This window comes from Mastigoproctus giganteus, chromosome 9 (assembly GCF_048544385.1).
Source record: "Mastigoproctus giganteus isolate SK-2022 chromosome 9, ASM4854438v1, whole genome shotgun sequence".
In the NCBI taxonomy this organism is placed as follows: domain Eukaryota; kingdom Metazoa; phylum Arthropoda; class Arachnida; order Uropygi; family Thelyphonidae; genus Mastigoproctus; species Mastigoproctus giganteus.
Window position 1 is genome coordinate 201,542,994 of NC_143583.1, and position 121,896 is coordinate 201,664,889.

The 121,896-nt window shown below is 37.7% G+C and overlaps 2 protein-coding genes across 5 annotated transcripts; one reads left to right on the plus strand and one right to left on the minus strand.

Moving 5' to 3' along the window:
* Positions 1-5,461: 5,461 nt before the first annotated feature.
* On the minus strand, positions 5,462-48,551 carry ldbr (lariat debranching enzyme). Of its 2 annotated transcripts, none has more exons than XM_090381000.1 (2): positions 48,289-48,551; positions 5,462-7,227 (listed from the first exon to the last, which is right to left on the minus strand). In XM_090381000.1, exon 2 carries the CDS (start codon positions 7,190-7,192, stop codon positions 5,489-5,491), a length of 1,704 nt encoding a protein of 567 aa, XP_090237126.1. In that variant the 5' UTR covers positions 7,193-7,227; positions 48,289-48,551; the 3' UTR covers positions 5,462-5,488. The 2 variants fall into 2 exon arrangements, with proteins under 2 accessions (XP_090237126.1, XP_090237125.1); XM_090380999.1 differs by lacking the exon at positions 48,289-48,551 and adding an exon at positions 32,083-32,253.
* Positions 48,552-48,555: 4 nt separating this feature from the next.
* LOC150081031 (uncharacterized) lies at positions 48,556-112,594 on the plus strand. Of its 3 annotated transcripts, XM_090381002.1 has the most exons (3): positions 48,556-48,869; positions 59,494-60,466; positions 112,441-112,594. In XM_090381002.1, the coding sequence occupies exons 1-3, from the start codon at positions 48,582-48,584 to the stop codon at positions 112,446-112,448; spliced, it is 1,269 nt and encodes a 422-aa protein (XP_090237128.1). In that variant the 5' UTR covers positions 48,556-48,581; the 3' UTR covers positions 112,449-112,594. The 3 variants fall into 3 exon arrangements, with proteins under 3 accessions (XP_090237128.1, XP_090237127.1, XP_090237129.1); XM_090381001.1 differs by lacking the exon at positions 112,441-112,594 and having other exon boundaries at positions 59,494-60,485; XM_090381003.1 differs by lacking the exon at positions 112,441-112,594 and having other exon boundaries at positions 48,556-48,860; positions 59,494-60,485.
* Positions 112,595-121,896: the final 9,302 nt, after the last annotated feature.

The following is a 121,896-nucleotide window of genomic DNA, read 5'->3' on the forward strand; positions in this document are numbered from 1 at the left end:
AAAATGGATAAAAATGATTTTTGTGTTGCTCTTTCATGTTTATAATATGCCACATACACAGGCAAAATTAATTGATTCATTTTATTTTTTCATTTATTAATGTATTTCAACATTAATTTCAAAAATTTTTTTTTTGCAAATATTGGCTTAATTTGCTGTGTTGGAGTAATGCTGAAGTTTTGTGCGATTATTGCCTCCACAAACCTAATTTTGGTAGAGTTAATTGTGTAATGTTTCTATTTTATGTTACCAACATTTTTCTGAAAATTTAAGTATAATTAATAATCTTTTAATTTTATTAAAACTAATGAGTATTATAGTGGCAAAAAACATGCAATATTTTAAATTATTATTTAAAAATGTAGAATTGGAATTAATAAGGATTGTAATTTACTCGTAAAAGATCAAGCATTAGTACATTAAAAGCACAATTCAAAAACTCAAATACTTTTTTCAAATATTAAAAGTTAAAACTGGGGCCTGACAGGGAACCAATTTCACTCATTTTACAAAAGGGAGGGCTACTACTGCCAACTTAACAGGGTGCATGTGAGATGCACGGAAACTGAACTTGGCCTGTTATAATGTACGATCACTCATCGGTGAAGACACGATATTAGAGCTGGAAAAGGAATCAGAAAATGTGAATTGGAATATCATTGGTTTGGCTGAACCAAGAAGAAGAAATGAATCACTTATAAGTTTATCAAGTGGAAATCTGCTCTACACCAATGGAAACAGTGAAAGGAGTGAAGGTGGAATTGGGTTTCTAGTCCATAAAAAGATTTTAAAAACAACATTTTGGAATTCAAAAAGTACATCACCAAGGGTGTCAAGACTAATTAATACTCAAGATTTCTAAGAGGTACAAGCTAAAGATTATAATGATTTATGCACCAACATCGAGCCATGATGATGAAGAGGTTGAAGAAATGTACACCGAAATTGAGAGCCTTCTAGATGAGCAGAAAACCCACTACACTATTATTATGGAGAACTTCAATGCTAAGGTTGGAAAAAGGCAAAACAGCGCAGAAAGAGAAACTATAGGAAATTTTGGAATTGGTGAAAGAAATAAAAGAGGTGAAAGACTTGTGGAATTTGCAGAATCTCAAGGACTGTCAGTAATAAACACTTTTTTCATGAAAAGGGTGAACAGAAAGTGGACATGGAAGAGTCCAAATGGATTAACAACTAATGAAATCGACTTCATCCTCACTAACAGACGATATATTGTGAATGATGTTACCATCCTGAATAAGGTAAATGTTGGAAGTGATCACAGAATGGTAAGATGTACACTTGATATAGATGTAGGAAAGGAAAAAACTGAATCGAGTAAATAATACAAAGGTCTTTGAGATAACAGAGGAGGAGAAAAAGCAGTATGTACTGGAACTCAAGAACAAGTTTGAGCTTCTGCAGACTGCTCAGGACCAAGATATCGACGAGGAATATTACAACTTTCTGAAAGTGATAAAGCCCAAGAAACCTATAGGGAAACAGAAATCCAAAGAAGAAAAAATTAGTCAAGAAACACTTGTCATGATGAACCGAAGACGACAAATGAAGAGCAAGAAAAGCACTGACAGCGAGAAAATTGAGTATACCGAGTTATGCAAAGCCATTAGAAAGAGACTCAGAGAGAACATAAGAAGATTTAACACAAGAAAAATAGAACAAGCATCAAGGGAAAACAAAGGATTTAAATCAGCAGGCATGAGCAGTAATACAGAAAGACAAATGATACTGAAACTGAAGAACAGCGATGGTGTACTTATAAATAGCAGAGAAGGCATAATTCAAATAGCAGAAGACTACTATAGAGAATTATACAAAGAGTGAGGGAATGATACCAGCAGTGGGGAAGATGGATTGCAAAGTAGCAACACATACGACATACCCGATATTCTTCCTGATGAGGTAGAACATGCATTGAAGAAAATGAAGAATCGGAAAGCCCCGGAGGAAGATGAAGTTATTGTAGAGTTGTTAAAATTGGGAGGAAGAGACATAACACAAAAACTGGCAAGGCTCTTCACAAAGTGCATTAGAAAAGGTGTGACGCCTAAGCAGTGGAATAATGCAATCATAGTTTTGCTGCATAAGAAAGGAGATAAATCAGAAATTGGAAATTATAGACCAATTAGCTTGTTATCCCACATCTACAAGTTGTTCACAAGGGTCATTACTAACAGATTAGAAAGAATACTTGATGAGAATCAACCGAAAGAGCAAGCTGGCTTTAGGACAGGATTCTCAACTATGGATCACCTTCACATAATATCACAGCTAATGGAGAAAGCAAATGAATATAAAACACCATTATGGTTGGCATTTGTGGATTATGAAAAGGCATTTGACTCCATACAGCATAAGGCAATGTTTCGGGCACTGGAAAGACAAGGCATAGATACCCCATATATTATGATTTTGAAGAAAATATATGAGAGTGCTACCTCCTTTATTAGACTAGACAAAGACAGTAGCAAATTTAAAATCGAGAAAGGAGTTCGACAAGGAGACACAATATCTCCGAAGCTGTTTACTGCTGCCCTTGAGGAAGCTTTCAGAAGATTAGACTGGTCGCAGAAAGGAGTCAATGTGAACGGAGAGTACCTAAACCATTTACGATTTGCAGATGACATTGTGGTCATAAGCCATGATCCCAAAGAATTAGAGGAAAATCTTAATCAGTTATGCACAGTTAGTAAGGATTTTGGACTAAAGATGAATATGGATAAAACAAAAGTAATGATGAACAAGTATGCCACGGAAAGAGAAATAATGATTGAAGGAGCAGTAATTGAAAAGGTGGAGTCATATAATTATCTGGGACAAGTTATTAGCTGTAATAATGATAAATGGCTGGAAGTCAAGAGAAGAATAAATTTTGGATGGATAGCATTCAGGAAATATAGTCACATACTGAAGAGCAATATCCCAGTTTGTCTGAAACGTAAAATAATGAACCAATGTATACTCTCCACCATGACTTATGGAAGTGAAACTTGGGCACTCACCAAAAGAATGGAAAAGAAGTTGAGAACTACACAGCGAAGAATGGAACGAATTATATTGGGAATCAGACTGTTAGATAAGAAGAGAAACACATGGATTAGGCAGCAAACTCAAGTAAAGGACATTCTTATCAAAACTAAAGAACTAAAATGGTCTTGGGTAGGACACATAGCTCGAAGATATGATGGCAGATGGACTAAGAAAATAACAGAATGGTACACAAGAGGAGCTAGAAGAAAACCTGGAAGACAAAGGCGGAGACGGATAGATGAAATTCATGAGTTTTTGGATAGTAAATGGATGGCCAGTGCTCAAAACAGAAGGAATTGGAAAGTTGCTGGAGAGGCCTTCATCCTGCAGTGGATTGAAAATGACTGATGATGATGATGATGAGAGGATAAAAAAAAACACTGGTGTGACTGGTTATGGGTTAAGGCAGCGGTTCTTAAACTGTGAATCGCAACCCCCGGGGAGGCACCATAATTTACCAGGAGTGTCACGGAAGATGTAATAGTTTATGTAAGATTTCCATTGGAAAATATTAAAAATGTATTAAGAATGATTTTTTTTTCTTATTAGATATCTACTACTATTTGATCTCTATTATTAATATAAATAATTATAGAAAATATTTGGGGTATTTTTGATGAAGAGACTTTGGATCTGATTACTACGAGCGATTGGGTTGGGTATTTTCACACATTACTTGACCTTGCATGAGTCTGAATTATTGTATTAACATATTAAAAATAAGAAATTGCACAATTATAGATGTTTTACTTCAAGGGAGGTGCCAGGGGCTCAGAAAGTTTGAGAACTGCTGGGTTAGGATGATTACTCTTCAAAGCAAGTCTTCAACTGTGATGAAACTGCACTGTTTTGAAAGAAAATGCCATTGAAGACATAACACACACACACACAAAGCTTTGGGGTTTTAACTCCAAAAGTAATGGTTAATTCATTAACTATTATTTTTATGTAATGGCAATGGTGAAGCAAAATTAAAACCATTATTAGTGTAGCATGCAAATAATCCAACAATTTTAAAAACTGTTGCCTGTAGTTTGGCAAATTAATAAAAACATGGATGATGAGAGATATCTTAACAGCATGGTTTAATAACGGCTATTTGTAGAAAATTACAACAAAGCATTACTCATTTTGGAGACAATGCTCCTGGCCACACAAATTTGAATGTATCAGATCTACATATAAAAATATTTTGCCTTCTAATACAGTTGTGGTTTTATGATCTATGGCCCAATGGATCATAGCAACATTTCAGGCTCACTGTACAAAATACAGTGGAGCAACCTGTAAATGCAAAAGCAGAAGTTAGTGTTCAGTCATTCTGGAAATGATTTTAACCATTGGCAATAGCAACATTCAACATGAACAGTTTGTCATAAGCTTTGGTCTGAATCTGTAAGTCAATCCAAGGATTTTGTAGATAATGTCACTGCAACAACTGTAGAGATCATACAGCTTATCCAAGAAGCAGTATATAATGAAACTGCAACAGACAATGTCACTGAACTTTTGCTAAGAAGCCACAAAAGAGAGTTAAACCAGTTGAAGATTTAGCATTGTAATTTGGCACCTGATGATAGTGAAGCTTGTTTTTTTTGTTTTTGTTTTTTAGTTAGTTGTTGGCGATCGGCTTCTGTGGCCATAATGCACCTCCCAAGGTTTTTGCAGTACTCTGATCCAAGCCCGAGGCAGGATTCGAACCCGTGACCTTTGGGTTGCCAGGCAGGCATTTTACCCACCCAGCTAGCCTGGTTGGCTGATAGTGAAGCAAAATTAAAACCATTATTAGTGTATCATGCAAATAATCCAACAATTTTAAAAACTGTTGCGAAGAACACTTTGCCTGTAGTTTGGCAAATTAATAAAAACATGGATGACGAGAGATATCTAAACAACATAATTTAATAACTGTTATTTGTAGAAAATTACAACAAAGCATTACTCGTTTTGGAGACAATGCTCCAAAATCAATTTCTATTAAGGAATTATCAGCATTCTTCCAAACAGCTGATTGGAAAAAATAATTTTTGACATGGATCTGGACGTTGAAAGAAGCTGCACATTCAAGAGAAAATTGGATGATCTGGCAAGCATTTAGAATGAAAAATAAAAGCTAGGCAACCAAACTTACATTCATTCTTTAAAAAACTGAACAAAGATATCTCCCCCCCCCCAAAATGTTCATGTATGTTTTATTTCAATAAATTTTTATTTAATAACCTTTGAGTTTTATTGTTATTTACCAATTATAGTGTAATATGCATTGATAAAAATAACTATGAAAATGGAGTAAGTAATGGCAATTTATAGCTTTAATGGAATCCATCCCTAACTGTTATACAAAAATGTGCATTTCTACTAGGTGGCATTTTTTTTAGAATGCACATTGCACATTATAGCAGGATGAGCAGATATATACATATGTTCACAATAAAACTTAACTTTCATCATCATTCATATATAGCAAGTGGTTTCTTCTTTTAAATTTTTTAAGAGTTGATGTACAAACATCATATTCATCAGATAGCTTTGATTTGTATCCCTGAGATGTATTTTCCTCTTGATCTGATTCTTTAAATTCTGGAAAATTTTCAGAGGATGATCCAGAAAACTCCTTCCTAACTGGTGTACTACAGTAAGCAGAATGGAAAGAATGTCTTTCTTCAAGTGAAAGTTTATGTCCTGTAGATATATCTGATGTATTTTCAAAACTTCCAATTTTATCTATAAAAAACAAGTCATTACATAATTCAGGGCTGCTATCAGGATTGTTTAAAGATCTCTCTCTTAAATTTTCAGAAGTAATTCTGTTTTGCTCATTATTTGAGGATTTCTGGCTTCTTTCATCAGTATCACTACTATTGTTACTACAACTTCCCTCATCCAATTCAATTTCATCTGGATTTAATGAAGGTACTGAAGTATTTGTGATTTCACCTTCTTCCACAAATGTGAATTCTTTTATGTTAATATTTTTTCCTGGGCTTGCATGCAAAAGAAGAGACAGAGGATCAGCAATATGCAATGTCTCACAAAATTTAGTTGTCTGTGGATTAATAAACACTTGGGGAGTCAAGTTTTGAGAACTTTGCATTGAATTATGCAAAGGAGCTGTGTGAATGAAGTTATCTGGAACGGTATAGTCACCTTTCACTAAACTGTCTATCTCTTCCAATTCCTCTTTGGAAACACTGAAGTCCCATCTATCAGAGCATCCAGGACCAGGCATAAAATTAGTGTTATTACGAACACTGAGAAGGTGATTGGTTAAATGCAGTACACACAGCCATTCTTGATCAAATTTCAAAGTTAATGGCTCTGATGTAGGGGAACTTACAATATCCAATACCTGAAGAAAATCTCTATGCGGTAAGCATTTATCCAGTGCTAAGAATCTAGTCCATGTTGAAACTTCACCGCTGCTGCTTTTATGTGGAATAAGAGCAGCAAATTTACAGTGGAGATGGGCAGCAAACCAGTATTTTGGTTGCAACTTTTGTAAAAGTTCTTCTCCTGGTCTACTGCCCAATTTATTTGTTTCTACCTCTTCCTTGAGGAAAGGCTTTCTACGAAACAATTCAGTTTTATTTCCAAAATGGTACACACCTCTTGGCCAGTCATGTGAAATAAAGATATCAATGGGTTGCTTTAGCTGTTTTAGCCTAAATACATCTATATTTCTAATGTGGTATATGCTTCGTTTTGTAGATTCATCATAAGGAGGGCATTCAAAATGTCCTTTAAGATAATCTTGACCTTTGTAGATACCTGAAAGGCCGGCAATTCTTAAACCCCCAAAATTTATAACACCTGCATAACCCATATAATAAATATTTGGACATACCCAACCACCATAAGGAAGCTCTGATAAATAATTTGAAGCTTCATGATTTCCACCAACAAATATTGTCAGAACCGGAGCTTTTTTCTCACCAGAATAATATTTATAAAAGGTATTTAATTTCTGATACTTCTGTGGCACAGCCATACATAAGAGATCACTATGGTTACGAACAGCTTGAAAATCTCCACAAATTATTAATAAGTCCACTTTAAACCCATTTTGCATCTGTAGATAAGTAAGAGTGTCATAGATTTTATCTAATTCTCCATGGGCACAGCCTTCTATTGCAATTTTCATGTTTCCACTTTACAAAACTAGTCCTAATTAGTTTCCTGAAATAAGAAAACATTATTAATATTGTATAACATTTGCAAATAAAAACTGAATGTGTTAAAAGAAAAACTATTAATATACTTAACTTTTAAGCTTACACTACACTTTCAGAAAATTAAAATGCTAGGTCAAAGAAAACTTGTGCAGATTTACCACAAAATCTAAGACTTGACAGTTTAAAATTTAAATCTAGACAATAAAAGTTTTGTTATCTGGTACTTACATAACCAGAAAGCTGTAGTAATTGGCATATTTATATTCTAAAACAAGAGCAATATAGTCACTAATTTTCTCTGTGGTCCACATTAGAAAAAACTCACCGTGGTCAAAATCCTCCTTTTTTTTTACATAAAATTAACAAAACATTTTTATTTCCTTTTATTATAGAACACTTGCTTATTAAGAGAGAATTCAAAGAAAGATACATCCAGTATAACATACAACTATTTTTTAATGTATCAAATTACAAGAACTTACAAAAATGCAAAATAAAATAATTATCACTTGGTGGCACCTAATATACAAATGGTCTTTCCAGTTAGTTTGTTTGTGAGAACTGAATTAATAAAAAAAAAAAAAAAAAAAACTGTAAGTACTGTACAGTAATTATTGTTTTTTTTTTTATAGATTTCACATATATATATATATATTTTTTTTTTTAAATAAATTAAGATTAAATTTTATTCATTTCAAAAGTCCTATTCATACTTTTTGTTAAATACAATATGGTTTTCTGATAGTACATCATACACGATTTTAGATAACTGGATAAACACTCAGATAACTGGAATTCCCTAATTCCTATGTGCTATAATGAAGTTGTTACTGTAACAAGATATTCCATAAATTACTACTGCCTTCCGGGCTTCCCTGAGATATAAGAAATTTTTATTCCAATTATAAACTTAAATAATTTATAAGTGGGAAATTTATTTATCATACTGGTCCAAAAATAAGCCACTTTTTAAATCCAAAATCTGGTATTTTGAATATATGGCTTATACCCTATGGAAGAAGTAGAAAAAGACCAGACAAAAGAGGGGATGGACAGGTGTACATCATATGCCACTAAAAAAAATAATTATTATAATTATTATTAATGCCATCCATGCACATCTCACCTGATGTACATGGACAACATAAAGCTTTGTATGGCAACTGAGAAGCAATTTCAACAGCTGCTCTGGATCACGGAAGAGTTCAGCACTGACATCAGAATAGAATTCGGCTAGACAAATGCAAGGCACACAGACTGAATAAAGGGGAAACCAATCAGGATGAAACTACCAGATGAAGACTGGTATACACATTGAAGCCATGACAGTGGGATGGATTTACAAATATCTGGAGATGATGTAAGCTGAACACCTAGAATACAAGGAGATAAAGACCTGCCTGATCAAAAAATACCATAAGAAACTTGAAAGCCTGCTAAAAGCAGAGCTAAATGGAGAAATCACAAAGCCACAGACACCTAGGCAGTACCAGTATTAACATACTGCTACAGAGTGGACTATCAAGCTGGATAGATTGCGAGGACCAGGTCAACAATGATGAAGAGCTGCCAACACCATCTGAAGGGCAGCTGTTGAGAAACTGACCATAGTCTAGAAAGGACGAGGAAAGGATAAAGCAATTAAAATCTGGAAGGATTACTTAAAGAAAAACACAGCACCATAAGACAGACAAATGGCACATCTGCTCAACTTTAACAATGAGACCGGACAGAAGAAACAAAGACAGAAAAATGTTTAAAGACACTTTGTGGCAGGCATTACAATGACTTCCATCAAGACTACACATATAAGGTGGCTTTCAATGCCCAGCTCAGCAGCAGGATGCTCTTCCCTGAGACTGAAGCATTCATGTTTGCCATCTAAGACCAGATAATGCAATGAAATAGAGAAAATACATTGCCAAGGGCCTTGGAGTGACACATGTCATCGATGCCACCTTGCCCCAGAAACAATCCAGCACATCACGTGATGCAGGGTGAGCACCCAGACACAGTACACTCATAGGCACAAACAGGTCAAGAGAATAATATAACAAAAGCTAGTGAAAAATATCAGTTGATCAAAGAAAGTACTGTATTACAAGTACGAAACTCAGGCTGTATTAAGAGACCTCACCATAAGAACAGACGAGATGATCCCACATAACAGACCAGACAAAACCCTCACTGACAAAAAGGAAAAGACTACCTACCTAAATGACACAGCAGTGCCCAACATCAGCAACCCCCAAAAAACTTACAAGGAAAACATCAGGAAGTCAAAGCGATGTAGCATATGAATCAAGTGACAATCATTCCAATCACCATGTCAACTATCGGCATGGTGGCAAAGAGCATACATAAGAACCTAGCAGCAATAGGCCTCCCAGAGAATATCTACAAGTAACTCCAAAAAAGCTGCGATCCTGAACACCTGAAGGACAGTCTGAGAGTTTCAACAAAGAACAGTAACTGGACATAACAACCACTCCATGCATCTGGTACCAGTACCCATCATAGAACAGGCAAAAACCTTGTTGACAAGAAGGGAAATGCTTACCCATCTGATCAACAGAGCGATGCCCAACACTGGCAACCTCCAGAAAACCTAGGAAATATGGCTAATACTGTAGATAGCTGCCATACAACTGTCTGGATTGAAGATAAATAATCAAGTCTTTTTTTTGATCCTTTGTCCATCCTACAATAGTTTACTTCCACATTCTTCACAAAAAAAATCAAAACTACAACTTCACCATTATATTAGAGTTTTTTTTAAATTCTATGCTTTTGATGCTAGTCAGCACACATGACAGCATAAAAAGCTGTCATGTGTACTGACAGCATGTTGCAAAGTATAAGTTTAGCAAGTATTAGATATGTCATAATGTTATACCAGCCCTTGGGAGAAAGGGTGTAGTTTGGGTTTTAAGTTTTATTGGCACATTAGCAACTAAGGCTATAATATGCCAAAACCAAGTCATGGAAAAGATTGGTTAAAATATTTCAGTGACCTAAAAAGGCTACCTATCATTATACTATTTTGCTTAGGTCACTAAGCCAAATCAGCAAAGAGTTCTTTACTTATGTAAACTCTAGAAGGAAGGGGATGAATCAGATTGGTCCACTTGATATTGATGGGTCAACTGTTGATGATCCTGCTCAGGTAGCTAACAAACTAAATGAATATTTTGCATCGACATTCACACATGAGGAGTTATTCAGCAAGGGGAATGCCAGAGGTGTATTCAACTCTAGCAGTAAGCTACAGAATCTTGAAATAACTGGGAGTAAAGTGGAGGAGAAACTGTTGAAGATAAACACAAGAAAGGCACCCGGGGTGGATGGGATCTATCCAGTTATATTAAAGGAGGCAGAGAGGAAGGAAGCAAACCCTTAGCCATAATTATGAAAGCTTCCTTGGACTCAGGGGAGGTACCCACAGACTGGAGATGTGCAAATGTGACCCCAATTCACAAAGGAGGATCAAAGGCTAACACAAGTAATTATAGACCTGTGAGTTTAACTTCTGTTCCAGGAAAATTAATGGAGGCACTAGTTAAAGAAGCACTGCAGGATCATTTAGACAAGACTTCAGTTATAGCTCGGACACAGCATGGTTTTGTTAAGGGGAAGTCTTGCCTGACCAATTTGATTGGATACTATGATGCAGTCACAAAGGAACTGGATGCAGGGAATAACTATGATATTATATACTTGGATCTTAGAAAGGCTTTTGATACTGTTGCACATGGAAGACTGCTGCACAAATTGGAGCAGTGTGACATTGGAGGCAAATTGGTGCTGTGGATAAAGGGGAGGCTGAGGGGGAGAAGACAGAGAGTGGTAATCAATGGACACTGCTCGTCATGGACTAATATTATTAGTGGAGTCCCTCGGGGCTCAGTGTTGGGTCCATTATTGTTTTCTATATTCATAAATGATATTGATGATGGTATATCAAGCTTAATGTCCAAGTTTGCAGACGATACGAAAGTTGGCAGGGTTGTCAAGGACAGTACTGACACTATGCTGCTGCAACAGGATCTGGAAAGGTTGAGCAGATGGGCTGAGAGGTGGCAAATGAAGTTTAACATTGACAAATGTAAAGTACTCCATATGGGAAACAGCAACCCCAGAGCAATGTATCAACTCTGTGGTACTACACTGACAGTGGTAGAGAATGAAAGGGACTTGGGGGTGGTTGTGCAGGCAGATACGAAGTTCTCTGAGCAGTGCAGACGTGCTGCAAGAGTAGCTCATGGTGTATTGTCAATGATATATAGGAATTTTTCTAGCAGGGACAAGGAGGTGATTATTCCCTTGTATAAGGCAATGGTCAGGCCACACCTAGAGTACTGTATACCGGCCTGGAGGCCTCATTTCAAGAAGGATGTAGAGATGCTGGAACGAGTACAGAGAAGGGCAACAAGATTAGTGAATGGAACAAAGGAGTGCTCTTATGAAGAAAGGCTTAAGTTTTGCAAATTACAGTGTCTGGAGTCTAGGCACCAGCAAGGTGATCTGATAGAGGTGTATAAAGTCTTGAATGGTTTGAACATGCTCAATGCTGATGGGATTCTTCCTCTTTCTCAGAATAATCACCTGAGAGGGCCTAAATTCAAATTGAGGAAAGACAGATGTCAGATAGACGTGCGGAAATTTGCCTTTAGCCAGCGGGTGGTTGGTTGGTGGAACAGACTTCCATCCCCTGTCGTGGAAGTTGATAGCCTAAATAAGTTTAAGGCTCAGCTGGACAGGTATTTTGAACGAACAGAGGGGTGAAGTGGAAGTGGTTTCTTTTTTTTTTTATTTTTATTTTATTTTATTTTTTTGGCTGATGCTGCATAAGCTTGCTTTCTTGCATCAAATGCCTCTGCTAATGCTAATATTTTTTGCAGCTGACATCAGATCAGGCACTTTTGCCTTACCTAAATATGTTTCCTCCCATATCTGATGACAGCTGTACCACTTTATTTTTGTTTTATTGGTATTTTGCCGTACTAATATTTTTTACAGTTCTCCAACCTTCTATTGGCTTAGTAATTTAGCCCATAATTTTCTTAATTCATCATAACTTTTAAGATATTATCATTCTTTCGCCTTTCACATATCTACTACACTTCTTTTTCAACTATCCTCCCCTTCTAGTTACTGGCACTTTGTGTAACTTTCACATCCATTTATGCATACTTTATTCAATATATTAATACAAACTTAATATATTAATGTATCAATATATTAATACATTAATACAATACATACATATATACTCTTGCATCCTTTAATGCTGCTTTGCGCTTTTAGATGCATCTGTTCATACTTGACTCATTAATCTTTCATTTACTGAAACCATTTCATCAACTGAGTACCTTTTTTATCCTATGTAACTTTTTAAACATTACCTTTAAAGGGTTACATATAATATTCATTTATATACAGTGAAACTTCCCTTTAACGGACAGCCATGGGGAACGAAAATGTGTCCGTTAGAGAGAAGTGTCCGCTAACAAGAAGTCTGAGAGAGAAAAAAAAAAAAGAATGAAAGAAAAATCGTTAAACGTTTAATGTAAAATTAAATTAATTAAACAGATTTTGCACAATATTTTTGTAAATAATATACATACAATTGTGCTATGCATATTATGACTTTATCTTAAGAAAAATACATACAGTAATCACTTATTTTCTTCTGCACCTTCTTCCGGCTGATAATTTTTTTTCAACATTTGTTTGGAGTGAAGAAACCATCGAAAGTCCTTCAGTATCTTCTTCAGCAGCGAAAAACATTTTTAAACGATTGATTTGTATGAGCGCTTCTTCTATTTTCATCGGTGGTTCGTCGTTAATATGTTCTTCGACAGAATGACCTCCTTCCATTTCTTCATCCCCACGAGGAACTTCTTGAAAAATATCGATGATAATGTCGTTGATATCTAGAGCACCATCTTCTGTAGTGAGGTTTGAGTCTATATCTTTGTAGCCAGGGTCACTTGCAGCGGAAGTATCGTACATTATCAACAGATGTTGAAGGTCTTGTTCTTTTTGGTGCTCCACATTGCTGTTCACAACTTCAATTTTTGCGTTTGAGAAGCCAGACTTTACAAAACAGTTCACGACAGTTTGTTTTCTAATTGCGTTTACTGAAGAGGAAATCCATTGAATCGCATCTAGGATGCTGATTTTCTCTGCAAGGTCACTCGCACATGTTACATCGTTCATGTTTGCATTGAACGTCTTAAAACACGTTTTCTGTAGTGAAGTTTAAAATTTTTTATTATCCCTTGATCCAAGGGCTGACACTCTGCAGATGTGTTTGGTGGCAGAAAAATGATTTGAATGTTGGACAATTCAATGTGCGGGTGAGATGCAGCATTATCCATGAAAAGAATAATTTCTCTGTTTTGACGAATCATGTTTTGGTTAAAGTGACTTATCCATTCGCTCATGATATCTCGTGTCATCCACACTTTTTTATTAGACTTCCAGTCAACATTCAAAAGATTCAACTTTATGCCCTTGAAACAACAAGAGGTTGTTCAAAGTCTCCCAGCATATTTTGTACACAATAGTACAGTCAAGCGTTCCTTAGAAATTTTTCTGCCCTGGCACTTTTCGTTTTTAAGACTCATTGTTTTTTCAGGAAGAGCTTTAAAAAAACAACCCTGTTTCGTCACAGTTGTAAATATCCTTAGCTTCAAAATCACGACATAAATCTTCCAATTTGACGGTCCACTCTGTTACAACCCCAGTATCAACAGATCCACCTTCACTACTTACGGTTTTCCAAGAAATTTTATGCCGAATTTTGAACTTGTCTAGCCATCCCACAGAAGCTTTGAACTCATTTACTCCCATAGATTTCGCAACCTCCAAAGCCCTAATAATAGGCCCATTAATGGGAATTTTTTAGCATGTGCGCAACAAATTTGAAGTCCAACAATTTTCGGGAATGATTTTTGAACCTGATCATTTCCGTGTTGCCAAAATTGTTTGAGCAGTTCATTTTTTTTCCTTTAGGATGTCGCTTACCTGCGTCTTCCCGATTTTGAATTTTGCAGCGGAGTGCGAACACTATTTTTTTGCCAATCATACGCATTAATGAGTTCGACTTTATCTTTTAAAGTTAAATGTTTACGAGAAGACATTGTGCACTTCACATGACACTGAACAAAACTGAAAACTGAAACTGAAAAGAAAGGCCGACCATACACCCCCCCCTGCACACACCGAAGTCATCAGAAGTTTTACACATGCCTTAAAATTCTTGAAAAAGGGTTTAGAACCGCGACGTAAACCTTGATAAAATTCAGAGAATCGGAAATAGAAAATAAACACACGATTGAGGCAATACGTGGAAGAAACGTTCCTAGAAAAAGGGCCGTGAGCTCGCCCACTGTCCGTTATGAGGAGATCAAATTAAGTGCTAATCTAAATGAAACAGTGCAGATTGCCTGTCCACGTCCGTTACAGAGAATGTCCACTAGACAGAAGCTGCAAACACGTTAAAACCAATGGAGGTGAGTTGGGGAATTTGAAAATGTCCGTTGTAGAGAGATGTCCATTAACGAGAGGTGTCCGTTAGGAGAAGTTTCACTGTGTATATATATATATATAACCAGTTAAATATATTATTACCAGTTACCGTATATATATATATATATATATATATATATATATATACGGTAACTGGTAATAATATCCTATTTTCTAATTATAATAAGCCTCTACTTCCAACAGCTAATTGTTGCCTGCACCTGTATCACACGGTTTCTACCGTGCATGACCACCATAGCTGAACTCATGATGTTCTATATTTTTTTAATAACATTAACAACCGAAGGACTTTTATTTTGTGTCACTCCAACCGTCTTAATTTTATTCCATTTAATATGGAAATTAAGTCTAACAAATGGAAAGATAAACTATGTTTAAACGGATTTGGATAATTTTCTGAAGAAACCACAAATAAAGTGCACTCTCTAAAATTTAATTGGCATTTTCAGGTTTCAACATAGTCTTTTTCCTGCTAGATCGTCCTTCACTATCCACAACATCTTTCACTGTAATAAGACAATATGAGAAAACAAAAGGAAATATTTATTTTTTAATGCTAAAATAATGACAGTAGTGTTTGTGATTCGGTGAAGGCATTTTCTTTCTGATTGATTTCTGTTGTAGGGAGGGGATTCCTTAGCTGAGGTAGGGTGTTTTTCCCCTATCCAGCTCTTTTAAAATCAGTAAACGAGTTTGCAATTTAAAAACATCATCAAGTGGGAGAAAACACCCTAGGCATATCAAAGTAGGAGGACAGTGAGCAGCACCTGTCAATCAATAATCTGGAATTTTACCTACTTAAATAATCTTATTATAATAATAACAAGAAAATAGGATATTTTTTTCCGGGATTCATATATTGTATTTAGTGTCAGATGGCACCAGGGGTTCCCCCCATCTCCGCGTAGTTTTCATTGTAGGTGTACCAGTTCAGTGGAAATGCCAGAGATTTAAAGTGTATGGATATTGTACATGTGTAGTGTTGTGTGTATACCATTGTTCATCTGGTTGTTTAGCCACTGGACCCCTGCTGATGCACAGACTTCGTCCCATGGAGGCAGACCAGGATATATATATATATATATATTTCCAAGTATGAAAAAGCAAATATTAAATGTTATAATAAATATAAATATTATAATAAATATTAAGTAGTCACATAACCAATTAATGCCATCTAGGACGATTAAACATTACATCGGTCTGTATAAATATGAGTTAAGTTATATATATATATATATATATATATATATATATATATATATATATATATATATATATATATATATATAAAAGTTTTATTAATATTAAATTAAGTATGCATAAATGGATGTGAAAGTTACACAAGGTGCCAGTAACTATAAAGGTGAGGAAAGCAGAAAAAGAAGAGTAGTAGATACGTGAAAGAATTATGGGCTAAATTGCCAAGCCAATATAAAGTGAGGGAACTGTAAAGTAAAATTAGTACAACAAAATACTAATAAAATGCAAATAAAAATGAAAATAGTATAGCCGTCATCAGATATTGAGGTACAACATTTTTAGTAAGTGGTCTAATACAGGTAATGCAAAAATGCTTGATCTGATGTCAGCTGAAATAAATATTGATACATGATCAGGTATTTCATTAGAGGACTACACCTGACCATGAATCAGGAACTGCATTTCTATACTTGTCAATAGTAAAAGAAAAGTGAAAGGCCAAAAAGAAATGAAAATGAAATTAGCACTTTCTAATACAGCATGGACTAGGTAGTCCATGGTCATGTAATTTATTTAGGTAAAATTAAGTTAGTTAAAATTAAGTATTGAGTTGGAATAAAAATGGTTAATATCAACATGTTTAATACACTGGTGTGCAAAATTTAAGGACCAGTCAGGTTTACACCTGTAGCTTCTCATAGGAGTGGCCTGGATATGGGAAAAGCATACCAAGCGAACTCATGAGGTACAGAAATGATAAAGGAAACAACACCAACATAACAATGGAAACAAAACGGTAGAGAGGGATTCAAAAATGGCAACATAGCACTGGTTGCCATGATACAGATGCATCACTGCCAAAGATGGAACAAAGGGAAGAGGTGGTCCTCAGTAGAGGATATGGCCACCCCTAATGTTTAACAAGGGAACCTCATGAGGTACAGAAATGATAAAGGAAACAACACCAACATAACAACGGAAACAAAACGGTAGAGAGGGATTCAAAAATGGCAACATAGCACTGGTTGCCATGATACAGATGCATCACTGCCAAAGATGGAACAAAGGGAAGAGGTGGTCCTCAGTAGAGGATATGGCCACCCCTAATGTTTAACAAGGGAACCTCATGAGGTACAGAAATGATAAAGGAAACAACACCAACATAACAACGGAAACAAAACGGTAGAGAGGGATTCAAAAATGGCAACATAGCACTGGTTGCCATGATACAGATGCATCACTGCCAAAGATGGAACAAAGGGAAGAGGTGGTCCTCAATAGAGGATATGGCCACCCCTAATGTCGATGCAGGCTTTGCACCAACTGTCCATACTTAGAACAATGTTGTTGATAAGTTCTTGCGGTAACATTGTCCATTCCTCTGTCAATGCCATCTTCAGCTGGTGAACATTTTCTGGTGGGTGTGGACTTGCCGCTAGACGTCTCCCCAGAGCATCCCATATGTGTTTGATGAAATTTAGATCAGTGGAACAGGCAGGCCAATCCATACAAACAATGTCCTCACTTTCCAACAGCTGCAGTGAGATGGGGTGTAGCGTTATCATCCATAAACACGAACTCAGGGCCAATGGCACCTCGGAACAGACGCACATGCGGAAGGTTACCTCAGTACAGTAGTGTGCACTGGTTACAGTATCGCTTTCTGGTATCTGGAATTGTGTACGTCCATTCAAGATAACGCCTCCCCGGACAGGGGATAGTATTAAATACACCAGCTGCCATTGCAGATGAACTCAACAGTTATTTTGCATCGATATTTACAAATGAAAAACCTTTTGTGGCAATGGTAAATTGTGGGAGCGAAGTTAAAAAATATGTAATTAATGATATTGAAATTTTGCAAGATTATTTAATGAAAAAACTTTCGAGCCTACAGACCAGTAAGGCTCCTGGAGTTAATGGAATATACCCTATAATCTTAAGGGAGGCGGCAAGCAAGTGCATTGAACCATTGAGGCTAATTATGCGAGCATCACTAGACTCTGGGGAGATTCTCTTGGATTGGAAAAGTGCAAATGTATCTCCCATACATAAGGGTGGCTCTAAAAGTGAAGCTGGAAATTATCGACCTGTCAGTCTGGCTTCATGGAGCCAGACTGACAGGTCCTCCATGAAAATCATGGAGGCAATGATCAAGGGTGAAATTCAGGATCATTTGGATCGAATTGAAATTCTCAAGGATACTAAGCATGGTTTTGCAAAGGGAAAATCATGTTTAACAAATCTGGTTCGCTATTTCGAAAGGGTCACTCACGAGCTGGATTTAGGGAATAATTTCGACATTGTTTATTTAGATTTCAGCAAAGCTTTTGACCCAGTCCCACATGAGCGATTGCTTTATAAGCTGGAACAGGTTGGAATCACTGGAAAAATCCTTAGATGGATAGAAGGATGGCTTCAGGGCAGGAGGCAGAGGGTTGTGATAAATGGCTATTTCTCAGATTGGGTTGATGTAAGAAGTAGGGTTCCCCAAGGATCAGTATTAGGACCACTGTTGTTTTTAATTTTCATAAACGACATTGATGAAGGGATAGAGGGCGTGATGTCTAAATTTGCAGATGATGTTAAAATTGGTAGAGTAGTTAATGATCACTCTCAAGTTGAGCTTCTTCAGAGAGACCTAGATAGAGTTCAGGAATGGTCAGAAAAATGGCAGCTATGCTTTAATCCAACAAAGTGTAAGGTATTACACCTGGGAAACAGTAATCCCAAAATAACTTATTCACATGGTGGAGTTCAACTAAACCCAGTACTGGAGGAAAGGGCCTTGGGCGTTACGATACGGTCAAACATGAAATTCTCCGAGCATTGTAAACAGGTTGCAAGGAAGGCCCATGGTGTCCTATCGATGATCTATCAAACTTTTGCAAGTAGAGATAGAGACGTGATAATCCCATTATATAAGGCTTTTGTTAGACCACACTTGGAATACTGTGTTCAAGTATGGAGACCGCACCTAAAGAAAGACATCGAGCTTCTTGAAAGGGTGCAAAGACGGGTAACTCACCAGGTGAAATCGGTAAAAGGGCGTCCTTATGAAGAAAGACTTCGAATATGTGGGTTGCAGAGTTTGGAAACTAGACACCGTAGAGGAAATTTTATTGAGGTGTTTAAGGCTCTGAGAGGCATCAGTAAAATGAATGAGGACGAAATTTTCTAGATTATAAATGATGCTAGAACTAGGGGACATAAATTCAAGTTACGGGGGGGGGGGGATGTTTAGATTGGACTGCAGGAAGTTTTATTTTAGCCAGCAAGTTGTAAATTACTGGAATAAGTTGCCTTCGTGGGTGGTAGAGGCCGACAGTTTGGGGAAATTCAAAGGTCATCTGGATAGTACTTTCGGGTAAGGGAAGCACATAGGATGATAGGTTTAATTTCCTTTTTTTTTTATTAATTATTATTATTTTTTTTTTTGTTTTTATCATTGTTTTGTTCGGATTTTTTTTTTTTTGGCCGGTGCAGCATAAGCCATAGGCTTTCTTGCACCATGCGGCCATTACTAATACTAAATACTAATACCTCGACTGCAATATCGATTCTTTTCAGTGATTCTTGTGGGGTGATACCGTGTGCCAACCTCTCGCCAGATTAGCTGACATCCAGAATCGTTGCCGAGACTGAATCTATTCTCATCAGTAAAGAGTACCTTAAGTAAAGATTTTGTGGTTGTAACCTTTAGAAATAGTGTTGGTCCTTAAGTTTTGCACACCAGTGTATAAGCATCAAGTTGGAATAAAAATGGTTAATATCAATATGTTTAACATAAATATGTGGAATTTAGTGTAGGATTTAATTTTGTATAGATAAGAAATCAACATATTTTAAAAATAGATTTGGAACAAGCAAATGGTATAATAAGGGTGAGGCATTAAACTGAGGATGGGGAAGGGAAAAAGGAGTATTTTAAATAAATAAAGATGAAAAATAGGAATAGAAGTAGGTATGTTTGTTTCACCCTCATATTACACTAATAGTTGAACAAACAGGAAGAACTTTAGAATTAGACAGCAATAAAGATAAAAAAAACATATAAAAAGTTATTAAATAACACTAAGTTTGCTGGGGCTGTGAAGCCCAACCTCTGGGCTTCACAGTAAGGGCTCTGGGATTAGTAAGTGTTAGTATAAAAGGGAGCTAATACCAAATGCTTGTACTGAAAAGAAAAATGTGCCAAAACATGCCAAGAAACAAATCTAAAACGAAACTAAAAGTATGATAAGATAGTGAAAGTATACGATACCTGGAGTATTTCAAGCAATGTGAGGAGAAAATGAGCTGGCGGGAAAAATGAAAGGGGGGGGGGGGTAGTTGAAATGCACAAATTCAGTAAAGTAGATGAATGCATGCAGGCTTCAACCAACTGAGCAATATATCTACATGAGAAAGAAATTCAAAATAGCGGGAAAACAGAGACTTCTATATAGTCGTATTTAGAATATAAGTGCATGGAGATAATTTATAATTAGCGTTGAAAAAAGGAAAAGAAATGCAGTAGGAATAGTATGGCTTTACAGTGATACAGTCATACAAAATTAAACATTACCGTTAATATATAAAGAATTATATGGTGGCAAAAAACATACACGTAGGCCAAATTATGGGGCTACGTTATAAGCTGAAAAGTAAACGTACCACAGTATGGTAAATAAGAATCATCAAATATTTTGAGAAATAAATAAATCAATAATTATAATCTATCCAAATTTGCATGAAAGTATATCCAAGGAAAAAGAACTGGTTTAAATCCAACAAAATAAGTAACATGGTGACTTAAGATCCAAAGGGGATGCAGTTATGGATCCAATTATAAAAGAACATGAAATGACATGAAAAAAGTCCATGTATATGAAACAATTCCAAGGAAACAATTTATGGTATAGGAAATAATTCCATGTATATAATACTAGGTAAATCCACGGGTAGTATCAAGTGTGAATTTACTGTGGAAATAGTAGTAAATGAAACCAAGGAAAAATAATCAGTTGGCATTATCCAAAAATGTAGTGATATCATTCCAGGGATATAAGTAACATGGTGAATAAAGATCCAAAGGTTACAAGGATCCAATTATAAAAGAACAGGAAATAAGTCCATGTATATCAAATTAGATATATCAGGTGTGGAATCACTGAGGAAAGAAAGAATAGTAAATGTATCCCAGGATAAAGAACCAGTTGACAAATCCATTGGTAGTGTAATTAAGAATCCAATTATAAAAGAACAGGAAACAAGTTTATGGACATGAAACAGTTAAGTAGTATAGACCAAAGTCACTAAAATCCAAAAGCTATTATATGATTTTAGTGGAGGAATCTAGAAATGGATATTCAAAGGTGTAGTATGTTAACATAAGCTTGAAAAATCCAATACCCACAAGGTAAATTAGGCGCCTCCGTAGCCAGGTGGGAAGGAGCAGCAGTGTGTAGCACACACTTCTTGATTAGACCGGGGTTCGAGCCCATCACCACTAAATATGAAGGATGTGGAAAGGTCAGGGAATGACCACCGCATATCCCGGAGCAATATGGCCTTAGTTGCTAATGCTCCTAAAAAAAAAAAAACAACCAAACAAGGTAAATGCTACATATGATATCAACTGTATCCTAAAACAAATCATTAGAAGTCAGCCAAGATTCAACAAGGGAAGTTAATTAGAAGTTAATCAATTTCATGAATGATTATAAAAACAAATCCATTGGATATATGAAAAAAAGTGAAACATAACAGTAGAAACTTAGTGAGTAAAGAGTCAAAGTCATCAATCTGAAGAAAATAGTTGCATTGGAAATCATGTATAGCTATTACTTACCAAGTAGTGGAATTCCACGTATTTTCATTTTTGTTTAAAATAAATGAAATGAATTTCATTTATGTTCAAAGATAAATTAAGCATTAATGAAAATATATGGAACAACTATGTAAATCTCTGTTTACTCAATAACTATATATCTGATGGCAAACTTACATATAAACAAACTATTTTCTTCAGATTGATGACTGACTCTTTACTCACTAAGTTTCTACTGTTATGCTTTCACTTTTCTCATATATCCAATGGATTTGTTTTAATAATCATTCATTAAATTACTTATAATTAACTTCCCTTGTTGAATCTCAGCTTACTTATATTTTTCTGCCCACACTGAGTCTTGGCTGACTTCTGATGATTTGTTTTTGGATACGGTTGAAATCATATGCAGAATTTACCTTGTGGGTCTTGAATTTTTCAAGCTTATGTTAACATACTTAACCTTGAATATCCAATTCGAGATTCTTCCACTAAAATCATATAATAGCCTTCAGATTTTAGTGACTTTGGTCTATACCACTTAACTGTTTCATAAATTGCTTTCTCGTTTGGTTGAAGCCTGCATGCATTCTACTTTACTGAATTTGTGCATTTCAGCTCCCTGCCTTTATTGTTCTTGCCAGCTCATTTTCCCTTCGCATTTCTTGAAATACTCCATGTAACGTACACTTTAAAGTTAAAATATTAAGTTGCTACTATTATAAAAATAAAGTTAAAATATTAAGTTATTACTACTATAAAAATTATATTTCTGATAGTTATATAAAAAAAAAAAAGGTGTATTTTTGTTAGCTTTTGGAATGTAACACCCCTTTTTGTACTGGTTCTTATTTCCATATAACACGGTTTCACATTACACAAGATTTTGTAAGAACCAAACTACCGTGTTATATGTGTGTGTGTGTGTGTGTGTGTGTGTAAGAGAAAATGTAGTTTTGTAGCTTTTGTGAATTAAGCAAAGATTTATATGATTTTTAAACTCAGTGGTCTTGTTTCTTGCTATAATAATAATTTTTAAAAAATTAAGAAAAAACAAGACTTTTTTTTGTGATTTCAACTGAAATCAGTGAAAAACATAAATAATTATATTTATTTATTTTTATTAATATTAATAAGTATAACAGCAACAAGACTATGGTTTTACATTATAACTAAAGCCTGTGATCATGACCTTTGTCAAAAAGCTTTGTCCACTTTAGGATAGCATCATAATTACATAATACATTAGTATTTTTATTTAATGATGCTAATGTCTTTTTTCACTTGTAAGTATTGGTTGGTGATTTAATGTATTTTTGGGGCCAGATTTGAAGCTCAAATTATTGATGCCAGATATGTTGGATCATTAATTTCCCTTCGGATGTAAAGATACATTTAAGTAATTTTACTAAATTCATTTGTATAATCGAGTGTGTCGATATAGGAGCGTTTTACAAGAAATTACTAAGGTAATCCTCTTATTCATTTTTTAATTAAATTTTTATATTATGACCTGGGTTCAAGTTGAGTATGCTTAAGTTATATTCAACTGTGGTGAAGAAATACAGTACTTAGTACATGAATTTCCTCCCTAAACTATAGATTACTTTGCCTAGTCATTACAATTATTAATATAAAAAAAAAAAAAAAAAAGCAAGGGTTTTTAGGTTATTATTTATACAGGGTGTTGTTTTGAAGGTCTATCAATAATTAAGAGGCATCTACAAACTTATTTTTAAATTTAGGTTAGTTTCATCTGGACCTTTTTTTTTTAGCTACATCATATCTAGATAAAATTTGAATTTGATGCTAAATTTTGAAGTATTACTGTTTAGATTTTATGATTTCTAAATTAAAATTCTGCCCAATCAATTGCCTTTTTCTCAATGGAAAATTTTTTCCTCATCTTTGATATGCTTCTGAAACAAATGCATATATCAATTTTGAAAAAAAAAAATATAAATATAAATTGTAGCACGACATGTAAACAACTGCACTCGCAGCCAGCAATTCAGTGTTAAACAAGTAGCAAAGAGTGAACATCACACAGAATTGTTGTTTGTTTTAGTATTAGCAGTGGCAAATGATGCAAGAAAGCAGAATCTGATGCAAGCTTATACAGAATCAGCAAAAAAAAATAAAAACTTCCCACATCACTTATTCACATGTATGTATATATTTGCATAAGCACGCAGAGTGGCGGATGTAGAAAAAAAAATGACAGGAGGGGCACCATTTTGTGCCTTGTTTGTGTTCAAACAAAGCACAAAATAATGCACAGAACAAAACAAATACGACACTCAAATGTAATGTAACTGGCAGACACAGGCACACAGCTAAACTCTGAACGAATTTGAAGTAAGCATTATGTACGATCAAACTGCGTGACGCCTCGAACTAGAATGGCAATCACATCAGCATCAGTGTTGCTAACTGTAGCAGTTGAAAATAGTTGAGCCACAATGCAAAAATAGATAAAATCCTATGTTAACAATGAAAAAAAAAAAAAAAAAAATTTTTTTTTTAGCTAAAGGGAATTTAAACAATTGGTGTATATTATCTGAAAAACGACAGGTGGGGCACATGCCCCTATGCTGAATCTGCCTATGAGTACGCATATACAGTTACAAATAACACAGTTTGTATGTAAAGCCAACAGAAAAAATAAGTTCCAAATAAACATCAACTGAATGATTATTAATGTATTAAGATAATAAAAAAAATAAAAATGTAAAACATTAAAAATATACAAAAAATATTTTAAAAAGTAAAAAGAATAAGCAATTAACAAAAGTACTGCTAGGCCTACAATCTAAAATCATTTTTATTAATAAATATATCCACTTGATACTTGTTAATCAGCTTCATTAAACAAAATAAGGGGCTTGAAAAAAAATAATTATAAGGAAGAAGAGGCAAGGAAAAGGTGGGGTGAAATCTGGAGTTAAAATGGGAAAGTAAAAAGGCACAATGAACAATAGTGAATCAAAATTTGCCTTTGGCCAGCGGGTGGTTGGTTGGTGGAACCGACTTCCATCACTTGTTGTTGAAGTTGATAGCCTAAACAAATTTAAAGCTCAACTGGACAGGTATTTCGAACGAACGGAGGGGTGAAATGGGAGAGGGTTTTTTTTTTTTTTTTTTTTTTTTGGCTGATGCTGAATAAGCTTGCTTTCTTGCATCATATGCCTCTACTAATGCTAATGCTAAAATCAATGCAAATCACACACCAAGAATACACAAGAGAAAGGGAGCAAATTTTAATGAGTGCAGATAGAAGTATAATGCCTGTGATGAAGCCAAATTTACATAGAAATCAAAGAAATTTTAGCTGACCGGGCTAGCCGAGTGGGTAAAGTACCTGCCCGGCAACCCAAAGGTCACAGGTTCGATTCCCGCCTCGGGCTTGGATCAAAGTACTGCAAAAACCTTGGGAGGTGCAATATGGCCTCAGAAGCCGATGCACCAACAACTACCAAATCAAAAAAAAAAAAAAAAAAAGAAAAAAGAAATTTTATTTGGGTACTCAACATTAAATATATTGTTGGTAAGGAAGCCAAATGATGTCTCAATAATCCAGTCCAGGAAGAATAATTTGCTTGGATAGCATCAAAATAGCAAAACCTCCTCTAAAGGAAGATGCCAGAATTACTGGAATTAAATGCTTAGGGAAGAATGATATTAATACGGGAAGAAGGATGAAAATCCTAACAGAATATAATGCCTAGGTCTTCAAATTGGACAAAAGATTTAATGGAGCTACCCAAAACTAAATAATCAAGTAGTATTGGTGATCTATGACAGCACTTAGGATAAAACGTGTATAACTTACATTTCTTCATATTCAATGCCATATTATTGACCAGCTTGGAATACTTTCTAAAGCAGACTACATTAGCTGGACATAAGACAAAGTGAATCACCTGATAAATCTTCCAATCATCAGTAAACAACTGTCAACAGACACTGGCATACTGAAGAACAGCAGATAAATCGACAAGATGAAAAATGTATATCCCAGTGGAGGACACCGAGAGACACCAGACAAAGAAGTAAATGAAAAATACCTTCAATGACTACTTTGTCAGGCCAATCAGATAATGAATTTACAATGCAATTTAATAAATGTAAATATAATCCACAAGATGAAAGTTTATTATTTAAAACTGTTGTATGTACAGAATCAAAAGCACATGTAATATCTAAAAACAAGACAAACAAGTTAGTGCAAAGCATCGTTTTAGTTTGTAGTAAATCACCAATGTAGGTGAAATGGCATTGTTTTTGTTACATCTCATATTGTGAATGCCTTCACAACAAGTTGCTGTGATATTGCACTACCCCAAATAAGCAATGCTTCGCCAGTAGAGAAGACTAATGTTACTTATTCTCAGCAGATACCACCACCCAGATGGCACCGTTTTGAAGCTCGTTGACTTCTCATCAGTGGGTGGGTAGGTACCCCAGTGATACGAGTGACAATCCAGTTATGAAGTACAGTCAGTCCTCGTATAACACGATAGTTGTGTTCCTAGAAACCCTCGTGCAATGCAAAATCATGCAATATAAACAAAACAGGCCCTATGGGGAAAATAGGGTTAGGTGCTGACCACCCAAGATTGGACACACATTTGTAACCAAAACATAATAAATACCAAACACAATAAATAATTGTAATAAAACACTTACACAGTTGAAAAATGTAAAATTAATAATTTAATCATTTAAATTTAGATTCTTACCTTAAAAAAAATGAAGACAGCTTGAGGGAAAGGGCTTGAGAAAGGGTTGAAGCAGCGGAATTATGAGGAAAGTGGTGGCAGGTTGTCATCATTATCGAAACTGTGAGTGGAGGAGATGCCAATGAGGACTTTAGACGAAATATGGTCACACCAGAACTACAGGGCTGTGGCTTATTTTCTGTCTCTTTTCATAAAAAGACATCTAGTTTCTGTTGTTTCGCAATCTTCCTTCTTTCACAAAGCAGCTGCTTATATGGCTCCAAAGCAGATCGAATTGTATGAAGTGCTCTTCTGCTTCTTTCTGCATTATAATCGTTATCTTCTAGTCATTGCATACTTTTCTCAAATGAATTTAAAACTGAAAATAACTCTGAAGTAGAAAGCTGTTTTATGGTGGCGTTAAGGCATTCAACTTCATCATCTTCCACCTGCCCTCCAGCAACAAGTTGTTGCAGTTCTTCAGTTGAAAGTTCTTCTTCATGAGACCAAAGCAACTCTTCTAAATCTTCTTCCTCCAATTCCTCAAAGTCAACCTGCTTTGCGAGGGCAACACAATGTGCTTTTAATTTAGGAAGCTCGTTTACAGGATCAAAGCCTTTAAAATTACGAATAAAATCTGGTAAAAGAGGCCACCAAACACCATGTAAGCATTCTTTTGTCACTTTGTTCCAAGCCTCCACAATTATGTAAATTGCATTCTTTATGTTGAATCGTTTCCAGAAGTCTAACTGTTGATGCATTTTCACCCTCTGTTTCTGCTATCAGCATCTTAAATGTGCGTCTTGTGTAATAGTGCTTAAAAGCAGCAATTACTCCTTGGTCAAGTGGCTGGATAAGAGATGTTGTGTTCGGTGGTAAAAACAGGATTTTAATGTTTGGTGACAGTTCAGCAAGGGTTGGAGGGTGACTTGGTGCACTGTCCAAAATAATTAAAATCTTAAAATCCAAATTTTTCTTTTTGCGGTAGCTTTGAAACATCCTCAAACACATGTAGTAGAAGGTCAGTGAAGATCTGCCCTGTCATCCACCCTCTTCTGCTGTTCCTAAAGTAAACACCCAGGGTAGTCCTTACGATCCCTTTTAACGCTTGTGGATTGGCTGCATGATAAACAACAACAGGCTTCAGTTTCAAGTCGCCACTTGCATTTGCTCCTAACATAATGGTCAGTCTATCCTTAGCAGCCTTGAGCTCGTGCTTCCTCTCTTGAGATATATGTGTGTGATGGCATTTTTTTCCAATACAGTCCAGTTTCATCAAAGTTGAAAATTTGGTCCAGTGTATAGCCCTCTTCCTCAATTAGGTTTTTCAGTATCGGCAGAAATGCCTTTGCTGCTGCTTCATCTGCAGCTTCACCTGATAATTTCACATTATGGAAAGTGTGACGTTTCCTGAAATTACTGAACCAGCCACTACTGGCAGTAAAGAGAGGCACTTCTTGAGGGTTTCCAGCTTTATTTCTGAGGTCTTCAAATATTGCCAATGCCTTTGCTTTTATCGTAAGCAAACTTGTTCCTGATCTCTTCTTTGTTTGATCTTCTATCCAAACAGATAAAAGACGTTCCATCTCTTCCAATTCTTTGTGTCTTGATCTAACTGATTTTGTTACACTTTGTGTTGTTCCTGCTATGAAAGTTGCTTTTATTTTTTCTGCATTCTTTCTAATTTCTCAGTGTTCCCTCATTTAAGCCTGTAGCATGCACAATATCGCACATTCTTTCATTCCGCTCAAAGCTTTTCACAATTTCATACTTTTCTTCTATCGATATTGCTTTTCTTTCTCTGAAGTATTTTCACCAGAACGCTTCCTTTTCACACTTTTTTCAAGTATTTTACTCATTTTTTTCAGAATAGAGCACAAGTATAAAAAGAACAAAAATGAGGAGGCAAGCTTGATATACATAAATGCACAGCGAACAAGTAGCAACTGAATAAACGATGTAGCACCCATGTAGAAACTGAATAAATAATGCAATAAAGGCAGAAACACACTATTCTCACATATTACATGCTTATGTTTTACTAAAGCACATTTCTGGAGGTCACTACCATAAAACAATAAAAACAATTTGCAGTTTCCAGTTTATTGCGGGTTCCTGCTAGTGGAGTTTCTGTGAGTCTTTACATTATTATGTGAAATGTGTTTCCCCTTCCACGAACTCATAAAAACAAATAAATTTTCAGAATCTTCTCTTTGTTCCTACTGTGTTGTGTTCAGTTGGGGTGATTACCACAGTCGCTACCCTTGTAAACACAAAGGTGAATCGTGCGTAAGCGAATTACGTCCATGTTATATGCGACATCGTTCCCCTATTTATAAATCGTGTATGATCGAATTTGTGTAGTGTAAACACGCGTTATACAAGGACTGACTGTATAACTCCACAATATGGGAGATGCCAGATAGTGTGTGATATAAAGACTAAAAAATATGTTTAGAGCTGAAAGCCTCAGACTATGGGAAATTTACGAGATGAAACAGGTTAGTGCCAAGCATCATTTTAGTTTGTAGTAAATGGCATGGTTTTTGTTACATCTCATATTGTGAATACCTTCAAAACAAGCAGTCATGATATTGCACTAACTCGAATAAGCAATGCTTTGCCAAGTAGAAAAGACTAATGTTACTTATTCTCAGCAGATACCACCATCCAAACGGCACTGTTTCCAAGCTGTGTCTTCTCACCGGTGGGTGGGTAGATACCCCTGTACAATGAGTGACAATCCAGTTATGAAGCATAACTCCACAATATAAGAGATGCTAAACATTGTGCAATAATAAAGACTAAAAATTGGATTTAGGGGAGAAAGCCTCAGTCTACAGTAAATTTACTAGGTGAACGAGTTAGTGCCAATTATCATTTTAGTTTGTTTGGTTTTTTTTTTTTTTTCAGGAGCATTAGCAACTAAGGCCATATTGCTCCGGGATATGCGGTGGTCATTCCCTGACCTTTCCGCATCCTCCGTATTTGGTGGTGACAGGCTCAAACCCCAGTCTAATCAAGAAGCGTGTGCTACGCACTGCTGCTCCTTCCCACCTGGCTACGGAGGCACCCATAGTTTGTAGTAAATCACCGAAGTAGGTGAAATGGCATCATTTTACATACTTTGGTGATTTTCTGAAAACTAAAATGATGCTTAGCACTAACTTGTTCGTCTAGTAAATTTCCCAGTCTGAGTCATTCAGCCCTAAACCCATTTTTTAGTTTTTATTTAAAAACAATTAATCCGACAACCCAGGTACAAATTTACATGAATAAAATGAGAGAACAGAGCTATGTTTCACCTCATAGTCCTAAGACCTCTGAGGCATAAAACCAAACATTAAAAATTGTGGATAAAAGGATGTAAAAATAGACTTGACTTTTAAAAATAGTCAACTCAAAGATTCTTGCCCTGATGTTAATTATAGATATTAACATCATTACACAATTCAATTAAATTGAGGAAATCTTTGAATGTTATGAACTACAAATAAGTAGGCACATGTCATTATCATCAGCACATTAAGGAACTGAAAAAAATTGCAAAAAGGTTAGCTTTCTGATGCACGCATGTGGAACAACCAGAATTTGATTCATGAAAGAGTTGTGATACGACTGGATTTAGTTATGTTTGATAAATGTATTCCTGTCAAAATGATTAGCTATAAACTCCCCTGATTTATGTGATCAACAAGAGTATAAAAAAGTTATGGGAAATTCTAATTTTTATATAAAAGCTACAGGCTTTTTCATAATAATCTACAGATACAAAAAATTCAATATCTTTTATAAATTATAATTAAAACTTTAGACATTAGCTTAGAGGCCACTGGCATTTTATCATGAGCTTGGGTCTGATACTGTTTCTTTACTGACCCTCAAGCAGATACCACACATACTCTTTAAAGAGTACAATTACTATTTTTACATAGTTGCTACTTTTGTACTCTACACTGTTTGTTAGCTGTGTTAGGTAGTGTTTGCTTTTCCATCTTTAAAGTTGCTAGCTCCACTGAAAATGGTAAAGAGAAACTTTTCCAATCAATGGCAGATCTTATGCCCCTGGGGGAAGGGGGTGATAATATAAAATAATTATACATGAAGCTGTTTACATTTATGTAAATATAATTATTACAGTACAATGAATAGTTCTCCATTTGTGCTTTTTTTTTCCTCATTTGCATATCTGGCATACCTACTCTCATGGTTCCACAAGAGTAGGTATGCCACATATGCAAATGCACTGTTGCATTGTTGTCCATAAGAGGCCATAACCTTCGGATTAAAAGTATAACATTGCAGTATGTGTATTCCCTGGCTTGAAGGGCTACACACACTCTAACAGATTAATGATAGCCACAGGCAGAAGTGAAAGTGATTCTTTTACTGCTTCTATTGAAACATGCAGCAGCCTGGAAAGCAAGTGCAGGGGATTTCAAGGCCTGGGTCATCATGAAACAAGGAAATACATGGGCTGTGTTAGGGAAACTAAGAGTAAGAATGGGTGCAAGTACACCAATGCTAGGAGCATAGTAAATAAATTCGATGAATTTGAAGTGCTGGTCAAGACATCAAATGCAGATATTGTGGGGATATCAGGGATGAGGTGACACTCACATATAAGAGATGAAGTGTAATATATATATATATATATTTTTTTTTTTTGGCTGATACCATATAAGCTTGTTTACTTCATCGTTTTCCACTACTAATACTAATCAGCTTGGTTGAACTTAACGTTATGGGTAAACTTTATCACTACATTGCGGGCATGGCCAAATTCAGGAAGGATTCAAGCAAAAGAAGTTACTTTATGTTATGTTATTTGGTTTTTAGGAGCATTAGTAACTAAGGCCATATTGCTCCGAGGATATGCGGTGGTCATTCCCTGACCTGTCCGCATCCTCCGTATTTGGTGGTCACGGGCTCGAATCCCGGTCTAATCAAGAAGCGTGTGCTACGCACTGCCGCTCCTGCTCACCTGGCTACGGAGGCGCCGCAAAACAAGTGTGGGTTTTTAATAGCCTTGCATTTTTGGCTAGTGAAAAAAAAAAGGTTAAATTAGTTTACGACAGCAATTTGGGAAGGATTCAAGCAAAAGAAGCCACTTCCTCCAAAGGTGTACCCATAATCGGAAGGATAACCATGGGTTTTTCTGCTACTAATATTAATTCATTCACTGAATAAATGGTAGAGGAATCGCCATGAAATGTCTGAAAATTATCTTCATAACTTCAAAATATTAAATGCAGATCTCGCCCTCTCTCCTTTCCTACTCAGGTTGAACTGGTTAGATTTTTACTATTTTTCACTTCGATTTACCCACACACTATGCCGCTAAAAAAAGAACTTAGTTATTTTTTCAAGATAAACGATCCTTCAAAATGGCCATCTACTATTTAACAAAAAGCAAACAAAAAAAAAAAAAAAATCTTTATTTCTTTATCAACGTAAGTGAAATACTAATAACAATAGAGTAAAGGTGGAATTAAAAACATCAGAAAATAATAAATTTATAGATTAATATATATATATATATATGCAAATAAATGACATGACCTACCTGATTCCTGTTGGCTAACAGAAAGCATAACGGTAACGAGGCAGAAAAACAAATATACACATAAAAGCGGCAAACTTAATAAATAACAGAATGGCAATTCTGACTGGAAACATTAAGATTCCTGAAAATCTAAATAACAAAACTATTATTAAAATAGTTCTCACACATACGACAAAAACAGCAAACTGCAACACACACACATCAACTGTGAGCGCCCTCTAATAATAATAATCTTTACTGTCCGTTGTAAAATTTTAATAATTATATTAATAATAATAATCCCAATTAATATAATACTGTAATATTAATATTATTATATTAATAATAATCAATATAATAATAATTATTATTATTATATTAATAATAATAAAAGTTGAGTACTGTACGTCAATAAGATAAATCGGGAGACTCAGAACAAAGCCCATTTGAGTCTTTCGATGGGAGGAAAGGTAACAAATCAAGTTTGAAATTAAATGTTTAATTATTAAATAAGAAATAACTAACAATTCCATTTGGAAATAACCCACAACGGAAACTACTCTTTTAAAGTCATGATGAAATTAATTATTCAGTTTACATGTCGCACAAATCATATTTTTGCACAAACACATTTTTCTTGAAATAAGTTGCCTGTATTCTTGGTTTTGTTACCTCCTTTGTTTGTGACTAGAGGTATGCCTTTTATGGACAGGTAACACATTATTATTTTTATTATTAGCCATATGGTGCAAGGAAGCCCGAGGCTTATGCTGCACCAGCCAGAAAAATTCCGAAGTTACCCTAAGAGAGAGGAATCACCAAGAAGGAGAAGAATGATGATACCCAGCTCAGGACCCTGGGAGTGCCAAACCCATGCTCGCCAGATTTGAGCCCCTGGGGCATAGTGTGCATAGTGTGCCAAGTATTAGGGTCAGGCGCCACCTGTGGTTTCCCACATCTGCGCCATATGTTCGCTGTGAAGGAATTCAGTACTACTGTAAATTCCAGAAAAGTGAAGTGTGTTGTATATGACATATTGCGATAAGTTCTGTTGTGTGTCCTGGCATTTGGCCGCAGGGCCCCTGGTGGAACTCCACGTTGCCCGCACACACCACTAGGAGGTAGCCAGTCTGCCCATTATTCTCTGGCTTGTCTCCGCCAGGGTCGCCAGAGCTTCCTGGACGGAGACAAAAAAAAAAAGGTAGAGTCGGGGAAGTACAGACTGTACGCAAGAAAGGAGGGTATAGCTAGAAATATGGAGGATGTAGGCGAAGGTATCCTCCAGGTTATCAATGGAGCAATAAGCGCCATCAGTTGAAAGGGGAACCCGGGAAGGACGATAAATAAGACAGCAAGAGAGCCGTGTGCAAGTTGCCACTGAGGAATGAGAAGGTCCATACGCCAGTTGATCCTATCCAGGTTAAGATCGATTGGCCAGTTAGGTTAGGATCAGATGTTTGGGTTGTTCCTATTTTGTGTTGGCAATAGGGTGCTCCGTCTTGTGAAGAGGGCTTGTGCAAACTTGGTAAACTCATAGTAGTAGTTTTCTTCTGTGATGAATAAGTGTTCATTTCCTTGAGGGTTATCTTGTATACGAGTAAACAGGATACTGCGGAGGTCTTCATAGTGTTGACAGGTATACACTAGATGGTTCCAGTCTTCTATTTCACCACATGCACAGTAGGGGTTGTCAATGATTCCCATAGATGTTAATTTATGGTATATTGATCCGTGTCCAGTAATGAGGTAGCTGGTATAAAGACCAGGAGAAAACCGATTTGGAGATTTAGGAAATACGGCATTCACATACGGTAGAAATTTCTTGGTGATTGGGCCCTTGTCGGTAGCAGCCCATCTGTCCTGCCAGGTCTGAAGTAGTAGGATGGCAATTTTTTTCTTTTCCTGCCTGATTTCATTCAGGTTATTGATGGAGTGTCCAAGGATAGTTGCTGGTATACCCCTGGATAGACAGTAGTGGAGGCCCCTTCGAAAAACCTCCAGATCAAGCGGAAGGACGCCCGCAAGAACCTGAAGGGCTGGGTTGCTAACTGTGCAGCATGCCCTTGTTATAGTAAGAAGGATGGTGCGCTGGATAGTTCCCAGTTTACGTTTGTTGTTGTAAAGAGTTGCCCTGCAAAACCAGACCCCTGATCCATAAGTTATGAAGGGAAGGCAGATTGATTTGTACAGAATCTTAAGGGTGAGTCGGTTCAATCCCCAATCACGACGACTCACCGGTGCAATGAGTGCAGTGTAGTTTCTCACTTTCGCGTGGAGGTGTGCAAGATGCGGAGAGAAAGTGAGCTTAGGGTCAAGTACTATTCCCAGTAGTTTTAACGTAGGAACTAGCTTGACGGTTTGGCCTTGAAGTTTGATAGTGGGGTTTCTAGTAGGCTGCAGTGATCCCTTCAGAAGAATGGATTTTGTCTTTTGGGGTGAGGGTCTTAGTTTGTGTAGGGCCGCCCAGTTCTGAAGGATTTGAAGTGCCTGGTTTCCTCTGGCTTCCAGAGAAGCTCTGCTGTCAGCCTCAATCGAGATGGTCACATCATCAGCAAAGGCTTGTAGAGCTACAGGACCTAGGTCCAGTTCAAGGAGCTCATCCAGGACAATGTTCCACAAAAAAGGACCAAGGACTGAACCCTGGGGGCAACCTCTGCAGATTGACCTGGTAATTCTTCGGTACGTTGAGGAGATTGTAATTTTCCTATTTGATAAGTAGTTTTCGATGCATTTGTATAAATTTAATGGAATATTTGTTTCCCTAAGTCTGCGAAGGATACTTGCCCATCAGAGCCTGTCAATGCTCCTGCGAAATCTATTGCTATTAGTAGTATTTGGAGGTAGAAGTTGAGACTGCAGAGATGATCCTTTGCAGTGCGTCTTCTGTGCAACGCCCCTGTCGAAATCCAAACTGGAAGTTGGACTGGAGCCCAGGTTTGGGCTCCAGTAATGGTCTTGGAGCCGTACTAGGAGTAGTCGTTCAAACAGTTTACTGACCATGGATAAAAGGGCAATGGGTCGATATGACTCTGGTTGTTGGAGCGGTTTAGACGGATTTTTTAAGATCAGTTTTATATTGGTGTTTTTCCATTCTTCTGGGAAAGGTCCATGGGACAAGCACTTATTGAAGAGGTCGAGTAGAAACTGGATGTTAATTTGGGTGGTCTTTTTAAGGACTTCGGGTTCAATGAGGTCTGGTCCGGGACATTTCCTCTCTTTCATTTTGGTAAGAGCCTGCTGCAGTTCATCGGTGGTAAATTGGTTTTCTACAGCATTGTTGAAGTAGATGTTGTTTGCCTGGCATATTTCTTGCTGTTGTACTGTCAGAGGACCAGTATCTGTACCAAAAAGTGTGTCCAGAATATTGGCCATAGACTGCTCCCACGATGTAGTCATAGTGCCGTTTGGTGTGAGAGTGGATTGGATAACCTGGGGCAATGGAAGAAGTAGACAAAATGATTCTTCTGTTTAGATCTTCCTTGAATTTATTCAAACTACCAACTTCCAACAGAAGAGATGGAAGCCGGACAAATAATCAGCAACCTGCTGAGTGAAGGCAAACTTACGTGCATCTATCCTGCAACCAGAAACGGATTAAGGTCGGTTGAGGCCCTGGGGGAAGAAGAAAATATTGGGCCCTTTTAAAAAAAGAGAGAGACAGGGAAAATAAAAATACATGTTAACCATTTTTTTAAATGAATAAAAAATATTATGTACTATTAATGTTTTATTTCCAATAAAATTTGAATATAATATATGTATAATATAATTAATAATAGCATAATAATAATCACAAAATTTTTAACTAATAGTTGAACATATTAGTTTAACTATTAGTTGAACTAATATGTTCAACTAATTTGTTGGGGTTTTGCGTGGGCCCTTCAGACGTCGGGGCCCAGGAGGGCGCCCTTGCCCACCGTTAAATCCGCCTCTGCCTGCAACCATCCTGGAACCACCATTAATTCTAAATCCTGAAAAATTGTGTTATAACTTGTGTTTTCCGGGAATCTAAAATTCCAATTCTTTTTTCGATGATGACACACTGATTGACAAAATAAATAGTAGGTGAGACTAGCAGAGGTTAGTGCGGGATTTCACAAAGGAAAGAACAACCTCTCATCCAACAAACCGACATATCAACAGGTTGAAAATCTTTCGTCGTATACGCTATCGTAGGACCAGATTTCACTTTTATCCAAAGGATTAAATTACAATTTACCACCTCGAAAACTACCTAAAAAACAGTGCGTAATTGACATTGAATTTGGACTACATAATGTTCCACAAAAAGATTTATTAATTCAACAAATTAACCAGGTGGTGAATAACATAAAATAAGGACATTATTATTCAGAGAGCTGATAAAGGAGATACAGCGATAATACTCAATAAACCTGATTATATTAATAATTTAGTTATATTAAAAAAAGTAAGAGACTACCTCAATCTTTTTCGTAGAATGCCTCCAGTCATTTCTCTCAAAATATAACGAAAAATATAAGATGAAAAAAACGAATTAATGAATTCCCTCACTCATAGAGTTACGACCAAATTCGATGAGCAACGGAATCGAAAGCCAAGAGCCCAAACCCGACCCCGAAACACATCAAACCACCACAACAAGACCATGAGTGTAAGAAGACATTGTGTCAAAATAAATAATTAAAACCGCTTCCGATAATAAATAATTAAACTCACTGTTGAAATCACAATTAAAAAGAATAAAATCACGATTGCTTTTTCAATCTCTGTTACTATGCAAAAGGCCAAAAATGTGTGTAATGTTATGTTTGTGCAGTGTTTCTGTTGCTTCTGGACATTTAGTCACCAAGAAGGCGATCACCTGGAAAGCCTGTCTAGTCTGTCTACCCCACAGGGAGGTAGGCCATAACAAAGCGTGAAACGTGGTGTACCACAGGCACTGCCATCATTGTGTACCCTAATGAGCGAAATCCCGGCCCCACTGGAGGTGGTTCAATACAAGTGGGCGATTCCCACCAGGCTGGAGAGGGCTGTGATTATAAACACTCTGCTACCGCGCAGACCCTAGCATTAGCATTAGCATTAGTAGAGGCATTCGATGCAAGAAAGCAAGCTAATGCAGCATCAGCCAAAAAAAAAATAATAATAATAAAATAAATAAATAAATAATAACCACTTCCACTTCACCCCTCTGTTCGTTCCAAATACCTGTCCAGCTGAGCCTTAAACTTATTTCGGCTATCAACTTCCACGACAAGGGATGGAAGTCTGTTCCACCAACCAACCACCGGCTGGCTAAAGGCAAATTTCCGCACGTCTATCTGACATCTGTCTTTCCTCAATTTGAATTTAGGCCCTCTCAGGTGATTATTCTGAGAAAGAGGAAGAATCCCATCAGCATTGAGCATGTTCAAACCATTCAAGACTTTATACACCTCTATCAGATCACCTTGCTGGTGCCTAGACTCCAGACACTGTAATTTGCAAAATTTAAGCCTTTCTTCATAAGAGCACTCCTTTGTTCCATTCACTAATCTTGTTGCCCTTCTCTGTACTCGTTCCAGCATCTCTACATCCTTCTTGAAATGAGGCCTCCAGGCCGGTATACAGTACTCTAGGTGTGGCCTGACCATTGCCTTATACAAGGGAATAATCACCTCCTTTTCCCTGCTAGAAAAATTCCTATATATAATTGACAATACACCATGAGCTACTCTTGCAGGACGTCTGCACTGCTCAGAGAACTTCATATCTGCCGGCACAACTACCTCCAGGTCCCTTTCATTCTCTACCACTGTCAGTGTAGTACCACAGAGTTGATACGTTGCTCTGGGGTTGCTGTTTCCCATATGGAGTACTTTACATTTGTCAATGTTAAACTTCATTTGCCACCTCTCAGCCCATCTGCTCAACCTTTCCAGATCCTGTTGCAGCAGCATAGTGTCAGTACTGTCCTTGACAACCCTGCCAACTTTCGTATCGTCTGCAAACTTGGACATTAAGCTTGATATACCATCATCAATATCATTTATAAATACAGAAAACAATAATGGACCCAACACTGAGCCCCGAGGGACTCCACTAATAACATTAGTCCACGATGAGCAGTGTCCATTGATTACCACTCTCTGTTTTCTCCCCCTCCACCACCCATTTTTCCATAGCAGCAATTTGCCTCCAATGCCACACTGCTCCAATTTGTGCAGCAGTTGTCCAGGTGCAACAGTATCAAAAGCCTTTCTAAGATCCAAGTTTATAATATCAAAGTTATTCCCTGCATCCAGTTCTTTTGTGACTGCATCATAGTATCCAATCAAATTGGTCAGGCAAGTCTTCCCCTTAACAAAACCATGCTGTGTCCGAGCTATAACTGAAGTCTTGTCTACATGAACCTGCAGTGCTTCTTTAACTAGTGCCTCCATTAATTTTCCTGGAACAGAAGTTAAACTCACAGGTCTATAATTACTTGTGTCAGCCTTTGATCCTCCTTTTAGAATTGGGGTCACATTTGCACATCTCCAGTCCATAGGTACCTCACCTGAGTCCAAGGAAGCTCTCATAATTATGGCTAAGGGTTTTCTTACTTCCTTTGCTGCCTCCTTTAATATAACCTGATAGATCTCATCCACCCCAGGTGTCTTTCTTGTGTTTATCTTCAGCAATTTCTCCTCCACTTTACTCTCAGTTATTACAAGATTCTCTAGCTTACTGCCAGAGTTGAATACACCGCTGGCATTCCCCTCGCTGAATAACTCCTCGTGTGTGAATCATCGATGCAAAATATTCATTTAGTTTGTCAGCTGCCTGAGCAGGATCATCAACAGTTGACCCATCGATATCAAGTGGACCAATCTGATTCATTCCCTTCCTTCTAGAGTTTACATAAGCAAAGAACTCTTTGCTGTTTTTCTTTGCATCCCTTGCCAAAGATTTCTCGTAATCTGCCTTCGCCTGCCTAACCTCCTTTGTAACTTGGTTACAGATCAACTTGTATCTATCATAGGCTTCTGTGTCACGTGTTAATTTGTATGTATCCCATGCATTTTTCTTCTCTGCCACATGTCTCATTAGTTCATCTGACATTCATTTAGGCCTAAACCTTGAACAATATTTCTTAGTTGGTATGTAAAGCCTAGTAGCTTCCAAGATAAGTTCTTTGAATGCTTCCCATTTTGTATTTGCTGTTGGTAACATTATCGGTTGGTCGCACTGTATAGAATTTAAATACTGTCTCAGTCCATCGTAGTCGTCTTTACGAAAGCAATAACCCTTCCCTTTACCCCCTTATGGTAGTTACCTCTTTGAGTAAATCCCACTTCAGCACACTGTGATCACTGCCACCTAGTGGTTCCTTTATCTGCAGATTCTTAATGCATGAAGAATCACTACTGATAATCAAATCAAGAGTATTACTCCCTCTAGTTGCCTCCTGAACATGCTAATATAGAAAACAATCATCCAATAAATCCACAAAAGCCTTGCTAGTTGGTGAGTGAACAGACCCCAAATTCCAGTCAATATCTGGGAAATTAAAATCCCCCATTATAAGACTCTCTGATTTACTGGTCCACCCTATTTCCCTGTACAGTTTCTTATTATACTCATCAGTATCATTAGGCCTATAGCACACTCCTACTCTCAATTTTGATCTCCCAATGCTTATGTCACACCAAACTGACTCGACACTGGACTGTCCAGGAATGTCGACTGGCTTCACTTCCTTGGATTTTATGTATTTCTTAACGAATAGCATAACCCCTCCTCCCTTCCTATCCTGTCTATCCTTTCTGTAGACATTGTACTCCCCAAATTCCAGTTCTGCATTCCTTATATCTGTGTGACACCACGTTTCTGAAATCCCAACAATATCTGCCTTTGATGTTTTGAGCAATACCTCAAATACATCAAATTTATTTACTAAACTCCTAGCATTGCTGTACACGCAAATATACATGCACCTGTTCTTTTTCTTAGCTACCCTAACACAACCCATGTGTTTACTTGTACCCCAATGATTCCCAGCAGTCTCTGAAATATCCTGCATCTTATTTTCCAGGCTGCTGCTCATTCCAATAGAACAGTGCAAGAATCACTTTCACTTCTGCCAGTGGCTACTGTTAATCTATTTGTCCTTGTATCCCCCCAATCTAGCAGTTTTCCGACCCACCTAACACTGCCTCGATAGCATCAGCAAACATTCTTGCACTCTGTCTATTTAAGTGTATCCCATCCCTGTAGAAGCAGTCTCTCCTTTTAACAAGTACAGACCAGGCTGAAAAAAATTCTACCCCTTGAGCCTTGCACAATCTTTCCAGGGCCAAATTGATCGACAGGGCTTTTATCATACACTCGCTCCTATCGTGTCTGTGCAGAATTGCAGACACTTTCAAATTCAACTCTAATCCACGGCTTTTTTTCAACAGTGACCTGTTCTTGTTAAGTAATTCCGCCAGTCTCCTACTCTTAATACCATTAGTGCCAACGTGTACAACTATATCACGTTTTGTGCCCTTAAAAGATGATATCCGCTCTACAACGTCATCAACCTTTGCCCCTGGCAGACATACCCATGGTCTTGTTCCACCTATCCTTTTTACAAAGTATGTTTCCCATTTCCCTGACAATAGAGTCACCAACAACTACTAGTTCCTTTGGGACCAGCGCATTCTGCCTTGGGGGGCTGCCGTTGTGTTGCGTGATGACCAAGTGCAAGCTCTGGGATGGGGTGGGCAGCTGAGAGCTTGATGGGCCCCTCACTTTTAATATTTCGAGGGCATCCACCCTGTCCTTCAAGCCCCCCTCAGGTCTCCTCTGAGCCACAGCACTCCCATTAACTTGAGCCTTTTGCTTTGCTGCTCTGGTTTGAGTCATGATTTCTATTTAATTTCAATAAAATTTCAATTTCAGTACAAAATTAAAACCCTATACTTTGTGGTTCATGATACTTGTGGAAAAGGATTAACAAAATCTATGCTAAAATATTAGAAACAAACAACATCGACCTAAGTAATTGCCGTGGGCTAGGTATGATAACGGTAGTAACATTAAACGTGATGGCGTACAATCAAGAATTTTACAAGAAAATAGAAGGGATTTTTCTGTCCCGTGTGCGGCGCATATTTCAAAAATCATTGCATCTAATGCAGTGCATTCTTCAACAGCAGCAGAATTATTTTTTTGAACTTACAAGGATGATACTCGATTTCCGCTGCTTCTCCAAGTAGATGGGATTATTATTATTAGCTAAATGGTGCAAAGAAGCCTGAGGCTTGTGCTGCACCAGCCAAAAAAAAAAAAAAAAAAAAAAAATTCCCAAGTTACCCCGAGAGAAAGAGAGAGAGAGAAGTACAAAGGAATCACCAAGAAAGAGAAGAATGACGATATTCAGCTGAAGACTCGGTATGCCAAGTCCATACTCACCACATGTGAGCCCCTGGGGGGCCGAATATTTTACAAAGCCAGGTAAAAATTACCGTGAAATCTCTACCAGAAACAAGATAGCAAGGAATGATAAAAGCTATTGAGGTGGTACGATATCAGTTACGGGATATTATAACTGCATTAAATGAAATCAAAGAACAAGCCAAAGGATAAGTTGCAAAATTGAAATGAATCACTGGCTTTTCATAGTGTTCTAAAATCAGAAAACTTCCTGTTTTTAATTGAAAGTGCAACACCTTGAAGGAATTCTCACTGGCGAAGACGGAAGCAGCGACATCGATGCCAACGCGGTAACAAATCCAATCTTTGCATCAGGTTTTAAAAGGAAAAAAAAATTGCTTGCTTAGAATTATCGACATTTATTGAATAAAAAAACATAGTTTAATTAAATCCCAACAGCACCATTTCTCTTCGGTATTATTAGCATTGCCAATTACGCTTCCGTCTGGAGAGAGGAGTTTTTTAAGACTGAAAACGATTAAAACATGTTCACGGGGAACAACTGGCCAAGAAAGAATTAATGGATTGGCTATTATGTTAATAGAACAAGGTAAAAAAAAAAAAAAAAAAAAAAAGTGCAGCCATTATCAATCCACTGCAGGATGGAAGCCTCCTCAACAATTCATGCTTAGAACAAGATGATGTACTAAAAAGATATAAAAATATCAGACGCTATAGACAAATTTATATCAAGTAATGATGTGAAAACTTTTATGTTTACATAAATAATGTACTAGCCGTTAAAGATTAAATAAATAATCATGATTTGAATAATTTTTGGGCGTTTCCTTTATTATTCAATTTTACGAATTCCATCTTTAATTTTTGGGAGGAGCCCCGATATGAACATTTCACCGGGGGCCGACAGAAGTCTAGGTACAGCACTGACCGGGGAACAACCACAGCCCTTGTAAACTTGCCCTGTGAGTTTCTGGAATGATCTGTATATATCAACGCACCATTATTGTGAGTTTCTGGAATGGTGCGTTGATAGATACAGATCTGTCAGAGAGATGGGTTTTAATGATGCATTGATGTTTGTTGGCAAGTTTGCTTTCCGGTGACGGCCAAGGAAGCTTGGCCACCAGCGTGAATCGAACGCCCCAACGAAGGCAACGGAGATAACTAGAAAGTATTTCTTATCTGTAGCTGCAGCAGCCGTAAGGTTAGTGACAAACAAGTTATTAAATCAAATCAAATTATTATATTAGGGTCACCCGTAATTCATTACATAAACTCGTATTTGTGTCTGTAAATTGCGCGTGTTCTTTGGTCAGTTTGCCTATTTTTCTGGACGAAAACACTGCAGTTTCTGAGGGTAAAAAAAATCTTGATATCTACGTCCGACACCAATTAACTCAGCCACGGAGTGAAAAAAGGCCATTAAAGTTCCTTGCGTCATCGACGGGATTAGAACTAGGGCCTTTTCCACGCGGTGTTGGGAGAATGGTGACGATACCACTGTGCTACTGCGCAGACGTTAGTGACAAACAACGGATTAGGCTTTATCCACGAACGGTGCAGTATTTCTGTGGAAAAAAAACCCATCCAGAAATAAATCTCTTTTAGTGGATACAATCGCTAGGTTTTATTTGTAAACCGCATGCTCTGATTAATGATTAGTTATGTGATCAGTGTCTCTGTTGATTGGTGGTCATGGGAATCAGTTTTAAAAAAATGTCCAAAGGATTTATTGTACAATTTACAGAAAATTATAAACAATATTCGTGTTTCTGGAAGGTGGAATCTAAAGAGTATACAAAAATTTAAAATCAAAAGCGTACGATAAATTAAGTAACTTAGTAAAATATGTATATCCAGCAGCAGATCCCAATTTCGTTGTGAACAATGTTATTGCATAAGTTTCTTTGGTAAGCAAATACGGTCCGTATTTGCTCACAAAATATTTAAAAAAAAAATGTTAGGAAATATAAACTAGTAGCAAATAAATAAATAAACAATGCTTAAATGACATTTTGAATTGATCAAAAATAATGACCGACAGTTCTGAAATGGCATTTTTTTTTAACTGTTCAAAACTAATAACTGATAAATTATTATTATTATTATTATTATTATTATTAGCCATAAGGTGCAAGGAAGCCTGAGGCTTATGCTGCACCAGCTGAAAAAAAAAATTCTGAATTACCCCGAGAGAGAGAGAGAGAGAGAGAGAGAGAGAGAGAGAGAGAGAGAGAGAGAGAGAGAGTCAGAAGTAGAAGGGAATCACCAAGAAAGAGAAGAATGATGATATCCAGCTCAGGACCCTGGGTGTGCCAAGCCCATGCTCACCAGATGTGAGCCCCTGGGATTAATTATGTCATATTTCATGTAATCTTGTTTTAATTCTTCATACAAAACTCTACGTGTTTCAGGAATTAGTTAACTTAAAGTTTGAGCAGCAATTCCTAGTGTGAATTTTAAATCTTCATAAGATCGTCCGCTTGCTAAAAATATTAAACGTTCGTTTGAGTGAATAGTTTCAGTAATATTGTTTTTTTTTTTTTTTGCTGAACTGCACTTTAACCATTTCGAACAAATAATGATAAATTCTTTTGCTCGTTCTTAAATAGTTCTTGAAGTCATCGGTGTCATGCTCTTTCAACTCTTTTAAAAGTGCTACCTGGTTATACTTGCTGCCTAACTATGAACTTTTTTTTTTGTGATCTTTTATAACATTTAATAAACGACATTAAACGTCATACGACTGGATGCAAAAAATAATTTTGATATCATATATTTGGGTTTCAGGAAAGCTTTTGACACTGTTGCGCATGGAAGACTACTGTACAAATTTGAGCAGAATGGTATTAAGGGTAAGTTGCTACAATGGATAAAAGGATGGTTAAGTGGGAGAAGACAGAGGGTGGTAATCAATGGGTGCTGCTCTTCGTGGACTAATGTTATTAGTGGAGTCCAACAGGGTTCGGCGTTAGGTCCACTGTTGTTTTGTATATTTATCAATGATATTGATGAAGGTATATCAGGCTTAATGTCGAAGTTTGCAGATGATACAAAGGTTGGCAGGGTTGTTAATGACAGTAGTAATGGCAGTGTGCTACTGCAACAGGATCTAGATAATTTGGGCAGATGGGCTAAGAAGTGGCAACTGAAGTTTAACCTTGACAACTGCAAAGTACTGCATATGGGTAGAAGTAACCCCAGAGAAACGTACCACTGTGTGGTACTACACTTAAGGTGGTAGAAAATGAAAAAGACCTGGGAGTAATTGTGCAGTCAGATATGAAGTTTTCTGAGCAATGCACACAGGCTGCCAGGGCAGGTCATGGGGTTTTGTCAATGATATATAGGAATTTTGCTAGCAGGGAGGAGGTGATTGTCCCTCTGTATAAGGCAATGGTCAGGCCACGCCTTGAGTACTGCATACAGGTCTGGAGGCCTCATTTTAGGAAGGATGTAGATTTCCTTGAGCGTGTACAGAGAAGGGCAACAAGATTGGTGAGGGGAACGAAGGGATCCTCTTACCAAGAGAGGCTTAAGTTCCAAATTGCAGTGGCTGGAGACTAGGCACCTGCACGGTGATCTCATTGAGTGTGTATAAGGCCTTGAATGGGTTGAGCACGCTGAATTCTGATGGGATCCTTCCACTTGTTCAGATTACGAACCTAAGGGGGCATAAATTCAAATTAAGAAAAAAACAGATGTAGAATAGATGTGCGGAAATTTGCCTTTAGCCAGCGGGTGGTTAATTGCTGGAACAAACTTCCATCTGTCGTTGTGGAAGTTGATAGGTTGAATAAATTTAAGGAGGAACTGGACAGGCATTTGGAGGGAATGGTGTGATTTTTTTTTTGGCTGATGCTGCATAAGCTCATACACTTGCTTTCTTGCATCACATGCCACTACTACTACTACTACATTGCAAAGATCAGTATACACTGTTTAGTTTCACCTGTATCCAAAATATACAGAAATGTGTAATGGCTATGAAAACTAGTTTTAATTGTAGTAGTTGACAAAACTGTGGCTTTTCCAAAAAAAAAAAAAAATTATGTCTGTCCAAAGGGGGGAACTGTTTGCGTATGACCACCCACTGGCCGTTAATTTTTAATTCAATTTACATATTCGTTGAGACGTATGTATACAGTTCCAATGAATATTTAAATTTTTCTGGCCTCGACCGTCAGAAGAATAAACAGAAATAAATCTGAAGGGGGGAACTGTTTGCGTGTGACCGCCCACTGGCCCTTAATTTTTAATTCAATTTACATATTCATTGGGACGTATGTATATAGTCCCAATGAATATTTAAATTTTTTTGGCCTGGACCGTCAGAAGAATAAACAGAAATTTATTTGAAAATTAATTACTATAATTAATTATATTACAATTAACTAAACTATAATATAAATTTATTTATTATTTATAAATCCATTTCACGTGTAAAAGCAAAAATAGTTTTATACTTTTATTATTAGTACTGAATAATGACCGTCTTGATATCAGCACATAATGTAACTTAGCCTCGAACCCTGCTGAGATAAGAAAGAGGGGTCCAGTTGTTAGCTTTTCCTGGGCCATGGTGATGGGATCCTCCCACTTGTTCAGAATACGAACCTACGGGGACATAAGTTCAAATTAAGAAAGGATAGATGTAGAATAGATGTGCGGAAATTTGCCTTTAGCCAGCGGGTGGTTAATTGCTGGAACAAACTTCCATCTGTCGTTGTGGAAGTTGATAGGTTAAATAAATTTAAGGAGGAACTGGACAGACAATTGGAGGGTATGGTGTGATTTTTTTTTTTTTTTTTGGCTGATGCTGCATAAGCTCCTACACTGCTTTCTTGCATCAAGTGCCACTACTACTACTACTACTACTACCAATACGAAAATAATGGTAAATGTAAATTTCTTAATAGTATGTAAATTTTACAAAATTTATAAGTTGTGCAAGTTTTCCAGAGTGTTACGAGTCAGGAGATGTTTACTACAGTATATACATACTTTCAGTCATCCGCAGAGGGGGGGGGGCAAACAGGGCACCTACCCCACCCTATAATCGAGAAGAAAAAAAAAAGAACCCCAGGGGCTCACATCTGGTGTGTATGGGCTTAGCACACCCAGGGTCCTAAGCTGGATATCATTATTCTTCTCTTTCTTGGTGATTCCTTTCTACTTCTTTCTGTCTCTCTCTTGCTCTCTCAAGGTAACTCGGGAATTTTTTTTTTTTTTTTTTGGCTGGTGCAGCATAAGCCTCAGGCTTCCTTGCACCATATACCCCCGGGGACTCACATCTGGTGAGAATGGGCTTGGCACACCCAGGGTCCTGAGCTGGATATCATCATTCTTCTCTTTCTTGGTGATTCCTTTCTACTTTTGTCTCTCTCTCTCTCTCAGGATAACTTGGGAATTTTTTTTTCGCTGGTGCAGTATAAGCCTCAGGCTTCCTTGCACCATATGGCTAATAATAATAATAATAATAATAATAATAATAATAATAATATAGCTATAATAATAATAATAATAATAAAAATTGCACAAATTATAATCGTAAAAGTGATTGAGAAATTTATATGCATTATATATATGCTCTTGTATTGACGCAATACCGTATTCTATAATCTACTTGTGAAAAAACTCCCAAAAAAATTAAATAAAAATTTATTGATGTAATTATTTGCCTCCAAGCTTTGCCGGCCCCTGGAAAATTTTCTGTGGACGCCCATGCTTTCAGTTATACATACTGAGCACGCAGCTGCGTGCTGGATCATGTGACTGTCAAACTAGCATAAAATTTATGATAATATAAAAGAATTCGCGATGATAATAGCACATTAATTAAGCAATATGTGATACGACTAAAACAAACTCCGTAGCCGAGGGGTCAATCGCGCGGGGGTATAAGTACACGTGACGATTGACCGAGGTTTAAGCCCATAACCGCTACATACGGTGCTGTTTCTTGTATTCTGTCAATCTTGTGAACTCCTCTGACGTTTGGTCATCCCAGAGTAAAACAGAAAATTTATTTTTTTATTTTTAACTAGGATAAAATTACAATAAAAAACTTATTGATGTGAAACATCCTTGCTGGCACCTATAAAAATTTCAACCAAGTAAATCTGAATGGCCACGAAAATATGCGTCACGGATCGTTACGTTATCTGCGGTCTCTGCTTCCCACGCTCCCACCACTAGTCTGTGCCAAGCACTCGGCGCGGCGGTAGTATGATTAAACCACGTGACGCATTTTTTGTGACTTGTACCATATCTCGAGTTCTAGTGAACCGATTTACAAAACCCCATTCGTTTGAATTTCGTCAAACTGCATTAGAAAAACTCAATAAAACAAATAATTTTCGAAAATCAAATTTGAGTGTTTAACGGGTAGAATTCAGAACAGGGTGCGCAATCCAGACTGTCGGAAAGAAGAAATGGAGAATTGAAGTGATTGACTGGTTGAGACCCCGCCCACTCACTGCTTTCTCCCTCTTCTTCTCGCTTACACGTTTCTGGGAATGTAACGTGACATCACAATATGTTGGAGAAGGTTTTTTGTTGGGACTTCCGTCTCCAAACCCGCATTTTGTGGCCGTACATTACTAGACGATTTCAAACAATGAGAATTGCTTATGCATGTCAACAGAAATGACTTCTTTTTTTTTTTTCTGGGGTTTGTCACTCCCGCTTTTGTGAGAGCTTCTCCACCCTCCGCCCCTACTATAAAGAGAACCTGATACTATTAACGCATACAATTACCGCAAAAAAAGAAAAATAAATAAATAATCAAATCGTCAAGAAACAACTTGAAAACAAACAAACAAAAAAAAAAAACTTCACCTCATTAGTCCTTGAATGCTGGCTGGTACACCATCTACGCTGAAAAAAACTTGTATTCCGAAACTATCAAATTCACAGTCGTACACTATTTAATTACAGTCTTACATCCATCCTTTTGCAAACCATGAACACGTAATAACAATAACACAATAATCGAGGACAGCAGAGCATCACGACCACGACTACGACTAAACGACAGCACGATAATTTCCCGTATGTTCTGGAGATATTTTTGTTCGTCACGTGACCTTTCCCTGTAACATATGGCGAGGAGACGAGGGGGAAAGTAGCGAATGGGAGGAGTCTCCACCGGTCACTTACTGTTTCTTCCTTTTCTTCTAGCCGATAGTCTGGGTTTGCACCCTGTTCTGTATTTTAGCCGTTCAACGATGCCGAAGTCAAGTGCAGAGCGTTCTCGAGAGTATCGAGCAAGAATGAAAGCGATACGACCTAAGAAAGTGAAAACGAAGGTCGCAATGAGTGCGCGAGAACGAAAAAGACTATCCAGATTGCGTAAAAGACAAAGAGAAAATCAAGCGTTCGATTTAGCAGTGCCTTCAACCAGAAATAATGTACTCGAAGTGACTATTAATTCATATAATTTTACTATTTTTATTTAGTTTTGTTTTGGCCCTGTTGCAGTCAATGTGTGATATTGACACTACTTTTATGTAATTAGTTGAACTCGTTTTCCGATTAAGGTTGAAATAGGCCAGCCTGGTCATATTTAAATTTGAGGTCCCTTTTATATATATTATTATTATTTATTATTGTTAATAGCTATATGGTGCAAGGAAGCCTGAGGCTTATGCTGCACCAGCCAAAAAAAATTCCCAAGTTACCCTGACTGAGAGAGAGTCAAAAGTAGAAGGGAATCACCAAGAAAGAGAAGAATGATGATATCCAGCTCATGATCCTGGGTGTGCCAAACCCATACTCACCAGTTGTGAGCCCCTGGGGTATTTTATTCAAGGTTGTGCAATACATGATAACTCGGGTTCAAGCCCGTGACCACCAAATATGGAGGATGCGGAAAGGTCAGGGAATGACCACCGCATATCACCGGAGCAATATGGCTTTAGTTGCTAATGCTCCTAAAAAACCAAACAACATGATAGCTCGTGAAGGATGAGCACAATATGAGATACAGTTGTAATGATGCCCTTTACACTACTATCGTAGTTTTTCCTTTAAGAGTTATCTGTGGTGTTTTTACACTGATATTATATATATATATATATTACACACATAGATACAAATACTACATAGGTTTTTTATATTTATATTGTTTATTTATATTATATATTACATTGTTTTATTTATCCAAACATTGATACATATTTTTCTGTCAACCTAAAAACTATTATTAGAAATTTTTATCACTACTTTAGAAAATATTTACACTGAAAATGCGACCCCTCTTCTGGTGAGATCCCTAGCCATGGCCGGTTTGGCTGTAGGGTTAACCCAGCCCTGTGCAATATCTTGCAGTGAAACCAAATTTGTCTTTACAGTTTGTTGCCCTGGTATTACAGTACTTTAAAGCACATGACATCATTGCTATCATAAATTTAAAAGATGGGACACTGCTTTGACAGCCTGTTTCAAGAATTCTGTAACTTTCATCAGATAACCTGGCATTTTAACAAAATGTCAGGTTAATCTTTTGGTGATGTTTGAAATTTCCATTTGAAAGTTGTGCAGTATCAAGGCAACTTGTGGAGGATAAATTTATTCTGCTGTCAGCAGTAAGACCACATCATGTAGTCTTATTGCTGACAGACTGCATAATTCAGTGTATAAAGCATAATGGGACAATGTTTCACATTATGTAGGAAGTTTAAATCTTTCTACCTGCAAAAACACCCAATGACAAGACAGTCCTCCCAGCTTCATATTTTTCCTTCATTAATGTTGTTTACATTAATGAAGGAAAATTAATGAAATTCCTGTTGTTTCAAGGGTCGCAGTCTACTATGAAAGCTGTGCAAATTGTTTTGTGCTTAGGAAAAGCCTAATCTTAAGAATTTTGGATGAAATCTTCATTGCTAATTATCAGTGTTCTCAAATAGCAAGCGAATCTCCTTCCCTTCTAAGGAACTCCCACGATGCCCTGAATGTAATTGCATATGATAAAAACATTGTAGAATATTGTGTGTTCCTGTTTAAAGCAGTGAGCTTTATGGCTCTGAGTGAAATTACCACCTTGCTAGAAACACCCAAAGGAGTGGAGTGAACAAAAAACTAAATAATCTAGTATGTGCCACAGCCCACTGGATGCATATTCCCATAATACTGTCTACAAAATTAGTATTAGCAAGGGCACATGATGTAAGAAAGCAAGCTTATATAGCATCAGCAAAAAAAAAAAAAAAAAAAAAACGCACCCGCTTCTCATTCCACTCATCCACCTGCTCCAAATGTTTGTATAGTTCTGCCTTGAATCTGTTTAAGCTATCAACTTCTACAATGACAGGTGGAAGTTTGTTCCAGCAATCAACCACCCGCTGGATTATCATCTGTAATAGACTCATTTGTCTTGTACTTTAAAATTCAGGAACCAGTTAAGTGTGTAAGGTGGACTCTCCTCCTTGTATATCTATTAGAGTGTAGGACACAAGAATTGGAGTATTCTTTCATAAGTTTGGCTTTATTATTATTAGCCCATATGGTGCAAGGAAGCCTGAGGCTTATGCTGCACCAGCCAAAAAAAAAATTTCTGAATTACCCCCAAGAAAGAGAGTGGGGGGGGATCACCAAGAAAGAGAGGGGGGGTAATCACCAAGAAAGAGAATTATAATATCCAGCTCGGGACCCTGGGTGTGCCAAGCCCATACTCACCAGATGTGAGCCCCTGGGGGCTTTTCAGTTTGCATGATTAATTGTGCTAAAATGAACACATCCTGTGAAAAAATAAATGTTGAATGAGAAAGTGTGGGGTATAAAATAAACCATTGCACTTGGTTTTTTTTTTTTTTTTTTTTTTGGCAATCCTACTTGAAAGTTGGCATTTGACTGGGTGCATGCCATAAAGTGTGTCAAAGCTCCTTAAATTTAAAAATAAAAATATTTATCGGATACTGGTACTTCAGAAATAGCAAAATTGACATTGCTGTAAGTTTTAGTTTTTCATTTTCCTCAAGTATTTATTGCTCTGAGTGGAAAAAAAATGAAAATCTTTCCTTACATATTGATGTTACTTTCATTTGGACAAGTATTATAATAAAATAATAAATAATAGGCAAACTCTTACTTTTGGAAATTTTTTTGCAATTTGCATCTACTCATGTTAGTATAATTAACTTGCGTGCCTGCTAGCATACCCTCTGATGTCCATTTATTGCAGAAATTTGTTACACTTCTTGCAGTGCAACAAATCACTTGCAGCAGTCATAATTTCCACAGATCACGTGTGAAAAAATCTGATGTGCATCAGCTCTGATATGTAAATTATGCATATCAGAACTAATGCACATGCAAAAAATATGCACGTGCATCAGCTTTCATGGGATGGTGTGAAAAATTATGATGTCATGGGCATCAGCTTTCATTGGGAATAGAAAAGCTCTATTTTTCTACTGACAAAGTACAGTTTTCACTATTGTTGGAGAAGATTATTGCTTGAGCGCAGATAATCTTTTCCAGCTTTGTGAGAATGAGTTAGGATGCTGCCACAAGAAATACATATCCTGTTGTGCTGGTATATCAGCTTCAACAGTGAAGGTGGGAACCCTTCTGTCCCCTTGGGGCCATAATGGAGTATAATGACATCACATGTATTCAGTGGAGTATTATGTTCCCAAGTTCTGTCTATTGACAGTACAGATGCAGTAGCAAAGAAAGGACTGTGGTAACATGTAAGTTTTTAGTGCTTGCATTTTTTTTAATTGTTTCCTTTGCTAAATACTATCTACAGTCCTTTTATAGTAGATATGCAATAGAAAAACAAAGGACTGTAGGCAACATATAAGTTTTTAGGTTTTCATTTTGCACAGACTATCATTCTTTTTGCACAGACTATTATATCCAGATTTTATTGCAGTGTTTTAAGTTTTTTGACTTAATAAATCACTGCAATAAATCATTGCAGTGATATGCCCAGAAATTTCTACCTTCGTACATTGGTAGCTTTTACAAGCATCGACGTGTGGCGGTACAATTATATACAAAAAATGTTCTTGGGGGGATTTAACCCCCCATAGGGCCACCTACGAAATATTGTTCACCACATGCCACAAAGTAGATGCCTTAATTAATTCAATTGACCTAAATTAAAAAACTGACAATAATGTGAAACCTGCGTGACAGATAATAAAGTTTAGTTCTTACTAAGTGATTATAAAAGTTTTCTAAAATTATATTATAGTTATCATATCATAACTGTTGTAACTATGTGATGATTTATTAGTGTTGTCTAAATGATGCAAGGAAGCAAGTTCATTCATCAGTCAAAAATAAAATGTTTGTCTTTTGTTTCGAATAATTTGCCCAGTCCTTTATATTTAACATTGGTATTAGTATAGGCTAAAAAATTGGTATTAATATAATTGGTATATATATATAATTAATGTGATTATTTTGCATAAAGCATGAGGCTGTGTGCAAGATTCACTAGTGAACAGGTTAGTGCCATTGCACCACGTTTTGTTCATAGTGAACTGTTGAAGTAGGTAATTGGCATCGTTTTAATAATGCCAACGAAAACTATTTATAATATGAGACAATTAAAATGATATTTTATTGCTAAAAGCATAACTCCCTCCCTCTCTCCTATCCTGTTTGTCCTTTCTGTAGAATAACTGCTCCCAAAGTACCGAGATCTGCAGACCCTTACATATACACTTAGTGATCACTGAATTATGACCACCTACCTACCTAATGCTTTGTAGGTCCTCCTTTTGCCCTCAGTGCAGCAGCTATCCGACATGGCATTGATTCAACAAGGTGTCGGAAGTGTTCGGGAGGTATGGCCAACCGAGCCGCGTGTAATGCGGTCAGCAATGCAGGTATGGAGGTGATTGGTGTATATCAAGACGCCTGATATGCTTTTCCATAGTGTCCCACGAGTGCTCTATGGGATTGATATCGGTAGAGTTCGGAGGCCAATCGATATGCTGAAAATCAGAACTGTGTTCCTCAAACCATTCCTGCACATCAAGTGTCTGATGACTCAGCGCATTGTCATCTTGGAAGACACCATCACATTTGGGAAAAGTGTAACATAGTGGGGTGTACACAGTCAGCAAGCAGTTGATGATAGTGGAGACCAGTGATACGTTGTTCCACATGCACCAGAGGTTCAAGTTCCTGCCAGTGAAACATGCCCCACACCATACAACTGCCTCCACCAGCCTGCACCTTTGATACCATACATGATGGATCAAGAGCCTCATGTTGTTGATGCCAAATCCGTACACGACCATCCATGGTATGGAGTAAATAACGTGACTTATCCAACCAGCACACCTTCTTCCAGCCTTCTAATGTCCAACTTGCATGCTCTTTGCACAAGGCGAGTCTTTTACACCGATGAACCTTGGTTAGGAGAGGATGCCGCAGGGGTCGTCATGTGCAGGTATAGCCCATACGTGCGAGCGTGCGATGCATGGGCATGCCAGATATTGTTCTGGGTTGGCCCATGTTGTATTGGGTAGTCAACTCTTCAACAGTGCTGTGCCTGTACAAGTCATCAGACCTGGCTTTCTCCTCTAACATCAACCTTTCGCTGACCTTTGTAGTTCTGCCGTCGGGTCATTGTTTGACCACTTTTATGCCGGTCCTGGTACACTTTAACAACGGCTGCTCTCGAACATCCTAACAGTTCAGCTATTTGGGAAATCAAGGCACCAGCTCGTCGAGCTCCCAAAATCTGTCCTTTATCAAAGTCCGATAAATCCTTCCTTTTACCCATCACGCTCGGAATTTTACTACCTACTGAACCACTGACACCTTAACTATGCTATGTAGGTCAGCTAACTGCGCACTCTCGTACCTCACGTGGTCAATGGGTCGCATTCAGTTTTCATAGGGGTGGTCATAATTCAGTGATCACTCAGTGTGTGTGTGTGTGTGTATATATATATATATATATATATATACTAATCAATTTTACAGTGTTAGGAGTTTGTCAGTTGTTTTTATTATTTGGTTTTTTAGGAGCATTAGCAACTAAGGCCATATTGCTCCGGGATATGCGGTGGTCATTCCCTGACCTTTCCGCATCCTCCGTATTTGGTGGTCACGGGCTCGAATCCCGGTCTAATCAAGAAGCGTGTGCTACGCACTGCTGCTCCTGCCCACCTGGCTACGGAGGCGCCTTTGTCAGTTGTGCAACGTTAATGCTATTGTACAAAGGGCAATTAGACATTATACGTACATGAAATTATATTGATCGATTTTGTTTAATTAAATGTTATTTATCTATACGCAATTAGGTGTATATGGATCAGGTTACCAAGCTAGCAAATGTAAACTAACTTTAGCCTGGGAGGCCTATAAACGTTATTTGAATGTAATGGTATTAAAAATAATATGATGCTAAATGATGAAAATAACAATATAAATACAAAAAATGCAAATGAACAAAATAAATTGCAATAACATTCCCTCGCTTGGCCATCAATCTGCTACTTCATCGGGGCTTTGAGCAGAAGGATAACCAGACTAAAAGAATGTCTCATACCTACCCTTTCTGTTGTCCGGTATGGGGACAACAGAAAAAACAGAAAACTGGTATGGGGACAACAGAAATGGGTAGGTATGAGACATTCTTTTAGTCTGGCTATCATTCTGCTCAAAGCCCCCAATGAAGTAGCAGATTGATGGCCAAGTGTTGTTGGCAGATTGATGGCCAAGGGAATGTTATTGCAATTTATTTTGTTCATTTGCATTTTTTGTTTATTTGCATTTATATTGTTATTTTTATCATTATTTTCATCATTTAGCATCATATTATTTTTAATACCATTACATTCATATAACGTTTATAGGCCTCCCAGGCTAAAGTTAGTTTACATTTGCTAGCTTGGTAACCTTGATCCATATATACCTAATTGCTTACAGATTAATAACATTTAATTTAACAAAATCGATCAATATATATATATACTATCATTGAACTTATATTAAAATAAGTTAAATTATAATAAAGTGAAAATAAATAATTAAGCATTCATTAGAGGCAGCGACATGCAATTTCTCCATATGAAGCTGAAATACATCCAATATTTTAAATTAAATAAATTAAAACATAAGCCAGTAGTATGGCAAAAACTGTAGAGCGAAAATTAACATAAAAAATAACCCAAATAAACAAACGAACGAAAAACAAGAATAGACATAAATAGTAGCCCAGAAACCCTTGTATAATTTCAAACTTTAAATCCAATTAACAAAAACTATACAAATTTTAGGATAATGCCAATTACATATTAATTTAGCGGTACCCCCCCCCCCCCGAGAGGTACCAGTTCCGAAAGACGTGAAATATCACCAAAAGAGGGTTAAAGGAACTACCAAACGATAACAAAATCAATTTTGATTTTGTTATCGTTTGGTAGTTCCTTTAACCCTCTTTTGGTGATATTTCACGTCTTTCGGAACTGGTAAATTGATTTTGTTATCGTTTGGTAGTTCCTTTTGATTGATTTTGATTGAAATTGATTTTGTTATCGTTTGGTAGTTCCTTTAACCCTCTTTTGGTGATATTTCACGTCTTTCAGAACTGGTAAATTGATTTTGTTATCGTTTGGTAGTTCCTTTAACCCTCTTTTGGTGATATTTCACGTCTTTCGGAACTGGTACCTCTCTGGGGGGAGGTACCGCTAAATTAATATGTAATTGGCATTATCCTAAAATTTGTATAGTTTTTGTTAATTGGATTTAAAGTTTGAAATTATACAAGGGTTTCTGGGCTACTATTTATGTCTATTCTTGTTTTTCGTTCGTTTGTTTATTTGGGTTATTTTTATGTTAATTTTCGCTCTACAGTTTTTGCCATACTACTGGCTTATGTTTTATTTTATTTTATTTAATTTAAAATATTGGATATATATATATATATATATATAACACATTAATTGATACTCCTTCTGAACATTTTGCGGACCCCAGTTTGGGAAATGCTGCTATAGAAGAATACTAATATTAAAAATACTAAGCCTTACTAAGTTCTTGCAGGCAGCCTTTAAAGCAAGATGAGCTTTGCTTAGGCAGACTCCACAAACTTTTCCAAAGAATGTGGCATAATCCACCATCAAACAGTTCTATTGATATTCAACATAACACTGCTGAAACTACCAAGCCATCTCCCCCACATTGTCTACCCACCGAACTGAGATTTACCTGAATGTGATATTACCTAAATTGAGCCCATTTTGTGCCAATCAAGTGTTGCATGAGTGTGCAATCGTAAAAATTTCCTTTGTGTATGTTTTGTGTTAGTGTGTGAATGTGCACCAGGTAGTGTGTACATGTGAATGTGATTGCGGTATATTTGTTCTGTGTGAATGTGGTCTGCCAACCTGGTGTATGCATGAGCTTGCATGTGTGTTGTCAGTGTTACATAATGTATGCCAGTGAAACGTGTGAATGAATGGGCAAGTTGAACTAACGATTACGCAAGATTGACAGTTTCCTGGGTAAACTTAACCTGCACAAAGCAAAAAAAGTGTGTGTGCTGTTTATATTTAGAGTAGTGTGATGAGTGAATGTGTTCATGTGAGTAAAAGAGAGTGAATGAGAATATCCTTTTTATTATTTTGAATGTGCACTCTGGATAGTGTTTATATATAAAAAATAATTATTATTTTAAAAAATTACTATAACATTGAAACAGCAGATTAAGATGTGAAATTGTAGTGTGATTGATCTTGGCAATGTGTATAAACTGTGCAATAGCCAAATCAGTGGGTGTGATTTGTTTTATATAAAACAAATGTACAATCCTTATTTAGGGTGATGTGATCTGTCAGTGTGCAAGATAGAGTGGAACAAGGCAATTGGGAGAAAGTTGTATTGGCTTTCTTGTATGCATCATGAATATGTGTAATTGTGGCTCGATTAAATGGTAGATGACAAAGAGTGGTTATCAGTGGTCACTGCTATTCACAGGCTAATATAATGTGCGGGGCACCACAAGATGCTTGTTTGGCCCTTACTATTTTAACATTTATTAATGATATTGATGTAGATATTTCAAGTCTTGATGTCTTAAGTTTTCTGATGATTGAGAGGTGGGCACAGTGGTTAATGACAGTAATCATAATATGCTATTTCAAAAAGATCTAAATAAACTAAGCAGACAGGCTGAAAAATGGCATTTGAAGTTTAACATTGATAAAAGAAAAGTATTGCAGTTGGGTATGACCAAGCTCTAAGTAGTGCAGAAATATCTAGGGGTATAATTGTTTAGTCCATGAAATCTCAGAGTAGTGTAAATAAGCCGCTAGACAGTTCATGGGGCTCTGTCAGTGGTATATAGGAACTTTACCAGCAGGCATGAAGAGGTGAATATCCTATTATATAAGGCAATGGTTAGGCCACATCTGGAATACTGCATATGGCAACCTCATTTTAGGATGGACTTGGATCTGTTGGAAAGGATGCAGAGAAGAGCAACAAAATGGGGCACAAAAGAATATTCTTACCAAGAAAGGTGGGTGTTGTAAATTCCAGTCTGAAAACTAAGCATCTACATGGTGACCTAATTGAAGTTTCTAAGGCTTTAAAAAAAGGGTTCAGTAAACTAAATGCTGATGGCATCTTTATTCATTCTCAGATGACAAACACAAGGGAATGAATTTAAATTGGAAAAGAATGGTTGCAGAACAGATGGTAGATGTGTGGAAATTAGTATTCAGCAAAGGGTTAATTGATTGTTGGAATGAATTTGCATCTAGTGTTGGGAAGTGAGTGCTTTGAATAAATTTAAAGAAGAGTTAGACAAATTATTGGATGGAATTACAAATAAAGTGGGTAATTTTGTTTTCAGCCGATGCTGTATAAGCTTTGCTTCCTGGCTTCATGTTGCCAGTACTAATATTAAAGGAAAATCTTTGTACATGTAGTCTAAAATTAATCCCTCTACATTTTAATATATTTACCCTTGTGTATATCATATGACTAAGCATAAAAATTTCCTTAGCATTCAGTTTACTCAAACTTTCAAGCCCTCAAAAACTTCAATCTAGTCACTCTGTAGATAAATGGTTTTTAAATTGCAAATTACAAAACTGAAGTCTCTCTTGATAATACCTCACTGCTTTTAACCTTCTATCACTCACACCCTCAATTTAACAAAGCCACTCATGGCATCTATTTGATATACCCTTTTTTGTTTTAATAAAAAAATTAATTTTTTGCTTCTTTATTGAATTGAATGGTTGATCTGTTATGATTTGTTAAACCCAATAAAAATATACTGAATGAAAATAAACAAGAGAAACCAATAATAATAATAAAGAAAGTGCTAATTGTATCTTTTAGAATTTAAGGTTACTGATCCCCAGATTGAAACGTAGATGTTTGCATGGCATCTGGATACACACTGAACTGGTGTGCTCCCCACCATCCCTACTTCTGGGGTATACTCCTGATTTTAAAAGTCCCTTGCCATAGCTGTTATGCTTTAAATGTATATTTTAGCAATATATTGATTTTATATATTATTATTATTAGCTATATGCTGCACCAGCCAAAAAAAAAAAAAAAAATTTCCGAGTTACCCTGAGAGAGAGAGAGAGAGGAGAGAGAGAGAGAGAGAGAGAGATATCACCAAGAAAGAGAAGAATTTTATTTAGAATGATATCAAATCTATAGGGTGGGTATGAAAAATTAATGACTTTGTTACGCTATTGGCATACAAGAAAGGAGTATTCCAAAGCATATGAACAGTAGTCCTCCCCCCCCCACACACTCACTGAAATCAAGGCTGAGTAAATAATCAGAACTGAGTTTGCCATTTTTGTTATGTTTTTTGTCTGTGAGAATTTTTTTTTGTGATCGTTTTATGAAATCACATGGCTCATCTGGCATGAAACTGTTATTCACTTGTAGGTGATAATTTCCCGATTCCTTTGTTCCTGTTTTATTTCCAGAAACTTCATTATATAAATCAAAATAAATATATTAAAAATTAAAATACATGTACATTAATACATATATATATGCTAAATGTATGTAATGCATTTTAATTATCTTTTTAAGATGCAAGGAAGAGAAGTTACCATTTTTAAAGATGAAGTTGCTGAAACCCCATTTCCTCTAGAGATGTTAATGGAAATTGAAGGTGATACTAAAGAGTTTACTAATGATATACATAATAGTTCTGGTAGCAGTTTACACCAAGTCCTTAATCCATTAGTAATGTATGGTGAGAATATTGGAATATCTATTGTACCTCATACAGATCCAGATATACATTTGACAGAAGGAACATTTCAGTTAAAAAGCAATTTGGAACCAGAACATACAGAAAAACAGGAATATTCAAATGGTAGCTGGGACATGGTCACAACTAAAATTAAAGTTGAACTAGAAACTGACCAATCTTCTAGTAGTGAACTGGTGCCGGGTGCAAATGGAGTATCTACTATTGTACCTAATACAGATCCAGATATAGGTTTGACAGAAGGAACATTTCAGTTAAAATGCAATTTGGAACCAAAACATACAGAAAAACAGGAATATTCAAATGGTAGGTGGGACATTGTCACAACTAAAATTAAAGTTGAACTAGAAACTGACCAATCTTCTAGTAGTGAACTGGTGCCGGGTGCAAATGGAGTATCTACTATTGTACCTCATACAGATCCAGATATACATTTGACAGAAGGAACATTTCAGTTAAAATGCAATTTGGAACCAAAACATACAGAAAAACAGGAATATTCAAATGGTAGCTGGGACATGGTCACAACTAAAATTAAAGTTGAACTAGAAACTGACCAATCTTCCAGTAGTGAACTAGTGCCGGGTGCAAATAGAGTGTCTACTAGTATAACAGAACAATCTTCTGTTACGAACTCATTACAACTTTCCACCGAACCATCAGTAATTGAAATGGAAAATAGTTGCATGTTATCATCAGAAGTTACAGACTTTTCAGATCTCGATATAAAAAAGGATGGAAGAAAGAAAATGAAACAGCCCCATTTCGAATGTATTAACCCAGTTACATGTAAGTTATGACAATCTTTAATTTATTTTTATTTTCTATGTCGGATAATTGTAATGATATGAAATATTCTTAGTACATTAAATTTTTTCTTACATTAAATTTGTAATTTCTGCTGTGTGTATGATGATTCAAAACTCTTTTGCCAACCCAAAGTTTTGTAGGCAAATTCTGATTTTACAGATTGAAATTAAAAAATGTTCTTATGACATCTATAATTGACTGATTGTTGAACTAAAACTTCTTTAAATTTTAGCACATGCTTGCAGACTCTTTTGATTTACTTGGCAGTCATTAATTAGTTATCATTAAGACCATGCTTTATTTAGTATTAGTATCAGCAAAATGATGCAAGGAAACAAACTTATGAAGCACCAGCAAAGAAAAGAAAAGAAAAAAAAATAATAATAAACAAATAAATCAATCAAATTTAAATTAAATTGAAAAATAAAGTGAAGTAAAGCATACTGTTACCTTCCCAATTCTTGTATATGCTTTATATCAAGTATTTATCCAATCCGTCCTTAAATTTCGATCAAATTCTATCCTCCACAAGGATAGGAGCTTATTCCAATGGTAAAAATCACTCTTTGACCAAAATTATACCTTCTCAATTTAAATTTATACCTCCTTTATCTATATATTACATGAATAAGTGTAAAAATGTACTCAGCATTTAGTTCACTCAAACCTTTCAAGGCCTTGAACTCCTTAATCATATTATTCCACAGATATCAGGTTTATAAACACTAGCTTACAAAACTTCTCTCTTTTGATAAGTCCCTTTATTCCCTTAACTAGTCTTGCTACCATTTCCAACAGGCCAATTTTTTTTTTCTAAATATGGGGCTTCTCAAGCTTATATGCATCATTTAAGAAGTGGGCTAAACATTGCTTTGTGTAATGAAATAACCACCTCTGTATCACTGACAAAACCTTGCAAGCTGTACTAGCAGCCTGTCTACACTGTTCAGAAAACTTAATATCAGATTGTATAGTTTCTTCCAAGTTCTTTTTATTTCTACAATCTTGAGTTTAGTGGGTTTACAGAAAACTTTCATAGAGCCAAACAAAGAGCTACTCCATCCAACATTCCACCAAGTGGTACACTACTCTAGGAACTGCTGCAACCTACATGCATAAGTTTGCATTTTCCAGTATTAAACCTCAGCTGCCATTTCTCAGCCCATGCAAGTAATTTATCTAATATCTTGTTGAACTAGTATACTCTGATTACTATCATTAACTATGCTGCCCACCTTTGTATCACCAGCAAAATTTGACATTAAACTTGAAATACCCATATCGATAACAGTAATGAATTGTAGAAACAGTGAGTATCCAAGAAGAGAACCCTGGGGTACCCCCACTAATATAACGTTAGTCCATAAAGAGCAGTAGCCATTTATAACTACTCTGTCTCCTACCACTATTAATATTCCTTTTATCCATATTAGTAACTTGCACTTAATGCTGCTGCTGCTGTTGTTGTTATTTAGTTTTTAGGAGCATTAGCAACTAAGGTCATATTGCTCCGGGATATGCGGTGGTCATTCCCTGACCTTTCCGCATCCTCCGTATTTGGTGGTGATGGGTCGAACCCTGGTCTAATCAAGAAGCGTGTGTTAAGCACCGCTGCTCCTTCCCACCTGGCTACGGAGGCGCCTTGCACTTAATGCACATTTATGCAGTCATCTATGTGGGGCTTATATAAAAGTACTAAAATTAGTATTAGTAGCAGCAAAAGATGCAAGGAAGCAAGCTTATACAGCATCAGACAAAAAAAAATGGATAAAATAATCCACATCATTTATCCATCCTCTCTAAATAACGTGCCTGTTCCTTCCATAAATTTATTCAAACTGTCTGCTTCCATAACGACATGAAAGTTTGTTTTAACAGTCACTCTCTGACCAAAAGAAAATTTTCAGACATTTACCCTGCAACGTCCATTTTTTATTTATGGCCCCTTGTGTTCATCATCTGAAAAAGTAAGGATGCTGTCAGCATTTTTGTTTACTTAATCCATTTAAGTCTTCACTTCAGTCAGGTAACCTTGTAGGGACCTAATTTCCGGATGCAGAAATTTACAGAACTCAAGTCTTTCTTGGCAAGAGCAACCTTCCCCCCCCCCAAATATTTTGAATAATTATGTTGCTCTTCTCTGCACCCATTCTAACAGATCTACATCCTACCTACAATGAGACTTCTAGATGTGTACGCAGTATTCAAAGTGGCTTTAGCATCATCCTGTACAGTGGGATAACTACCTCTTTGTCCCTGCTGAAAAAAATTGATATGCATCATTGACAGAACCATATGAGCTGTCTAGTAGCCTGTCTGCACTGCTCAGAGAGGCACCTCTGTAGCCAGGTGGGTAGGAGCAGCAGTGCATAGCACACGCTTCTTGATTAGACTGGGGTTCGAGCCCGTGACCACCAAATACGGAGGATGCGAAAAGGTCAGGGAATGACCACTGCATAACTCCGGAGCAATATGGTCTTAGTTGCTAATGCTCCTAAAACCCAAATAACTAACTAAGCACTGCTCAGAGAAGTTAATATTGGATTGTAAAATAACCCCAGGTCTTTTTCATTCCTACCTTGAGTGTGGTACCACCCAATTGATAATTCTGAAATTTCTGCTACCCAAGTACACTGAAAGGACAGAATTCATGGGATTCCTGGGCAACGCGACGTAGTCACCTCTCTTGCTAGTGGACATACTGACTGCTTGGCAGGTATATAGGTACACTGCATTCACATAGATGGTAATTCAATGTCAGTATGGATAAACGTCTTGAGTTAACTGACTTTGAAAGAGGGATGCTAGTGGGTGCTCAATGCAAGTGTCACTCTATCGCAGAGATGGTACAGAAATTGTACTATCTCGTTCGGCAGTATCAAGAGTATATTGGGAATACGCAATTTCCAGAATAACATCTCATCATGGACAGCGCTGTGGGAGGAGAAAAGTGGTAGATGAACATGGCCATCAATGTTTATCTCGCATTGTTTCAGCCAACCGGAGAGCAATAGTGGCACAAATCACCACTGGCTTCAACAAGGGAGGTGCCAGAAATGTCTCCACCAAGACCATCAAGCGATCATTAACCGCAATAGCTTATGGGAGCCGCTGACCCACCAGAGTCCCATTGCTAACACCACGACGCAGGACTCTACCCCTCCGTTGGGCAAAAGAACATCAACACTGGACTTTGGATGATTGAAGATGGGTCTCCTGGTTCGATCAGTCCCATTTCCAGTTATTTTGAGAGGATGGGAGGGTGCGTATCTGGCGGAAACTGCATGAAGCTATGCACCAATCGTGTCAACAAGGAACTGTTCAGGCAGGTGGACAGTCGGTAATGGTCTGGGGCATGTTTGACTGGCACACGTTGCAACCTCTGGTACATCAAGATGTATCTCTGAATGGTCCAGGTTACATTTCCATCCTTTTAGATTATCTGTATCCCTTAATGGTCATTGTGCACTCACAGGGCAGTGGACTCTTCCAACAGGACAGTGCACCTTCCCACAGAGCTGTGGTGACTAGAACATGGTTTGTAGAGCATTCTGCAGATTTTACCACCATGGAATGGCCTTCCTGTTCACTAGACATGAACTTTGTGGAGCACCTTTGGAATGCTGTGGAAAGGTCCATTCAAGCTTTTGATCCTCCACTCAGGAATGCAATGGAATTATGGACATCGGCACAGCAAACATGGATGGAAATACCTGTGGAACGCTTTTGTGAACTAGTGGACTCAATGCCTCACCATGTGACTGCCTTATCTGGGTGAAAGGTGGGCTTACCTTTTACTAGGTATCACATGATTTTTGTCCACTCGGTGTATAATACTTTGCATTTTTATGTGTTAAACCTTAATTGGCACTTAGCCCATCAATCTAATTTCTCTGTGTGTTTTTCGGTAACAAACCCTGATTCCTGTCATTAACCACTCTGCCAACTGCAAACTTAGACATTAAACTTAATATGCCATCATCAGTATTGCCAATAAATATTGAAAACAGTAGGGGCTCATCATTGAAACCTAATGTTATTAATGGCAGTAATGCTATTAATAACATTAGTCCAGAAGAGCAGTGGCCATTGATAATCACTCTTTTTCTTGCCACTCAACCATTCTTTCAGCAGTAAGTTTTTCCTAATGCTAAATTTCTTCAATTTGTATAGCAATCATTCATATAGAAAAGTATCAGAAGCTGTACTGAAATTGAAAATATTTGATATCAAAATGATATTTTACATCCAGTTCCTTTGTGATTACATCACAATAGCTAATCAAATACATCAGACGAGATCTCTCCTTATGAAAACTCTGCTGTGATTACTACATTCCTGATCTCTTGAGCAGAAGTCAAGCTGACAGGTTTATATTTACTTACTTTGTTCTTTGATTACCCTTTGTGAATTAGGAGAAACATTTTGTACATCTCCAAGCTATAGGTAGCTCCTCTTAAACTAAGGATGCTCTTATAATTATGGCTGAATTCTAAGTGAATGATATCAGAATTGTTCCTTCTATCCATTTCTTTACTGATAATCTCATAGTTAGATTATTCATACATGATATGCCATTAACAAAGCCATCATGTTATTCCCTTATAATTCTCTACCTGTCCAAATGATTTTTTTTTTTTTTTTCATTCTTAACTAATGACTTAATCTTATCTGGCACAGAAGTCAAACTGACAGGCCTATATACAGTTGCTCATTTCTCCCTCTGATTCACCTATGTGAATAGGAGAAACATTTTGACATCTCTAGTCTATTCGGACATGAGAAGAGAATCAAAGGATGCTCTCATTGTACAAACTATGGGTTTTGCTTGCATCTTTGTTGCTTCCTTCCAGGGATGGATCAAAGATGTTTTTCTAGGAAGGGGATGATATATTTGACTGACAGAATTTGAAAATTAAGTTCAAATTTATCTTGAATTTATCTCAAATTTTTAACTAGCTTTTATATAATCTACATACAAAACAAATAGCCATCATATAACAATCAAATGTCATAAAATGCACAGTATTTGATCTAATTTACTCAGGCTATGGGGAACAATGACCTTCCTCTGTAGATCTGCCATATCATCCTTCAGTATAAGTGGATAGATTTCATCAGCACCTAGTGCCTTGTTCACTCTTAATTGTAATAACGTCAAATCTAGTCTTCTCTCAATTATTATTATATGGCCTTAGTTGCCAATGTGCCATAAAACAGCAACTAACCAACCAGCTCTCAGTTATTATAAATCATTCAATTCATCTGTTATTAGACGAAACTCACTTTCAACTTCACTTGGTTCATTGCATTAATTAAGATTAAGTGGAAGAAATAAACTATAATCTGTTAACCTTGCTATTCTCCTCTGGTTTATATGACCCAAAATGATATTTAAATGTCTATAATTTTTTTGCTTATTATCATTTTGCTCTAATGTTTCATGACTGTTTTTTAGATGAAAATTCTTATATTTTCCGATTTTAGGAAATATGCAGTTTGCAATTAATTACCAGTGTTACATATATTGTCTTTGGGTCAATATGAAAAAAGTAGTTTTTTTGAATGTCTAAAATTAAATTCTAAGCTATTTTATGATAAGAATAGAATGTTTATACTGTTTATAGAATGTTTATTCTATAATGTTTATAGAATGTTTATAATGTCTCAAACGGTTAGGGGAGGTAGGTAACATCTAAAGGAATGTGAATCGCATAGGAACCCATAACCGGAAATGTCACCATAAGTTGGTAGACGGCGCGGTAGTTGCCGCACAAAGAGCATGCATCGATATACGAACTGTGAGCTGGCAGACGTGCACCTAGTGTATGGATTAGCAGAGGGCAATGGACAAGCCGCTCAACAAATTTATGGAGAACGCTTCCCAGACAGACATGTACCGGACCACCGTTTGTTTGCGCGTGTGCATCAAAATTTGTGCGATTATGGGTCATTTAGAGGTAACAGGAGTAGTGCGGGCAGACCACATTCAACACGAACTCCCGCCATGGAAGAAAGTGTGTTGAATGCCGTCCAGAATAATGGTAGGTTTTAGAGGTCAGTGTCCTTTCAAGCAATATATTTCTAGCAAACCAACTAAGTATGGTATCAAACTGCTGACTCTCTCTGATATTACAAGTTCCTATGCCCTAAAAATGCAGGTTTACCCAGGAAAAGCTCCTGAAAATCAAGGTATACATATAGTGTTAGACCTGACACATGAACTTAATGGGCAGAATATTACTTGTGATAACTTTTTCACATTTTATCATTTGGATCAAATGCTACTCAAACAAAAACTTACGTTAGGTACCGTTAGAAAAAACAAACTACCCAAACTTTCTTATGAGAATGATTACAGCATAACAACCAGATAAGTGATTGGAATGATAGAAAACTGAAACTGATATTGGACTATCCACAAAAGGAGCTGTTGACAGTCTGGATCAACTTATTGCAACCCATAGTTGCAAAAGGAAAACTAATTGTTGGCCAATGATTATATTTTACAACATGCTCACAATCCATTTGTTTTATGGAGAGAAATTAATCCAGACTGGAAAAAGAATCTTTTGCACAAGAGAAGAATATTCGTAGAAGGATCAGGGAAGTCACTGATAACTCTGTATATTTTCCTGAGAAAAATAAACCCAGAACTAATCAAGTTGCTGCTATTGTAAGGGGTTTCCAAGAAATGTCAGCATCATGATCACTTGCTTCCAGTAAACAAGCCCAATGCAAATTTTGCCCTTCAAGTTATGAAAACAAAACTAATATGACATGCTGCATGTGCAATAAGTATTTGTGTAAAGTTCATACCACATATTACTGCCCTAATTGCCAAAAATAATGTTGTTGTTTTTATAATTTTAGAGTCGAAATTTTTGTTTGTTTGCTAAGTACAAGCATTTTCTACCTTACCATTATTATAATGTATCTCCTTATACTGACTTTCTTCCCATTTTTATATAATAAAAATAAAAAATAATAAAAACTTTACATCATGTTTACATTTCTTAACAAAATCTTATAAACTACATTGGCTCTATATGACCCAAGGTACAAGTGTATAGTGAATGTAAGGAAAACAGCAGGGTTAAACTAAAATTCATTTCCGCTGAAGGTGCACCTTTACGAGAGAGACTGTCATTTTCTTAGAAGCTCATTTCATTCATTAGCATAAAGTCAGGAACTGTAACAAGGAGCTTTTGAGTCAATGAAAGCTTCTTGTTACAGCTCTACGTAACCAGGAGCTATAATAATAATATCAATGCAATGCCGGAATTGTTTTCTGGCACTGCCCTGATAAATCTGTCTGTGATGAGCCACCTTTTTAAGATAATTCTGTGGTAATAGGCTCTTATTTCTAAAGTTCTTTTTGTTCTAAACCTGGACAAAGTGTTCCCAATATAGAGAGTATCCTCAGTTTTGTTGGAAAGATATTTTATAAATATATAGAGAGAGAGATATTATATATATATATATATATATAGAGAGAGAGAGAGAGAGAGAGATCAGAAGAAATTTCTCACTTTGAAAAGGTTTATATGATGTACAATTTGAAATAAACAGCAGCTGTCATTTATTATTATTATTATTGGAAAGCAGTAAGAAAGAGAAAGAGACTCAGTTATTCATAGAGGACTTTGATTGACAGTATGGAGTTTGCTGCTTCGAGGAATTCCAATAGAGTTTCTTCTGGTAATGTTATTATAAATGTGATTAATTCTATTAATACACATTAACTTTCAGCTTAGAGCTAAGGTAGTCTAGCCTTTATATTTCAGGGGAGGGGGACAGAAGTCTGGCCTTAATAGTATACAAGACAGTAATCGTTTAGATAATTTAAAAGCATAACATGCTTTTTTGAATAATCTTGTAGGAGTTACTCCTCAGTTATTCCTTTCCAACCTGGACCACTAGTTTAGAGAAAGTGTTGCTTACAGAAAAGTTTTCTGGAGAGAGAGAGAGAGAGAGAGATGCTAAAAGTGGCAATTTTACGTCACAACTGTTTAGGAACATGGCATAACCTTTCTACAGTACATGGTGATCTTGTCTACTTCACTACCAGTGGAGACATATGGCGTTAGGTTTCAGAAAGGAAGAATTTTCAAAATAAAGAAAAGATTATTTTCCAGATTTATGAGGACCTACTATATATGCTAGGATGAACAGAATTTTCTTTTAATTCATTTCTTTTCATTTTTAATCTCAGACTATCAAACACTGCTTTATAAAAAGCATTTGCACTTATGCACACATTTGTGTTACAAATATTAACCAAATTTTGTACAAGATTATTATTAGGATTACTATTAATAGTGGTAAATAATGTAAGAAAGCAAGGTTATACAGCATCAACCAAAAAAATCCCATTTCACCTATCCATCCCCTCCAGTATTTTGTCTAGTTCTTCCTTGAATTTATTCAAACTGTCACCTTCTACAATAGATGGAAGTTTGTTCTAGCAATCAACTACCCACTGGCTATAGGCAAATTTCTGCACATCTGGTCTGCAACCATCCTTTCTCAATTTGAATTTATGCCCCCTTACTGCCTCTTGTTGCATCTCTAATATGCTACTGTAGAAAACAGTTATCCAGCAAATCTACAACAGTCTTGCTAGTGTTAATGACCAATCCACAAGTTCAAGTCAACATCTGTAAAGTTAAAATCCACCAGTATAAGATATTTTGATTTACTGGCTCACTCTATTTATTTGTGTAGTTGGTAGTTATACTATCACCATCATTGCTTATAACACACTCCCACTCTCATTTTTGTTTTCCTGGTGCTTATGTCACACCAAACTGACTCAGCACTGCACTGGCCACCTATGTCAAATGGATACATTGCCTTAAATTTAATACTTAATTAAGAGTATGACCCCACTTTTCAACTATTATCTTTTCCTGTCTGTCCTTTCTATACACATTGTATTCCCATATTCAAATTCTTCATCCCTTATGTCTGAGTGACACCATGCTCTGATATCTTCATAGTGTCTGCATTTGATGACTTAATCAGTACTTCAAATTTATTAAATTTATCTACTATACTCCTAGCATTAGTGTACATGCACCTGTTCTTTACTCTTAGTTACCCTAACACAGCCAGCCCGTATATTTGTTTGTTTCATGATAACCCACAGCAGGACTTGAAAATTCCAAACACCTTGCTTTTCAAGCTGCTGCTTGTTCCTATAGAAGCAGTACAAAAATCACTTTTACCTCTGCCTCCTCTAGTTAATTAGTCTGTATATCCCCCCAAGCTATCAGTTTCCAACTCACCTAGCACTGTTGATAGCATCAGAAAATATTCTTGCTCCTCTTCTATTTGAGTGTATCCCATCCTTGTAAAAACGGTCTTTCCTCTTATCAAGCACAGACCACACAAAAAAATTCTATTCCATGAGCCTTGCACAGTCTCTCCAGGGCCAAATTGATTAACAAGGCTCTCAACGTATACTCTTTCCTATCATGTCAGGGTAGGATTGCAAATACTGTCAAATTTAATGCTGACTCTGCAGCAGACTCTCGATTTACCGGGACAGTTCAAGACTCCAAATTAAAAAAAAAAAATCAACCAGAAATCATAAAATTCAAGTAATAACTAGAATAGGCATAAGCAGATGTTTTGCAAGTGCTAAATAAGCGACAAGAAGCGGCATTATAAGTCGTCATTGGGAGATTAGTGTATCTGTTATCTTACAACCCCCGCTGTCTTCACACCCACCACTCAAATAAAAAAAAAAGGGAATAAATGTTGTTTTTTTTTTTTAGTGCGTCGTCTATTGTTATGTTCCGTTGCACCGCAAAAATACAAATTCTGTTTTGTTATTTATGTCAGAATTTTTTTTTGTTTAGAAATTGCGAAAATCATGGGTGAACGCAAAAGAGTTGGGCTTTCAGTTAAACAAAAACTTGAAAACGGTGCATCCACTAAATCTTTAATGACCCATTATAATGTTGGTTGATCAAACCATACGTGACATCGTAAAAAATAAAGGGAAGCTATTAGATTTAATATCAACATCGTATTAGACATGCGAGTAGTACATGGTAAGTTTTTTTGTTTTTTATCTCTCGCCATATTTTTTATGTAGGTTGCTGAACATTTTTCGATACAGTTAGTCCCTGACTTAAGCAACTTCGGACTTCCGAAATTTTTTTTCACTAAATTTTATTTTTTTTTATTATTGTAAAATTTAAAACAAAAAAATAATAATAAGTAATCAATAACAATGATCACGGCATGCACAAATGAGATACGGAGTAACAAGCAAAAAAATAGGAAAGAAGAGAAGATTCTTACAATTTATTTATGGTTTTTTTTTTTTTTTTATATGACTGAAGATTTCAGTGAAGGGGACACACACTTCACCATAATAACGTAAAAACCAACAGAATTCCATCTATCAGTATCATTGCAAATGCAATAAGATCGAGTTTACTACCTGTTTATAACAGACTGCGCTAACAGAAAAGCCCAATAAAACGGAAAGTGTAAATTGTTTTTGGTTGACCTCCAGAAATGTGCTTTAGTAAAATGTGCACTTGCGCATGATTATAATAGTGAGTTTTTGCCTTAACCCTGTGAAGTTGTCCTGGAACGTATCTCTTACGTATGTCAGGGACTTCTGTATTTTTGGATTAACCATGAAATCGATTATCCGGGATTTGTTTTTTACCATCTATCCCGGAAAATCGAGTGTCTACTGTACTTGTTAATTAAATCCTCAGATGTCTTGCTTTTAATAACATTAGTGCCTACATGTACTATATCACCTTTCATGCCCTTAAAAGATACCTGCTCTACAAAGTCGTCAGCACATTCTGCCTTTGGGGCTAGCCCAAATCAATGCCAGAGTGAGGACTCTGGCATTGATTTGGGTAGCTGAGAGCTTGATGGGCCCCCATTTTAATTGCTTTGAGGACATCCACCTTGTTCTTCAAGTTCTCATAAATGCCCATCAGAATGCTGTCTCCACCTAATTCCCTCAAACACACCCCCTTTGGCTCTACCTTTTCTGTTCAAGAGAGATTCCGCAAACATTTCACAAGTAGTACATTTAGTTAGACTGGGATTTGTAGGAGAACCACTTCCTTCAGTTCTCCACCAAGCAACAGACTCCCACTACTTTGAGTCTGTTGCTCTAGTCTGAGGTAAGATTTCCATTTAAATTCAGTTTAACCTGAGAATAATACAATAATCCGATAGTTAACTAAATGCTATAATATGTATTATGCCGTCAAGTTTGTTATATGTATTGCGCTATACCATTAGGTTCACAGAGTTTTAAATTAGTAATAGCTGTACTAGAATAAAGTTTATTAGCTAAAACAAAAAAAATATATATTATGCTGACCTACACTCTACTTATTTACCACAATCAAAAACCTACAATTCCACTACACTACTAGTTATGCGATACACTATTTGCGACAGATCACGGATACAAAAGCTCTACCAATATTAACGTTGTACATTAGATACTATGTGATAAAGTTAGGTTATTAAAACGTATGTATTGCTATAAATTATAGGTTAATCTTTAGAGTTTGGGGCACAGTCCCGTGGATCTTTACAGTGAGAACTGATTGGCAGGTCTAGCTCCACCCACCCACCAACCTATTGCTCTCATAGGCAAATCACCATGGTTGAAATATGATGTACAGGCTGGCGAACTGTGATTTTTTTTAATAGAACTAATATTTGGCTAGTGAAAAAAGGTTATATTAGTTTATGCCACTAATTTGGGATGGATGCAAGTTAAAAAGAATGTCCGTAATATATATTTTCATGTTTGGCAAGTGCAAAAAAGGTCAGGTTAGTTTGTGGCACTAAATCAAGACAGATTCCAGCAAAAAACTGTGGCCATATATGATACTTTTTTTTTCATTTATTGAGTAAAGCAGCCAAAAATATTTGGCAAATCTGCTATTACATATAAAGCCAACTCTAGCCAAAAATATTTGGCAAATCTGCTATACATATAAACATGGTAAAATATACAAATATTAACAATATTCTTATACACATGAAACATTGTACTTATCAATTAAGTGGGCTACAACAGAAACTGACGAAGAGACACTGTCCACAGACGAGCATCACACCCTAGAGACTGATTATCACCGGTAATCATTCTCAAAAGATAAACAGTTCAAGGAATACTGCACACCAAAGATTACAGACAGTGTTTTTCACTTGAATTTGTCCCAAATTAGTGGTGTAAACTAACCTAATCTTTTTATCATTATCTGAATATTGTTCCACAGGGGTTCGTTTGCTGGATATCATTCTTCAAATGGAGATTAAGGCAATCAACTCTTACTGTTATTCAACATTCAATGTGTACAATAAGGTTTCTGGGCAAGTTCAATCACTAATATTGATGTTCCAGAAAACGCCTGTTTTTTTTTTGTTTATGATCGACTAGTGGTTTATATATTAGGACAACAATCTCGTGTTCTCAAGATCTATTCTGAAATGTGGAGAATAGATTCGCAACATCAAAATCGGCATTGTGTTTATTCACTCTGAAATCCTCCCATAAGTTAGACCTTGGAATGCCGCAGAACTATGGCTCTTTTACTATAAAACTCGTGCTGTGGGTAACGTGTAGCAAGAGAATGGCTAAGAGGCAAGGATGATTAAACAAAACATGGTTTATTAACTCTAGCATACAAACATGTGTAAAATAAAATGGTTATATAATTATATAAGAGCTCTATTTCTTATCAAAAGGGATACAAACGATATATGGCTAATGATACATGTGTATAAACACATCTGTGTTCTTCATATGTTGGCACTGCTGCCCCCTACTGTCTGAAGCCAACAATCATCCTGCAGTTCGAGTATCTGGGTGTATGTGTAAGTGTACTATACAGGTTTAACAGTCATAACTTATGGTATTTCATTAATACAAATGGATCTTGCTAATCTTAAACTCTAATTTCTAAGTGTTGTAAAATAGATGCTACCTTAGTGAGTGTTCCTATGAGGAGGGTTGTTTGTCAGTGGACTCTATTAAATAAAGAGTTATGTATTAACGTCCGACACTTTCATTCTATTAACTATTGTGTTGCAAATACTTACCAGATAAACTTTGCAATGTTCAGGAATAGATGTGTAGGAACAGGAGCCAGCAACAAAAGATTCTCAAGACATTTTTACAAAATAGCCTCAAGAAAAAGAAGTGCTTCGCTCAGGACAAGACTCTCTTCGTCCCTTTGTCTCTCTCTGTACCTTTCTCCCTTCTCTCTCTGTCTTCCTGATCTTTACGTTCTGTCTGTTCTCACCGTCTCTCTTCTGTCCGTCCATACTGTTCTCACCGTCTGTCCATTTCTTTGTCTCCGATCTGCATATATATATGTCCTCCCTTTAGAGTTTCCAATGCTATTGGTCAAAAGGCTAATTTTGTGGGGAAATGAAAATCCCAGGGACTGTTATTTTGGAGACCTGACACAGTAAAAATGGAATTTATGAAGAGAAAGAGGAACTTCACACCTGCATGGGGTGGAATTTCCAGACTGCCCAGTGGTAGTCACTAGATCTAAAGTCCGTTTGTTCCTACACAAGGAATTTCCAGACAACAATCACCCCGTAGTTATAAGGTTCAGATTTCACCCTGAAGTATGCTTCTTCATTGACATTACTCTTTTTTTCTCCGAGAAAGTCATATACTTTCTCACCGTTTTATAAATATTATATCCACGATGTTCGTCCGATGCGATCAAGTAACGATCTCTTGCTGTGAGTCAGCCGGACTCAATAAAGATGGAATAGTGTTTTAACTGCTGTTTTCCCTAGCGCTGCGCCGACGGGCATATGTTAAAGAAAAGAAACAGCCTTCTACACTCTGTGTAGAAGGCTGTTTCTTTTCTTTAACGTATAAGGTGACTTGTATAAGGTTTTGTTTTGTTTTGAAACAGAAGGAACTGGAAAGTTGCTGGAGAGGCCTTCATCCTGCAGTGGATTGAAAATAGCTGATGATGTATAAGGTGACTTGGTTTCGTTTGCCTCTGAGGCAAACGAAAAGTAAAAATGAAGACATTTTTACAATATTAATCTGTTAAAAAAACCACAGTTCCCTGGTCTATACATCATATTTCTGCTGGCTGTAGTTGTTAGAAAAACAGCATTCTTTAACGTATAAGGTGACTTGTATAAGGTTTTGTTTTGAAACAGAAGGAACTGGAAAGTTGCTGGAGAGGCCAGCAGAAAACAGAAAACTGTGGTGATTAGAAGCCTATGAGAGCAATTGGTGGGCAGAGCTGGACCTGCTATTCAGTTCTTGTCACAAGGATCCATGGGTTTATAAGCCTCTTTGGCTGAATTTATTTAGAGGTGCACTCTCCAGACTGTCTGCAATAAGTCAGTAATTGACTGGAGAAGTCTCCACACACCCGCTGCTTTCCTCCTCTTCTCGCCATACAGGGAAGGGTCACATGACGGCCATAATGGGCAATGTACTTTACTCTTTGGAATGTCACCTAATGAAACTCCTGAGTTATCTGGTTGGCCGATTAGGAATGCGTAATTAAAAAAAAAAGTTTTGTTTTTGCTTGTCTGGAGCTGAATAATAGCGGGAGTGTGGGGGAAGGAGCCCCCACAAAAGTGGGGGGTGACAGCCCCCAGAAAAAAAATTAAGAAATAAAAAAAAAAATCACACCATTCCCTCCAAATGCCTGTCCAGTTCCTCCTTAAATTTTTTCAACCTATCAACTTCCACAACGACAGATGGAAGCTTGTTCCAGCAATTAACCACCCGCTGGCTAAAGGCAAATTTCCGCACATCTAATCTACATCTGTCTTTTCTTAATTTGAATTTATGCCCCCTTAGGTTCGTAATCTGAACATGTGGAAGGATCCCATCAGAATTCAGCGTGCTCAACCCATTCAAGGCCTTATACACCTCAATCAGATCACTGCACAGGTGCCTAGTCTCCAGCCACTTCAATTTGCAGAACTTAAGCCTCTCTTGGTAAGAGGATACCTTCATTCCCCTCACCAATCTTGTTGCCTTTCTCTGTATACGCTCAAGTAAATCTACATTCTTCCTAAAATGAGGCCTCCAGACCTGTACACAGTACTCAAGGCGTGGCCTGACCATTGCCTTATACAGAGGGACAATCACCTCCTTTTCCCTGCTAGCAAAATTCCTATATATCATTGACAAAACCCCATGACCTACCCTGGCAGCCTGTCTGCATTGCTCAGAAAACTTCATATCTGACTGCACAATTACTCTCCTCCTCTCCTGAGCTATCTGACTGGCTGATTAGGAATGCGTAATTTCCTACATTTGCATTTTGATTGCTAATTTGTTTGTGATTCAGTTTTGTTTGCCTTGGTTGTTGTGTGGATATCCTCGTGCTGCTGCCGTGATTTTTTTCTTTTATTGATTGTGACTGTTGTTGTCTGATCAGGCGTTTTTCTCTTGAAATTGTCTAGTGATATACAGCCACAAAAGCGGGTGTTTGGGGGTGATACCCCCCCCCCAAGCATTTCTTTTGATGTACATCAACAATTCTCTGTCAATGCTTGTGAAATCATCTAATAATATACAGGGAAGAAGAATCAGTGGTTCCATGTGATGTGAATGTTTATTTGTTTTTAAAAATAAAAATATTGCCGTTTTGCCATTTTTTCTTCATTTCAGCTCCGGAATTTTGTAATGTAATGTGCAGTCGAGAAGAGGGGTCGGCAGAGTCACCACCCGTCAATCACTGATTTCTTCCTCTTCACTTCGCCACAATTTTAGAAGGTGCACCGTAACTGAATATTTACCGCCCCTTCTAATACTGATTACACTGCTACAAAATGATGTAGAAACCTCCAAGTTATAGTAGAAACCTTGGAGGTTTCTACTATAACAATATCAATACTATAACAATGGTGGCAAAATTCAAATGGTCTTATTGGTATAACACAATGGCAGCAGAAGTTGACTGTGATTTTGCAAACAATTAAAAGGGTTAAGTACAGAACAAATGTACCAAATTATTCAGAGAATTACAAATAATTACTACACTATTCAGGTTATTAAAAATAAAAAGTGTAACAGAACCATGTTGCAGTAAACAATATATTTTTTTAAAGAATATAGGTGATGCCTATTAGTAAAATAATATAGTAGACACTTTTTATTAGCCATATGGCACAAGGAAGCCTGAGGCTTATGCTGCACCAGCCAAAAAAAATTTCCCGAGGTTACCCTGTGAGAGAGAGGGTCCGAAGTAGAAAGGAATCACCAAGAAAGAGAAGAATGATGATATCACATCTGGTGGGTATGGGCTGTGCCAAGCCCATACCCACCAGATGTGATCCCCTGCACTTGTCTCACATCAGGACAAACTTGAGCCTGTGACAAATATAAAGCACACATGCATAGTAACATAACTTTTGACCTATCTGTTACAGAAATGACTCTTTAGAGATTTGCTTTCCCTTTTTCATTTCATTTACAGTTTAATTTGTACACCATATTATTTTCTACCCAATTCTATAAGATTGAGATTATTCAGTTTTAAGATCATGTTATAACATTTGTTTGCATAAAAATTTTTAACAGGTTCGTCCAAACTGGTGTGAACCAGCTCAGCACTGGTTATATCTATTATGACTCTATCACGTAATTGATGTAATATAATCTATGAAAATTTGCAATGAAAAATAACTCCTCTTCTGTTATGTCGCCCTCTCCTATACAAACACTGTACATAATCATATTATGCATTGAATGAATTATGTTTCAGATGTTCCTATTATAAGAACATCTGTTGATTTAAAATATCAGATGCCAAAAATATTAAATTTTATTGATCCATTATGATAAAGAAATTAAGCAAAATAGGCTTACAGAAATGTTTTTCAAATTAATATATACTGTATTTTTAAAAAATGCAATTAGAAGTTAAGAAAATAGTCAGTGTTTTTTTATTCTCTCAGCTGCTCTGGGCCACCCACCTGTTCTCCCTCTTTTCCTTTTTTTAGATTTTCTGCTGGTTGTCATTTATCTTTATTTCTTTGCTTCTGGTACATCATTTTTTTTTTTTAATTTTTAATGAGTAATTTCATTTATGGCAATTGTGTATTTCAAATTAGATTTTGCAAAAACAAAAAATCTTTTCCTTTAAGAAACAGTTTTTTTAATTAAAACATGGAATGCAACTGATGTTTTCTTATTTTAGTTATTTATCAAAAAAAATAAAATTACACCTGTTTACTGTATAAAAAAAAAAGCATTAAAATACAGCTCTTAAAAATTATTTTGAAAAAAATAAATAAAATAATTTTAATTTTCAATATATCACAGTATTAGCACATCAGCAAATATATCAGATCTTATTAATTAAAACTTCTTACAGAAATCATAATGTCTGGTTGATTCAGGCATTGAAGAAAATTTAGAAACTGATCAAAAATGGTATCAAAATAGACAAAGATATGGAACTCTTCATAGTGACCATGAAGTGGCAAAAAGGGGATTAGATGCTAAGAGATGAGAAATGAAAATAAAGTAATAACACAGTATAGATGATAATGAAATCTTAAATTCTCTTCAAGAGAAATACAAAATGAAAGTCGAGAGGAAAGCAAAATCAGAAATGTAGTGTTTCAAGCAAATGGATGTGCAAATGAAACTGAAGAAAAGTCTTTTGGATGGCATTAGAGAGACAAATTAGCAATACAAATAGATATAAATTATTATGGTCAACAATAATCAATAATACTTCAGTTCAGTTAGTTGTAAAGCAATTTAACTATGGTACTGTGATTTTTGTTTACCAGTTCTGGTAATAAATGTACATAATTGAAAATTGATTAATGAATCGAACTTTAATTTAAAAATTCTTTCTGTACATTAATACAGTTAAAGCTCTTTATAGCAATCCTCTTTTTAATGTCCCAACATGTTATAACATCCTTTGCTGTTGGTCTCGACCAATTTCTCATTAGCCTAATGCTATTTTGCATTCAGTATAACAACCTTAAAAATAAAAGGATTTCCCTATACAGTAATGACCCCAAATTTCTACCTTTTAATCCGAATTTTTTTATTACAATATTCGAGATTAAAAATGACAATGCTTCAAATATATTGAATTGATGAGTTGCAGCCTGACTGTGAAAAATTATTTGTTAGGGTTTCTCATGCTTGCAGTGGATGTCATCAACCATGTGACACCTCTCCGGACTCTATTTTGCACAATGTGTACCTCCCATGATCCTTTGCACAGGCTGGACACCTTCCCGTGCTGCTTTGCACTGTACGAACTCCATTATTTATTTATTTTTTTGTTAAATTTTGCTGCTGGATGGCACCACAGCTTTTTTTTTTTTTTTTTTTCATAAAAATAATTTTTTGGGATTCACACTCAGGTCTCGCTGAGAGACCCGAGTACTTGCCTAACTGCTGGGCTACTCAGATATTTACTTACAAGATTTGAAGTGCTGGTCAAGACATCAAAGGCGGATATTGTTGGGATATCAGAGATGTGGTGTCACAAAGATATAAGGAATGCAGAATTAGAATGTGGGGGAGAACAAGGTGTACAGGAAGGGAGGAGGGGTTATGCTATTAGTTAAGAATACACACAAAATCTAAGGAAGTGCATCCAGTTGACATGGATGGACAGTGCCATGTTGAGTCAGTTTGGTATGACATAAGCACTGGGAAAGCAAAAATAAGGGTAGGAGTTATAGGCCTAATGACTCTAATAAGTACAATTATATAGAGAAATAGAGTGGGCCAGTAAATCAGAGTGTCTTATAATGGGAGATTTTAACTTCCCAGATATTAACTGGAACTTATGGGTTGGTCACTAGCACGACTTTTGTGGATTTATTGGATGATTGTTTTCTACAGCAGCATGTCAGAGAGGCAACCAGGAGAAGTAACACTTTTGATCTGATTATCAGCAGTGATTATTCATTTTTAAGAATTTACAGATAAAGGAACCACTAGGTGGCAGTGATCAGTGTACTGATGTGGGATTTACTTAAAGTTGTAACTACCATTTGGGGTAAAGGGAAGGGTTTTTGCTTTTGTAAAGGTGACTACAATGGTCACTGAGATTTTTTTTAAAATTCTATACAGTGGGACCAACTGATGTTACCAATGGCAAATTCTAAATGGGAAGCATTCGAGAAGTAATCTTGGATGCTACTAGGCTTTTTGTTCCAACTAAGAAATACTGTTCTATGTTTAGATGTAAATGGATGGCAGATGAACTAATAAGATTCATGACAGAGAAGAAAAATGCATGGGATGCATATAAATTATCAGACGATACAAGCCTATGGCAGATATAAGCTAGTCTGTAATCAAGTCACAAAAGAGGTTAGGCAAATGAAGGTAGATTATGAGAAATCTTTGGCAAAGGAAAGATAAACAGCAAAGACTTCTTTACTTATATAAATTCTAAAAGGAAGGAGATGAATCAAATTGGTCCACTTGATATCAATAGTGTCACTGTAAATGATCATTCTCAGATAGCTGCCAAATTAAATGAGTATTTTGCATCTACAGTCACACATGAAGAGAGTAATTCAAGGTGGAGAAGGCCAGATGTTTATAAAACTCTAACAGGGAGTTAAATGATTTTGTAATAACTGAGAGCAAAGTGGAGGAGAAATTGTTGAATTTAAACATAAAAAAGGCATCTGGTGTGGATGGGATCTATCCAGTTATATTACTTGGATTTCAGGAAACTTTTGCTACTGTTGCACATGGAAGACTACTATACTAATTGGAGCAGTATGGCATTAAGGGCAAGTTGCTACAATGGATAAAAGGATGGTTGAGTGGGAGAAGACAGAATGGTAATCAGTGGACTAATGTTACTAGTGGTATCCCCCAGGGTTCAGTGTTGTGCCCATTGTTGTTTTGTATATTTATCAGTGATATTGATGAAGGTATATCAAGCTTAATGTCAAAGTTTTCAGGTGATACAAGGTTGTTAATAACAGTAATGACAGTATGCTGCTACAACAGGATCTGGAAAAGTTGGGTAGATGGGCTGAGAAGCGGCAATTGAAGTTTAACATTGACAAATGCAAAGTACTGCATATGAGTAGCAGTAACCCCAGAGAAATGTACCAATGGGTGGTGTTACACTCAATAGTGGAGAATGAAAGAGACCTGGGGATAATTGTGCAGTCAGATATGAAGTTTTCTGAGCAGAGCAGACAGGCTGTCAGTGTAGGTCATGGGCTCTTGTCAATGATATACAGGAATTTTGCTAGCAGGGATAAGGAGGTGATTTTCCCCTTGTATAAGGCAATGGTCAGGTCACACCTTGAGTACTGCATACAGGTCTGGAAGCCTCGTTTTAGGAAGGATTTAGAGTTGCTAGAATGGTACAGAGAAGGGCAACAAGACTGGTGAGGGGAACAAAGGGGTACTCTTACAAAGAAAGGCTTAAGTTCTGCAAATTGCAGTGTCTCAAGACTAGGCACCTGCAAAGTGATCTGATTGAAGTGTATAAGGCCTTGAATGGATTGAGCAGATTCAATACTGATGGGATTCTTCCTCTTGCTCAGGCGCCTCCGTAGCCAGGTGGGAAGGAGCAGCAGTGCGTAGCACATGCTTCTTGATTAGACTGGGGTTTGACCACGTCACCACCAAATATGGAGGATGCGGAAAGGTCAGGAAATGACCACCGCATATTCCCGGAGCAATATGGCCTTAGTTGCTAATGCTCCTTAAAAAAAAACAAAAAAAAAAAAAAAAACAGTCCTCTTGCTCAGATTACAAACCTGAGGGGTCATAAACTGAAATTGAGAAAAGACAGTTATCAAATAGATGTGGAAATTTCCCTTTAGCCAGCGGGTAGTTGATTGCTGGAACAAACTTAAAAAACTCAAGGAAGAAGTGCACAAACTTTTGAGGTAAATGGATGGGTGAAAAGACTGCAAAAGTGCTATTAGAATTTGAACTCAATTTTTTTTTTTTTTTTAAATTAATGTGTTATTTTAAACAGTGTGGTTTTTTTATTTTTTGAACAATTTTTTAAATTAATGGCATTATTTGAATAAATTTTTTTAAAAATTAATTAGTGTTATTTGAACACAATGTGTGGTTTTTTTTAATTTATTTTGAACACTTTTTTTTAAATCAATGGTAGTATTTGAACATAATTTTTAAAGTATTCACGAGCAATATTTTTAATCAACATGTTAATTATTTAGTGGTAATATGAGTACACATTTTTAATTATTTTTAATCAACAAGTTAATGGTATTTCCTGAAAGTGTATTCATGAATCTAAGTAACAAATTTTAAAGAATGAAAGTCTTTTTTAATACTGTTTACAAAATTATTTACAAATGAATCATTATTTTAATAAAATCTTGATACAGCTCTCTCTTCAATAACCAAAATTCACCAATTACAAAAAGAACAACAAACAAATTATAAAAGTATCTTCTGTTCCACAGGGTCAGCATTGTTTTAACTGTAAGAAAGAGAACACGTTAGATTATTATAATCCTACTTGTAGTGGTGAGTTTTGCTAGTATTAATGCTTTACAAAAACATATAAAATTACAACCAAACATGTTGTGAAAGAATGGTTATCAGGACAGGCCACATATGTGAGAGACGGACCACAGCGAAGAAATTTTCCACGTAACCAGATGAAAGTTCCTGGTCTTCACCACACATTTCAATGTGATTTAGCTGACATGCGAAGTCTTGCTAAAGCAAATAATGGTATTCATTTTCTTCTTGTGTGTATTGATTGCTTTTCATGATATGCTTGGGTAAGACCATTAAAATCTAAACAATCACAAGAAGTAGTTAAAGCTTTCAAATCAAATTTTAAAGAAGTACCATTTAATATATTAATAGTGACCAAAGAAAAGAATTTACTAATAAACAAGTGCGTGCATTATTCAAATCTAAAAATATTCACTTTTACACTACTAGAAATGAAAAGAAAGCTGCTATGGCAGAAACATTTATTCAAACATTAAAAGAAAAAAAATTTTAAATGGGTTATGTATACAAAAAATGATAAATATATTCATGTGTTGCAAAAATTAGTGAAACCTCATAATAAAACTGTGCACAGATCTATCGGTATGGCCCCAGCAGACGTCACCACGTACAATGAAAAAACAGTGTATGCTAAATTGTATAGACCCCTTCCAAAAGTTTCGGAACCCAAGTTTAAAGGCGGTGACCATGTTTTTAGTGATGATAGCCATAATTTTCAAAAAGCATTTAGAGGGAATTGGTCTGATGAGGTATTTATTACTCCCCTTGTAATCAAAACACACCCAGTCATATATAAGGTTAAAGTAAGAGATGTTGAAGTGATAGAAGGTATATCTTATGAGCAACATTTACAGTGTCAGTTTTGATAATGAGCTACCGGTATCTGATTGAGAAAGTACTTAAGTGTACAGTGGGTGACCAGCGTCAGTTACTTATGAAGTGGTTTGGGTACCCTATGTCCTACAATTCTTGGATTCGAAGCGAAGATGTTTTACCTAACCCTACAAGTATGGATTTGTATCCTGATAACACCCAGTCATGTTTCAAAGTTCAACTACTCCCAGGAAATTAATCTGAGTGGGAAGGGGCACTTTCTGAAATCCATCTGCCAGGAGTGTGGAACAACATCACAAAAGGATACGATGAATTTCACGTAATTTGTGATTACTATTATGATACTGAACAAATTTTACATGTGCTTTCTTTAAAGTATAAAGATTGTTAACATCTTTTACTTTTAGATGAGTTGAACAGTGTTCACCCTCTTGTTTCATTTACACTACACACAAAGACTGCTGCAAAATATCAATTTTCAGTGACTGCATGGAAATGGCAGAGTACAATTGCCCGAGAAACTAGTAAAATTATTTGGACTTCAAAAAGCAGGTGTACTTGGAAAAGGCTGTTGTATATCTGTGGGCACATCTGTAGAGTGTTATTACCCATCAGAGGTCAAATTTCTTTTGCCCCAAGTGCAAGAAATGCTGTTGTTACTGCTGGCAGTTACCTAGTGCCATGTACTTCCCCATGGAAACTAAATCAGTCTCCAGTATTCTGGATGCAATATTCAGTGTATGTTCTAATTTAAATGGAAATGTGAATTCAGATGATACTATGACTTTACAAATAGCAGAAAACTTTTTGTTAGTGTCCCCCCCCCAAATTCCTCTGGTTTAGGTCTTATGCTTGGCACCAAGTTGAGAGGAGCTGTCAGTGGAAAGTACCCTGCAGATATAAAACAGGGTGTCTTGGCATATTTTGTTTATTCCAACCTGATTCAGGATCAGATAGTGATACATGCGCTCCGCTGTTATGTGTTGTTCCCTGTACTGAACAGAACACATTTACATATGAAAACCCAGACTATTACCCTCTATTCAAACACCATTTTCACACTGTGTCCATCAGCATTTGTACAGACAGTGGACAGTTTCTAGAGTTCAGAGGTGGGAAGACTTTACTGAAGCTGCATTTTTGCAAAGATGAGTGAATACATTGATTACTACATGGTACAAGCAGGTGGTGGTAATGCATTTGACAGAAACTTTGCAGCATGGATATGGACTTGGAAGTATCTTTCGTTCGGCATTCTCTTTTTTTAACTCTACTTTTGAAACCTGAAACCCGGTTTGTGGGTAAATAAGTTTTAAAAGCAGGTCAAAATGTGATTGCCAGTGTTTTGGAAGGGGCACCCCTCAAATGATCCTTTATAAACAGAGCATCGGAATTCGGTCAGACCATTTCAAACAAGGTTCTGAACCAGAAAGGAAGAGGTAAGAAGACGAAGCACAGAGATATTTTTTTAATCATGGAGATTATGATGTTGGAACTAGACTTATTTCAAAAACCTGCTATTAACCTATCCATCGAATGTTCATCTTATGTGACTTTAACTGCTAGGCAGTGTTGATAGTAGTGGCCCCATTAAATTTTTTATACTAGGTACTTCAAAAGAATATTTAGATTTTGGAAAAACATTTTTACATCTGAAAGTTCATGTTATACATAGTGACAGGAAAGAGGTAGATGCCCCATCTGTGGGTGTAGTGAACAATTTTTTTCATTCCCTTTTCAGCCAGGTGGATCTGTTTTTACAAGATAAATTAATCAGTGTATCAGCAGATACTTATCCCTACAGGGCATATTTAGAAAAACTTCTTAATTATGATCACAGTGATAAATGTACCCAATTAACAACAAAACTGTATGTGAAAGATGATGTTGTGGATGTTTTGCAAATTACAGTGTCTGGAAACTAGGCACCAGCGGGGTGATCTGATAGAGGTGTACAAAGCCTTGAATGGTTTGAGCATGCTCAATGCTGATGGGATTCTTCCTCTAGCTCAGAAAAATCACCTGAGAGGGCATAAATTCAAATTGAGGAAAGACAGATGTAGGATAGATGTGCGGAAATTTGCCTTTAGCCAGCGGGTGGTTGGTGGGTGGAACAGACTTCCATCCCTTGTCGTGGAAGTTGATAGCCTAAATAAGTTTAAGGCTCAGCTGGACAGGTATTTCGAACGAACAGAGGGGTGAAGTGGAAGTGGTTATTTTTATTTATTTATGTTACTTTTTTTTTTTTTTTTTTTTTTTTTTTTTTGGCTGATGCTGCATAAGCTTGCTTTCTTGCATCAAATGCCTCTACTAATGCTAATGCTAATGCTAATGTTAGTGAAATGTTTACCAAGACAGAAATCAATAGCAAAATCAAGGAGTGTGGAACTTCTAGGGTGCCTACATTTGGATTTGTGTCATCAGGCAACTTATATCATTAATAATGTGTCAAATTATGTTTGTCTATTGCGAAGTAAGCCAGAATTTTGTTTATTGGGTATCACCTCAGACATGAAATGCAGAGTTCATATTCAAGAAGCAACACTCTTTGTGCACAAAGTAAGATTAAATCCTAAACTTCAGTTAGCCCATTTGACTGTGCTTGAAAACAATCCTATTCATTACCCCATAAACAGGGTGCAAGTCAGCTATTACTCGATTCCTAAACTAATGAGTGATTCTACAAGAGACAATATCTATCTGGGTGACATTCCATCTCAACTAGTCCTTGGTCTAGTGTAGCATTCAACGGTTCCTACAGTCACAATCCATTCAATTTTGCCCACTTGAATTTATGTTTACTGGTAGTGACAGCTCATGGTGTTCAGCACCCAAGTCAACCCAACACCTAATTATAAAGAGGGTGTCATTACACCAGATCATATCTCTCTCTCTCTCCATCACTGAACAAGTAGACACTCAATGTGAGAAATGATATTTCCTATAAAGATTAACTAGAAGGTAATGTGTTGTATGGATTTGACCTATCTCCTGCCCACAATGCCATAGGCGAACACGTTAGCACTCATCAGTGAGGAAGGTGTGCATATAGAACTGAAATTTGCTGCTCTGCTACCTGAGTACTTTACTGTAGTGTTTGCAGAGTTTGAAAACATCCTTTCCATCATCAGAGATCACTCAGTACTGCTGGATTATGAACACTAAACAGATTTTACAGATGGATGTCTACACACGGAAATTTCCACTGGGAGTGTGTTCGTGTGATGAACTACCTAGAAAGATGCTACCAAAGCAGCATCTGCTCGTAGTCAACACAGATCCCTCTCATCTACCTGGGCAGCACTGGGTTGCCTTATTTCTACAGGAACAATGTGGTTAAATACTTTGACAGCTGTGGGTGCAAGCTGAAAAAGGACTTTGTGAAATTTTTAACTAAACAATGTAAAAAATGGATATATAATCCTACTGTTATCCAACACAAGCTATCTATATAGAGCCTGTGGTTTACATTGTATTTATTTCCTTACACACAGGTGCCGTGGAATAACCATGCACCAGATTGTTAATGTGTGCTATTCTCCTGATTTGTGGATGAATGATGTTATTGTAACTGTTGACATAACAGGTCATTTATTTTTAAATAAAAAAAAAAAAGTGTTTCTACTTACATTCAAACCCAATTCAGCTTTCTTTTCAGTCACCTTGGGGAGACTAGGGATTTTTTCCTTTTCTTCACAGGAAGATCCTCTACAGGTGGTGGTGGTACTTCCTCTGGGTGTACTGATGGTGCAATCTGCCTTTTTAGACCTAAATAAGTCTGTATAGTGGTTAAATATTCTCCGACTTAAATTTCAGCATCCAAATCTTTCCTTTGAAGAACAGATGACATTTTGCTATCCAAACTTTCAATTCCTTTCTGCTAAGGGTGTTCAGCAGAGTGAATTTTTTATACAGCCGATTCTTTTCCTTATGAGGGATGTCAGTAATGGCACTATTATGCTATCAAGTAGGGGAAACAAAGCACCACCATGCTGGTGAATAAGTTTACGCCTTTGTATGAATGGCACCTGCTTATTACCTAATAATCTCAAGATTTTCTTTTTCTTGGAGAGCTGTGAATGCTGTTTGGTGCTTAGAGGGGTATTGCCACAAATGTTTTTTACAAATTTCACAAAGAGAAGTGATCTATGCTGGCATAGTGTGTTTTGAGACAACTGTGGCTTGTTTTGGAGTGGTATCAGAGAGAAACTTGATGAGATTTTTTGTGCTTTTGGAGTCAGGAAGCCATATAGCTCCATAAACAATGTTGGGGTCCTCTTCTGGCAAAATGTTATTACGAAGACGGAGCATCTCTGGTGGGTCCTGCTTAAAATCTAGGAGCAAATAAGAATGTGGTTGACTTATTTGCTCTTTATAAATGTCTACTAGCGCACCTGACTGACCAGGAAAAACTTGAGTGACAAGATGAGAAAATTTCAGAGTCATGTGGGTTTTTGAATACTATCAGGTAGTGTGCATTAAGGCTGATAGTTCTGAACTGTGTACCCTGGCAGAATAAATTTTGTGTAAGCAAAATAACACTCAAACTCCTATGATGTGACCCTTTTATAAAAATTTCAGCTACTTCAGTATTGTCTTTAGCCTGGTGAATTAAATCACCTATAATAAGCAAATTTTCAATGTTAGGGTCAAACTGTGGAGGTTTTAGCCCTTTTACAAATTATACTTCTTGGAAACTGCTGAATTTTTGCTGGTACTCTGAATAGCAGTACACAATTATTTTGGGTGGTGGGATTATTAAGAGGTTCCTATTTCGAATGAGGGATAGCACAAATTTCCCCGAATGAGTGCCCCCAGAGACAATAGATGTAAAAGGATGTACAAACATTTTTAAAACTGATTGTGGCATGTGGATATATATAGGTGCGGAAGAGACACCACTGTAGACTACGTAGGGCGAGATGGCTATCCTTTACACACGGAAATATCAATAAGGTTAGGTTCGGGTGTCATCTCCAACCACCCGTTTTGTAAAGGTGTATCCAAATCTATTTGTTATGGAAGTCTCCAGGAGATGACAGCTCCGTTTGTCATGATGGACAGAAAATGGGATAGGTACAGAAATATCTGTTGGCTTGCCCATTGCAGCTGCATACATGGATTTCATGTTGACCAACTTGCTGGCATAGGAATTAAGTGTGATCCCCTTGCATTTGGTCACCTTGTGGGTCCTGTAAGAATAAGATTTCGGGCATGTGGTGACAAACTTAACAATGCAATCTCCACTGTCAAGTTTATTAGTCAGCTTCCCTAAAGAATGACCAATGGGAGGGGAGTATTCGCCTGGTTTTTGAGTGAATGTTATGCTGTCAATGTCCAAGTACAGCACACATTCGTGGAGAGTCTAGAGCCTTGTAAAGTTTTATCTTGCCGTAGATTGCCACAAACAAATCAATGACAGCATTGCCCTTCCTGTATGCTGGCTCTTTTTGGGCCACAGGAGCAGACGCCACTAACATTTTTTCATCTGTGACAAGCCTAGCATTGTGGATAACCTTTGTATTATCTAGGAAAAGCTCTATGAGGCTTTCATAAGAGGAAATGATCTGCATACTCACGCATAGAGTCCATACTATGCCAAGCCAACCTCAGAGTGAATTTAGGCGAAGCTTAGCTAATGAATGCTTTGTGAGGTTCTTTATTCATTCAGCATCTAAAGTGATACCTTCTCTCTGTTTAAATTCCTGAATATACTCATCAGGATTTTTACCCCTGGGGCAACCTGAAGCTTCCTGTTTCACCTTGAAAAAAAGTATCCACGTACTGTCTGAATAAATTGTCGAATTTTTTGAAAAATGCCAGACTTCATAAAATTCTATAACTTTGTAGCTATGGAACACTGCAAGGTCTAATTCTGGTATGCACCGTATTCCTATGAACAACCGATCAGCATGAGGACGTGAGCAAAAATTCATCAGCACATCGCCCACATAGTGGGAAACGAGCTTATCGTTGCTGTTGATGGGCAAAACCAGTAAAAGAATTCATCAGGGGCTACAACATAGGCATGGCAAATGCCAAAGTATGAACCTTGTGTGTAATCGAAATTTTCAAGAATTACTTCAGGGTGCCTGCAAGGAAAAACACCATATTTACAGACCCAGAGGTAAAGGGAGCAGAAATCAAGATAATGGACTTCTTCGCTCTCTTCGACCTTGTGTTTGTAACAGTCCATTCTCCCATCTTTTGATGCACTTTTAGGAGTTAGTCCTAAATAGATGGGTGCATCCACAAGTTGTTTTAGTGAAGTGTCTGTGTTAACCAGTTCATCAAATTTACACTCCCATATGGAGACCACCTCAAAACCTTGTGACTGTAAATATGCCTCTCTGTCCAAGGTGCATTCATAGGGAACACCCATTGTAATATTCTGGTGTGACTTGTGTGTAGGGCCTCAGGCATCCATGATAATAACAGCCATTAAATTCATACACTGTTTGGTTGCACAGCCCATCCACAAAATATGGACCAATTTTGGTCTTTCCACCTACTCTGTGTGCATGCTGTATTATGATATTGTGTTGTTTTTCTAAATAGGCAAGCCAAATTAAAGCTTTACAACTCTGTTTTTCCCCCCTGTATCCACCAGGCGGCAAGATGGCCAGTGTTTTGTGGAAGAAAGTTTTGGAGAAATACACAATTGCAAATACTTGTGATAGTAATATCCTGATGAAAAGGGTCGACACCTGTGGTTTCCAAAAAGAGAGAGTGGAACTTGTCACAGGCACCTTTGAGGACCCTTAAATCATCTAAACAATAAGAAAGCAGGTCAGATTTGAGACTGCAGTCTTCGTGCATATGTCCTTGGTACCATGTTTTGAACTCATCAAGAGTTTCTTTCCCCATATATTCTGGCTGCAAAAACTTCTTAGCAGGTATTGGGCCTTGGTAATCAGCAGTTTCTTCGGTGTGAAATATATGGGGGAAGAAACCTTTTCTGACTTCTAGAAGCTCAAACATAGCGGGCAATTTACGAAGAGAAAATGTCAAATAGAAAAAGCTGTCAAGAAAAACAATGTTAAGCTGGTCATGATATTAGAGGATGAAATAACCATCAAATCCCTTAAAATTGTGTGTTAGCATATTTTGGTCCGATGAAACAAAGATTTCTGCCATCACGTGCACGCTTCACTGTCTCCTTGACCCCAAAGAATTCATTCGTAAATTGTCTGACACAATCTTCACCCAGAAAACTCGTTCCTGGTTCCCAAAAGCAGCCACACAAAGAATGGCCACATGCTGACCCTGCTTGAGAATAGTCTCTGTATCGAAATAAATAACAGAGAGACTGTCTTTTGGAGGCTCTGATTTGAGTACAAAGCAGTGTTCAGGTTGGTGTTCTGTCTTACAATAGTTGTGTGATCTGCAAACATGCCCTTTATTTTCTGGAAAGGTGAGCAAACATTTGCTGCAGCGATGGAACTGAGAACATATTTGTTTGTCCTATGTGTTTCCAAGCATTCGCTGTCACGGAAATATCTGTTACAGCTCTCACACAAGACGGAGCGCTCTCTCCACTATGATAGGCATTCCCCTCAGCGTGTACACACATTTGGACAAATATGTGTGGTTAACAACTCAGCATTATGAAAAGTTTTTAAACATGCTGGGCAGTAATATGACCCACCAAATAACGCTTTAGGGCAGGGGTCGGCAACCTTTGAGTGAAGAGCCATTTTTAATTTAATGAAAGAAAAAAAAAAAATACGAAAAGCTGCACCTCAGCTCAAGCTGGGGGGGAGTTATTTTAAGAAATGGAATAGAGTGAGAAGGTGTTTTATTAAAAATATATATATTTTTAAATATTAATACTGAAAAAAAGTAATAAACATCCAATTAGGTATGAATTAATGTGACTTTTGCTGCTGCACTTCTTGAGTGAGATTCTCAACATCAGGTGAGTATGCTGTAATTTTCATCTTTAAACATTCTGAGAGACTTGCATTGTTCAGACGGTTTCGTGATTTATTTTTAATATAGTTCATGTTCGAAAATATTTGCTCACAGAAATGCGTAGCTTGTTGTACATATGGGCTAAAAGTTATAAAGAACTTCAGTTACATGTTCAAAGAGCCGCATGTGGCTTGCAAGCCCCAGGGTGCCAACCCCTGCTTTAGGGGAACGTGCCAAATCGTAGTGATTATTGTGATACAGGAGACATTTGTTTCTTGGCAGGTGAACCCCCGTAGATAGTGTTAAAATAATCTTCAGCAGAAAACACTATAATTTGATTTTCGGGGGCCAAATGCTTCCGAAACAAATCTAATTCTTGCAACCCACATTTTATCAGAGGGACTGCTGCAATCTTGTGGAGTTTGATAACACAAGATGGCTGTGTCTTTTTCCTATCTCCCTGTCTTTATGTTTTTGTGTCATCTTCAAAAGCAGAAATACCCACAACAATTGCACGAGCCATACATGTTATCTGTGTTTTTTATACAAATGACAGATGATTTTTTTGAAGATAAAAATGCATCTAAATTAAGTATGACTTTTTTTTAATGTTTTTAGGATGATCTCAACCACAATTAGCAATATTTATTAAAATGATGTCAATTTGTAGATTGTCAGCCAGGAGGAACTCACATTTTGATTGTTCCACAGCAAAAAAAAAGCATAAAAAATGCAGTTGTGTGAGGTCACCAATTAACATAAAGAGCAAATTAATATTAGTGTCAAGCATAACAGCTCTCACACAGTCGAACGTGGGAAAAGCTTCCATCCTGGCTAAGAAGCCTGATAATCTCTTTAAGAACCTCTCTGAACACTGAAAAAAATCTGCCTTTGAATAACTGGTCAAGGTCTTTGTATTGCAAGTCATGTGTAGTGCAAGTCATAAATTTTGTTTTGTATTTGTGTGAAAATTTTTCTACACCAGCACAAATATCGTAAAATCTATTATAAGGTGGAGAAATCACTTCTATTTGTAAAATTCTCGCCATTCTCTTGAACAGCATTGTTGTCCTGAAATCTTGTACCTGATTGGCTGACGTTTTCTATCTCCAGTGCATTAATTTCCTAAAAATTAAAAAAACAAAAACAAAAACAAAACAGTGTTAAGTAACAGTCTAAATAGAGCTGTACATATATCAAGAATCACAAAATAATTATTATAAAAACTCACTAAAAAAAACAAAACTCACTTGGTCCACAAATAAAGGTACTTCATTGGCTGATATTTTCAATCACCTCATTAACTTTAATTTCATTATTCTAAAAAAAACAAAAAAAACAAACATCTGTGTTAAATAACGTGTAAATGGAGGGCAGTTATATCAAGAATAATTCAGAAAAGGATTATTGTAAAAAAAAACTCTGGGTCCACAGTGATAGGCACTTTAGAATCAGGTGGTTCAAACACACTAACAGTTAAAATCAATTCCAACTCTAATTCCTTTGGTAACTCTTCAAAACCCTATAAAATTAATTTTAAATAAGAAGCTAAGCAACTGTAAACTATATGTTAAAACTTGAAAGCATAAAAAATATAATTAGTGTATAAAACACAGCTGAAGTGATTATCACCAATAATTCTTAACTTACACAACAGTTATAGAGAAAGTCTGATAAGTACAAAGGGTACTAGGAAAGTTTTGCAATACAGCTTTGTTTATTTCATTTTTTCAAAGTAATTTCCTCTACATTCAATACACCTCTCCATCCTCCGAAACCAATCTTTAAACCAGTTCTGCCAAGTTTCACTAGGGAGTAAAGCACACTCATTGTCCCAAGCCCGTAGAAGGTCCTCATCACTGGAAAACCGCCTCCCTTTTAGCTTCATATTCATATGCGGGAACAGTGCAAAGTCGCAGGGAGCAAGGTCTGGACTGTAGGGAGGGTGCTCGAGAAGTTTCAGTCCTGTCGTGGTCAAATATTCGGTGCAGGCTTTGGCGCGGTGAGCTGCAGCATTATCGTGATGGAGGTACCAGGTGTCCATTCTTGACTTTGGCCGCAGGTTCTTCATAGATCCAATGACTTTAGGCAGGCATTGTTCAGTATACCACTTAGCTGTGACTGTCTTCTGCGTGTCCAAAACGACACGTTCCACAATTCCACTCGATTTGAAAAATACAATTAGTCTGGCAAAGGCAGATTATGAGAAATTCCCAGCAAAGAATTGGGGGGGGGGGTAAGGAATTCTTCCAGGGTGGCTAACCATCCCAATTTAGAACTTAAAGTCCCGCTTCCAGATAATACCATCATTTGTTCCGATAAGAGAGGAAAATCCTGTTAATTTATTGATTTTATATATTTTTAATTAATTCCTATTGGAGTCTAACAGATGTTAAAAATTAATTCTAATAACAAGAGAAAAATGACAACTGAGAAATACTTTTCTCTTTGTTGTTTTAAATTACATGTATAATATATTAATTTGAAGTAATGAAGAAAAGAAAATGCACGTTGATAAAAAATGGGTGCAACTTTTCTCAAAATTTCCGGAGGCATATAATTTGTCTCAATTTGTAAGCTCTGTATTAAGCATTCCACATTCAAATGCTTCATCAGAAGGAATTTTCAGATTAATGAAAACTGCTTGGTGGAAAGAAGAAACGACTTTTATTAGAAAATTTAGAAGCCAAACTTATGATGAAAGAAAACTATAACATGTTCTGTTCAGAACGGAAAAACTTTTTAAAATCTTTGGAAGGAGAAGAAGTTTTAAAACTAGCAAAATCTAAAGAAAAATATATAAAGTAAAAGTAGTCTTTCTCGTTATTTATAGGGCACAGTGATGAAAGCAAGGAAAGACGGCAGTGCTGACGGGTGAAGGCACCTCCCACTCAGTACTATGATTCGGTGATTATTGTGGAGGCATTTTCTTTCTGATTGTTTTGTGTTGTCAAAGGGGATGCATAGCTTAGGTAGGGTGTTTATCCCCCCACCCTGTGGATTTTGAATCGGAAAATGAGTTTGCAGTCTAAAAACAGTGGCAAGTGTGGAGGGGGGAACACCCTAGGCATATCAACCTAGGAAGACTCTATTGTCTGGTGACTCTATTGTCAGGGAAACGGGGAACATGCTTTGTAAAAAGGATAGGTGGAATAGGACCAGGGTATGTCTGCCAGGGGCAAAGGTTGATGACATTGTAGAGCGGATATCATCTTTTAAGGGCACAAAAGGTGATATAGTTGTACACGTTGGCACGAATGATATTAAGAGTAGGAGACCGGCGGAATTACTTAGCAAGTACAGGTCACTGCTGAAAAAAAGCTGTGAATTAGGGTTGAACTTGAAAGTGTCTGCAATTCTGCCCAGACACGATAGGAGGGAGTATATGATGAGAGCCTTGTCGATCAATTCGGCCCTGGAGGGATTGTGCAAGGCTCAAGGGGTAGAATTTTTTTCAGCCTGGACTGTACTTGTTAACAGGAGAGATTGCTTCTACAGGGATGGGATACACTTAAATAGAAAGGGTGCAAGAATTTTTGCTGATGCTGTCGAGGCAGTGTTAGGTGGGTCGGAAAACTGCTAGTTGGGGGGGATACAAGGACTAATAGATTAACAGTAGCCACTGGCAGAGGTGGAAGTGATTCTTGCACTGCTTCTATTGAAATGAGCAGAAGTCTGAAAAACAAGATGCAGGATATTTCAGAGACTGCTGGTAGTCATTGCGTTACAAGTAAACACATGGGTTGTGTTAGGGTAGCTAAGAATAGAAACAGGTGCATGTATACCTGCGTGTACACCAATGCTAGGAGTTTGGTAAATAAATTTGATGAATTTGAGGTATTGCTCAAAACATCAAAGGCAGATATTGTTGGGATATCAGAGACGTGGTGTCACACAGATATAAGTAATGCGGAACTGGAATTTGGGGAATACAATGTGTATAGAAAGGATAGACAGGACAGGAGGGGAGGAGGGGTTATGCTATTAATTAAGAAACACATAAAGTCCAAGGAAGTGAAGCCAGTCGACATCGACGGACAGGGCAGTGCCGAATCAGTTTGGTGTGACATAAGCATAGGGAAATCAAAATTGAGAGTAGGAGTGTGCTATAGGCCTAATGACTCTGATGAGTATAATAAGATATTGTACAGGGAAATAGAGTGGGCCAGTAAATCAGAGAGTCTTATAATGGGGGATTTTAATTTCCCAGATATTGACTGGAATTTGTGGGTTGGTCACTCGCACACTAGCAAGGCTTTTGTGGATTTATTGGATGATTGTTTTCTACACCAGCATGTTCGTGAGGCAACAAGAGGGAGCAATACTCTTGATCTGATTATCAGTAGTGACTCTTCATGCATTAAGAACCTGCAGATAAATGAACCACTAGGTGGCAGTGATCACAGTGTGTTGAAGTGGGATTTACTCAAGGAGGTAACTACCATCAGAGGTAAAGGGAAGGGTTTTTGTTTTCATAAAGGCGACTATGATGGTCTGAGACAGTATTTAAATTCTATACAGTGGGACCAACTGATGATGTTACCAACAGCAAACTCAAAATGGGAAGCATTCAAGGAACTAATCTTGGAGGCTACCAGGCTTTACATACCAACTAAGAAATATTGTTCAAGGTTTAGGCCTAAATGGTTGTCAGATGAACTAATGAGACATGTGGCAGAGAAGAAAAATGCATGGGATACATATAAATTAATGGGTGACATGGAAGCCTATGATAGATATAAGTTGGTCTGTAACCAAGTCACAAAGGAGATTAGGCAGGCAAAGGCAGACTACGAAAAATCCTTGGCAAAGGATGCAAAGAAAAACAGAAAAGAGTTCTTTACATACTTGAACTCGAGAAGGAAAGGGATGAATCAGATTGGTCCACTGGATATTGATGGTTCAACAGTTGAGGATCCTGCTCAGGTGGCTAACAATCTAAACGAGTATTTTGCATCTACATTCACGCATGAGGAGTTATTCAGGAAGGAGAATGATGTAGGTAAAGTAAACATTGGCAGTGAGCTGGATGATTTTGTAATAACTGAGAGGAAAGTGGAGGAGAGATTGTTGAGGATAAACATAAAAAAGGCACCTGGGGTGGATGGGATCTATCCAGTTATATTAAAGGAGGCAGCAAAGGAAGTATGCAAACCCCTAGCCATAATTATGAGAGCTTCTTTGGACTCAGGGGAGGTACCCATAGACTGGAGATGTGCAAATGTAACCCCAATTCACAAAGGAGGATCAAAGGCTGACACAAGTAATTATAGACCTGTTAGTTTAACTTCTGTTCCAGGTAAATTAATGGAGGCACTGGTTAAAGAAGCACTGCAGGATCATCTAGACAAGAATTCAGTTATAGCTCAGACGCAGCATGGTTTTGTTAAGGGCAGGTCTTGCCTGACCAATTTGATTGGATACTATGATGTAGTCACAAAAGAACTGGATGCAGGGAATAACTTTGATATTATATATTTGGATCTTAGAAAGGCTTTTGATACTGTTGCACATGGAAGACTGCTGCACAAATTGGAGCAGTGTGGCATTGGAGGCAAATTGCTGCTATGGATAAGGGGATGGTTGAGTGGCAGAAGACAGAGAGTGGTAATCAATGGACACTGCTCAACGTGGACTAATGTTATTAGTGGAGTTCCTCAAGGTTCAGTGTTGGGTCCGTTGTTGTTTTCGGTGTTTATGAATGATATTGATGATGGGATATCAAGTTTAATGTCCAAGTTTGCAGATGATACAAAGGTTGGCAGGGTCGTCAAGGACACTACTGACGCTATGCTGCTGCAACAGGATCTGGAAAGGTTGAACAGATGGGCTGAGAGGTGGCAAATGAAGTTTAACATTGACAAACGTAAAGTACTGCATATGGGAAACAGTAACCCCAGAGCAACGTATCAACTCTGCGGTACCACACTGACAGTGGTGGAGAATGAAAAGGACCTGGGGGTAATTGTGCAGGGAGATATGAAGTTCTCTGAGCAGTGCAGATGAGCTGCAAGAGTAGCTCATGGTGTCTTGTCAATGATATACAGGAATTTTTCTAGCAGGGATAAGGAGGTGATTATTCCCTTGTATAAGGCAATGGTCAGGCCACATCTTGAGTACTGTATACAGGTCTGGAGGCCTCATTTCAAGAAGGATGTAGAGCTGCTGGAACGGGTACAGAGAAGGGCAACAAGATTAGTAAATGGAACAAAGGGTTGCTCTTACGAAGAAAGGCTTAAGTTTTGCAAATTACAGAGTCTGGAGACTAGGCACCGGCGAGGTGATCTGATAGAGGTGTATAAGGCCTTGAATGGTTTGAGCATGCTCAATGCCAATGGGATTCTTCATCTTTCTCAGAATAATCACCTCAGAGGGCATAAATTCAAATTGAGGAAGGACGGATGTCGGATAGATGTGCGGAAATTTGCCTTTGGCCAGCGGGTGGTTGGTTGGTGGAACCGACTTCCATCACTTGTTGTTGAAGTTGATAGCCTAAACAAATTTAAAGCTCAACTGGACAGGTATTTCGAACGAACGGAGGGGTGAAATGGGAGAGGGTTTTTTTTTTTTTTTTTTTTTGGGCTGATGCTGAATAAGCTTGCTTTCTTGCATCGTATGCCTCTACTAATGCTAATGCTAAGACAGTAGGCAGGGAGTGGCAGAGTCACAACTTGTCAACCACTACTTTCCCACTCTTGGACAGGGTACTGTAAAATGCCCGCATTTTACCTGTTAATCTGCCTGCATCGCTATATTTATGTCCCTTTACTATACCCCTTTGGGAAAAGGTGTTTTTTTCATCTTATCACCTCTGAAGAAACTATAACTATTAACCTATCTGATAACTACAGGGTACACTGTACTATCAGTTCTTTTGTAGAAACAAGATTCCCAAATTCGAAATCTGCAAACCCTTGCCCCAAACAAATATGAATTTCATGCTCACATGGTTGCGATTTCCCCTTTTCATTGTTGATTCGACCCCAGATAATGGTTGCTTGCGAAGAAGTTAGGTCCATGAGTCCGAACAAATATGAGCTTCACTCTCTCTGGATGCAATTTCTTCTCTATTTTTGGTCCCCAGCTCCCAGCTTTGAAGGTTAGCCCCCGAGCTCGAGCACTGGACTGACAGAAGTTCATTTGATAAGAGTGATATATATGAAAGAAAAGAGGAGAGAGGGCAGTCTGAGAGATCAGACGGAAAAGAGCAAGTGCGGAGTGAAAGACGGACAAGAAGTACCAAACTGAATTTCCCAGCAGAATCCATTATACTACAGAACGCATCATTCCCTATATTGGTAACTTATGTTGATTCTGGCCTCTTTTGTGCATAAACATTCCTCCTCAGTAATATGATTATTATTATGATATCTTATTGTCAGTAAATTAAAGGATAGCCCACTAGTACTGTTTTAAATGTCACGATAATTAGTATTTCCATTCATTATGTTACATTGTCTGTAGATCTGACTAGTTTATCCTTAAAGTGGCTACCCAAAAATGGTTACATGCCAGTACGGGCTAGAGATGAGCCCTCCGTGAAAGAACTACATGAAAAACACATACATCCCTCACTAACTAAGAGCACATAATTTGTCCTTTTGTTGTTTATTAAAGCCAAATTGTTCATTACTTATGTTTATATGTATAACATTCCAGTATAATTCAATAATAAACTGTTTTGTTTAAGTATCCCTGCCTCAGACCTATTCTCTTGCCATGCGACAACCAGAACAAAATCGTTAGAATAAAGAACTAGTACTGTGGCACTTCAAGATCTGACTATAATCGATAGGGTCTTGTAGTGAAAAACACAATGCTGGTCGGGGCTGCGGGTTCTATTCCCTACGCGGCTGAATAGATCTTTTAGGGTTCGAGACCATTGCCTACCATAAAAGCCACTAGGCAGTTACGTAAGTACACTGGTGTTTTTGGGAACATACTTCAATTAAGATTCCCCAGCCTCCAAACCGTCCCCGAGATGTGAGCATATTGTATGGCATATGCAAAGAGGTAAAATCAGCCCGGCATAATAGCAGATACCTCCTAATGAGCCCCAAAATAAACGCTAGTATAACACTGTTGCTAATCGTGACCAGGATGAAATGTCTTACGGGATGAAAAGCCATTCTACTTGAATGCCCACGGGCATTTGAATTTTATGGTCTGAAGAATAAGTCACAAGAGCAAACCAGAGAATAGAAGAAGAATCTAAGGGGACTACAGTTAGAGAGCAAGGTTGCTGATTTTGTGTATAGAGAGTAGGTAGGGGCATTACTCCTTTACATCAACACAGGGCATCCATATTCAACGAGTAGTAGCTAGTAACAACTCTACCTATATAATTCAATACAGAGAAATAAACAGATCGCTATATGTTGTAACACACTCTGTTTAGAATAAGTTAATAACTGAAATTATAGTTCCTTTTCAGCTCTACATAAAGGTAAGTTTCACCATTGCTTTTGGAGGACCATAATCTCAATCAGATACTGTGAATCAATAAAATGGAGGAATCAGCCCACAAACAACAGATGTGGATCTATCAGCCCCTCTATTTGAAACACAACAGCCACAACCCACCCCTGAACCTGGCTGGCCTCATTTGGCTAATATCGCTGGTTACCTGGGGCTAGTACCAATCTTTTTATGGCAAACACGATGAAGACCCTTTGGTCCAATTGTTTTTCAAAATTTTAGAGAGTGTTGGAGAATTAGCACTCTGGCAAGACAAAGAATTGATAGCAGTTTGTAAATCGAAATTCCGGTCTCTTGCAGCAGACTTTTTGGCCAACTCACTGGAATTACGCGGGGAAAAGAATTACAATGCTTTTAAGAATGCCTTTTTAGCTCAGTTTGAAAAAAGGGAACCAATTATTACCTGTCTCCACCAATTTGCAACTGCTATCCAAGGACCATCAGAATCTGTGGCCTGTTACAGCTCGCGAGTAAAAAACGTAGCTCAATTAGCATTTAAAATGCAAGGAGATTCTCTCAAAGCTTTAGCCATACTGAATCAAGCAATGTTGGCCCAATTCCTTAGGGATATTTAAGTTAAAATGAGACAAATGGTACTTTCACACAACCCTCTAACCTTTTCACAGGCAGTCGAATTTTCGAGGAGAGAAATTAATGAACCATTTACTCAACCTAAAACTGCCGTTGCATGTTATCAATAGCCAGGTAAGGAATGAGGAAGGATGGGATCAACAGGAAAGTAATTTAAAACATTCTTAAGCCTATACAAGATCAAATACAAGAATTACAACAATCGTTAGGTACATTATCGGTAAACAATGTGACTCTCAATAATTTGGAAATACAGATACCGCTTTGAATCAGAAAATTTAGTCTCAAAACGAGGATACCATGGGTCATTTTCCCCCTCCCCGCAATTACAAGGTACTATGTGTAGTGTATTCACAGTTAGACAGGGCGGTAAGTCCATACCCAGATGATGACACGACCTTGAGGGCGGAGATCATTGACCGTCCAGAAAGACGCTTAGTTGCGCGATGTTATGCTGGGCAGCATGCATTCAAAAATTCCGTAAACAGAAGGGAACGACGGGAGAGACGTTTTGTTTGCAGCGGTCGACCATGCAACTACCGACCGACTCAGTTACCTCCCACTCGCCCGTATGCGAACCACGGAGTGGATAGGTACACTGCATTACCAAAAATCGAGGCGTCCTATGCTAACAACCAGTTATAATTTTAACGAAAATCGGGATCGAATCACAGATAGAATATATTATAATAATCATAACAGGGATAATATCAACTCTTATTCTAGGTCAAGAAAAGGAGTATCTAGGAATGAGTTTAATCAGAGACAAACTCAACCTAAAACAATTTTGGGCAGACAAAGTAATCATATCAATACTGGAAGCTATAGGCAAGATAGAGACAGAAATTTATGACTGAGAAGGGGTTCTGAACAAAGTAGAGGGAACTTTTGATACAATAAAACCCTGTTACCTGGTCATAACCTCAACAAAGTCAGTAAGCCATATGTCAGTAATAAAAACACACAACATGGCATTTACATCTTGGAGGATAACACTAAATTACCTGTAATTTAGGATCTGTGCAAAACATCGAAGCCAGATGTCTTTTAGACACTGGAGCTAGTATCACCTTAATGAGTGCAGATTTGTTTAGTAAAATTAAGAATGATAGATCATTAGATCCTAAGCCTCCAGAATTAACTGTAACCAGGGTTTCAGGCAATATTGTACCTATACACACTGAAGTAGCAGCTAATCTTAAATTAGATAGTGCGACTTTTCGGGAAAATGTTTTGGTAGCTTTTGGAAATTTTAAGGGCCAGTATGACATAATTTTGGGATTAAATGTATTTAGGAAGTTTTCATTCACCATAGACTTAGGTAAAAGAATTGTACATTCAGTTCCATTGAAGATTTGTTTAAGAGACGAGGGTATCAGGGAACAGTCTTTGGGTTCCACACCCACTGTTGCTAAACTTACCTTTTTTTTTTTTTTTTTTTTTGTATGAAAACCCCAAACATGAAAGGTATCAAAACCTATAGTACTTAGTACCATGCATGGGTTGAAGGAGAAGTATGGGGGAAAGGGGATGCCGGAAACTTTGCTCTAGAGACTAAACATGGGTTTCACCACTTCAAGCCTCCAATAAGCAAAGTGGTGGTATTTCACCGGTTGATGAAAATCATCTACCACCTATAAACACGTCCTTCCAGCATCAACAGAAAGGGTAGTAACCGTGTACTGTGACCAGCTTGCTGTTCCTACCGAACATCTAGTATTAGCAGGACCTAATTCTAATTTGAGTCGAGATGATTTGGCAGTGAGATACTCAATAGATCAGATAGGGAAAGATGGGAAAGTCTCAGTGCTTATTGCAAATCTGACGACTGAACCTCTACCACAAATTTAAACATATACACCAACCATTTATAACTGATTTAATAGTAAAATAAAATAAAATGATACGAAAGACTGTAAAATAATATTTACAAAAATATGATTATTTACAAAAAACTAATTTACAACAAAAATAAAATAAGTAAATAAGTTAAAATGCATTAAAATATAAATTTAAAATTGATAAAAACACTATTAAAGCTTTCGGAGGTGTCTGCCTCCTTCCTCAGCAATAATGAAATTTAAGCGACACATCCTTAAGTACCAGGTTCACGGCACACGTGGATGACCAAGCGCACATTCGGTATTCCTTTCACTTGTACCAGAACCGGAAGTGGTTTGGGGACGTGGAAAACTAAAACGTTTATCTCTGCCAAGCCACCGCCTCAAAAAGGGGGTGAAGCCTAACTCCCCTGTCTCTGTTCATGCTATTGTTACCAGAGGATCCAATCCACAGACTTTCCAGCCACTTGCGGTCCCAGAATCTATGCAACCGGTCAAGGATGACAGCGTTGTCGGGGGAGATCTGGTGTTTTTCCCAATAGTGCTTGGTAATGGCGAATTTATTGAACTCTGCGGTCCGTGTCGCTCTTGAATGTTCCCCCAGACGGTCCTTGAGATGCCGTCCTGTTTCCCCACAATCCAGGCATGTGATCTCATATGCGACCCCACTATTAGAATCTCTAGTAATGGAGTCTTTGACCTGTGACACTACTGTGTGCAACCTCCGGCCCGGGAGCTGCACACAGCGTGTCTGAAAATCGCGAAGCATCCTTGCAATGCGATCCGACAGGCCCGGATAGTAGGGAACGTACACTGTGGTAAGCGGTACAGGCAGAACTACCCGATTGGGCTCTTCCTCTCTATTGTATTTATCAATGACCCTCTGGGGGTAACCGCACCTCATAAGATCCGTCATTATTTGCCTAATTTCCTTCTCCCCCTCCTCTGGCCACACTATTTTTATGTTGGGCAGTCTGTGCCGTCCTATAATGTGTGTACTGGCCCCTACACATTGATTTCCTATAAACCTTAGTTCAAAGTCTGGAGCCTTCCCTATATACCATAATGTCCAGAAATGGGAGGGTACCATCTATTTCTACCTCCGAGGTGAATTTTATAAAGGGGGAAAACCATTGAGAAACGAGACCACATCTTCCTCTCTCCCCTTCTTTACAATAGTAAACGTGTCATCAACATATCGTTTCCACTTATGCATAGGGAACTCCAATCTCGCAAAAGCCCTATTCTCTAGTTCCGCCATAGCCAGATTTGCAACAATGGTGCTGATTGGAGAACCCATGGCTGTGCCGTGAACCTGTTTATACATCACTCCTTGGAAAACCAAGGTTGTACTGGAAAGACATAATTCAACAGCACAACATATATCTTCTATGTTTAGGTGGGATCTAGCACTTAAGGTATTATCCTTCTGTAAAGCCAACTTCACACATTCTACCCCATGTGCTATGGGGATACATGAATAATGATATGACATCTAATGACATCATCATCTCATCCTCTCCGATATCTTGACTAATTAGAAAGTTCACAAATTCCACACTATCTCCAATAACCAATGCGGACCGACCCACAACCGGAGAAATCAGCTGCGCCAGATATTTAGATAGAGCATACATAGGGCTACCAATGAAGGAAACTATGGGCTGTAATGGAACATTCTCCTTGTGGATCTTAGGTAACCCATAAAATCTGGGCAGCCGACACCCTGTTGCATGCATGGACCAATACTTGTCCTTTGGAATCTTTTCTATTTTTTGCCAGGAAAGCAGCATCTTATTTACACGCTGTTCTAAGCTAGCCAAGGGGTTTCTATGGATAATCTTATAAGTACCACTATCACCTAATAAGTCTAACACTCGTGGTAATCTTCCTTGCTTAATACCACCGTTGATTTGCCTTTGTCTGCTGGTAGGATTATAATATCTTCGTCCTGTTTAAGTTCTTCTAGTGCTTTCTTCTGTTTCGGGGTATGATTTGGAGCAACCGTTTTTGACTGGCCCAGAATGGCAACAGCTTTAACACGAATTTGATTGGCAATGTGTTCAGGTAATTTGCTAATTGCCCTCTCAATGCCCATAGATGTTTTGGTGATTGGAGGTTTGGGGGGCAGCAATGTAAACTTAGGTCCAAGAGCCAATAGTCTCTTGTTCTTGGGTTAAAGGTTTGCCACTTCAGTTCTGAATAAAGTTAGAATGGTTACTACCCCTAAATACAGTGGACTGCTCCTCTAATAACGTGTTGCACTTCCTAATATGTCTCTGTCTATATGAATAGGTAATCCTATTTGTCCTCTCCAAAACTAACCTCTTCACACCATCAGGTGTAGGGGGGGGCAATCTACTACTAATATCACCTAATGCTACATCAATCAATCTACTATGTCTCAAGTCACCATGAAGTTTCTGGATCCATGTATTCAAAATCTTTTGGTACCACGTGGTAATCCTGGACAAACGGGCATTTTTGAATGGTGCCTTGATCCTAAATCCATGTGGAATAAGATTATGATCCCTGCAACGGTAGGCAAACCTTAACTGCTGCTGCTGTTTGGACTCACCTATGCTGTATCTTTGGTACCTTCAGATGTGCCACAGAACTGTATGGCCATAAAGATTAACTATATCTGCAATAAGGCCTCTAAGGTTGGGATTATTCATACCACAAATTTAAACATATACACCAACCATTTATAACTGATTTAAAATAAAATAAAATGATACAAAAGACTGTAAAATAATATTTACAAAAAACTAATTTACAACAAAAATAAAATAAAATAAAATAAGTAAATAAGTTAAAATGCATTAAAATATAAATTTAAAATCGATAAAAACGCTATTAAGGCTTTCGGAGGTGTCTGCCTCCTTCCTCTTTCCCTACGTATGCTCTATCTAAATATCTGGCGCAGCTGATTTCTCCAGTTGTGGGTCGGTCCACGTTGGTTACTGGAGATGTGTGGAATTTGTGAACTTTGTAAGGAGTCGAGATATCGGAGAGGACGAGATTATGATGTCAAAAGATGTCATATCATTATTCACGTGTATCCCCATAGCACATGGGGTAGAATGTGTGAAGTTGGCTTTACAGAAGGATAATACCTTAAGTGCTAGATCCCACCTAAACATAGAAGATATATGTTGTGCTATTGAATTATGTCTTTCCAGTACAACCTTGGTTTTCCAAGGAGTGATGTATAAACAGGTTCACGGCACAGCCATGGGTTCTCCAATCAGCGAGATTTGTTGCAAATCTGGCTATGGAGGAACTAGAGAATAGGGCTTTTGCGAGATAGGAGTTCCCTATGCGTAAGTGGAAACGATATGTTGATGACACGTTTACTATTGTAAAGAAGGGGAGAGAGGAAGATGTGGTCTCGTTTCTCAATGGTTTTTCCCCCTTTATAAAATTCACCTCGGAGGTAGGAATAGATGGTACCCTCCCATTTCTGGACATTATGGTGTATAGGGAAGGCTCCAGACTTAGAACTAAGGTTTATAGGAAACCAATGTGAAGGGGCCAGTACTCACATTATAGGATGGCACAGACTACCCAACATAAAAATAGTGTGACCAGAGCACTTTTGGGTAGGGTGAGGACACATTGCAGCACCTCTGAGGAGGGGGAGAAGGAAATTAGGCAAATAATGACGGATCTTATGAGGTGCGGTTACCTCCAGAGGGTCATTGATAAATACAATAGAGAAAGAGCCCAATCGGGTAGTTCCGCCTGTACCGCTTACTACAGTGTATGTTCCCTACTATCCGGGCCTGTCGGATCGCATTGCAAGGATGCTTCGCGATTTTCAGACACGCTGTAGTAGTAGTAGTAGTAGTAATAGTGGTGGCATGTGATGCAAGAAAGCAAATGCATGAGCTTATGCAGCATCAGCCAAAAAAAAAAAAAAAAAAAATCACACCATTCCCTCCAAATGCCTGTGTGCAGCTCCCGGGCCGGAGGTTACACACAGTAGTGTCACAGGTCAAAGACCCCATTACTAGGGATTCTAGTAGTGGGGTGGTGTATGAGATCACATGCCCGGATTGTGGGGAATATTACGTGGGGGAGACAGGACGGTGTCTCAAGGACCGTCTGGGGGAACATTCAAGAGCAATACGGACCGCAGAGCTCAATAAATCCGACTGTTCTGAGGCTTCACCCCTTTTTTGAGGCGGTGGCTTGGCAGAGATAAACGTTTTAGTTTTCCACGTCCCCAGACCACTTCTGGTTCTGGTACAAGTGAAAGGAATACCGAATATGCGCCTGGTCATCCACGTGTGCCGTGAACCTGGTACTTAAGGATGTGTCGCTTAAATTTCATTACTTCTGAGGAAGGAGGCAGACACCTCCGAAAGCTTTAATAGTGTTTTTATCGATTTTAAATTTAAATTTTAATGCATTTTAACTTATTTACTTATTTTATTTTATTTTTGTTGTAAATAATCATATTTTTGTAAATATTATTTTACAGTCTTTTGTATCATTTTATTTTATTTTATTTTACTATTAAATCAGTTATAAAGGGTTGGTGTATATGTTTAAATTTGTGGTATGAATAATCCCAACCTTAGAGGCCTTATTGCAGACAGCCTCTTCACCTTCCAAAAGGCATGGGAATTGCTAATCTTGAGTGCCTTAATAACCAGTCAGTTAACTCTATAGATGAGGAAAAAGATGAAAGGAGAACATCTCCTGTGACTATAGAAGACTTTTTGCTTGATCACCTGACTGACAATCAAAGACACCAATTGTCAGACTTGTTGTGTAAATACAAGGATGTGTTCGCCAATCACCAGCCCAGCTAGGTAATTCAAAGGTCATCAGACACAGAATTAGATTGACCGACAACATCGCTGTCAAACAAAATGCCTACAGAATTCCTTTCTTATTAAAGGACGAGGTTCGGAACCAGGTTTAAGACCTCCTGCAATCAGGTATTATTGTGCCCAGCAACTCCCCATATTCAGCGCCGATTGTTCTGGTAAAGAAAAAAGATGGATCATACCATCTATGGATAATTATCCAATCCTAAACACGTGTGAAATTCTTGATTTGCTAGGCAGTGCACGTTATTTCAGTTGCTTAGACCTTCAAACCGGATTCCAACAAATCGAGGTCCATCCTTCGGACTGTCACAAAACAGCTTTTACTACAGGGGAAATGCTATTTCAATATAGGAATATGCCGTTCGGATTAAAAAATGACCCGAGCTCGTTTGTTCATGCTATGTCGGTGCTACAAGACTTGAAGAACGTCTCAATCTTTGCATACATAGATGATATTGTCATCGCGTCTACTGATTGGTCCTCACACCTCACGAAACTTCTTGAGAGTGTCTTCCAGCGTCTGAGAGAGTACGATCTCAAGCTGAAGCCAAAGAAATGCGAATTCCTGAAACAGCAGTTGAAGTACTTGGGTCATCTTGTTAGTGGGGATGGTGTCCGCCCCATTGTTTGGACCTGGGCGAACACCGTATGTCCAGATCCAAACAATGTTGCTGCAGTCCAAGAGTGTCAACCACAAAGACAGTTAAACAAGTACGATAATTTCTTGGAATGGCAGGATTTTACAGAAGGTTTATCCCAGAGTTTGCTGAAATAGCTCGCCCTTTAACGCAGCTTACTAAGAAAAACACTTCCTTCACTTGGAACAGTTCCACCCAAGAAGCCTTTGATAAGCTAAAGACTGCTTTAGTAACACAGCCCCTGTTGATTTATCTGGATTTCACAAAACCATTTTTTGTTTCTTCCGATGCATCAAACCACGCAGTTGCTGCTGTGCTAGAGCATGAAGTAGGTGAAAATTTGAGACAGCCTGTTACTTATGCTTCCAGACTATTAAAGAAATCAGAGACTGTTTAGTACCACAGAAAAGGAAGCGTTGGCAATAGTTTTTGCGGTATCACAATTCAGGCCTTTCTTAATCTCCTCAAGTTTCGCTCTAATAACAGACCATCAACCATTGAGCTACCTTCTCCATCTGAAAAATCCGTCACCTCGTTTAGTGTGTTGGAGTATGTTACTACAAGAATACGACTACAAAATTGTATACAGACCGGGCCGAGTTCATTCAAATGCAGATTTTCTTTCCAGACCAGTATTAGAGGAAGACGAAAAACAGAAAAGGTCAAAGAAACACGGGACTACTGAATTAGTTGCTCCAATATCAGCCAACATAATTTGTGAGCCATCGGTGATGTCACAACAGCAAACCAGATCCGTGATTAAAACCCTTCAAAGAGAAGACCCGAATCTGAAGAAGTTAATTGAGTAGCTAGAGGAAGAGCCGCAGGCATTGACAAAGCTTCCAGACTTATTTTATTTGAGTAAGGATGGGATATCATACTACTTTTCCTTATCTCACCCCGGAGCCACACGACCCAAGTCATTAGAGCAGTTAGTATTTCCCGCTGGCCTGAGATCAGAAGTATTGAAGTCGTCATGACAACATTCTCAGTGGGGGACATATGGCACTCCAGAAGACACTGCAAAAGTTGAGGAAAAACATCTGGATAGGTATGTACAGTGATGACAAAAACTATGTCGAGTCTTGTCCGCCCTGTCTGGAATGCAAAGGATACAATCCGAAAGCCAAAGCGGCCCTGATGACAGTCCCTGTTGAAATTCTCCATGGGCAAGAGTATCGTGGACATTTTAGGACCTCTTTCGATGTCCTTAAGGGATCATAAATATCTATTAATGGCGGTGGATAATTTTACACGTTGCGCCAAGTGATTCCACTCGACTTAAAAGGCAGACGTAGTGGCCACAGCTTTCGTCAACGTGTTATCGAGGCATGGAATCCCCAAATATATACTAACAGATCAAGGTAGTAACTTCGTGTCTTCACTATTACAAGTGTGCGAAAAACTGAATATTCGTCAACTCCACATATCTTATTTTCACCCTCAGTGCAATGCTAGAGCGTTCGAATCACACACTGGCAGCAAATTTATCACATGTAGTCAACGATGCTCAATCAGAGCGGGATCTGGAAAATTACTCCGAACATATGTGTGCATGTCTTCGGAAAACTTATGAGATTGTCTCCCAGCACTTGGAAGAAGCAGTGCAAATGCAAGAACAACGTAAAGCATCGGTGGCAGTAGACAAGAATATTCTTGTGTATCTTTATACTCCTAAGGTAAAAGTAGGTGCGACAAAGAAATTGGCTCATTTGAGCACAGGTCCTTATCGAGTGATCAGTCAAACCTCACCAGTAAATTTTGGAATTCAAAACCTACATAACCCTGAAGATAGTCAGCTAGTACATATAGATCGACTAATGAAGGTGGTTGATAGTAAAATTTTTCCTGATCTTAGAACAGAGGAATCAGCAGATACAGACCTTGATCAGGCGTGTACAGAGACCACATCAAAAGAAATGTGGATTTTTAATGATCCTGAAGTGGAAATGTGTGACTGGATCCCACCTATAGACCCTAGACCAATAGTGACTCAACCAACTAAACTGTAAGCATTCCAGTGTCGATTCCGTTGTCGTCTCTCCCATCAAGGAATCAGAACCAGTCAAAGATAGAACTGTCTATGAGTTCAGAAAGAACTGCACAGGTACCTACCCAGTCTCACAAGTATAACTTATGTAGCCGCAACTGTATGACTCATACCCCACAGGAGGTAATTGTAACACCTCAGTCACAGGATGAGGAACTGGTGCCAGAGACAGCTTCGGTCGTGAGATCAGAAACAGTGGATGGTGTTCACATCGGTGAAACTGAGATGGAAAAGGTTGTACCCCCAGATCAAAGTGATAAGGCGCAAGGAGATGCAGATAGGGTAGAGCCACCAGATAGAACGATACAGTGGTTTTTATTTGGCAGGTTTACTCAGGGATGCTTGAAAGTAAAAAAAAAACATGTCTATATATATCTATACTTGTAAGGACTTCTAGCCTCTACCGAAACTGATAGTTTTTCTCTATCTTTGTAGAGAGACTGCAGTGATTTTAAACAAGCATGAAGCTCAGCCTGAGAGATTTGCTAAAGATTTTGACACTCAAGATATTTTTGGTGTATTGCCAAGCTGATATCGAACTGTCAAGTGAAACATGGTGCGTATGTCTGTGAAATATGCAAACCCTCCGCAGCTTTGCGCAAATCAATACCCCAAAATAGTTGTTCCGTAGTGGATTGTGGAACTTGCCTTAAGCAATGGGTATCCAGAATTCTTCTGCCAAATGACACTTTGATCCCACCAGAGCATTTCATACCAAAGCAGTCCTTGAATGAAAATGGCACTTTGGTCATATACCAGTGTGAGAGGAATGGAAAGTTTTGTGAATGCAGTAGAGACCACTGTAAAGGCAGCTTGGAATACTGCTATGAATCAGAGTGTAACCAGGAGTCTTCATGTGTATGTCAAAGACGAGCAGCCGAAGCTTATTGGCTCACAGAGTTTGGATCCAAGACTGTCAGGATCCACCGATCATTTCATACAGAATGTTTGGAGGCGTTTCCACCCGCAATACCTCAGGATAATTTGCACCAGACTGGATTCATGAGATGCTTGCTGTCTGATGAGCAAGCTCATTTTGAAGAGCAAGGCTTGGAAGTCATGTTTACAGTTCCAGTTTTCACCACACTGGAGAAGGGTACACTGATTATAAGGAAATTCAGGAATGAGAAAACGTTCGTGATTAACAAGAAACCATTGCAGGCAGAGGTACCTCAGGAGTTTGTGCTGACCCCAGGACCATTGAACTTCCTGTTTATATCACGTCAAGGGAAGGTGATACAAGGAACAGTACACCTGACAGGTAGAGATGAATGTAAGAGGATGAGCTGCATCTTTTGTTGGGAGTTGATAAACAATAGACATTGTCCCCCCCCATTGTGTTTTATGTAATATACGTAACCCTTGGAATTTTTGCAGCCGTGTTAATTTGGTATTCTAAGCTTATTCTGAAATCGGTAGGACAAACAGCCAGAGCACTCCTCATGTTGCTCAGTGCCACCTGGAGGATGTTTCAGATTGTCTGGCGCCTGGCTGGTTTGTCCACAGGAACGGCACTTAGGACAACTATGGGGAAAGTACAGAGATACTTAGAGGAACACGTTCATTTGGAACCCAGACCACTCTTGCAGGTTACTCCTCTACAGATCCTCCTATGCTTGGCAACACTTATACTTGTAGTAGGTTCGACTTGCACCAACCACCAGATTTTACATGCCACAATAAAGGAACGTCAAGCAGGCTTGTCCCGTCCATGTAAGATCCCAACTAAAGTCTGCGTGACTTTTCTGAACTTGGAATACAAGCAGTGCCTGTGGTTCGTTTCTGACATTCAACAGACGCTTTTCCAGATGCAGTTAGCCTTTAAACAAGTGTGAGGCCACTGGCAGACAAAACGGATGTACTACACCTTTCCCACAGAACTGCATCTCATCAGTCAGGTTGCATGCCCACAGAATGCTTATTGTGCATGGGGGATACATTGCAATCCGGGATATAAGTTTGAGGCTCTAACTAGGGAATCCCTAAGCTGGCCAGGGATTACAAATTGTATCGCAGGAGACAGGGGCTCGAGCTGCCATATTATTGATAGCCAACCCTGTTTGCATTACTGGGTTTGGTTAGTTCTAGACTTTACGAGAGTTTATGAAGTCCGGAAAATTGAAGGAATGTCATGTTCATTACACAGTGGAAGTACAGACCCATGCCAATGAAACGAATGAGACCTTGTCACTAAGAAATAACATTCAACTGCAGGTTCTGGGAACATTTGATCAATCCACTGGCATCCTTGAACATCGTCTAATCCTGAGAGTGGGGAATAGCATTGAAGATTACCTTGACCAGGCAGCTCTGGTATCCCATCCCAAATATGGTGAAATTGGTGACACACAATCGAATTACAGTGTTTGAAAACAATTTATCTTTGACGACCGAATGATACAATGCCATTTCTACAAAGATAGAGTTAGGTGCCAGAAAAGTGAGTCATATAAACTCCCAAAAACTCAAATTTCCCACCAGTTGGAGTTGGAACCTTCTGGGAAACTCACATCTAAAATGTCACAGTCAGCACCATTGACATTAGACTTATCCTTTTCGGATTTTGAATTTTTCCTGGAAATTCATACTGTATGCCCTAAGTTTAGTGAGGATATTACCACACCCATTGGATGTTTTGCATGCAGTACATTAGCTACCCTCACCTTCCAAGTATTGTCAACATGCCTTGCCGGAAGAGTCTCTGTCAACTTCCAGGATATATTAGTAGCCACCAGGTCCATCAAATTAACACAGGAACCAACAACCTTCACTATACAATTCAAGACATATTAAATGCCACAATGAAAAACTATGCCTAGTTGTCAGAACTATTACGGCCTGCACAGACAGAGTTTTGCCTAGAAGACCCAGCCTTACAAGTCAGCCACCCAAACTTTTCACAGGTCTCTCACGTATCAAGTTTCGCACCAGGACAAACACCGTGGACAGTATGGTTTCATCAACTAATCGGTGAAGGACTCACCTCGTGGGTTAAGAAACCTATTATAATCCTATCAGTGACTTTTTGGATTATTTGTTGTATCGTCTTGTATGGCATGCTTTCGTAAATAAAAAAAAATTAAATTGCATACAGAGTGAAAGGTACAAAAGGAAGGAGAGCAAGAAGAGCAAATAAGGTGTATAAATGAAATGAATCTTTTGTTTGTAAGGAGAGAGTAAAGAGCGAAAGAGGGAATGAATGAGAATTTACTTCTTTCCTCTATCTTTTCTTATAATAATCCGTCATAGACTACTAAAGATCTAAAGATGTGGATACTAGCAGAGGGCTGTCTGGGCCATCATTCTCGCCCCTTTGAGATGGTGGTGGGAAGCAGCAGCCGGAGAGGACCTCACAGAGAATGAAAAGACAATGAGGGACAAGACGGAACAAAACAGAAGAAGAGTCGGCAAAATCAGCCTCGACCCCACCCACGCCAGTTTTTCTTCCTTCACCTGATGCCCAGTGTGGCGGCAGAAGATTGGAACGGCGATCCTGGCATCTGTGCAGACGTTGCAACCGACGTCAAGATTTGCTCTCCCGAGATTCCCAATCTTTCCTAGGCCGTGTACCTACGTACACAGGACCATCAGCCTACACCCCATCCCGGAAGCACAGAGCTGCAGTTCGGGACCTCCCCACCTGGAACCCCGTGGACATCAGGCCAATCCTAGAAAATGGACCAGGTGTCGGAGGTGCAGACGATTTCTGAACAACCGATCGGAGGTTCATGTCTCCCCAAGTCGCATTGGTGTTGTGGAGCGACCCTTTCGCCTGGCTCTAATTCGCTCCTCCCTTTCACAGATATCTTCCAGGCATGGACCTATCTTGAACCCGGTTCCAGCCGAAAGTTGGGCAGTTGTGGACATCCAGTTCTGCAGGGACGCTGAAGGCGCACTCTCCCCAAAAGAGGTCGCAGTTATAGGGTGTGACGAGCAGTAGTACAAAAACAGTCCTAAAGGGAGCATGCAGGTTCTTTTCACTTCTTGACCATGTAAAGTCTCATAACCTCTGGCTCTGCGACCATCTCCTAGGCCTCTCCTGGGAACGAGGAACTTTCACCCCCCCACTTTGGGTCATGGATCAGCCCCATCACCAAGCTCTACCAGGTGATCTTCACCGAAGGGATGGAGAAGACAGAATTCCCAGTGGCAAAGGCCATCATCAATATCCAGGATTTCTCCTGCCCTGAGAACGGTGCATTAAAATCCAAAGAAGCCTCTCGATTTAAGTGCTACTGGGACCACCCTCGACTCACTGTGCAGTGCGAGCCGCAAACCTCTACACTTGAATGCAAGGGACTCGCAGCAAAGGGTGCCGTCCAATCCGAAGAATGGTGGGATGAAGGAAGGATTTCCATCAAATGAAGAAAAAAAGGTGATAGAAGAGAATTCTTTTTATATACTAATGATATACTTTGTTCTTATCCTCATATTTTAGTCATGTCTAATCGATAAATATCATGTAAATGTCATGTATTTAACCACTACTGGCAATAATACAATTTATATATATGTAGACAGGAATACAAATCACTGTCATTATCCTTACTGTTATACTATCTCATAAGTAATTATATCACTATTATGTTATCACACTATTTGTGTACTACCCTATAAGCTGTCGGTAAACATGAAGGCTCTATGTTTAAAAAAAAAATGGCTCCACTATATTAAGTATGGCCACAACATATATGCTAAAAATGTAGGAATTCCCTGTTTAGCTAGCTTTAGATACTTTGTGCATGTGCTTCAGAACAGTTACTAATTCAGTGATTGTTTTATGTCATGTCTCTGAGCCAAGTGACGACTATGGAGCAGAAACAGTGTCCAGAGCATCCTTGAGGAGGTGAGCCCCTTGATCTCTCCAGCTCGCTGAAAGATAACTTCATCAATTCTTGGACAGTGAGAGGACATTATCACCGAGATCTCACCTTAGGACAAGGGCAAGATCAGCTTCATCCTGGAGATTCAAATCTGTCTCTTCCTTTTTTGTGCTTCAAGATGATCACTTGTGAAAAACAATGGAACTCTAACCCAGATAAATGTGGACAGAACTCTTGTGTAAAAGTGACTCAGCAGCATATGGACACGACCAGTGACCTTTTTTTTTTTTTGGTGAAATCAGTCTAGAAATGAATTAATTCAATAGAATAGCACACAGAACAATGTATAGTCCGCTTTGCATGTTTTGTAATGTGTCATTAGTTAAGGGTTTCTTAGTTTGTAAGAGGAGGCATGTTTCTGTTTACCTCCCTTCCCTAGACTAAAAATTCCAAACCCAGTATGGGCACCAAGAATTTCAGACAGTCTTTGACCCTGAAATTCTCCTGTTAATCTTACCTGTTAATCTGCCTGCATCCCTATAATTTTGTCCCTTTACTATACCCCTTTGGGAAAAAGGTGTTTTTTTTATCTTATCACCTCTGAAGAAACTATAACTATTAACCTATCTGATAACTATAGGGTACACTGTACTATCAGTTCTTTCGTAGAAACAAGATTCCCAAATTCGGAATTTGCGAACCCTTGCCCCAAACAAATATGAATTTCGTCCTCACATGGTTGCAACTTCCCCTTTTCATTGTTGATTCGACCCCAGATAATGGTTGCTTGCAAAGAAGTTAGGTCTGTGAGTCCGAACAAATATGAGCTTCACTCTCTCTGGGTGCAATTTCTTCTCTATTTTTGGTCCCCAGCTCCCAACTTTGAAGGTTAGCCCCCCCCAGATCGAGCAACGGACTGACAGAAGTTCATATGATAAGAGTGATATATATGAGAGAGAAAAGACGAGAGAGGGCAGTCTGAGAGATCAGACGGAAAAGAGTGAAGTGTGGAGTGAAAGATGGACAAGAAGTACCAAACTGAATTTCCCAGCAGAATTCATTATACTACAGAAAGCATCATTCCCTATATTGGTAAGTTATGTTGATTCTGGCCTCTTTTGTGCATAAACATTCCTCCTCAGTAATATGATTATTATTATGACATCTTATTGTCAGTAAATTAAAGGATAGCCCACTAGTACTGTTTTAAATGTCACGATAATTAGTATTTCCATTCATTATGTTACATTGTCTGTAGATCTGACTAGTTTATCCTTAAAGTGGCTACCCAAAAATGGTTACATGACACTACGGGCTAGAGATGAGCCCTCCGTGGAAGAACTACATGAAGAACACATACACACTCTACCTCACTAACTAAGAGCACATAATTTGTCCTTTTGTCGTTTATTAAAGCCAAATTGTTCATTACTTATGTTTATATGTATAACATTTCAGTATAATTCAATATTAAACAATGTTTTGTTTAAGTATCCCTGCCTCAGACCTGCCTCTTGCCACACGACAATCAGAACAAAAGCGTTAGAATAAAGAACTAGTACTGCGGCACTTCAAGATCTGACTATAATCAATAGGGTCTTGTAGTGAAAAACACAATGCTGGTCGGGACTGCGGGTTCTATTCCCTATGCAGCTAAATAGATCTTTTAAGGCTCGAGACCATTGTCCTACCATAAAAGTCACTAGGCAGTTACGTAAGTACACTGGTATTTTCGGAAACATACTTCAGTTAAGATTCCCCAGCCTCCAATCCATCCCCAAGACATGAGCTTATTGTATGGCGTATGCAAAGAGGTTTTTTTTTTTTTTTTTGGTAGTTGTTGGCGCATCGGCTTCTGTGGCCATAGTGCACCTCCCACGGTTTTTCCAGTACTTTGATCCAAGCCCGAGGCGGGATTCAAACCCGCGACCTTTGGGTTGCCAGGCAGGCACTTGACCCACCTGGCTAGCCCGGTCGGCATGCAAAGAGGTAAAACCAGCCTGGCATAATAGCAGATACCTCCTAATGAGCCTTGAATGAAACACTAGTATAACAGTACCCTAATCTGGAATTCACCAAATAATATTATAGTTTATATAGGACAAATACATATTAATAACAATCATATAACAAATAAATACTATGACTGATTGATTTTTTTTTTTTTTATGAAAACCCCAAACACGAAAGGTATCAAAACCTATAGTACTTAGTACCGTGCATGGTTTGAAGGATAAGTATGGGGGGAGGGGGATACCGGAAACTTTGCTCTAGAGACTAAACATGGGTTTCACCACTTCAAGCCTCCAATAAGCAAAGTGGTGGTATTTCACCGGTTGATGAAAGTCATCTACCACCTGAGATTGATAAAAAAAATGTATTTTAATTGTAATTTTATATTTTTTTTTTACTTTTTGAACTAAAAAATGCTAGTTTCAAGTTGTCCAGTTTACCAATTTTCAAAATATGGCCACCCTGTGGTTAGCATAAATGTCACTGCAAACATGTTGTGAAAGTCACGACTTTCACATATAATTGACTTAGACTTTTACTATAATCAAAGTGGTGAAAGTAAACTATCTGTTTATATCTAATCTGTGACTCGAACGTCAGATGTACTGCCACTATGTTGTTTACGCTTTGTATTATTGATATAATTTCGTTTTTTTTTTTAACAATTGCAGCCATCTGCTATCAGCAAAACATACTAATCAAAGACAAAAAAATTTATTTTTATCTTTAAATATAGGATATAACGTACAGTGCATTCCGGTTATTTGGACCAGCCGTTTATTTGGGGCAAATCTTAAAAAACAGAAACGAATCGAGAAAATAGCTGGGGTTTACTTCACTTAATTGGGACAAAATGCCGTTTAATCGGGGTAGGAGACCTCAGTACTGGAGATTACCCTGCGATTGTCTCTGACCGTACCACGTAGTTCGGTCGGATTTCTGGAGGTCACAACCATAAAACAATAAAAACAATTAGCAGTCACTTGTTTATTGGGCTTTTCTGTTAGTGCAATCTATCATAAATGGACAGTAAACTTGATCTTATTGAATTTGCGATAATACCGACAGCTGGAATTCTGTGGGTTATTATGGTGAAATGTGTTTACACTTCCATGGAATCTTCAATCATATAAAAAAAATAATTTTAAGAATCTTCTCTTCATTTCTATTTTTAAAGCTTTGTAACTCGTTACTCCGTTCTCACTTGCGGCGCATATTGTGTTACTTGCAATTTGTGTGTGCCATGTTTTTTGTTATTGATTGCTTATCTTTTTACTGTTTTAAATTTTAACCCCGACCCACAAATGTCAGTGAACAGAAATGTCAACTAGTTTAGTTAGTATGTACATATTACAGTGCGTATTAATTATTCCGATTTTCACGTACATTCCTCCGAATTTCACGTATCATTTAATTTTTTAATTGGTAAGGTAATAAAGAGTAAATTTGTGCTTAATATCCTATTTTCGCTAATTAGAATCACTGTTTAATTGAATTAAAATTCAATTCACGAACGTGATTACAATGACCGGCGCTTACTACACATCGTATAGTGAACGGTACTTTACTATGGTGAGTTCGTCGTAACGTGATTTGATTGTACAGTGAACCAATTGTAAAAAGGGGGGAGGAGGTACAATGTATTTTTAACTATTTACGTGAAACTTCGGATAATTGGGGCAGCTGCTTAATCGGGCCAAAATGCACTAGTCCCGATGTGTCCCAAATAACCGGAATCGACTGTAGAAATCTTTTTTGAGACGCTATGTATACAGTTTGGGGGCAACTAATTGTATTAGTAATGGCGTCATGGTGCAAGAAAGCCTATGGCTTATGCTGCACCAGTAAAAAAAAAAAAAAAAAAAAACGAATAAAACAATGATAAAAAAAATAATAATAATAATAAAAAAAAGTAAATAATAATATTTAATAAAAGAAAAGGAAATTAAACCTATCATCCTGTGCACTTCCCTGACCCGAAGGTACTATCCAGATGACCTTTGAATTTCCCCAAACTGTCAGCCTCTACCACCCATGTAGGCAACTTATTCCAATAATTTATAACTCGCTGGCTAAAATAAAACTTCCTGCAGTCCAATCTAAACATTTCCCCCCGTAACTTGAATTTATGTCCCCTAGTTTTTGCATCATTTATAATCTTTACAATTTCATCCTCATTCATTTTACTGATGCCTTTCAGAGCCTTAAACACCTCAATAAAATCTCCTCTAAGGTGTCTAGTTTCCAAACTCTGCAACCCACATATTCTAAGTCTTTCTTCATAAGGACGCCCTTTTGCCGATCTCAACAGGCGAGTTACCCTTCTTTGCACCCTTTCAAGAAGCTCGATGTCTTTCTTTAGGTGCGGTCTCCATACTTGAACACAGTATTCCAAGTGTGGTCTAACATAAGCCGTATATAATGGGATTATCACGTCCCTATCTCTACTTGCAAAAGTTCGATAGATCATTGATAGGACACCATGGGCCTTCCTTGAACCTGTTTACAATGCTCAGAGAATTTCATGTCTGACCGTATCGTAACACCCAAGTCCCTTTCCTCCAGTACTGGGTTTAGTTGAACTCCACCAAGTGAATAAGTTATTTTGGGATTACTGTTTCCCAGGTGTAATACCTTACACTTTGTTGAATTAAGGCATAGCTGCCATTTTTCTGACCATTCCCGAAGTCTATCTAGGTCTCTCTGAAGAAGCTCAGCTTGACAGTGATCATTATCTACTCTACCAATTTTAACATCATCTGCAAATTTAGACATCACGCCCTCTATCCCTTCATCGATGTCGTTTATGAAAATTAAAAATAATAGTGAAAATTAAAAACAACAGATAATTGTGATCATCTGTTGTTTTTGTGATCACTTCGGGACACAGCTTAACTGACAACAAGAATGCAGCTGTTCCAGCATTGTTTATTGATGAATAGCGGAAATATGTACATAAAAAGATAGAAGTGGACAGAAAGCAAACACTAAAATCATAAATATGACATAAAATACTTTATGATTTTAACGAAAGTCATCAGTAAAAATGAAACTGTCAATGTTTCTGGAAATTCCTACAAACAATTAAAAACAGAAAATCGAACAGGAATTAGAAAAGGGTTAATGCTCTACTGAAAAACAGTCAGATCAGTAGTGCACAGATACAGCACTTTCATTCATGGAGTAATGACACCGACAACTATACAAACTGCACAAAGCAACTAGTCACGCAACATGTCGGAGTTCAAGAACAAATCAGGATGGAATTCATTACTTTTACTGCACATACGTATATTGCGATAAGGGAAAACAGAAACGTTTTTCTCTACATTCGTATACGACCGATCAGACTTCGTAAAAGTGATAACATTATACAAATTATACCATTATCCGTGATCACAATAAGCGGCATATGGATATAACCATAGTGCAGTTTCCCAAAGTGTGGGGAGCATTGTTTTTTCCTTGGGGAGGCCTTGTTTATGAAGCACTTTTTTAAACAAAATATGGACAAATCATTCTACTAATCCAGGTATGAAATGTATTTTATTTCAATCTGAGATTAAATGTACTGAAGTACACTGAGTGGACAGAAATCATGGGATACCTACCTAGTAATGGGTAGGCCCACCTTTTGCCCAGATAAGGACAGTCACACAGCAAGGCATTGAGTCCATTAGTTCACAAAAGCGTTTCAAGAGTATTTCCATCCATGCTTACTGCACTGCATCCATAATTCTGTTGCATTCCTGGGTGGAGGATCCAAAGCTTGAATGGACCTTTCCACAGCATCCCACAGGGCAGGTTTGTGTAGAGTTGAACAGGGAGGCCATTTCATGGTGATAAATCTGCGGAATGCTCTTCGAACCATGTTCTAGAAATCACGGCTCTGTGGGGAGGCACACTGTCCTGCTGGAAGAGTCCATTGCCCTGTGGGTGTACGATGACCATGAAGGGATGCAGATGGTCTGCATGAATGGACACAACCTGGACCATTCAGAGATGCATCTAGATGTACTAGAGGATCCAACGTGTGCCAGTTGAACATGCCTCAGACCATTACCAATCATCCACCTGCCTGAACAGTTCCTTGTTGACATGAGAGGTGCATACCTTCGTGTGGTTTCTGGAAATGGCATATTCCCAATACACTCTTGATACTGGTGAATGGCGATAGTGTAATTTCTGTGCCACTTCTGCAATAGAGTGACCCACGTGTCAGGCAACCACAATCATCCCTCTTTCAAAGTTGGTTAAATCACGTTTATTCATACTGACATTGAATTACCATCTACTTGAATGCAGTGTACCTATATACCTGCCAAGCAGTGAGTTCATCCACTAGCAAGAGGAGTGACAGCAGTGCATTGCCCAGGAACCAGGTATCCCATGAATTCTGTCCTTTCAGTGTATACAATCAGTAATCACTGAACTGTGACCACCCCATCTGTAATGGACTATGCCAAATAGCTCACAGTATATAAAGCTGAAGAGCTTTGTATGTTAGGGTAATTTGCATCTGGTCATGCAAGTCTAAGTGATAAAGTAGCAGTTATGGGGTGTAGTAAATATCATGGTGTTTCAAAAGAGCATGATTGTGGGAGCTTGTGCATCAGGCGCTTCCATATAAGAAATGGCACACTTTTACAGTTGCTCACAGCCAACTGTGGTTAAGGTGTACAGAGAATTTTGTTGAATGGGTCAACCCACCTTCTATCAACAGAACTCTGAAGGATTATGCAATGTGGATGTTTGTGGTGAGAGAAGGGTGCTTGCATTGTACAATATGGAGAATGCAAGGACAATATCTCAAATGCCGATGCACCACACTCAGACATATGGGACTCGACAGCAGATGACTCCTCCTAACTGCTGATCATTGTCAAAAGGAAATCTGTGGTGTCAACTACACACTGGTTGGACATTGGGAGGACAGTGTGCTGGTCAGACGAGTCCAAATACCTGCTAGTGTAACATGCTGACGGGCATCTTCATGTGCGGCACAAGCAACATGAGTCAATGGAGCCATCACGCATGGCTCCGTGGACTTGTGACACATGATAGTGAACTGAGTGTGACAGACTATCAAGCAGTGGTTGCTTAAGATGAGGTATGTTTTGCAGGCAAGAACTAGGACCTCCCCACCTGGTGCATATGGGCCATTTATTGGTGTGGTCTACCAGCAGCTCTTAGGAGACGGCGTGCACCCTGCCATGTTGCTTTTTTTTCCTGGAGAGAAACAAGATCTTCCAAGGTGATAATGCATTGTGTCATCAGGTCCACACTGTGCACAAGTGGTTCAAGGAACGCAATGAAGATATCACTCATCTTAATTAGTCTCCAAATTTGCCTGACCTTAATCCAATTGCAGACCTGTGTTTGGAATGGGAAGCGAGGTGTATGGACATGCAACCGTCATCTATTTCTGCACTGAGCCTTGCAGGTAGCATGGCTGCAGATTCCTATGAACAATCTTCAGACATTTAGTGGAGTTAATTCCTAGGTGAATAGGGACTGTTTTCTGTGCAAATGGTGGCTCAACCCAATGATGGTCACAATTCAGTAATCACTGAGTGTATATTAATTCATAAAAATATATATACTTATAGCTAAACTTTGTGCCAAATCCATCTATTTTCACTTATTCTGGAAGATGGAGGGGCACATGAATTTTAGGAAATATTTTAAGGGGGAGTTACAGGACATAACAGTTAGGGAAACTTTAAAATACAGGATTACCTTGTGTAATTGCATTATCTACAGACACCTGCAATTATGTATGTGCGTTTTGAGTTTGATAATCCTTTACTTCTTTACCGATATGTTGCCCACGTAATTTTTGTTTTTATATTATTATTTTTTTATAACT

Excerpts from the sequence above, each read along its gene's own strand:
- ldbr (XM_090381000.1), bottom strand. The coding sequence starts at position 7,192 with ATGAAAATTGCAATAGAAGGCTGTGCCCATGGAGAATTAGATAAAATC.
- LOC150081031 (XM_090381001.1), top strand. The coding sequence starts at position 48,582 with ATGGGAGGAGTCTCCACCGGTCACTTACTGTTTCTTCCTTTTCTTCTA. Across the intron at positions 48,870-59,493 it reads CCAGAAATAATGTACTCGAA|ATGCAAGGAAGAGAAGTTAC; the intron begins GTGACTATTAAT and ends TATCTTTTTAAG.